The following is a 118,381-nucleotide window of genomic DNA, read 5'->3' on the forward strand; positions in this document are numbered from 1 at the left end:
TTAGACCCCGGGGAATTATAGATCAACTGGCGCCTGCCCAACATCCGAAGAAGAATCCCCCACGGAGTCCAGACACTGGTGGCGGTAGCTGACGACCAACGAGTCGAAGAGCAGACGAGGAACCGGGTGGTGACGGGGAGGTGGAGGGTCGTGCACTTGATAGCATGGACAAACTACACAGGGAGAGACTCGTATTTAAAAGGCACGGGATCATGTGACAGCATTAATTGATAGACGGGAGCGCAACTCGAACTGAACCCAAATGAAATCCCGACATAGGAACAGAGGAAGTAGAGCGCTCTTAGCGGGAGGGGTGAGTAGTGGACATTATCGAGTATGCCCGAGTGCAGGAATCGATCTTGCCTGACTGAACTTGCGCTATGCTTCATATGGCTGCAAGCTTCATTGTTTTTGGGGGGATTTCCTGCATGTACAGGCACAGGTAAAACTCCTTTCCATGGTCGACCCTCACCTGGTCCCACATCCCATTGTTGTTGACTACTGCACATCTGGAACAAATGTATATATTAATATATCATGTCCAGTTGGTGCAACAGACATACACAAATCCATTAAATGCATTAGACTCAATGATATACAATGCATAGACCAGACATACTAAAGATACATTTAATTTGCAAAACACAATTTCAAATTCACTAATTCAGTGCTTGATAGGGAGCGCTAAAAAGTATGTTTTAAATGGAGCGTTGATACTAAGCATGTCTGGCTTGGTAGCTGGCCAATGCCTAAAAGGGGGCCTAATTGCGGAGAGGGGTACTGTGTGTAAATGATGTCCGCAGACACCCCCTGTGGATAAAGGGTAATGTGAGTTTAGATATAGTGACATGGAGGAGAAAGGGGAATAGGTGATATTCTCTGCAGTGCTGAAGCATGTGATGACAGGTAAGGAGGGCTAAAATGTCCTACAAAGCAGAAATGGGGTGAGTGATAGCTGTCAATCATCCATATGTGCTACTTTGTTAAGCGAAACAATATTACTTTTGCTTTGCATAGTATAGTACTCACCTGTACACCTCATCATAAATAATCAAATTATTTTTAATGGGCATGGTTGCATTTGCCACAATTCTGGCCACGTGGGTGGCCGGAAACGTGCACATTTTTTCATTCTGGTCCATGTGTTTCATATGGCCCATGTATTCGGCATGTTGGATTTAGATTACGACACCCTTTTTAAATAGAAGAGGAATATGCTTAACGCTGATTCGTCGGTCCTTCAGTGCATGCATATGTAATGACATAATTTAAATAACAAAAATGAATATCAATTTGCCAAAGTTAGGCTGCTTACATGTCGTTTTCAGCTGCATGTAGTCGTGAATAGGATAGGACTTTGGTGATTTTGGCGGAAAAAGTTCCACGCATTGCATTTATGGGGAAAACCAAACTTGAAGTGAATTCATATGCCTTGATTTTCTGTTTTACCTTTCCTTTCTCCCCTTCTGGTTTTGAAACAGAAAAACCGCTACAGAACTAGTGATTTCTGTTCATTTTCCCTGTTTTTCCATTCTGGTTTTAAAACAGAAAAACCAAAAAACAAGTTTGTTTTTCGGTTTTTCCGATTTGGTTTTGAAACGGAAAAATGAAAGAACGAAGGGTACACGGATTCACGTAACTCTGTCATTATCATTAAGTTGATCGTTTTGGTTGGACGAAAAGAAGAAACATGTTAAAGGGGGGATTGATCGCAAAACCGATCCTACCTTGTCATAGTTGACAAAATGACAGTTTGGCGTGTAAAATACACATACAGTGAACTTCAAAGTCCATTGAAACCTCTTTGCTATAAAAATGTCACTTCTCACAATTATTTCGAAACTGCAACTTGCAAACGCTAGCTTTTGAAACAGTGCAACTTGTGACGTCACAAGTTTATCAACTTTGTCATGCCCCAACATTTATACAGACAAGCCCTCTGGTGTTATGGCCCAGGATCTCAGACACTAGTTTAGCTGTGCGCTGCTCTGTGTACTTCCACACGAACAACAAACAGGGTCGGCTCAAAGGGGGGGCATTGGGGGACAATGCACCCCCAAATGGAATGCTGTGCCCCCTCAAAAGCTAATTTATTTATTAATAAGTATAAATAAGAAATACTGGCATTGGCTGTAAATTAAATATCAAGATGGCTGCACTTTCCTGCAGAATATGCAGGTCTGCTCTTATTTTGACTCTCATACATGCTTTGTAAATGCGTGCCCCCCCTTGTGAAAAAAAAGCCCCCCCATTTAATTTGTTCTGGAGCCAAGTCTAACAACAAAGGAGAACGTTTGAAAGTTTGAAAGTATATAGAAAATGGACCATCGTAAATTTAGTGTTCCTGTACTATGAATGCTGACACTTTTCATCATCTTCCCAAGGAACCAGGCACTCGACGGGCATGGCTGATGTTTTTCTATGAGAAGATTCCTGTGAAGTTTTACAATGTATTCATTTGCTCGAACCATTTCACCACAGACAGTTTTGAATGAAAACCTTGGACAATTTAAAGAAGGATTTGCTAAGCCGCTGTTGCTGAAAAGAGGAGCTGTTCCAACCGTATGCTCATCTCAAATGCAAGCTCTAAGTATGATTTTGTCGCTACCAGTTAGCCTATTATCAATTCTAACGTCTCCTGTATGTAGCATAGGTAGAATGCAAAAAATGTTTCACAAAACACCAGCATACCTTAATTAGCAATATGAGGTGCCCCAACGTTTGCACTCGGATCAGGGCCGAAATTTTGAGAGTGTGGTCATCTCTGAACTCTGCAAATTGTATGGAGTTAAGAAAACTCGCACAACACCATACCACCCTCAGGGGAATCCGCAATGTGAGAGATTCAACAGAACTCTTCATGACCTCTTAAAGTCCCTGCCACCTGAGAAGAAGCGGAGATGGCCGGAGTACCTACCTGAACTTGTGTATGCATATAATGTGACCCCACACTCATCTACCGGATACTCACCGTACTATTTATTGTTTGGATCCCAACCGTATCTGCCTATTGATGCTCTGTTGGGCCAGGAAGAGGCTGCAGACGACCAACAAGACTGGCTACAAGTACACAAGGAACGGTGACCTCGGCCCCTGAGGGGCCAGAACGGCCAGTGCATGAAGTTCGAGATTGTTCCACTCATCAGGAAGTGGAAGGGAAGAGAGTTTTTTCCGGGCCGTCAAGTCAGAAGGGGCTTGGTGATGCTCTGATAGTCGAGCTAGAAACAGATGCCCACATACCTACTGAAAGTCGGGTGGGGAGGCCTATTCCTACTCTTAAAGGAAGGAATGAGGGGGGTGCTACGTCTGAAATGCCTTGTCCTGTACCACGTACCTCTCAGCGGTCAAATGCAGGAGTGCATGGTCACCCCAACAGATTGCCTAGGTCGGCTTGCAGTTAAGTGTCCTTTGGTTCTGACGTGCAGTCCCAGGTGTTAGGTGGTATGGTCCTTTACACTTCAGGGAAACTTCAAGGTGAGCTGGTTGATCAGAGTTTGTAGTCACCGAGGACGTTGACTATTAGCAGGGGAGAGTGTAACCAGGTAGAAAGTAAAGGCTTACATATAGCGATCCAACGTCACGCTGGCCCTTTAAGAGACAGGCCTGCAAGTTACCGTTCTACCTGGAAGCGCCGCGAGAGGTTAGATGCCGTCAGTGCAAGCAAGGTGGTGCTTAGGTAGATGTAAAATATTATAATAAAAGTTTATAGAACTACTAAATAATAGGAAATATAAATTGATAATAACTTACAAAGCTGTGTACATCGGGTTGGTGACACGGATGACCTTGGATATCACAGGATAGCTCCGATCCGAGTGTAGGTACTTCTCCAGTACAGAAATACCAATTTCAGCTAATCACTGTTTCACGAAGAGCGTAAGTGTTGTGAAAAGAGTTTAATACTTTTAATCATTAATCCTGTTTTTGCAACATGTGTTTTGATAAAGTATATTTCTTTTTGTTGAATAAAGAGGGGAGAGAACGTGTTTGATAGGCCCCCCGCCGTGTGTATTGTCGAGTTACGAGTGATTCATCATCGTAAGTGTTTTACTTTTATTTGTCATATAACGAGTTTTGTTAATTTAAAGGGTTAATGTTCATGTAACTTATGTTCGTGAAATGTTAAGGCACGTTTTCTACTGAACACAATGGGTTCAACAAGTGAAGGTTTAAATGACTGAATAGTGCTCAGGATGCATTAATCCGAACAGGACTGTGTTTATTATGAATAGATATCTATCATTTCATATTTGTGATTGAAATGAAGCACCTGTGTTGTATCCTGAATATAAATGTTATATATGTGTGTTTCTTGTAGGAGGCTGCTACCGTTGTCTATGTTGCCCTAAAAACTCATGTGTTGCAAGTTTAAAGCCTTCTCCGTAGACCCCGGATGTGGCACAATTAATGCTGCACAATTACGCAGTCTGGAATAAAACAACCCACAATAATTTCAACCTGTGCCCCGTCGCTATTATTCATTTACTTTGCTGTTTGATGTTTACACAGTAAATTCATTTACTGTAGCAATAAAGAAAATTGATTTTGGATTTTGAAACACTGGATTTTGGTGTTTCAACACCCATTGACACTTTCCTGATGTTTGACTATGTTTAGCCTGTGTTCTGCACCTCTCTTTCACCAACCGTCTCTGGAGGAGGGGATCCCGAACTGAATTGGTCATCCCAAGGTTTCTTTAAATTTTTTCTCCTCAAGTGAGTTTTTCTGGGAGTTTTTCCTTGTCATCCTTGAAGCTTGAGGCTGGCTGAGGGGCAGTTCTATGGGCGTATATGAAGCCCTCTGTGACATTGCTTGTATAAAGGGCTATACAAACACCGTAAATTTGATTTGAAAACATTATAGTAACCATCACAACTTAGTACTGTCAACAAAGAAAAACCCTCTGGTGTGCTGGATCCAGCCTAGAAAACACTCCACACCTATGTTACCACAGGCCAATTCCATTGCCTGTAGGAAATGTACCCTGGTATATTGGTTTCAGTCATACCCTTCTACCGCCATGCAGAGAAAAAGTATTCAATTGGGTTGAGAAAAGGGCTGTATGGTGGAAGGCAAACATTTACAGTAAAAAATGCTGGTTGATGTTGAACTGTTCTAGTACACGGACACCACGGTGAAAGCTTACATTGTCCCAAACCAGCATTAGAAACAAGTGTGAACCATTTTGAGTCATTGTGTTTTACAGATGACAACTGTGTTGTAGTTGTGTTTACTGTTTGCCGCCTGTGTTTACCATTTTGCAGCAAAGTGCATCACAGTGCAAAATGTGTTTAGTGAATGAGAATGTGTTTAGAGTTTTGCCAAAAGAGTGTCTGATTTGACACATTGGTTTAGGCTACTGAACATTTGATTCAGAGAATGGGGTTTAGTGTTTTAGCAATCGTGAAAAACTGTAACAACACAATTCAAAAACAACATAAGGAACTACAGTCAGTATTGTCCTGAACATGTGGTGACAACAGTGTCAAGAACAGAAAACAACAAATCAGGACAAAAAGAACCTAAATAGCGACATTGATATGGACAACACATATTACAAATAGAATTTCAAGGATGGTCACATTACATTCAGGTTTTCCCTGATTTCATGGCAGTCTTTTAGAAATCGTCCAGAGGGGGGCTGTGTGTCCCTACCCTAAGAGCACTTTTAGCTTTAGCTAAAATCAATAAAGCATGCAAAAATCTTTTTTTGTTTGTTTTGGCATATTTGTTGATCTATTATGGTGTGTAGGGTGTAAACATGATCAGTAGTGCGGTGATTTGGTAGGAAGCCAATTTGTCCTTTACTCAAGACATTGTGTTCCGTAAGGAAGGCCAGCATTCGGGCATTGATAATGCTGCAGAAGACCTTCCCCATGTTACTGCTCACACAGATGTCTCGGAAATTATTTGAGTCCAATTTGTCTCCACTCTTGAATATTGGGGAAATAAACCCCTGATTCCATATTTCAGGGAAGCAGCCCGCTTCAAGGACCAGGTTGAACAGCTTAAGCAGGGTCTGCTGCAGCTCAGGAGTGCTGTTTGTAAGCATCTCTGTCCTGATACTGTCAGGACCGCTGGCTTTTCCTAATCTTAATATTTTTATGTTGTCTTCTAGTTCTTTTATTGTAATTTGGTAATCAAGTGGGTCCTGATTGTTTTTGATGGTTGTTTCAAGTATTAGTTAGAGTTTAGACTGTTAAGTGGCATTTCTTAATACAGGTTTTCAAAATGTGTTTTCCAAATGTGACCATTTTGAACGGTTAAGTGTTTGATTTCATGTTTGTTTAGGTTCTTCCATTTTTTCCAGAATAGATTTTGGTCAATTGAGTCTTCTATTTCTTTTAGCTTTTGATTGTAATGATTTCCTTTTTTTTGCTTTAGAGTTCGTTTGTATTCTCTCAGTGTTTCGGCATAATTCTGATGCAGGTCTGTGTTTTGAGGTTGATAGTGTTTTTGATTAGACAGATTTCTTAAATTTTTTCTGATGTTTTTACTGTCTTCATCAAACCATTCATCACCTTTGGGTTTCCGTTTTGTCTTATGACTATTTTTAGTAAGACCTGCTTTATTGGCAGATTTGTGAAAGATTTTAAGAATTTCTGTAACTGCCCTATTTATTTCAGATTGATTTGTTTGGAATTTGGCAGAGAGAAAATCATGAATTAGGTTGGTAATTTTAGGAGAAGTTAATATATTTTTAAAAGTGTCGTCACTGTCAGGAGCCCATTTGTATGATGTTTGTAGTTCAAACACTTTGCAGGGCTCAGGTTGTTTGTAATTTTTTTGTCTGTTTGTTTTCAGATAGACATTTATCTGACAGTGGTCTGTTAGTGGTGTCTGAGGTCTGACAGTGAATGCGCTGATGGAGGAGGGGTCCATGTCAGTGATAGCGTAGTCGACTACACTAGTTCCAAGAGTTGAACAGTATGTGAACCTTCCTAAAGAGTCCCCTCTGGTCCTACCATTGAGCATGTACAGGCCTAGGGAGCGACAGAGATGCACTAATTCTTTGCCCGTTTTGTTTACAACACAATCAGGGTTGTTTCTCTGGGAGATCCTGTGGGTATGGTACAGTGAGGGTTGTCTAAAGATGTGATTCTTACAAGCAGCATCAACCATGTCAGGCTCACATCCTGTTCTGGCATTCAAGTCTCCGATCAGGAAGATATTACCCTGGGCCTGGTAGTAGTTGATCTCTACTTGGAGATTGTCAAAAAAGTTTTCATAAAAATATGGTGATTCCTGAGGGGGAGTGTGCTTTTTTAATATGTTTTAATTGGTTTGATAACTCGCTTTTGTACCATACAATAACCCCACCAGAGTCTCTGCCACGTTTGGTACTTTTCTGTTTGAGGGATGGTAGTAGGATTTCTGTGTATTCTGGGGGACAGTGAGAGTCTGTGTCTTGCCGACACCATGTCCTTTCTCCTCTGCTCTTCTCCCTGTACACCAACAGCTGCACCTCCAGTCATCCGTCCGTCAAACTCCTGAAGTTTGCGGACGACACCACCCTCATTGGGCTCATCTCTGGTGGAGACGAGTCTGATTATAGGTGGGAAGCGGACAACCTGGTGACCTGGTGCAGACAGAACAACCTAGAGCTCAATGATCTCAAGACAGTGGAGATGGTTGTGGACTTCAGGAAGAACACAGCCCCACTCACCCCCATCACCCTGTGTGACTCCCCAGTCAACACTGTGGAGTCCTTCCGCTTCCTGGGCACTATCCTCTCCCAGGACCTCAAGTGGGAACTGAACATCAGCTCCCTCACCAAGAAAGCACAACAGAGGATGTACTTCCTGCGGCAGCTGAAGAAATTCAACCTGCCAAAGTCGATGATGGTGCACTTCTACACAGCCATCATTGAGTCCATCCTCACCTCCTCCATCACCATCTGGTACGCTGCTGCCACTGCCAAGGACAAGAGCAGGCTGCAGCGTATCATCTGCTCTGCGGAGAAAGTGATTTCTGCAATTTGCCTTCCCTCGAGGACCTGCACACCTCGAGGACCCTGAGGCGAGCGAAGAAGATTGTGGCCGACTCCTCCCACCCTGGACACTCCCTGTTTCAGTCACTCCCCTCCGGCAGAAGGCTGCGGTCCATCAGGACCAAAACCTCACGCCACACAAACAGTTTCTTCCCTTCCGCTGTTGGCCTCCTCAACAAGGCCAAGAGCTCACACTGACTGAATGTCTTAAAACTATTTACATTTTGCACTACATTCAATTCCTGTAATATTTTGTATTTTATTTTATATTGTAAATTGGCAACTTATATTTTATTGTATATTTTATTTTAATTGTTTTCCTCTTAGTATTGCTAGTACTCCACTTAGTATCGCTAGTTTATGTATCATTCCACATAGTATTGCTAGTTTATGTATCCTTAGTATAGTTAGACCACATTTAAATTTAAGATTCCTAAATGTTTATTGTATGCACCTCCCTGCCAAAGCAAATTCCTTGTCTGTGTAAACATTCATGGCGAATAAATCAATTTCTGATTCTGGATTCTGATGTTTCTAATAGTATGACGATGTCATGGCCATCATGAGAGAAACTCTTGTTTGAACTCTTTGCTCCATAGACAGGAGTACAAACCTTGAATGTTCCATGAGCTAATTGTGAGAGATTTACTTTCAATCATTTGCTATACAAAAAAATGAAAATGTATTATATTAGATACGTACAATGACAGGTAAACAATTCAATTCAATTGAGATCAGGTAGTGAGGGATACCCTTATAAAACCCCTTTTTTTAATTGTATGTATATATACACATATGCATACACACATGTACATACATACACATATATATATATATACATGCAAATACACATACACTCTATTTTCCTTCTTAATAATAAAAAGAAAACGTTTTTACACCCTTTTACGGTAATATCTTGTTTAAACATATACTAATGGTGCGTGTGTGTGTGCGCATGTGTGCGTATGTATGTTTGTGTGCGCGTATGTATGTTTGTGTGTGTTTGCGCGTGTATATGAACCAGGCATGCTGCAACGGGGCCTGAAACCAGAGCGTGGCTGTTCTCCGCTGGGCTGGGTGCCTCTAGGTGGAGGTCTATATGGTTGGGATCCACTGGGTGGGGGTATAGTTGGCTCGGAGGTCCGTGGAGGTCCAGAAGGCTGAGACCCGGAGTTTGGGTATCTGTCGTGCTGGGCTTTCCTCCCTCCTGGCTGGTGCGGTGCGCGATGTGGTGGCAGAGCTGGATCATCTCCTCCGCAGGGTGTGGCTCCTCTCAGGTCTTCCGCCAACCTCCAGACGTTGCTCCGATCTAGGTGCACTCTGTCGTACAAGTGTTCAGTTGTTATAGTGGGGTGGTGGCGATGGCTACATTGGTGAGGGTGCCGCAGGCTGTGGCGATCCTGTTGTTGATCCCATTGATGACGTCACGGGGGAAGTATGATCGTGGCAGAAGGGTGGAGATGGTGATCTTGGCCTTTGGAAATTCTTTGTAGGCTTTCTTAGCCACCTCCGTTAGGGCCTCTGAGACGCCCTCTCTCTTGTAGCGCAGGTCGTTGGTGCCGGTGTGTATAATAATGTTGTCAGGCTGACCTAGGTGGGCGTGGCAGAGCATCTTCAGTGCTTCAGTATGAGGGCACCAGAACATACCAACTCTGTGTCTGGGGAACAATTTCCTATGATGGAGGGATTTACCATTGGAGTCCATGAGGACGGCATTCCTAGGGGGCTCTTGGCATGATGGGGTGCTCTGCTCTTCTGAGGGCTGTGGGGGCAGAGGGAGGGGCTCAATTCTCTGCTCCTTTGCTGGCTGTGTGGGGGGCAGGGATGTGTGTGGAGGTAGAGGGGGAGGGCTGGGGTCTGTCCTGTTGTTCTAGCCTGGTTGCTGGTCTCAGTCTGGGAGCCGATGTCAGTGGTCTGGTTGAGGGGTGGGTTGTTCTGCTGTTCTCTGGTGCTGAGGAGGTTTGTGTCACTCATTTTGCGCAACTCTTCTCTGAGGCTTTCATTGTCCTGTGTGAGCTTCCTCACGGTTTCTCCTAGTTGTGCAATGGTAGCACTAGTCTCCTCTTTCAATAGACCCATTTCAGCTCTCAGCTGGTGGACTGCATCGTTCTCTGACTGTCTTTTTTCTTTAGATTCTATGATTTCCATTTCTAGAAAGGATATACAGTCCTGGATGCGTTGAAGAGATACTGATGATGATGCTCTGGGTGTGTGGGTCCTGCCAGGGGTACCGGGTGCTGGAGGATGGGTTTGGGTGCTGGGGGGAGGTTCTGATTGCTGGGGGTGGGTAGTGGGTGCTGGAGGGGGGGGTAGTGGATGCTGTAGTTGCTCTGGACAGGGCAGAAGTGGTACTTGGATCAGTGTCAGATTGGTTGGATATTATTTCAATCGGCATATTGGTCTTAATTTTTTCGGCAAGAGCTTTCAGTCGCGGAAATTCTCTTTCAAACTCTTCCAGTTTAGTCTGAGATCCTTGAATCATTATAGTGCCATTGTTGTAAAAGTTCATATTACATTTGGACTCAGTATTTGTATATAGCTGCCTGATAGATTTGTTCCCATCTTGAGGTTTGTGTACTCTGCGTGGACAGTGGCATGCCAGGCCTCAGGTTGCTGCGTATAGAATAGTAGGTCTGCTTTGACCTCTCTGTCATTCAGCTATTGGTAGTCAGCTCTCAGGGTCTCTTTTACTTATTTTTTCCAGTTTCACTTGTGATGTCATCAGGATATTTTATTGCTAGCTTACCCAAGCTACGCCCACTGGGCTGCTGTAGAAATGTATCAATTTTTCACTGCCCGAATTTGAAAGATGCCTCAACTGTCAGGATTTGGAAAACTCCAAGGTTCTTCTGTTAGCTTTATACCTAGTTTGATACCTAGCTTGATAGCTTTGCTAGCTTTGCTAGAGGTGTTTAGTTTCGCTTACCCAAATCACTTTTATTTAATCTTTAGGTCTTGGCAGTCTTGTCCTCTGTTCTGTATGATTTCTTTGTTCTTGGTTAATCCTATTTCTTTGATTGTTCCTTGTCCAGGTTATTTGGCAGTGGGTTACTGTAGGTTCCTCAGCAATATTTAGCCTCTCTTTTTTAAATTGGAGATTGTGGTTGACTGGTATATCCAATATTTCAGCCAAGTTGCTTACCTTTGCAGGATTTTGCTGATGATTAATTTAATAATAAACGTGTCATTTTTTTGATGAATGCTCTGAGCTCATTTTGTATGCTGCAAACTCTTCTCTCTCTCTCTCTCTCTCTCTCTCTCTCTCTCTCTCTCTCTCTCTCTCTCTCTCTCTCTCTCTCTCGGCATGTCTTCTAAAAGCCCTAGTAATCATCTTAGTTGCTTTGTGGCCTGTCACCTGTGGAGGCAGAGGCTAGTTTAATGTTGTAATCCTCTCAGCTTTACATGGGAAGATAGACCAAGAGGCTACAGCTCTGGTGGGCGTGAATACATGAAAGGGCTTAAAGGTAGCTGTGCCAATGCTTTGATATGAAATGTGGAGATCAAACTACTGTGCTTGTCTTGATCCGATCCAGAGTTATAAATTATATATAAATGGTTCTGCACAACACGTTTCAGGGGATTTCAACTTCCAAGCTTCAGAGCTGTTTTATATGGGAGAAACAACAGTCACATGATTCTCACATGTTACACACCTAATGTGTCCTGTCGCATTGACTGCACTGAGGTGACTTTAGTTACACTAATTCATATTAGCATTAATTTATGTTTGTGTTAAGAGAAGTACAAATTAAGTATGGTGCAGTTTGAACAACATCTATTTTCGGGGGATTTTTCATCATGCTTACTATGGTGTTTAAATCCTGTATCAGTAATTAGTAAAGATATTTGTAAAACCGCCAAAAATGAGTATGTTAATTAAATAGACTAAAAGCTAGGTCTGGCATTGCATTCGGGCTGTGCATTAAATCACCAGCTGATGTCACGTGTGCAATCAACTGCAGGTGTGCTAATTGAAGGTTAGACCTGCAATTGTGTATGTGTGCATATTGTGCAATTGGTCCCTCCCTCAACCATCCTCGGCTCCTCCATACTGTCTTTTGTATCGTCACAACCGGATGTTGTAAATGCTCTGTGAAACCTTTTGACTTGCTTGTGAAGGTTACACACTAGTCACACAAGTCTACACACTAAGTTTGGACCTTATATCCTATGCTGCCTGACTTGTAAATTGATGTACTATGTACTGTGCTATGCTAGCTGCTCCAAGGTATGGGAGACCACCAACACGAGGACAAAAAATCCTACATTTAACCGTTTTGCTCCACACACAAACAGATTTTCAACCAGTGTCCCAGCTGGGAACACAGGAAATCTGCAAAATCTCTCGAGACTTCAGAATAAGCCTGGCGGACTATGTGCAGGAAGAGATTGCGATGATAGTAGGTGCGTTCGACATGGACTGCGGCTGCATGAAACGACCGGCAAGAATGGCCGCTTGCAGTCGGGGAGGAGTTGAAAACGGCTCTGTGAAGTCGGACATTCCAGCTTCTCGTGGTTTGCTGCGTTGATGTCAGTCATGGCCGATCAAGCGTTGTTTGCTTACTTAACTTTATTTATAATTTAACTTGGTCTTTCCGTTAGTGAAGAGACTGACTAAAACCTTTTCTTCGACACATTTTCTATTCAATTAAACTTTTTTAAGCGTTGGCGAAACTGAAGGTGTCCGAATATTCCAAAACACGTGTCAAAGTTGTCGTGTGTGAGTCTGGCCAATCATGAAATAGCTGTGTCGTCACTTGAACCCGTGCAGTTGCTCTTGAGAAAATGCGCTCGGCTACACAGCCGGCAGTTCTCGAATCGATCTCACGGTACTTTGATGGCGACGTCACAGTGACGTGTCCTCGGCGCCGTCTTAAGTCGGACAAAAAGTCTAACCAGAATGCACTTTTTCAAGTCAGCCGCCTGCAGCTGGCTGCGGCGCCGCATGAAGTCGGGTCATGTCGAACGCACCTAGTGTTTGGAATGATTTTCACAGAAAATTCACGGAAAAAAAGAAAAGGGTTTGATTTGTTGCCACAAATCGACAAGCTGATCCTCCATGTTGTCCAAATCCATTTAACTTTACTTTGTGCTGCTCTATGACCGCGTTTGTTATGCTTCCATCTTCTCTCAGCTTGCTTTCTGATTGGATATTGTTTCGTTTACATGATAAACTCAGGGTTTGTCCATTAGGATTTCTGATGTTGAATATTTATGATTCATGATTCTCCGAGGTTCTTCCGAGCAGGTTCGGTCACTTAACACACCTCACACCAAGTCAGGGGCGGAGCCAGTGGAGGGGCACGGAGTGGCACATGCCCCCCCTGGAATCTGTCTGGTTATCAGGTGCCCCCCCCTATTTTCATTGGCTCTGAATGATGTCAATCTCAATAAGAAATAATTTAAGATCCTGCCTGGACAGAACATGACAGAAGCCATATATTCCTGCTTTTCCTGAAGGTTACACTCTGTGGACAGCGTAAACTGAGGTAGGTTTTGATGGTGTGTGTATATAGGATACATGAATTGTAATTGTACAATATTATTTAAATCGCACATTCCCCAGATAGCACTGGTTTTATTGCTGGCCTTTTGCGGTGACAACACTGCAATTTTTCTTAGGAAAAATTGTCATTCTCAAGACAACCAGTTTGAATGTTAGCACTACACTGGTGGCTATGGGCTCTGTTTACAGGTTAAATATTTCAAAAGAATAGAGAGAGATTTCTATTTGAAATTTGCAGGTTTTCGCCGGAATTCTGCGCTCGCTCGTTTGGGCCTGCTAATATCCCACTGCAAGTGAATGCAGCACTAGACGACTCCAACCCACCTTCCCCTTGCCGACTGAGACTGAGGTGAAATCAGTTTTATATTCGATTTAACAGACATTCATATTCGTACCTCCGTGCAGGCTCCGCGTCATATTTAGGGACCGGGGTAAAAGTGTAGACAGCCTGAATGCCAAAAAACCTAGCAGCCATTTGAATAGACATTGATTCCAAATAAATATTGATTAATGTGACTGAGATTAAATCAGCATATATACTTCTGCTACGGGGGTGCCACCCCCCTCAAAATCTCCTGCCACTTTCTTTCCACCCCATGAGTATTTTTTCTAGATCTGCCCCTGCAAGGGCAAATCCGATTAAATAATCTGTAGAACCATCAAGATCATCGGGACATTACCTAGGACTGCAGAAGGGGGGAAATTGGCACGATAGTGTACCCAGCATAACACTGTTGGGTACACACTAAAATGCTTTTTTAATCTTTTAAGATTTTCAAAATGTGAGAGACCACACCATGAGGACAAAACAATCCTAGATGGAACTATTTTGTTCCTATAGTGTGTGGTGTTTGTCTTCGGGGTTCCCCCCACACATCAGGATTTCTGATTGTAATTCAACATGTTTAATATTTACTATTTGTGATCGGGCAGCTCCGAAGTTCTTCCGAGCAAGTTCGGTCACTCTTAACACACCTCACACCAAGGGAAAAGTTGATAAAATTATCTGTAGATAATGGGGACAATACCTAGGATTGTCGGGACATAACCGTTTTTTATTTTATTTGACTGTTGCTTGCTTTTCTACAGGTACACTTGCACTTAGCGATTCATGTTGTTCAATTATAACTTGCTTAACTAAATGCTCTTATGGTTCTTCCCTTTGGCACTTATTTTTGGGTTGTACGCAATGTGTGCTTCTTGTTTTGGCTACCCACAATGCTTTGGGGCTATCTTGTTGTTATTATCAGTGACCTATGCACTTTGTAAAGCTCTCTCTTGGAAGTCGCTTTGGATAAAAGCGTCTGTTAAATGAATACATGTAAATTTACATAGGATTGTCGGAAGGGGGAAATTGGCCCAAAATCAGCCCGATTATCTTGTGGTGTGTACCCAGCATTAGAAAGAACCACACCACCAAAGACAAACCTACACACTGCAATTAAGGGTTAAAACAATAAGAGTGTCTTGACTGAACTGATTGTGATCATAAAATGTGTAGTTGGGTAACATATAAAGCCAGTAAATCTACCAGGTTTATTTATAAAAAACAAATTGAAAGAACATATTTGCTAAACATTTCCTGAAGTATGCAGCTTTACAACAAACAAACATTGACAAAGAAAGACATGAAGCCAGTAAGTAGAGAAAAAGAGATAGCTTTACTATAAAGAAGGCGTCTCTAGCAGAAGTTGCAACATCTCATCATACACTGTGAATATATTATGCATTTTTAAATTTTCATTATATGTAGCTTACAAAAGCTGTTATTTTGCGTGTAGAAGTAAGACTGACCAGCTGCTTTTCATACACAAAAATTGTTCAAAAAGAATGAAGATCAAATACAAATTGAAAAAAATATTCAAATAGGAAGAAATGTGCAACAATAACCAGGCTCAAATGTATGTAATTTGCGATTTGCACATTTATCGTATGGTAGGCTATGCCTTTCTTTCAGCATGTACATGAAACCAGTTGAACAGAAAGTAGTGAACTGCACAGCCTGTTATATTGTGTGTGTCCCAATGGTGAGTTGGGGAGTCCCCAAATACTTAGCTAAAGGAGGCTTGAGCAGTGTCTACACAGTGCAAACACAATAGAAGGACTCATAATGCACCTCAAATTTTTAAAAGCATAGTTTCAGAAAATATGCTTGTATGCAACAAGTAAGAGAGACTATCCCCACAGGGATCTCAGGTAGGAAAGTAAAAGGCCATCAGGGAAAGTAAGGAGTGGGGTTCCACACCAGTTCAGTTTGTCATGGCTACAATTCAGATCAATCCAAACATCTTGTTTATACCATGTTGTAAAAACAGCTCTTTCCCTGCTAACTCTTCTACTAGTTGGAACACAACCTTGCTAGAGGGGCACTGAGCTGTGGCTCTGCCAAGCCTTCCCAGCCCCTGTGTCTGTGTGTTAGTCTGCTTGGCGCATTACTACCTCGAGGTCACGGTTGGTTAACACTAAACATCAGATAAAACACAGAACTCAGTAAAATCGGAGGATATTGCTTTGAGGTTAAGGTGAAATTGAGGAATTTAACAATGAGGTTGGTGACAATGTTTACATGTGATTGAAGGCAGCACATGAGATCTGCAAGGGAGGAAAATCACAGGCCAAGCGAATCTTTTTCTAAATGGCCACCAGTCACAGTGCCAGAAGTGGACCAGCAGGCATGTTAGGTGAAAGGCATGAAGGGTGCCTGAGCCTGTGCAGCCTTAAGAGGAAGTCTTGAGATGGAACCACTTTAAAGAACTGCACCGGGAGACAATTAGCTACTTGATTAAAAGGTATGCAATTTTGTTCTGATGCTTAAAGCAGTTGTGTGCAGAATGGTACAACAGTTTAGGAGCACTTATGTATTATTTACATTGTAGAGAATCTATTTATTTAGGTATACCTCTTCCACAACATATATTCCAATCCATAGTGTGATCAGTGATGTGTCACAAACAAAAGGACACAATGTCAAAGCAAGGGGTAACATGGAACGATTCAAGGGTGCACATTTTACTCAAAGCTAACTGACAAAATTACAGATGTGCTTGGTGCGTTCCATCTGCGCCTGTCACGTCCGCTTCGTGGATACAGATTGTAGTTCATTTTCATTTTTTTTGCAGAAAATTTGAATAAATATTTACAGAGATGCAACATATACGTGTTTGATAAATAAAAAGATATATTAAATGTATTTGCCATGTTATAATAAAATCTAATACCAAAATGGAAAACCAGTAATACAACATGAACACGAGAAGAGTAGCACAACAAACAGATAAACATGACCTCTTTAATTAATGGTGACAGTCAATTTGTTAGTTTACAGCAGAAAGGCCAATACACACAAAGATGTGTTGTATGTGTCTTCAATACATCGTTTCATCTAACAGGCTAAGGTAAGATCAATTGAGGCTTTCAAGGTTAGTACTGATGTGGTCTGATGTAACCAAACCAGTCTGTCGTGTGTGCACAATGAGTAATAAAACAATAACTAATTTAGGAATACAATCCACATAACGTAATACATACAAATATAAATTAAATATAAGCAACTCAATTGGATCTCCGCACGCTAATCATCAATTGTTACGATTTATTTGATTTTGAATTAAATAGTGCAGGTGAATACAGGATTTTTACTGAGTTAGAGGCGAAATACAAAGACCTTTGCATCAGAAAAACCAATTTAAAAAAGCAACCTAATTCTCGAGTTATAGGTTAATTGGTGGAACTACTTTAGATTTTCTTGACAAACTCTATTAATGGAAAAGATGGACAGACCACACAGAAGCTGAACAAATTGTCTTTCTTATTTTCTTTTCCTTTTTTTTTGGTAAAATATCTGGACAAAAACTGATCAACAGAAGTGTTTCTTATTAATGGGCTTTTTGTGTCAAAGTTCCTGATTGCCAACCATGATTCCATGCTACCAGATGATGCCTTCAAGGACTCTTGACCAGCATTTTTTCTGCCATTACCACAATGATCACATGATCATGTACACATCTAGCAAACAAAAGAGGTGCCAATCAAGCTAACAGGATAGCAGCCATGCTAACCAGGAAGGAGGCTCAACAGACAGAGACCAAAGAGATGGACAGATAGAGCTACTCTACACAGATGGGCTGTGATCTTTTAGTTTCTCAAGCAAAACTGCCCTTATCTACCTCCCTTCTGTCTTTTGCACTACAATTCTACCATGCTGTCAAATCTTTATCTTTTAGATGCCATTTATAACTGACACAGTACATGTTGGTACTATAAAAAAGCTAGTGGCAGGAATGGCTTTACTGTAGCAAAGGCCATTTAGAATATCTGTACTGTACACGCTGTGAGATTTGAGGTGAATATTCTACCACACCAGAAAGGCAAGGGACTGATAGCAGTTCATTAAGCAGTAGTTTTTTCTTTGCCTGTAGGAGTCAGCATCCAAATGTGTTTTACTAACCAAAAAATTAACAAACAGGAAGGTGGTAGTGCATAGTTTTGCAGCGCACTAAAAGGTGTGCCAGTTTATGTTGACAGCATACATATTTAATGACTCATCTACCAGCTGTGAAAAATCGATCTCTCATTGCGGAAATATCAATATGATAAACATATCTGCCAACATCCTGTTTAGTTGGTGGTTCAAAGCTGATATGTTACAGGACGGGGACGGGTGGGTGTCTGTGTCGTCATTTTCTGGGATGTGGCTACAGACACAGAAGTGTATTACTGGGGAGGTGGACTAGGTAAGTACAGTGGGGGCCAGAGGAAGCCAAGGATGTTCAGAACAAAGAATACTGAAAAGAAATCTCTAAGACGGTTGTCTCCATCTTTTAAATCGGTAAGCTTCCCAGTAGGCACACGCAAGTCTGTGTGGTGAGAGGAGAGGAAGGTCGGAAAACTGGCACAGTTCATGATTTCAAAGCTTCACCTCTGAGCCCAAACAAAAGAAGAAAGACAAGGCTTTGGCTTTTGCCATCTGATAACTTCCATTCTGTTCCATTCCCCGGATTTGAGAAATGGTGTCTTCCCCAACTGTGGCAGTCCAAAGGTGTTTGTGTGTGTTTAATGTGTGTATGCATTAAATAAATGTGTGAATATATGTCTGTGTGTGTGTGGTTTGATCCTCTAGAGAGCCTTTCTTGTCCCTAGGGTTGGGGCCTTACCACAGGATTGTGGAGGAGGGTGGTGGTGCGACGCTATGCTAGCGAGTAGATGGCATTGACCGGGGATGTGGCCTCAGAGCTCTCGTTGCCTTCTGTCTCCTCCTTGTCCTTCTTCACGGTGTACTGGCCGATGAAGGAGCCATCTTCATTGAACTGGCCGTCTCCACCCTCGCCGTAGTCACCCAGGCTGTCGTCGCTCTCCTTCACGTTCCCATCCAGGGAAGTCTGGCTGCCCTGCAGAGGCTTGTTGTCCTCGTCACTGCTGCAACACGGAAAGGAGGTGGGGCAAGAGAAGTCAGAGGTTAGTTACTGTGGCCGCAGTAACATTGTCAGTGAGGATAAAATACCTTACCGTCCCATTTGTAGGAGGGATGGGGGGTTGGGGGGGATGGGGGAAGAGGGATAGAGGAATTCTGGGAATTGTACACAGATAATGGAGTGAGGTTCTGGAGGGGGTTAGTAGCTCACTGACGCGTCTAAAGCTAGGCCACGGTCTTTCAGGCCTGTGCGGACTGGAAGACAAGCACACCATAAAATACAACATTTGAACACCCCTTCCCCACACATACTTTGGACAAACACAACAGATGCCTTCAACTATAGTAACAAGTATATAGTAATACTCCATCAGAGTGCATAGCAGCTTGCTGATCTAAGCCCAGCTCCAATACTGCACAGCTTTTGAGGCAACCTCCCTCTCTCTTGGACAGACAGTGGACAGTATGTCACCTTTCACCTGCAGACAAATTGTGCATTCTCATACTCATGCTGCTCTACTGGGACCATATTCTGACATGAGAGTTTTTAACTTATTTAAGCACATAGCAGTTAACTCCCCTGCTTCTACCCAAATCGCAGCATTGCAAGCTTTTGTCGATTTGTGCAAAAAGCATTGGATGCTATTTGTTTCTCTCAATTCAGAACATGGCCCTTGTCTTCATCCTCTGCTCCGCCTTGTGGGTAGAAATCTCCATGCATGAGGGGGTCGGGGGCTATCGACCAGCATTACTTTTCTAGATTCTTAGAACAGGCAAGTAGCAAGTAGCAGATAGGCATTTCCACAGCAAGGAAATGTAACAAAGGGATGCAAGTTTAGCTTTTCAACAGTTTGCTTCATCATGTTTTAAAATGTTCATTTGCATCTTGAAAAAGGTTATTGTGTTTTTCCAGACCGTCTTTAAGTCTCTTGTTCAGCTGTGTTCCATGTCATAGCAAAACTACTTATGTAGTATTCTTAAAATATAAATAAAGTTGATTATTGGTCCATGCTCAATGCAAGATCATCAATTATCTGGACTTGTACTGGACTTGAGTCTGTGCAGTGTTAGCACTGCTGAACACAAACAATGAATTTGTGGGAATCAAAATCTGCTTAAACAGTTCAAGTCATTTTTGAGATAGATCAGTCTCACATGTAAGTGAAAGATAAAGAAAGACATTTAGAAAGACAGTCATACAGACAGACAGAAAGACAGTCAAACAGAGACAGACAGACAGACAGACAGACAGACAGACAGACAGACAGACAGACAGACAGACAGACAGACAGACAGACAGACAGACAGACAGACAGACAGACAGACAGACTCGCACAGACACATTTATAGATAGAGAAGATATCCTATCCAAGTTGAGAAAAAGTAAAAACCTACATGGATAACTAATGTCAAAGATGAAAATAAACTGGACAACTGCACGGGGAAAAAGGGCTTCATGTTTTAATCGATTAACATATTGTCACCAAAGAGGCACATATTATAAATGCAAGAAGGTTTACCTTGAACCATACCAGGTCTGTGCAGACACCTAAAAAAGGTGGAATGATTGTGTTTATTGTGAGCATAGCTTGAGCCTGATTTATTTGTTAGCAACCCTCAAATTCACTGAGCTGGATTGTGCCATACGGTGAGCTGTATAGCAGCTGGCAAATACGAAACTCGAGCCACAGCTCAATATCTCCTGAAAAAGTGTATCAGGACTAAATCGCTAGGACAGCCCTATGCCTTAGTGCAATGACAAAGCTTTTAGATGACATCTATACTCCTAATTAAGTACATCTTAAATAAGACTTAGAAAAGGCTGTCTCAGTGTCGGATTTGCCAGGTTTAGTTTTTTGACCGTATTGCCCAAGAGATGTTAGTGAGTCAGAGGGCTGAAGGAATAGCTTTTCTCTCTATTAAATATGTCTTCAGAATGAGAGTGCAGGCTTGAAAATGATTCCATTATCTGATTAGATGATCATTTCAGAGATGAGTCCAGGTGTGGAAAGCAACTCAGGGAATGTAACTTTCTCAGCTACATGTCTCAGCTACATGTCTCTTAGCTAAGTATCTCAGCTATATGTCTTTTAGCTACATGTCTCTGCTACATGTCTCAGCTAAGTGTCTCAGCTACATGTCTCAGCTACATGTCTTTTAGCTACGTGTCTAAGCTACATGTCTTTTAGCTACGTGTCTAAGCTACATGTCTTTTAGCTACGTGTCTCAGCTACATGTCTCAGCTACATGTCTAAGCTAAGTGTCTCACTACATGTCTCAGCTACATGTCTCAGCTACATGTCTTTTAGCTACGTGTCTAAGCTACATGTCTTTTAGCTACGTGTCTAAGCTACATGTCTTTTAGCTACGTGTCTCAGCTACATGTCTCAGCTACATGTCTAAGCTAAGTGTCTCACTACATGTCTCAGCTATGTTTTTTTTACAATGTTTCTCTCCGCTACGTCGCTCAGCTACATGTCTCAGCTATGTGTTTCAGCTACATGTCTCAGCTATGTCTCTGAGGCAAGATGTCTTTATTGTGATAGGATCATAGAATGTTTTGATAGATTTTTTTAAAGATCAATCAAAGGTGCTCATTGGATGCAATTCAAAAGAATAGATTAGAGAAATGTCAACTTAAGTGGGTTGATACTTTCCACCTTCAAGATGAATGGCTTTATCAGAGTCTTTTAGATGAGATAAGTACATGGTTGGAACATCTTGAATAAAAAAAATTGGTTCACTATTAACCGATGATCTAAGTCATACTGTAAGTGATTCATGTATAGTGATAGTTGAAGGAGACTGTGTTGATATTAATCGATTAAAACGCAACGCAAAAAACCTTGGAGCATTATGCATATTAAGGGGGGGTTAGAACACAATTGTGCTGGGAGAGGGGGGAGACATTGCTCCCGTCATACCTTTCAAGGGACCCTGATTTTTGACTTATAGAAAAAAAGAAAACAGAAAGAAAGGATCCAGGCATAAGGTGAGGTAGAACAGAACAGAAGTGATCAAAACAGACAAGACTGAATCAACTCACACTGGGAGATATTCTGTATATGCGTGCTTGTGTGTGAGTGGTGTTGTGTATGTGTGGTGGTGGTGATGGTGTATGTGTGTGTGTGGGGGGGGGGGTGTAGGGAGATGTGTACAATCTAATTATGCATTACATACTTTAAAAGACATTTTAAAATGTATGGTTAGTGTTTTCACATTTGGTTATTCACAAATTCACATCCACACTTTACCTATGACACATCTTTAACAGGACACTAATGACAAAGAATGTGTAACATTATGGTACCAAACATTTAACAAAACAAGTCTAACATTAGAGTAACAAAAAAGAAAAGGAAAAAGGATATACAGTTAAGAGAGAAAACAGCACATGCATCTCGTGTCAGCTAAGGACATCCCCAGCACAACATCGCACCAAAGAAAGGAAAGACAAATCATACGCCGGCTATGATACATGTCCTGGTGAACCTCTTCTCTCCTTGCTCTGCCCCCCTAATTTAGCTTCTCGGGGGTGTCAAACGGCACCGAACACAAATACTCCTCTTTTACCCTTCCCTTCCACTCTGCCCAAATTGATTTCCCTTGCAATCGTTCACCTTGCTTGTCTTTAAAGGTCAACTCACAAGCGGAAAAAAAGCAATTAACCTCTTGGGGTGAGAGAAGGAAGGGGGACATGTTTTCTCTTCAGAACAAGAGGTTCTGGAACCTCGGCTGCTTTTGCTGATGACATCGTCTTCAGGATGACAGCAGCACCTATGTAGGAAGCGGATCTCTGATCCATGACAGGCTCGACAATTCACAGTTAAACACCCCTCAGTCTCTCATAGAAAGAGGGCATGTCCACTAATCTGAGCATATTTACCAATTCCCATTATATTAGAGCGCAGATTACGGTGATAACTCTGCAACTAACGATTATTTTCGTAATCGATTAATCTATCGATTCTTTTTACAGTTAATCGATGAATCGGATAAAAAACAAAAAAGCATTCATTTCCAACCTTTTATTCAAAAACAGAACTGAAAAATCTTCAGAATGCGCACAAACAGGCACACAATTTTGTAAAAGTTATTAATATTATCGTGGATTTAATGCTATTTTTAGAGATGAGCAATTTATTTGAGTTTTGTTTAAAACATTTGTGAAAATTGAAAGGATGTGGAATTAGACCAGACTGTATTAGAATAATCTGGTGGATATGTAAGATTTTTTGACACAATTTTGAAAAAAGTTAAGATTGGCAAAGATTAAGCTATTTTCAAAGATTAGTGATTTTCTATCATTTTATTTGAAACTTCATTGAAAAAGTAAAGGCTGTGGAAGTATACCAGACATTGTTAAGATACTCTGGTGTCTTTTTGAGGTTTGATATTCATAAAAATATTATAAAAGTCTAAATCTTTCAAAATGGTATGGGTAGTTTTCACCCGGCCCCTAACGGGGAGTGAAGCTCGCCTAGAGCGCCAAATGTGCTAGGGCCGGCCCTGGTCATACTGATTTCTCCGCCATGTGTTTCAGAACAACGTTACTCAACAACGTCTCTCCGATGGCTTTTCCTCTACCTCCGCTCTGCTCCACAAAACCTTTTTTTTTATACTCAAACATCTCCACGTTTTATTGAGTGGGGTAATAATCGTGCGACACAACAAATCTATAATGAAATTCGTTGCCAACGCTTTTAATAATCGATTTAAATCGATTTAATCGATTTGTTATTGCAGCCCTAATCTTGATTGCCAAACTTTTTGTCTGAAGTGCTGCATGATCTGCAGCCCCTGGCTAGACAGACCAGTAAGATCATTATCGGTTGTTATTTCCACTTTGGAGGTAGCAGATGTGCAGTAGAGCTAACAAAAGAAGGCAGGGTCAATACAGGATGCATGCCCCAAGACTTCAGCCTGGTTTAACCTGCAGCTTAAAGCTCTGACTAACTAAGGGTGGCCTGGTTTAACCTGCTGCTTAAGGTTCTTAACCTGGGAATGACTGCCTGAGGAGGGCTGCAGCTCCCTGGGGGGGGGGGGGGGGAAGAGAAAACCCCAAGCTCAAACCCATGAGGGAAGGTTTCAAACTCAATAGCTGGGTCCTATTCTGCCAACTGCTAGAATCAGTCTCAACAACGTTGCGCATGTTTGGCAGTCCCAAAACCAAAAAATCGGATTGGTTGCTGCTATAACACTCCCCACCCCTTCAGTGTGCACATGTGCATGTGCTACAAAACCGGTTACTGATTGCAGAGATAGAAAAGCCAGAACAAACATGTTAGGGAGCTTTGATAAACATACCTTGTCTACAGTTCTGTTTGACACCCCTGAGAACTACATAGCTACAGTATTATCTCATCTCTTACCTTGCAGTAAGTCCATACCACCCATGTCTGACCCCCCCAGACCCGCCCCCAGCTTGTGGGAGGTAAGGCTTCTGCCCCCCTGTCATGCGCAAGGCGAGAGGGATGCCGTGCCAAAAACCAAAGTACCTGTTTTCGTTTTCGTTCTCATTTTCGTTCCTGTCATGGACAGACGACCCATTTCAGCGTGAGGGAAGAGAGAGGGAGAAGACGTGAGGATAGGAGAGAGAGAGGAGAGAGGGAGGAGAGAGAGAGAAGAAAGAAAGGAGAGAGAGAGGGTGCATAGAGGGGATGAGATGGAAGTAGATAAAGAAGGAAGGAGAGGTGTCCTCCAGGTGATGCAAACACACACAGTAGAGTGGACACAGGGGGATTAGTGCCAGTGCTAGTGAGGCCATGAGAGTGTGAGCTTAGCAATGACTATCCCTGTAGGAAAAAAGGGTAAGCATCAGGAAACAGAGCTTGGAGATGACAGTAGAGCTGGTAGTTTGCTCAGAGGGTTGACTCACACACAGAGGTCTGTATAACAGCGGCCTGAACAGCTTGACAATAGCCTCTATTACAAACAGTCTAGGATTGTAGTCAGTGTCTCAGGCGGCCCGACGTAAAAAGCTTTTTTTAACACCCATCATCTCGTCTATACTAACTAATCTTTTTTATCTTATTTAACATATTACACATTATTCAAAAAAGATAGTGTTGACTTCAAGCTGTTTGTATGTTTGGATAGATGATTTAGATTTTCTAAAATCCTGTTAACCTAATTGTATGGCCTATTTATTAAATCTAGGTTTAGTGTTCCCCTTTAATGTTTTTTTAGACACATATGCTTCAGGAAAGAAAATAGTTAGGGATTGACCAACACACATGGAGGTCAATGTGAGAGCACAGGTGGCACTTGAGTTAATGTGTTAAAGCCCATAATAATCACCATGGCAAGTGGTAGTGCTGAGGGTCCCGAGGGTTCTTTGGATGCACCCATCTATGCCTTAGCATGAGAAAACTGATAGCACCACCACAAACAGTGCATGACTTCTCAAAGTAAAGTAGTGTCTGTTGCAAAGTTGGGTATTGTGAATCAGTGTGTAAATGTATCTATTACATTTTATAAAATCATAAAAAATCTGTATACTGAGAAAGCATATCAAATGTGTTCTAAGATCATAATTACACAGTACCTGCCAATGTAACCACCATGACAGGGTTAAAATGAAGCAGGATCAATGATGAGATTATTTGACTATGCTACATGTTAGTATTTCCACAGTCAGGAGGTTTAAGAGTGAACCACTTCACTCAGTTCAGTGGGACCTGAAAGGAGCGGAAGACAAATCACTCACCAAATATTCATACTAATACACAGTAATACACACGACTTCTGACCTCCCCTGCAAGTTTATATAATCAGTCCACAATAAATGATCAACATTAGAAAACCTTGTTAGATCCACTTTGACTCAGTTCTGGATGTGACTTAACTGTTTCATCAATACCGCACTGACAGCTTCCAAACGTCACCTTTCTCATATCAGAACATAATACACATTCTGAACCTGACTTGATCAGCTCAGAGCCTCAAGTCCCACAAACAAATAAGTATTTAAAGAGTCGTTCCCCCAAAAGTACAACAGGTCTTTGCTCAACATTCTGGCTGTGTTTGAGGTGTTACTGTGCAGGTGAGTAAACTTACTGGTAGTCAAATGACCCGTCGTGTTCCTTTTGATCCACCTGGTCCAGAGCCAGGTCCTTCTTGTCTCGCACTAAGGTGTGAGGTGGATCACACGTAAATAAGACAAGCAAACACAAGTAAATAACATGCAAATCATACAGAAAAATGCAAGTAAATAAGAGTCAGGTCTTAAAATGCATCTGACTTAAAAGTAAACTTATGTGCTTAAGTCCTACCTGGGTATTTGATTCCTACCTTGCAATTTGACTCATGTGGGTATTCAACTCATACCTGGATATTTGACTCATACCTGGATATTTGCCCCCACGACTCCTCTTAATGAAGCACACAATGAGGAGGATGAGGATGATGAGGGCAATGGCACACATCAGGCCTATGAACCAGCCCTGGGTAGCTATGTCCACCTGGTCCTTACTGTAGGCTGTAGGATATAAACGCACACAGAAGAGAGAAGGATAGGACACAAACAGGAAGGGAAAGAGAGAGACAATGTAATGAGACTGTGTTTTCTGACCCAGATGAGTCATCGCTAACAATCAGACAATCTGTCCACATCCAACAATGTTCAACGTCACAGTAATCACACTGCAATAATGTCCCTTAAACAGAAGGCAACAATTCCTAGATTGATATTCCTCTTTGTTAATCCACAATGAACATTCCATCTTCATTACCATCAGTGCCTTTGAGAGAGTTGGGTTCGTTATAACAATTCTGGCGCAATTATCCTGAACAAAAGGTAATAATACATATTTCTTTATAACATAACAAATTTAACAAGAATAAAAGATAAAACACCTGGGTGAACAATGGAACATTTTCAGCAGGGTCAAGAAGAATAGGCTACTACAGTTGCATGGGTCAATCTAAGAGAAAATAGTTGCATGCAACATATTTAACTAAAAAACTACTGTCGGCTGTCAGTTCAGGTACAGGCAAAAGTAGAGAACCATATAAACATCTAATTAAGGCAGGATTTTAAATTCATGTCAACATTCATAAACATTTAGAGTATATTTACAACCAATTTATGACCAAACCCTATATTTTATACTATGTATACACACACATTGCGCTACGTTGACTTAAGTAAGTAACTCTTAAATTAAAATCCATCGTTACCAGCTTCAAACTGTGTCTGTAGATCTGTAGATAATCAAAAAGTTACAACTGACATTTTCACAAAACATTTACACCTGGCAATTGCAAACTATTAAAGCACTTTTCTATTTGTCTTAAGTTTTGGGAGGGAAGATTTATATAAATGTTTAGGTTGTAAAAGGTACAACTACCGTTGCTGTTGCATTGACTTTGTGCTCATCAGTCATTGGACAAATGAACAGCTAGAAGAGAAACCTTCTAGTTTGAAGTGAGGCCACCTTACAGGCGAGATGGCCCTGTGTTAGCCATGGTGGCGCCCTAGTGCAACCAGGGACGATCTATTCTCACCTGGCCAGGAGTGGTCTCACCTGCGCTGGTCTCGAAGGTGATGTGTTTGCTGCTGATGCTGTGGTGCGCGTGGGAGTACACTCGCAGACGGTACTTGGCCCCTTCTATCAACCCTGCCAGCTTAACGTGGGACTGCTGTTTCACACGTATGCTTTTCACTGTCTCGTTGCCTTGGAGACACAAGAGAGGTGTCCGTCACACTCCGTGGGAGTGGAAGAAACGGGGCTAACAGGAGTTCATGACACAATCATGCTCAGCGGAGTGTTGTGTTTTGTTTCCATGAGATGACGGGGCTTCTGGGGTGAGACTACAGTACAACTGTACCACTGTCTCTACCCAAACTTTAGAGCATGTTTTCAAAGACAAAAGTTAGCTAATGAAAGTGTGTAATATTTTATTTGAAAAAACGTTTATAATGAAAGCAGTACAGAACTTTAAGGTACATGCCTTCAGCTAATATTCCTATATTATTTTTTTACACTATTTTCTCCCAGGGCATAATTCTCCAGAGAAACTAATCTAAAAAAGTGGCCATTTTGTGTTGAGGGAAAGCAGTGTTATAGGGAGCAGGTGTTCCTTCAGGCAACAGTAATATGGTGAACATCAAAGTTTTACAAAACTCAGAAGACAATTGGCCTCTGTAGGGCTACATTCTCTCTAAAAGTTTGAATTTAAATGGATCATTATGTGTGATTATGTTGGGTAGCAGAGTGATCTTTCTTCCACTACATCCAATTACCCAGAAACCCCACAATCATCTTTCTATTGGGACAAAAACACAGCGTTGTTTTGAAGCACAGTGTCTTTCCATAGAAAAGACATGTTGGTCATGACACTGCCAAGCTTGGGGCATGACTCGGAATGGCTGCAGGAAAGGGGTAACGCAAAACTGGTGACATCATGCACCATGCCGGCGAAATATCTTTGAACCAAGAAGAAGGCTGATCCAGGCCATCTGGCACCGCTTGTTTGTCAGCATCCAACACAGTCTCAACACCAAGCCAAGCAAAGAATGCTGACCATACTCATTCAAGCTGGGGTTTATATAAAAAGTAATGAAAAAAAGATTTGTGAGTGTCTAAATAGGGAGAAGGATCCACTATCCTTGAGAGCAACAAGATACATCACAAGGCTGCTGCTCGGAGAACCTTTCTTCAAGAACATATGTTTTCTATTAACTGCACTGTGCTGTGCACTGAGTATTTGCTGCTTCAGCCTCACACTGGATAGCACTGGATCCTCTACGCACATGGCGGTCATGAACAATTAACATGTTATTTAGTCTCGGTGGTTACACTTTACTGTTTATAAATATTTATTAAATCGATAAAATAAGTAAACGTATATTTATGTGTTGATGTATAATCTTGTGCATGCAACCCCCCCCCCCCCCCCACCCCCACCACCTTTTTCCAATGGCTTGTTTCATTTGTGCAATAGCCAAGTCTTTGTTTTGGCATACTGTCTTTAGTCTGTCATATAAAATCTAAGTCTAAAAAAGAGGGTCCTTATTGCCTTGTAATTTCAACACACATGCACTACATGTGTGAAACATGCAGGGAACTTTAAAGCTGTCTTCACCGCTGAGCTCCCGGCTACAGCACATGGCTGAAGCCAGCCTCACTCTTATTGGTCTCAGATGACTGTATGTGTATGAGCCTGTTCCATAGTGTAAGTACATTCAAAGTACATGTTGATCCATTTATTTCACAGCCTACTGCACAGTCCTTATGAATGACAGTGTAACAAGAATAGTGAAAACTACCAGTAGAATGCACTGCATTCGTGTAGATCATGCCTCTCATCCATACATAACATTGTAAATGTTACAAGTGTGTAACATATACAATGAGTAAGTTCTGACCAGAGGAACGTCAAAGAGTGGAGGGTGAGGCTAGGAGGATCCAGACGTTATTGATCAGTCAGGGCCCCCCCACATGCACAACCAGTGGGGGTTTACACTCATCAGATCACCCACACTCTCCCCCTCCTCACTCACATTAACAATTTAAAACCTGGTACCAAACCATAAGCCCCGCCACACACACACACACACACCACCTGGCTGACCTTCTTCCCTTGCAAAATCACCAGTGATGTGATTTTGACCCCACCCCCACCCACGGGGTCTGAGCTACGTGATGAACTCAGTTAACATGGTAGCAGGGCAAGCAAACATTGACCCACGTGGGAAGCCGTTTGTGGGGTTGAGCAATCCAACAGCCAATCAAAAAGCCAGAGGGGGCCAGCAAGACAAACAGATACAGTAGGTGTATAGCATGAAAAGTTGTTATGTGGTGATATAATATACACAGGTTTATTTTAAAGGGAGAGAGAGAGACAGAGAGCGTGCAATGATATTAGGAGAGATAGACATATGATAGCTTTCTTGGGAGATTTTTTTTGTTGAAAAGTGCCAGGTGTGTTTGTGTGTCTCAACCTCAACCCCTTCAATGAGACAGGACTGACGAGACACACACAAACAAATAAATCCTGCTATCTTTGTACTTGAAACCTAAAGCAGGTACTGTAGAGACATTCTCTTTCTCTGTGATTCTGAGTGATTGTTTGAACAATAGATGCTGGCCTACCAACCCTGCCCTTGGTTTCCAGTTCTCGTTGGAAAAGAAAGTACTTCAACATCTGGGGGAATGTTTTTCATAATGAAATATCTCCCTGACAAAGGAGAATACCCTTTCCAGATGGGGTCTCCCTCTCATTTTCACGTATCTCTCCTTTCACAAACTCTCTATTTCTCCCTTTTTCTCTGTGGATTTACCTTTTGTTATTCTTACAGCTTTTTTTATTTCTTGTTAAGCCTCACAAATGATTTACTGAAAGGAACTATTTATGAGAACCAAGGTGTAGGGCAGTAATGAGGTAGATAGTTTCATTTCATTTAAACAAAACCCGTCAGTAATGGGATTTTATAGAAACCGAATATTGCCACCAAAGTGTAATTGAAACTGGATCGCAGATGAAAGAACATTAATTATTCAGCTGAGATGACAGTGAATATACTGCCCACTTTTGCGTCCAGGGAAAGCCAGTTTGATCGTAATCAAGATGGTATACTGTATGTAACCCAACCCTGGTTCTTACAGAGCTGATGCCAAAGTGGGAGAGTTTGTCAAAAATGACATCCTCCTTGCTGGTAAGAGCTTTATAAAATAGCAATGAATTGTATGAAAATTGTTATTTTCAAGTGTCATTTTAAATTATTTTCATTCCAGTGGCTGTAATTGTCAGCTGCAGGTTAGGGTTAGAATGTTCCCTTCAGAAAATCCAGTTAGCTCTTAGAGACAATTTTTCTTAGGAGGGTTTTAGGCTGTTGGCTTTTAGTATCATATAATGTACATAGAAAGAAAAAACTTGATTTGTTTGTTTCATCGCATTACATTCCGTTTGGTAATATTTAATACTTTTTAAGTTACGAAATGATATCAATGAAACAAGCTTACAAAAACTAAAACTTTAGCTATCAAGTTTAAATGACATTTGTCTTTCCCCAACCCTAAAACATGTCTGGGTCTGGTTCTAATCATCCAGCCTGGGGTGATTAGGACCAACTCTGGGTTTGGGTTCTGACTGTCCAGCATAAAAACAACAACGATGCTCAAACTGGGTCTGGTTCTTACTCTCCAGTATGAACTCTAGCACAAACTCGCTGCTGTCGGCGGGGAAGTCGTGTCTCCAGCTGACGTTAGCGTAGTTACTGTTAGGCTCCACCGTCAGATTCCAGATCCCCATTCCTGGGGCCACTACACACACACACACACACACACACACACACATATCCATGCATACCCAATCACGCATGCACACACGCACACACATGCACACACACACACATTTGTAGATATACACTGACTCTAAGGGGGCACCCTAAGGTTAGGTGTGGGGTCCATTCACAAGGCAGAAGTCAATCGAAATTCACATCCTGAATAAAAATGTGGCAATTTATTTTCACTCTTTTTTTTTTTTTTGAGTTTCGATTCACGACCTGCCTTGAGTCAATGGCAGTAGAATGGATCCCAAACCTGCTTGAGATAGTGAACTAGGGACCCACTCTCCACATTTTTGAAAACTTAAAAAATGGGGCTTCTTGCATCCTGGCCACAGGAATGAGACAAATGGCTGCATTCCAATACAGGTGGTGTCCCCTCCCATCTCTATAAAGAGAGGAGACGCTTGAAACGGCTAATGTTTGTATTGAAACACAGCCACAGTCCTGCTTCTCCTGGAAATGTAGCAAGAAGCAGATGAATGTCTAAACGGTTATTTAGTACAGTTTCTCTTTTCTAATTAATCTAAACTCTAAAACGTATTTGCTTAAAATTCACTAACTGATGTGTGATGTTATACATTCAAAGTAGAGTGAATTAAAGTGGATTGGACAGGACAACAGCAGGCTATGTACCCAACACGGAGCTAGTAAGAGTTGTGGGCGCGATGGCAGTGACAGCAGGAAGACGAGGAGGAGAGGGAGGGATGGTGGAGGCAGGAGGAGGAGGAGGAGGAGAGGCAGTTGGAGACACGTAGGCATCCGTAGGCTCCACTGCAGGGAGGGAGGGAGGGAGGGAGGGAGGGAGGGAGGGAGGGAGGGAGGGAGGGAGGGAGGGAGGGAGGGAGGGAGGGAGGGAGGGGGGAGGGGGGAGGGGGGAGGGCAGAGGGTTAAAGACAAAAAGGTAGAATAAAACAGGTCAACCACACACTGACACTGACCAAAAGAGACCAAAGAGAGAGAAATAGCAACATCAATTGACCAATGAGCATAGGCGGTCTGGAATTTCTCAGAGACATCATTACTGATTGGTTTACAAAATATTTGCAGATTTCAATCATAGGCAAAAATCAAGGCAGCAAAATGTCTATTATGTAAGTTTATGAAACTACTATGAACACATCCTCTGTTACACAGCATTTTGGCCAGAATGAATCTTTCTCAAATCACTCTGAAGAGTATATTCCACCTCAGAGAGTGGGCCAACAGTGGTGAGCACACACACAGACACACACACACAGACACACACACGCATGCACACCCCCACACACATTTGTGATTTGCACTGAATAAGGGAGCACCCTAAGGTCAGGTTTGGGGTCCATTCACAATCCAGAAGTCAATCAAAATTCACATCCTGAATTAAAATGTGGCTATGCATTACTCAAGTTGACTTTCAATCCACTTCCTGCCTTGAGTCAATGGCAGAAGAATGGATCCCAAACCTGTTTGAGATAGTGAGCTAGGGACCCACTCTCCACAGTTTAGAGAACTTCAAAAAGGGGGCTTCTTGCATGCTGGCCGGAGCAACAAAAGAAATGGCTGCATTCCAATACAGGAGGTGTCCTCTCCCATCTCTACAGAGAGAGGAGACTTTAAAAAGGGCTAATGTTTGTATTGAAACGCAGCCACAGTCCTGCTTCTCCTGGATAATGCAGCAAGATTAATCTTTTAAAGGTTTATAAGTTGAGTTTCTCTGTTTTCTGTACTAATTCAAAGCTCTAAAAACATATTTGTTTAAAATGCACAAACTGATGTGAAGTAATATATTCAAAGTAGAGTGAGCTAATGTGGATTAGACAGGACAACAGCATGCTATGTACCCAACACGGAGCTAGTAAGAGTTGTGGGCGCAATGGCTGAGACAGCAGGAAGAGGAGGAGGAGAGGGAGGGATGGTGGAGGCAGCAGGAGGAGGAGAGGGAGAGGCAGTCGGAGACACGTAGGCATCCGTAGGCTCCACTACATGGAATAATGGAGGGAGGAGAGAGCAGAGGGTTAAAGGCAAAAAGTAGAATAGAACAAGTCAACCACACACTGACACTGACCAATCGAGACCAAAGAGAGAGAAATAGCAATTTCTATCGACCAATGAGCAGAGGTGTTCTGGAATTGACCAGAAACTGCATTGCTGATTGGTTGCAAAGGGTTTGCAGATTTCAATCATAGGTCAATCAAATCAAGGCAGCAAAAAATCTATTTCATGTAAGTTAAAACTACTATGAACACATCCTCTGGTACAAAGCATTTTGTTCAGAATAATTCATTCTCAAATCACTCTCAAGACAGAGTAGGTTCCACCTCAGAGAGTGGACCAACAGTGGCGCCATGTGGCCACACACTTTCATTACTCCAGCATTCAAACAAAACATTGCTAGAAATGTATGATGTCATGCCAGTTCTGAGATATCTTCTGTACTGTGAGAAGGAAATGTCGAGGGACCTTACTAGTCCTCTGCAGACCTGCTGGACACCAGCTGCAACTGTCTTTACCTTCATGTTGACAGTCATCTTCATGGAAGGCATCCCAAATCCCACAAAGGTTGTGCTTTTGTCCTTATCAACTAAATCCTTCCTCATGCAGCCCCCCCCCTGCCCCTCCTCACACACACACACACGCATTATTTAGGCTTGAGGGCATCTATATAGACACAGACCCAACCATCAAAAAATCTGTCCGTTAGCATTAAGCATTGCTTCTCAGCCTTGTGAGAGAGAAGAAAATGGATGGCGGTAGAATTCAACAGTCAAAAGCGCAGGCATGCTGGGTGATTGAGTAGTCAAGCAAGCGAGCGGGTGAAGGCAGGTGGACTAACCAGGTGTAGAACTCAACCAATGGGAGAACAGGACTTTCTTTACTTTTTATTTCAGAAACTAAAATTAACAAAGTAAATATCACAATTAAACAGCTAATACAAGTATTTTGCCATCTCCCTTCATACCTTCTCTCTGTCTCACACACACGCACACACGCGCGGTTGAGAGCACCCCTCCCCGCTCATCAGGGCATTCCACGTCATTAGGACAACATTCCCTCCTTCTGGACAACTCAGGGCACAAGACCAGGCTTCACGGCGGAAGAGATGAGTGTGCGTGTGGGTGGGTGGGGTGGGGGGTGGTGGGGAGGGGGGTTGTATTGCTAAAAGGCACGCCATCAGGGATTGGTGGGGGGCTACAGTTGGAGCTAGAAGTATAGGCTGTAATAAACTGTCCACCACAAGGGGGGCTACAGTTACAGCCGGAACATAGGGCTGTAATATACTGTCCCCCACAAAGGGGGACCGCTGCTAGAGCTATCCTCTACCCCCAAATTTTTTTTACAATGGAAGTGAACTGGAGGTGTTCTGACACAATCCTGGGCTTCCTGTGTTCAATCCCTGAAAGCACACAGCAACACAGACACCCAGAGATGGACAGACAGGCAGGCGGATGAGGAGAGGATGACAGAAGTTCATTCTTGTGACTACAGAGTCAAGGCTGGTTACACTCCAAAGCTCTCTACAATCTAATTTAATTCAACATGAAACCCTATATGTATCTACACTGAATGTTAAATCATAGTCACACAAATGCAACATGTGCAGGAAAAACGGTCCGCATGTCGGTAATCTTTCATTTTTAACCACTATCCTTTTTGTTTCATATTACGAAAGTTTATGTATTGAAAAAGTCACTCAGTATAATAAACAAATATTTTTGGAGAGCTCAATACGCATAATTTGTCAGCAAAGTAGGCTTATTCTTGTAGTCTTGCAGGTTTTGGTTTTGGGGGTGTGATGGGAGTTCAGTTTGATTAGCATCTTTGGTTTTGTTGGCTACTGTCACTGAGTTTCAGTCAAGTCTCCACCAATAAACCTAGATGTGTGGTGTTTGTTCACTATATGGTTGCTACCATTGTGGTGGATGCAAATGACATGAAACTAATTATCAATAGCTGCTGTTGGCAATACAATTTACAATGGAAATCATATAGTATTATTTATCGTGGAGAACATGCAGGATGGAAATGAAACAATGTACACAATTCACAAGACTGTTGTCTGGCATGAAACGTTCTGTTTTCTACTCGGGTAAGATTCATATCTATCTATCTATCTGTTCGGTTTAGGAACTGTGTGCGTTTGTGTGCCTTCCCTAGCCAAACAGTTGTTATCTATGTGGAGCTGGAGTTAACCAGCTATTGTTCCCACACAAGACCTCCCTGTAGGAAGAGAAGTTTATCTTACAAAAAAGTTCTGCACTAGTTGATTTAAGTGGTGTCATCATTCAAACAAGCATATCATTCTCAAATATTTTCAGATTTCAATGTATGATCAATCATTTGAAAGCTTAGAATCTCCACTTTAATTAGCTAAAAGATAAAAAGACTACAAGAAATGACCATAACCTACATGCGGACCAAAATACCAGCACCTGTTACAAATATGCTATTGGTGTTGTAACATTCTGTATAAAAAATGAACATTTACTGGCCTGGTTTCCCCCCCACAGTTGTACTTCCATGTGTGATTCCTTGTACGACTAATGGAGACTTAAGACTGTACCCCTGTGAGGTAAAGGGTAGAGAACCATGCTGCAACATTTTCACATAATGAGGTCATTTGACCAGCCTGGGGCGACTCTTAGACAGCTGCGGAGGTTAGGGTGGACAGACAGGGACACAAGCAGGATGTGCAGGTACATCTACCTGTGTAGTCAAGAAGGGAACTGGTGTCTGTCAGGAGTGAGGGAGAGACAGGCAGACAGAGAAGGCCACAGTAGTGTGAGAGAGGAAAAAGGGCCAGAGGCTGAGAGTGACACAGAGAAAGGAAGAGCGAGTTGCAGAACATTGAGTAAAAGGACACCAGGGCCAGGTGTGTGTCTGTGTGTGTGTGTGTGTGTGTGCGGGGGGGGGGGGGGGGTATTGTGTTTCCAAGCATAGGCATGCTAAGAATGGAATTGAGCCTGAGAGTGTATGTGCACATTTAAGTGTGTGTGTGTGAGTAGAATGTGTGTATGTGTCCACTCTTGGCTGATGACAGCATGCAGCATTCAGCCTCCCCTCCACAAAGCCTGCAGTGTCTGCTGGACATGTAAAGCAGGACCATTGGGAGGAGCAATCTGGACACCAAACGCTAGTTTACTAAGAGCTACAATGTCAACTGGTGGTAACGAAAGACAGCTAACCTAGTTCCCAGAAAAAGTTTCCACCCAAAAAAACATAAGACTTGAAAATACCTAACTCTGTGTTCACAAACAGGAACTAGGACTGGGCTGATCCAGATCAGGATCTCTCATGAACAGGGCTTCTGTCTGTACACACGCAGTTTGTGTGTGTGGCTTGATAGTACAAGAAACTCAAGAATGTTCCAGGGAAAACCATTTATTCTTGTTGTTACACAACAATTGGTAGGTACAGACTGGGCAGTGCTAACTGCTCAGTAACCATGATAAAGAAGGGGTCAGATGGCTGAGCGGTTAGGGAATCGGGCGAGTAATCCGAAGGTTACCGGTTCGATTCCCGGCTGTGCAAAATGACTTTCACTTCACCCTGTTTACCTCGGGGGAATGTCCCTGTAATTACTGTAAGTCGATCTGGATAAGAGCGTCTGCTAAACGACTAAATGTAAATGTAAGAAATTCACCATATCCATTTGGTTCAACGCAACAGACTGAAACAGTGTGTTGATCTAAGTATATCTCCTTAATGTGTGTGCTGAGTTTATTTGATTTTGTGGGGTGTCAGAAGTGGGTTTTAATGTGTGTACTTTGCACAATGTGTACAGGGTTTCCCGCAGCACTTTGCAGTTAAGGCGGCCGCCTTAGCAACACACGTCTGCCGCCTTGACTCCGTTGTCTAGAAAAATTAAATAAATTAATTAGCTAAATTCGCTGTGTTTCCGCCAGTTTTCTCCACTAGTTTTCTCCCTTTCATTCCAACGGCAGTCTCCCTTCTCAAGAGAACTTTGTTTAAGAGAACTTTCTCCAGAGAAATCTCACCCTACCACCTTGACTAACACATTTTCTGCGGGAAACCCTGGTGTATGTTTGCCTGTGTGGGCATGTGCGAGTGTATGTGTGCATGTATGTATATATGGAGGCGTGAGTATGTGTGTGAGGCTCACCTTCGTTGGAGAAGTGTGGCGACTCCTCAGCGTAGACCTCTCCAGCTCCCTCCTGGGTCACCGCCGCTAGGAAGAACTTGTAGCGCGTGCCGCGGTCAGGCAAGTGCAGCGTGAACGATGTCACATTGGGGAGAAAACTCTCCAAGTGCATGCGGCCAGCCTTCGATCCGTTCACTACACACACACACACACACACACACACACACACACACGGCTTTGTAAGGGACAACTTACAACTGCTGCTTCATGTTGTGGTGTGGTGAACTGAAATCTTTGTTCAGTGTGGGACACATATATCTTGGTGTTTCCAAGGGATCCTATCTGTGTATCAGGTATGGCCAGTGTGTATCTAATCAGAAGTGGATACCTGTTTGATATTTCATTTTGCAGCCAATCAGAGCTCACCTGTATGGTACTTCAGTCTGTAGCCAATCAGAATGCCGTTGGGCTCCAGAGGCTGGTCCCAGTTCAGCCGAATGGTGTTGGAGCTCCTCTGGATGATCTTGAAGAACCTGGGAGCCTCCGGGACTACGGAGGAGAGGGGACCAAGGGAGAGAGAGAGGCAGATATAGAGGGGGAGACACAGACACAGACATATATAGAGAGAGACAGAGACAGACAGACAGACAGACAGACAGAGAGAGACATACAGACAGACAGACAAACAGGGAGAAAGAGAGACATACAGGGAGACATAGAGAGACAGCCAGACAGAGAAACAGGCAGACATACAGGGAGACAGACAACATGAGACAGATATAGGGGCAGAAAGACATCCAGACAACATGAGACAGACAGAGAGAGAGAGACAGACACACAGTGTTCGAAGGGAAGAAAACAAAGAGAAACAGCATTAGGAAGTGCGCTATGAGCATGACCCTAACTCTAACGCCCAACAACAACCAACAGCTCCCGTTGTGGTGGCCTCAGAATGCCTCACCTCCCTCCTTGGTGCGGAACTGGACGGTGTTGCTGACCGGACCCTCGTGGCCTCGGTTGGCCACCACCATGAACATGCTGTAGAGGGAGTAGGGCATCAGGTCGCTCAGGATGCCCGAGGGCTGAGCCGCCATAGTGTAGAACCCTCGAACGCTCCGCTCCTGACTCACCCGCAGACCTGGAAGCAGGCTGGCCTCACGCCAGAAGTACACCTGGGAGGAGGGGCACAGGGGAGCAGGGAAAGAGGAAAGAAGGAAGGAAGCAGTGGAGGAGTGAGGGGAGGAGGATCGGAGCAGGGGAGGAAGGGAGAAGGAGGAAGAGGGGAGGAGGAAGGGAGGAGGAGGAGAGAGGGTTAGGAGGAAGAGAGGGGAGGAGGAGGAAGAGGAGTGGAGCAGGGGAGGAGGGAAGCAGGGGAGGAAGAAGAGGAGAGCAGGGAGGCATGTGTGTTAGGGATGGTGTATGTTAGGTGTGTGTTGGAGTGGTGTGGGTCAGGGGTGGTTTTCTCACCCGGTACTCCTTGAACTCCCCCAGTATGGTGCTAGGGTCGACCGGTATCCAGTGCAGGGTCACCTTGGTGCTGTCCACATTCGACAAACGCAGGTCTGTAGGGGCCGCCGTGGGCTCTGGGTGGAAGGGGAGAGAGGTTACAGGGTGACAAAGAAAGAGAGGCTGTGCTCACTTTGAAAAAACAAGACAAGGCTAACTGTAAAATGTTGTCTGCAAAGTATGTAGCAACCTGTCATACCCTTGGGACAGCAGCTATCTTGCGTGAGACAAAAGTAATTTTCAGTCATTGAAAAAAGTTGTTCTTCTGTTGTTGTCACCCCTGAGTGTGTTTTATAATGTATATATTCTTAATGCACATATTTTCGCCTACCATTCATGGTAACATTATGTATTTATTTAATGTATTTGTTGTAAAGTGTTATTTTTCTTATGATATAGTATTCATGCTATGTGTGTGCTTTGTAATATGTTGGCACTTCACATTCCCCAGGAGAGTGCTCAATCGTCTCGTTTCAGAGAGGTCAGGGAATATTTTTAAATTTGCCAAAATGGGTGAACTCGTTTTTTGCTTCCCTCTGGAAAATGTGTGTCAAACATAAGTGTTTGTATCCCACCCCCACTTTTTTCCCCTCTGTGAAGCTCATTGTTTCATACCTCCTGGTATGAAATGCGCTATATAAATAATTAAATAAATTGTATTTGATTTAACATTATTTGAATATACATGGTGTGTAGCCCTGATCAGGATCAGTAAAAATTACCATGACCTATATGTGGACTGAAATACATAAAAGTATAAACGTTTTTTAAGTGTGTGCGTGCGTGTATTTGTAGAAGTGTGTGCTTGTATCTATATAAGTGTGTGTGTATCTGTCTAAGTGTTACTGTGTGTGTACTCACTGTCCTCCCCAGAGTATCCTATGATGATGTTGGACTGGGGACCTTTTCCGAGGTCGTTGACGGCCTGCAGTTTGATCTCATAGGGAACGTAGGTCTGCGTGTCAGACACCAGGTGCTTTGGCTCCACTGTGGTCACATTGCTCCACTCCTCACCCATATCCTTCCGCCTCCACCATACCAAGTAGCGCAGGTTGGGGCCGTTGCGCTCCGTGTCCAGAAGGGGCTGAGGGCAGGGGCGGGGGGCATGAGGAAAACTTAGGTTCACAGTACAGTATGGAGGCACAGTAGAGGAGAGGAGAGCAAAATACAGCAGAGTAGAGTAGAGTACAGTAGAGTACAGAATAATGAAAAGTAGAGTAGAATGGAGTAAAGTAAACCAGAGTACAGTAGAGCAGAGCGGAGTAGAGCAGAGCAAATACTAAAAAGTATTTGAATACTACATAGATTTAGAAATAGCTCATTTTGAGCCCTGTCTCACCTCCCAGCTAATCTCCATATTATTGTTCATGGTGCCCCAACCTCTTAGACCTGCCGGTATGACATCAGGGGCTGTAACATACACACACACAGACACTCTATATCAAGTTTTCTCCAAAAGACTTCCACACACCATTGTCCTATTCCATTGTAATACATGAACTGCTCCTGCTAAACACTCTATTGAAAATATACTACAACACATGGTTTTATCAGACAAAATACCCGCCCCCCCCCCACCGCCCTCTCCCCACTGTGTACTAACAGGCTCCGCTGGTCAAGTAGCGGAACGAGGGCAGACTGGGCGTGCTGGGGCCCACAGCGTTGATGGCCAAGACCCTGAACTGGTAGTTGAGGTAGGGAGACAGCTGTAGGGTGACAGAGTTTAGTTTGCCCTCATAGACGGACAAGTTCTGCCACCGCCCGGGTTCCCAGCGGTCCTCCTCGAACTGAACCAAGTACTCTGTTGAAGGGAGGAACATGGTAAGATGTGTGGTATGGAGGTATATAGGTATGGTGGTATGGAGGTGGTATGGTGGCATGGATATATGGCAGTGTAGTGGTATGGAGGTATGGCGGTATGGAGGTATGGTGGCATGGAGGTGGTATGCCCAGTGTTTGTACGACATTGGGCAGAGTTGTGTTCCCATGTCAGTGTGTGTGTATATGTGCAGGTGTGTGTGTGTGCAGACACTCGCCTGTGATGGGGCTATTGTTGTCCTCCCCAGGTATCCAGGTGAGGCGCACACTGCTTGCAGCCAGGTCAGACAGCTCTAGGTCCTTGGGGGGGTCAGGACAACCTGGGGGAGGACGGGCTGTTAGAGACGCCACACACAAACACACACACGAGAACACTCTCTCACAAACACACACAAGAACACACGGACACAGATACAGACACACACACATTCCAAACACAGACTCACACACACACACTCCACTTGCAAACCGCTACATACATTAATATCTTTGGCACATAAGTTTGTGTGATAAAATTAGAGAAAGAGTGCAAAAAAAAAAAGTATAACCTAACGAGAGCAAAAAGATGAGAAAGAAAAAGAGGGAGAGATAGACAGAGACATAGAGATACAAATAAGGAGAGAGACAGTGAGACATACAGGGACAGAGCAAGAGAGAGAGAAAAAAAGAGAGGGAAAAAGTGACAGAGGTAGATATCAAAGGCTCAGAGACAGAGAGATGAAGGATGATGTGTGTACGGACAGACACAGATCCAGTGTGTGTGTGTGTGTGTGTCTAGGAGAGGCCATGGATGTTACCTGCAGGCAAGGCACTATATGTGGGAGACAGCGACTCATCCTCTGTGAGGCCGAGGAGAGAGGCGGGAGGAGGGGTAGATGTTAGAGGTCAGTCTATGTAGATTTAGTCGTTTTAGCACTAGCAGAGGAAGCCACATCTGAACTAATGAACACAGCTAACATCATGCTTTCAACACCACTCCAGACAGAGATGGAAATATACAATACATATGCTGTTGTTGACTGCATGTGTTCATATATGTATATATAAGCACACATATACAGTCACAAGTATATACAAATATTAAGATGTTGTATCTGTTTCATCTCAAGTGTGTCCAATTACACAGACAAGGATTAGAAGGCAGAATCAGAAAACAGTTATTAGTACAGAGCTTATAGAGCATGCAGATTTGACATTTGAAGGCACCCAGAAGTGCAGTTATTTACTAGCTAGTTACTGTGACTACTCCAGGTGAAAGGAGGAGGGTTGTCATCCATTCTGTTAGGTGTGTACCCGTGTGTATGTGCTTGTGTGTGTGTGCTTGTGTGTGTCTACCTAACACAATAAGCCGAGCTGAGGAAGAATCCTGGTCTAAGTCTGTTTTAACGGAGCAGGTGTATGTCCCCTCATCACTGTTCTGGACATCTAGGATGGACAGATATTCTTCTTCCCTCTTAACCCTGCAAGGACAGAGAGACAGAAAGAGAGTGAGAGAGGAGGGGGGGGGGGAGATAGTGACTTGATTTATTTCTGAATTACTATTGTTGGGAAAACCTAAAATACGTATTAAAAAGAGAACCAATGATTAGACGATGTTCCAAGATCAAAGTGTACCTTTAATGGGCATAATAATTTATTTAAAGTTTAAAAAAAGTAACCTTTTTTTCAAGGCCACGTAAAATTTAAACTATAATTCCAGGAATATGTGTGTGTGTGTGTATGTGCAAGTTTTCTAGTGGGATTTTTGTCAAACAATTAGCTCGAGAACCGGGAACTGTGCAAAGTTGGGATTTTGCAGGTGTCCATCTCAGCCCCCAAGGCTGTGCTGATGGGGTAACATTATTAAACAGAAAATCCATACACATACTGATCAACATGACAAACAATTGCTACAGGTGAAGTATGTGTACTTTGGCAAGTTTTAGCAAAAGCCACATGAACACTAACCTTACAGTTTAATAGATAACAAAGCGTGCTTACAGTCAGGCATAATTATCGGATATTACATTTGATAAAGCATGCGCATATACAGGCGTTATTAGTGCTGCGCATAGCTGACATGCCAGCGCAGCACAGAAACCACTGCAAACACCTGCAGGTAACCTAGCCTATACAAGTTATGTTATTATATTGAAAGTTGTGACTCTTCGCTGTGTTAGTAGTCTGACACCAGAGAAGGAAAGCGACTGCGGCCTACCCAACTAATTTTCTTCTCATTTATTCTTTCAACTGGACGTAACTGAAAGCACTTGTATGATAGAAATATCTATGTATTAACCACTCGGTTAAAGATGCTGTAAAGCAAATTCCATGATTTGCTTCTCAGTAAATTATATACATGTGAAATAAGTTCCTGAAAGCATGTGCAAAGCGCGAAAACGTCAAACTGAAATGTCGAGTTAGACTGTTGAACAGTTTCTCTCCCGTTTTCAGCTCAAGTTTTGTATAGGCGGAGCAAAAACCCAACCTATCTACGTCACAGCGACCTACGTCAAATCACAGACAGTTGCATTCTGTTACTCAGCTGGTACGATGCAAAGACAAAGTACTTAACACATAAAACACTCAGAGACTGCAGGCAGGTCTGTTCTAATATCTGCAATTGATTTAACTAGTGTTGCTGTTTGTTGCTAAATTCAATATATTTGAGTGGGCGGAGCTTCAGCTCCTTCAGGCGACATGCCACCCCAGTCTCAAGCAGAGAACACTGCTGATTTTCTCACTATTTCAAAGCCTAATTTAACATACTTGTCTGTGTTTTTTTCATTTGAATTTGGATGTGTAGTTAACAACACATTCTTCTGTGGTGTGATGAACTTAAAACTCATTTTCAATTCCACTTTATAGCATCTTTAAGATATTAAGATTTATTTACAGCAGCATGGTGACCGAAAGGTAGAGTTATATGACATGCTATACGTCTATTGGGACTGTGAGTTTGAGTCCCGGCTGAGGTGACTTTTGCTAAACTGCATTTCATTCTCAGTACTTGAATGACAATAAAGTTGAATCTAAGTTGATTCTTAGTAGGTGACAGTACCACGCTGAAATCATTGTTTTGATTTAGTTTTGTTGATTATGGCCTCATGCGTTTGCTGCAGTATAGACCTTTGATCCTTTGTTCCACAGACATCCCCTTATTGACCCATCATCTTATTTGATGATTCCATCTTAAACGTGTTGAAATCATCACGCAGGCGAATGCAGGCACTAGGGAGCCCTTTGCATATAAACCAGGGCATGGAATATGCCCCATATGTGTGTGTGTGTGCTGGGGTGGCCTCCTTACCTCCAGTCCAGTGTGAGAGGCTTGTTGTCCTTCAGCCACGTGACCGTGGCCCGGAGGGAGGGGTCAGAGCTAACCTTGCAGTCGAGGCGCACCTGGGAGCCCCGGACCACCTGCTGGCGCTCTGGAGCCCGCACAATACGGGTGGGGTCTAGGGGTCAACACACACACACACACAAGGGGAGTGACATACACATGCATGAGGGTTAGGGTTAGAGGATTAGAGAGACGTAATTCCACTGTAATGCCTTCATGTTAAAAGTACCAATTCGTCAGGGAAATATCGCAGGAAAACAAGACTACAGTTGACAGGATCAGTTCATGCGAATCCTATGTCACACACTTGACCAGAAGAGGAGCAGATGTCTGACCTTTGACCTCGAGGCGGACCTGGTTCTCCTCCTTTCCCAGGAAGTTGCTCACCACACAGGTGTAGGTGCCCTGGTCCTCTGGACGCACGTGCTTGATCTCCAGAGAGCCGTTCACATACACTCTGTAGTGCCCTCCATCCAGACCACTGCCTTGCCCGTTCTTAAACCTGCACACACGGTAGGATGTTAACAAGGTTGAGCCATGGAAACACTGATTGACAGACAGACAAAAAAATAACTGATAGACTGAAAGGCAGGCATAAAGACAAAAAGTCAGAAAGACAGAACAGACAGAGACAGAAACTGACAGACAGAGAGACAGGCAGGAGGCAGGGAGACAGACAGAGACAGAAACAGACAGGCAGGCAGGCAGGCACACAGACAGACAGACAGATAGACAGACAGTGGCTCACCAGCGCAACTGAGGCTGAGGGGAGCCAAAGAAGGGGCAGTCAAGGAAGATGTGCTTGGCCTCAATGACCTTGATCAGTTGGTTCTTAGGACCCAGCATCCTGGGAGCTATGTCTGGAGAGAGGGAGGAAGACAGGGAGAGGGAGTGGGAGACGGAGACATTATGATACACCATTACATTACATTGTATGTAAGTAAAAGCACATTGGGCCAGCAAGCAATGGTCCTCCATCCTCATCACAACCCCCAAGTAACAATTCTCTCCAGAATACATGCCCAGCCCCCAAGTATAACCCACAGGATACACCCCAAGACCACCAGCTTTCCCCGCCTTACTCAGGATGTTGACAAAAGCATTCTCCAGCAGGTAGCCCAGGTGGTTTGAGGCGTTGCACTGGTACACAGCACTACTTCCAATCTGCACTGAGCGGAACAGGATGGTGTCCCCCATCACCTCCCTACTAGGGTTGGGCAGGGAGCCTGGGAGGGAAACAGCGAGAGAGAGACAGACCGATAGAGAAACGAGAACGAGAGAAGGAGGAGATCCAAAGTGTGTGAGTCATTTTGTATTGTCCTTGTACTGTATCTGTGAGAAACATGTAATTTTCAGTACAACAGTATCTCTCCTCCTGAGATACTGATTCTGGCAAGCTGTGATAACGCTGTAGCTCTGAGTACAATGCAGAGACACTATAGGAGTGTGTATGATGTTTATACAACAGTTAGTTCAGACCTTCAAATCTGATCTGGTTGACAGCCATCATATGTTTACGGTATATCCCGGGTAAAACTTTTTACAGTTCAATTTGAGATATTACTATGCCATCCACATGGATTATCAGTAAATGTGTTAATTAATTAACATGTAGATCAAATTCACTACATCTGTACTGTAAATAAAGTATCCACTTTATATATTCTAACTTTTAGTTAGCTAACCAGCATTTCATCCATAAAGAAAACCATGGCTTTGACAGGGTATTGTGTCAGCGTTCATCTGGTAGTATCTGCTCTGGAATAGCTATTCGAAGATTAGCATCTACTAAATAACAGTCTGTCTAAATAACGTTTAAATAGCTGAAAACATTTATAGAAAACTGGCTACCATAACTAATTTGTTGAAAGTTTGTTTTGATGAAATTCCAAGTCAATTGTTGTCCAGCAAGTAATTAAGACAAGTTTGTCCACCTCAACATCTCCAAATAGCTAGCTAGCCCTGATCAGTGGCTTTGACACAAGGCGTGGGTTTATGATGTTTCAAAGCAACGGACATACTGTAGTTTAAGAAATGTATTTCTTAGTAGAGAAACATATAAATCGATCTAAAACACACTGAATTGTTAATTATTTGTAAGAATTTGCCTGTTGAAGTAAGATATAAAAACAATAAACCACTATGGGGAAGGGGTAAGGTCGCCAAATAATCCATAGGTTGAGCTGCTCGACCGCACTACAACCCATGGGTTGTTTAGCAATATACCACACCTTCTCATGGTTTATTGCTTTAGTGAGTGTGTGTGAGTGTTTGAGTGAGTGTGTGCGTGACTGTGTATAGCTGTGTGAGTGGTGTGTGAGAGTCGACTCACTATCTATGGGTCCTCCATTGACCAGCCATTGGATGTGTGGTTTAGGGTTTCCATTGGCCCGACACACCAGTCGCCCGTTCTCATCTGGGGACAGCACCAGATTGGTCGGCTTGTCCAGCCAATAGGGAGCAGCTGTGGGAAGGAGATTAGCGATTGGCGATCATTGATGTGTAAACCTTGAAAAATAAGTGAATCAAGCAAACTGAATAAAAATACCTTTTTCTAAATTACCCTAATCCCCATTGACATACAAATAAATAAAAAAACAAATCCAACAGCCTTAACCTCCCTCTCTTCCAACCCCTGACCCTTGACCTCTCCTGGGCACAGTTTTGCACAGTCTGTAACCACGGGACAACAATAACTAAATAATCCCATAATCCCCTTGCAGCCCCCTGCAGTGTGACCCCAGTGTCCTGACCTTTGACCTGGACGTGGATGGAGTGGCTGATGCTTCCTATCAGGTTGCTGGCCATGCAGACGTACTCTCCGGCGTCCTCCTCTGATACGCTGGTGATGCGCAGGGTCTTGTTGAAGCTGTCCAGATGGACCCTCTCGGCTGACAGCTCCCCCCCCTTCTTCAGCCACTTGATGCTGGGGGTCGGCCTGGGAGGATATGGAAAGAGAGTGATTTTTTTCAATGTTATGATTTTCACATTGGAGTTCATATAAACTCTTTATTGTGTATTCAATGAAAACAAGGAACCAGGGAAAGTTGGCAACCATCGCAGTTGGCAACTTTGAAAACAAAGAAAAGTTGTGGCTCATTGGACAGTTGCGAGAGCGAATTTCTAATATCCCATATCAAGTGAATGCAGCACTAGACGACTCCAACCACCCTCCCCACTATGCCGACCAAAGTTGCTTTCATTTGAACACAAAGAAGGCGCCAACTGACCATAGAAGGCTCCAACTCAAGGAAGCAATCGTCGGCACGGACAGCAGACCACACCGGAGGAGTGAGGTGTTAAGCAATTTTCTATTAATGACGAAGAAGGTGCAGGGCTAACGGATTCGCAATGTTAGTTTTCCTGTTGTTGTTAATAACGTCAACTCGTGAATGCTTTGGGAAAGCAACAACAAAGATAACCGTGGTAAAGTTAGTTTGAAGTTTGATATTCAACAGATATTTGGATGCCCAGTATTGTGTTATTTTAACTAGTGTTTAGCACCACTACGACCGTCCGCTTAACCAATGCTTTTGGCTGCCTAATAGTGATGTGTCGTTCGTGAACGATTCGTTCATTTTGAACGAATCCTTATAAGGACTCGGGAGTAACGAGTCCTCTCAACGAGTGATTCGTTCATTTCCCGACTCGGTCTTTCTACGAGTCTTTGGATCATTTTTCACGTGACCTGCATAGGCTCTGTAGCTAGAGGAAACGAACGATTCGTTCCTTTCCCGACTCGGTCTTTCTACGAGTCTTTGGATCATTTTTCACGTGACCTGTATAGGCTGTAGCAAGAGGAAACGAACGATTCGTTCCTTTCCCGACTCGGTCTTTCTACGAGTCTTTGGATAATTTTTCACGTGACCTGCATAGGCTCTGTAGCTAGAGGAAACGAATGATTAGTTCCTTCCCCGACTCGGTCTTTCTACGAGTCTTTGGATCCTTTTTTCACGTGACCTGCATTGTATTTTTTAGTAGAGGAAACAGTTTCCTTATTCCCTTTCGCGTGGCCGCTGTTTTAGTAAGACGTGAATGAATTATATTCGCTCAAGTCATCATACTGACTGGTTTTGTTATTTTCACTCTACATTTACACTTACAGTTTAGTGCAGTGTTTGACGTGATAATTAAATGCTAGTGTGATAATACATGACCAAATCATACAAACTCATGATACATTATTTTAATGCAGGAATTTATTTTGAAATAGTATTTGCTGGTGCACATGTCATGCACTAACCTACAGTGGACGTATAGGGGCTATACGTCCTTTGCAGTGGACGTATAGCCCCCAACCCCCCCCCCCCCCCCCCCCCCCTCCTGAAATGAACAAATGACTCGAAAAAAGATTCGTTCATTTTACTGAACGAGATTCAAAGAACCGAATCAGTAAAAAGAACCGAACTTCCCATCACTACTGCCTAAACAACGCGAATGTTTAGGGACCATCAACAAACTACACATTTCAAAAGTCAATAGCTTTTCAACAACATGAACTAGGAGCGTCAAAATAATGTTAAACTGTTGAAGATGTATGCATTCATGCTGCACAGCCTTAATTTTTTTCATTTTCATCTCTTTTTATTCAAAATAATTCTTCAAACTTCAAAAGCTTTTTGTTCATGGGACCTATAATGCTCAAATTCATTTCAGCCTTTAGTTTTCTCATTTTTATCTCACACACTTCTGCCACTGGGTGCCACACCTCAAAATCTCCTGCCACCCTCTTGCCATCATGAATATTTTTCTAGATCCGCCCCTAATGGAAATCATATTTGAACTTGTTTACTCGATTGTATAATAGTAACTCTGTAACATACCCATGTCATTCATTTGACCACCAAGCACTAAGCTGTGATGGACTAATGATCCAGGACTGTACAAATATACATTTATTTAAGTAAGCATCTAAGTCACTATTAGAATCATTACAATGTGTGTGTGTGTTTGTGAGGGTGTGGTTTGTGTGAGAGATGTGTGTTTGTGTGTTTGTGCGTCACTTACACGCCCGCTGCGATACACTCTATGAGCAACTTCTCTCCACGCAAAACCATCTTGGAGCTGTCTTTTCCCGAGGCTGTTTCTGAGGGGGAGAGGAACTTAGGCCTGGACTCTGGAACCCTGCGACCTGGAAGGGAAGAGGACGGGGATGAATACAAACACACACAAACACTCTACACATACAAACACCCCACACACAAACACAGTCTAAACAAACACACAAACAAAATTGCACCCTCGGAACACTGATTGAAAGCCCTATAACAAGGACTGAACAAAATCAGGTTTTCCATCCTGGAACTACAGTACAGTACAACCCCCTTCACACAAAGTTTGCTTGCAATTAAACTCATTCTTATTGGTTGTTGTTGTTTTGTTGTTTAATCTGTAAATATCTGATGACTGTGAGTCCCCCATACAGCCTGGCGGATCTGTGTCTCATCACAAGGCCTCCCTGGGGGCAGCCATTTTAGGAAGCAACAACAACCACAACAGTAATCTCCCAATCTGTATATTTTTTTCTAACTCAAATGTACTTTTTAAATGTTAAAAAAATTATTAATTATACTTCAATGTATAAAAAATTACTAGTTCACCTATGCTTATACCTTGTATTTTAAACCCTCTATTTTGGACTCGAACGCCGTACCTTTAAACAGTTTCAACTCAAACTCAGTTATAGCAACGCTCCACAGACACAGAATGTCATAACAACAACTACTCAACAGTCTGGTCCATGCTTAGCTCAACCCTCTATATGCTGGGTTTGTAGTCAGGGAGGTGAGCCAGCAGTCAATATAGCTAGCCAAGGCTGCAGGCTGGATAAGTGTGGTGTTAGCATTAGCCTCCATTGTGATGCAGATCTGTATGGGATTAAAGCATCTGTTAGCGGTTAGCATCTCCCCTGTGAAGCGACAAGCAGGTTATTGTTAGAGACACAGAGAGAAGAAGATGGAGGCCAGGATTTGTGACAACCGTGACATAGAACATATATACGTCACCCCTGGTGCTGTGTAGCCATGGTGACACAGCACCCTGACAACCTGGGTCCATGTTTCTTGAGAGAAAGCCACATTAGAATGCATTGCAGACCCTCGGATTGAAAACCAAACCAGAAGCCTTTAATGAGGTTTGGCTGTCTGTCTGTGTGAGTGTGTGAGTGTGTGTGTGTGTGTGTCTGTGTGTGTGTGTCTGTGTGAGTGTGTGTGTTTTGCATTGCTCCTCCCAACACACCATGTACTGAGCAACATTTGCATAACTATTAATTAATGCATCATGAATCCTAAAGAGATACATGACTATTCAAATCCCTGTTTACTCCAGAGACCTGGGTCCCCCTCTCTCCAGTAGCTACTCCCACTTAGGGCCTCAAACTTAGGGCCCCATCCCTTTTAGACACATCTCCCCAAGGCTCTAAACCCCATCCTTCCTAGACACAACATGTCCTCAGGACTCTAAACCCCATCCCTCCTAGACACATGTCCTCAGGACTCTAAACTCCATCCTTCCTAGACACAACATGTCCTCAGAGCTCTAAACCCCATGTCGGTCCTCTACGAAATCTGATGTCGCCTGGTTAGGGGTTTATGTGCATTAGGTTGAATGGATATGTGTGCTTGTGACAGACCTTGTGTTTGAGTGTCCTCTCTCTTCCAGACTCTTGAGGAAGAGTTAGGGGCTCCAGGGAGACAGAACTAAAGTACCAATGTGTCACCTCTTCCTATTGAGGAGGACTGAAAGTCTGGAGTTGAGGACCAAGCTGGAGAGTTCATCTGCTAGCTTACTGCAGTATCAATGTTTACTTAGACTTAAGGAAGGAAAACCTCAGCAAAGAGCAGCTAAATGACATTGTAAATACACAGACTGTCACAATGAAGTACAGGTTAGTATGTGAATGTATGTATAAATGTATGTACAGAACACTGAAATTCATCTAAAATAGTTTATTGAACTATTCTGGTTTAGTGACTCTAAGGTTACCAGCGGTGAGAGAGTTGAGATTTACTAGCTGTGTTAAGACGCACACGGGTGAAACAGGAAGTGAACCTGTCTCCACAGAAAGTGGGTGCGACTCACCACCGTAGGGGTCAGTGACGTTGACAGAGGATGTCTCGTTATACAGCTCCACTGGAAATACAGAGGTACACAACGGCAGGTGACCATGCGGTGTACACACACATTCCACACCACACACACTGATATGTGCACATATGTGAGAAATAAACAGTTTTATGGACACACACACTCCAAAGTCTATGCATTTACCCTCCACTCTCTATACATTTACAGTCCATATATCAGACATTATGGTAGGACTGTTGGCTGAACGAGAACACACAAGCAGAGAACACAGGTCCTGAACCAACTTGTCGTGTCTCCATGCCACCTCTAGATGGGGACATTTCATATAAAAATTAATGTAACATGAAAATGTTTTATTTATGTTCAGAGAACTCAAGGAACTTGAGTTGAATTTGTTGTCTATTTCCTGGACGTAACTGTGTGTGTGTGTGTGTGTCTGTGTGTACTCTAGATACTCACTGGTTTGTACTTTGAGTGTGAAGGGATTTTTCTGCTGGATGGTGTGTGTGAAGAGGAAGCGAGCGTTGCAGCTGTAGTCTGTGTGTCCGTCTTTAGCCAGCACATTGGAGAAATACAGGTCCCCGTTCAGACCCATGGACACACGACGATCCTGGGATATAGGCATCATGGCTGGAGGAGGGAGGTAGAAGGAGAGGGCGAGAAGGCAAGGAAAATATTAACCACTTTCATGGTTCGTAGTTAGTTCAGAGTATCAAAAAGGTTTGAGTAAAACATCTATAAAAAGGTAGTATAAACGATTAAAAGAGCAATGACCACAACAATGTGTCACTGGATCAATCCACAATACCGAGATGGGCTGCAGGCATTTCACATGGTGAATGTATATATTTAACTGAAATATGAATAGTGCTTATTTCTCTCTAGTTCTAGTACTGAGGTTGTAACTCTGGCTTGCTGTACACTATCCTGAAGTTAAACACTGAGACAAGCCACTTTGGAGAAGAGGTTTGTTAACTCGCAACATGCCAGCATCCTCCAGACAGACATTGCACACATGTAATCATGGCAATGGCATACACCGTATGGTTGTCAGCTCATCGTGGCGATGCCCTGCAGGATCCCTCAGCCGGCAGACCACTGGCGTGATGTGTTAATGTGTGATAGGCATGACGCGTGTGTAGGCAACATGTGCTCTCAGCTAAAATCAGAGATGATGATGAGTGTGTTACAGATGAGAGTAGGGGCTGTGGAGTATGGCCGTAACACTCTAAAGAGCAACACCAGCTTTGTCTGTTTCAGGTAATATTTTCCTTTCTTGTTGAAGAGTTGATGTGTTCCCTCATTATCATGGTTAACAGTGCAATACTTGTAGTATATGCTATATCTAACTGCATAACAAGCCATGTAATTCACATAACATTAACCCTAACCCCTAAATAGTGTAGCAAACTAGCATCCTAGACTAAAAAGTACACTTTTCCAATGTTGGCCTCAGCATGAAAAGCAAAAAGACTTTCATTGCCTCTTGAATATTTGAGCATTAACATCAGGCTGAGGCATGTGTCATTTCCATTTCTCATAACGTGTTCATTTGAGTGAGTGGAGGAACGACAGCGTCAGCTTCTAAAGGACATCCCAGACTGGCCTCTCTCTAAGATGGCTGCTGACTGCACTTGGGTTCTGCCCCTCTCAGCTCTTTACCTGGTGCAGAGCAGCACACACACACATTTACATGAGCTCAGCAGTAACACACACCACTCAGGAAGAGCAGACGTGAAGGACAGAGAGGGGAGAGATGAGAGAGAGAAGAGAAAGGACAGAGAAGGGAGAGATGAGAGAGAAAAGGGAGCGAAGAGAGAGGATAGAGAAGGGAGAGAAGAGAGATAAGAGATAGAAGGAATGAGAGAGAAAATGAAGAGGAATGAGAGAAGTACAGAGAAGATAGAAGGACGGAGAACAGACAGAAGTGAGAGAAGAGACAAGAGAAGGGAGAGGAGATAAGAGAGGAAAGAAGGACAGAGGGAGGACAAGGAACAGGATGAAAGTAAACAGTTTGAATGGTTTTGAAAGAGAATGAAAGTATGTGGATGAGAATGGTAAAGAGTAAAGAGTGAATGGAGAGAGAGATGCAGTCTCAGCAGAAGACAGTGTGAAAAGATATATAGGTAAATGTGTGTGTGTGTGTGTTTGATAGAAAGATAATAACGAGAAAGGTGCCATAAAGATGTGTGTTTGCGAATATTGTATGTACTTCAGTTTGTGTGTGTCTGTTTGTGTGTGGATTCGTTTATAACTACCCTTGTCCTCACAAGGATAGCATACTAAGAATAAATTAAACTTGTAGGGACATTTTCTTTTATTTCTATGGAGTATTAGGGGGTTGTTGGTTAGGGTTTGACTTAGTGATGAGGGGTCAGAATTACAATAAAGTGGAATTACATTAAGATTTGGGGTTAGGAGCCAGGGTTCGATTTAGGATTAGGTTTGCACAGTAAGGGTAAGGTTTGGTTTAGGCTTAGGGGTTAGGGAAAACAAGATTTTGAATGGGACTGAATTGACAGTCGCTACAAGTATAAATGTTGTGTGTATCTGTATGTGTGGTCTTTTTTAACTACCCTTGTGGAGACCGGAAGGAAATTAAGACAAAATGACCATGTGGGATATTTACTTGGGCCCGCAACTTCAAATTTTATTTCTAGGGTTTTTCAGGGGGTTAATGGGTAGGGAGTTTGTATTAAAATTAGAGTTTGTATTAGAATTTGAGTTTGTATTAAAATTACATTAAGGGTTAAGGTTGGGGTTAGGGGTTAGGGATGACACAATTTGTAATAGTAGTATATTGTCAGTCCTCACAAGGATAGTAAAACAATCCTGTGTGTGTGTGTGTGACTCACAGCTGTTCATCCAGAATGTGAGTGGCGGGGGCAGTCCTGGAGGGGGGTTGCAGGCCAGGACCAAGGGAGAGCCCTCAGAGACCACCACGGGGTCCAGAACCTCCTTAGGCCACAAGGGAGACTCTGGGAGGGGACACAGTCACTTCCTATTAGGACAGAAATATACTCTTCACTGGTTAAATGATGTGTTTTTACTTTTATTCTGTGTGGAACCTCTATGGATTTGACATTGACTGTGTGTTTTTGTGTGCATGCGTTTGTGTGTGTGACAGTGCGTGAGTGTTTTTGTGTTCATGTGGCTCCTTACTGGACACGCGTAGTAGGATCTTATTAGACAGCGCATTGCCAAGCTCATTGGAGGCAAAGCACTGGTACTCGCCCTCGTAGTCCTCCGGTCGGCCGCCGCTCCGGAAGCCGATCTCCAGCGTCCCAGAGCGCTTCCGCATACTCACCCGCGGATCCTTCATTACGTTGAAAAACTTCCCATTCCGTCTCCAGGAGAACCTGGAAGCATCCAGAAACATGAGGAGTGAGGAAGGAGAGGAAAGGAGGGGGATATCCCATCCCAAATCTGACAAGCTGGATGGGCCCTGTGCTGTGTATTACTGTAGAATGGGTGCATTCACCCATCAGAGATGATCTCAGCCGACTTCCTGGCAGCTAGAACAACATCAACATCAACTCTCTTTCAACCTTTGCAAAAACTTTTTATTTAGAAAGTAGGTAATATGGCCCACTCCTGCAACAGCTTTTATAATGCTGATAAATAACTTCACATAATAGTGATACAAGTCATACAAACAACATTGTAAGCAGAGACCCATAGTCACAGGGCGCTACCAGGTGCTACCACCATTAGAGCTGCAGAGTTGATGTTCTTAATGTATATGAATAAAACTGTCAGCAGTGAAAGTTCCAGGAAGTATCATCCATCCGTGGTTAGGCTTACAGTGGGCCCATTAACAGCTTCCCCCAAACAATCGTTCGAATGCGAGTATGTAAAAGCTTTTATGTGTGTGTGTGTGTGGGGGGGGGGGGGGGGGTGTCAATGAGTGCTTGTGTGTAATGTGTGTATGTGTGTGTCCGCATGTGTGTTTGTGTGAGTATGGGGGGGGGATTTACAATGTTTGTTACCTTCCTGTTTACAAAACACTGGGTGGAGTAAAGTGAGTTCTTTGAGTCCTCTCTCTCATTCTATCTAAACCCTTCTCCACTCTCTCTCTCTTACACTCCCCCCCACCCCACCCCACTCCTCTCTCTCTCTCTCTCTCTCTCTCTCTCTCTCTCTCTCTCTCTCTCTCTCTCTCTCTCTCTCTCTCTCTCTCTCACACTACCCCCACCCTTCAACCTCTCTGTCGATTCCTAGCCATGAAACCGAAGCTAGCACAAAGGGCCTCTGTGAGAATATGTGTGTGTGTTTGTGTGGGTAAGAGCGAGCGAGAGAGACAAATAGGAGACTGACAGTGAGAGAAAGAAAGAGAGAAGGAGAGATGTAGAGAGAAGGAGAAAGAGATACTAGTAGGGAGTGAATGAGTGAACAATCTCTCTGCTTGAACATTTCATGAATAGTCAACTGGGCACATTATTCTAGCACAATGACTTTCCTGGGAAGGGGACCCATATGTGTGTGTGTGTGTTTGTGTGTGTTAGAGTTTGGGAACTGTACGTAGGTAGTTTGTGTATGTGTGTGACGGTGTGTGTGAGTGTGTATTTGTCCGTGTTTGTTATGTAAACCCTCAGTATGCCTCCAAACCAGCTCTGTAAGAGATTCTATCCTCAGCTGGTCAGGCCCTTGTTAACTAACCACCATCAGGTGTGTGTGTGCAGTTCAAATTGTTGTTAGTTTTTGTGTGTGTTTTACACTTAAATGTGTGAGTGTGTATGTGAATGTGTGTGCGTGTGTGTGTGTGTGTCTGTGTGTGTGTGTGCACGTCCATGCTTGGTGGTCCATATTGTGCTATGTGATGCATTGAAGACGTTAGAGGCATAGCAGAGGAAAGGATTGGGCACAGACGGACAAACATACAGATAGACCAACAGACTGGCATACTAGACACTGCAGAGGGGTACTGTTAAACACTGCAGAGGGCTAAGGGGTAAAACAAATGTCTGGTACATCAGCAAAGGTCAGGGGAGTTTTTCGTGCCACCAGCACTAATGACCATCACCTCTCATGACTGTCACTGTCAAAAAGATGGAGGGAAAGAGAGAGGGAGCGAGAGAGGGAGGGAGAGAGGGAGAGATACGGAGGGAGATATATGGAATGTGGGAGGTGAAGGGAGAGAGATTACAGAGAAACAGAAAGATTGAGGGAGGGGGAGATGGGAGCGAGAGAGAGGGTGGAGTTCAAACAGAGACAAAGGGAGGAGTATGGTGACAACAGCACTGTGTGATGAGAGAGAGGGAGAGAGAAGGGGGTAAAAACATAAAGAGCTAGTGACAGCAGAGAGAGGGAGGGAGAGAGACGGAGTGAGAGACAAAGAGGGAGAAAGAGTTTGAGATGCAGGCGTAGAACAGGAAAAAGAGAAAGACAGAAAGTGACAGAGACAAAAAGTAAAAAAAGGACAGAATAAGCAAGCACAGCTGAGAGAGAGACAGAGAAAGGGAGAGACATAGAGAGGGTGAGACAGAGAGAAAGAGAAAGAAGGAGGCAAAGGGAATGTGAGAGAGGGATACAGACAAAGAGGGAGAAGGCGGTAGAGAGAGAGAGAGAGAGAGAGAGAGAGAGAGAGAGAGAGAGAGAGAGAGAGAGAGAGAGAGAGAGAGAGAGAGAGAGAGAGAGGAGTGATAGAAGGGGTGGGGGGGAAGTGTAAGAGAGAGAGTGGAGAAGGGGTTTAGATAGAATGAGTGTAACAAGGATGGGCAGAACGGACTGAAACAGGAAGGGGTTGAGTGAGGTAGGGAGTCATTAATAGTGAAGAGGTGGATGAGAGATGAATGTAGGGGTTAGATCAGAGGATTGTGTGCGCACGTACAAAGGCTTGCAAGTATATGTTTGTGGTTGTGTTGTTGCCTAAAAACAAGTGTGTGTGTGTGTGTGGGTCCGTGTGGGTGTAGCCAACTCACATTGGTACGGGGTTGCCCTTGGCTTCGCACTCAATAATGATGTTATCTCTGGGGTCCACAATGTAGTCCTTCTGTGACTGTTTCACAATGGTGGGGGGCTGCTTCACTGTGGGGGGGGGGGGGGGGAGAGAGAGAATGTCAGTCCTGCATTTGTAAACAAGTATTCCAACCCCGTCCAGCCGACCATCCACACCCATACTTTAAGTGTTTGTGGTGAATTGGGAATGCACACCAAACTCACAATTACTAAATATTGTGAAAATGATTGGATCATATGGAGCCCCTCCTGTCCTCCCTACCTCCCTCTCTCCTTCCCTCTCTAAACCCGCACTCCATTGTCTAGCTGACCGTACTTCCAACTAATCTATGTATGTGCGTGTGTCTCAATAAAGAGCTTCAAAAGTCTAATGGGTATAAGACGAAAGACAAAGGTGGGAGAAAGTGGAGGAGAGCGAGAGGGAGAGCGAGGGGAGAGGAAGAGAAGGGAGAGTGAGAGGGGAGAGATGAGGGGAAGATATAGGGGAGGGAGAGAGAGAGAGAGAGAGAGAGAGAGAGAGAGAGAGAGAGGAGTGAGGGGTGAGGTGAAATCTGTGTTTAGAGTATTTACAAAATGTTTTGAACTACATATTTTTCTACGAACAGTCATGTACAGTACATAAATCATATGACACACACAGACAATGCCCCCCCCCCCTCCCCCCACACACACACATACACACTTCATGAAACAGTACTGTGTTGACACACTTACAGTCTTGCTGGATCTTGGCTGTTAATCCAGTGACGGCAGGGATGAGGCAGAGCAGCAGTGTTGTTAGAGCTCATATTAGAGGGTTCTACACATGGTTCAACACCTGCTTCTATATATGGTTATATACTGTATTACAGGAGTTACACACAATCACTATGTTACACTAAAGTCATGAAGCCTGACAACATATTAATCTTATCAGATATGGCATGTTAGTTAAGAACAGATATTTGTTCTATGGGGAAATTGTTGTCAAGGAAAGAGCAGAACTTACCTGTGAATCCAAACATGGGACCAGGGTTCAGGGAGGGAAGGAGACCAGGGTTCAGGGTGGGAAGGAAAGAAAAAAGTTACAAAATGGTTCAAAGCTGAGTGAACTCCCAAGCCTAGCCAGTATTAACATTTCCCTCCCTCCATCCTACCCCCTCATCCCTCCCTCCCTCATCCCCCCCCCTTTTCCCTTTCATCTCAACCCAAAAAGATTAAGATGAACTTGTAACACATTATATTATTTTTGACTAGTGTGATACAGAGAGCTGTGACAAATAAATACATCTTTTAAAAGGCTGTAGATTCCGTGGGTTGTAGTAGGACTGAAACGGCAGTACAAATTGCTGTGTTGACAAGAGTCTATAAGTTGACATTTATAGACCCTGATCTGACAATATCAGTCAAGGCTGTATGTGATTGAAGATGAGGTCCTTGAACACAGACACACACACACACTTATACAATGATCTGTTTGTCTTGTGTCAGGGGCTTGACCTCAAGTTTTCTTACTGAAGATGAGTCGCAACCCTGGGTACAAGGCTGTGGGACAGATTTGGTCGATCGGTGAAGCACCAAACTCCCTGCCTGCTATTTTGGGGCCCCAGTTAATTTTAATCATACTATACTGCCACAGTGGTAGGTGTGTGTGTATGTGTGAGAGTGTGTGAGTCTGTGTGTGTATGTGTGTGTGTCCACCCAGGAAAGATGACAGACTCCATCAGTAAAGGTCAGTACAGGACGTCGCAGGGGGGATAATCTCCAGTGAAGGGGGGGAAGGGCAAGTGACAAAAATGGATCCATCCCTCTTTCCTCATCTGTCCTCACTAACAGATAGCACTCCACGTCTCCCAGCAGAGCAGTTCTTGTTAGGGGTGTGCACGCTAATATAAATATTGTTGTGGCAGAATGACAACACAGATTCCAAACAAGTGACATGATTATGTGCTCAAAAGATGTGCTCAAAAGACTACAAAACGTCAGTTTTTTTTCTCTAACAAATGTATGTATTCCATTTATTTTCCCCTGTATAAGGCAGTTTAAGAGTGAGATGAGGCTACGGGAAGGTGAATTTGAGGAAGATGAGAAACAGATGCTTCCCGTATGCACGTTGCTATCTCATATTTGGGACAACTAATGACTAGTGAGGATGCCAGGTCATCTTGACTTGTAGACAGAAAGGAGTCAAGAAAGCTAGATATTATGTGTGTAAGTTGTTACGTGTTTAATCAATACCACGTGTCCTTAGATAGGGGAGGTGGAATTTCACTCATTTATGCTTACAAATACTTTGATGAAACTGAAGATGTTAGCGCTTGCTCATTGTTCTTGTATCCTATTTTAAAGATTAAATAAAAGAACCGTCATTTTGACTCCAGCAATCTTGACCCTGTGTCTTTCTTTAAACCTTTTGATAAAAACGTACAATATACTTACGATATACTATTTATTTATAGACCCAATGCCACTCATCGTTATCTGTGTAGAAACACTATTACTATATTGAATGTTGTGTAAAAGACCAGCCTCCACAGAGACAGTCTGGACTTCCAGCCTCATCCTTACAGAGGGCGGAGACACAAGAACAAAGGGTTAACCATCTATGATGTTAACAGATGAATGACACCAGTCTTTTTACTGTGTCTGTCACCCTCTTCTCTCCCCCTCTTCCTCCTCCTTCCTCTCTACCTCTTTCCTTCTTTTGCTCCATCTCTTTCTCTCCCTCTCTATCTTCCCTTCTCCCCCTCCCCCTCTGGCACTCTTTTCTTTTCTCTGTCTCTCTCTCTCTCTCTCTTCTTTCTCTCTCTCCCTTTCTCTTACGTTCCTCTCTCTCTCTCTCGCTCTCTCTCTCCTTCTCCTTGTAGGGAGATGAATATATTTTGGGAGAGGTCAGCATGTGTGTTTGTGTGTGTGTGTGTGCCTGTGTGTGTGTGAGTGTATGTGTCTGCGTGTGTGTGTGTGTTTGTGCTAGATCAATAGAGCAGCAGGGTTGAGGGTCAGGGAGGATAAAGAGGGAGACAACGCCGTGGGGGGCAGAGGAGCTTTAGACTGGAAAGGTGCTGACAGCTGGAGCCTGGGGTGTGTGAATGTGTGTTGCAGAGAAGCATATATTTGTGTTAAGTGTTAAGATTAAATTTTTGCGCTTTGCAAGGATAACTGACGACATAAAAAGCATAGTTCGGAAGTAAGGTGTGTGTGTGTGTATAGGTGTGTCTGTATCTGCCAGACCAGGACATAGCAGCTGCCCAGAGGCTTTATCTCTATCAAATCATGATTCACAACACCAGTGTGAGACATTCACCACTATTATTCTACTTCAAGAGAAGAGAGAGAAGAGAAAGAGGCTCCTTTGTTTCTTTGTTGCCTATTCCCACTGGAGTCAAACTGCAGCCTGCGAGATTTCAAGAGCTTTCATACATGTCATAATGGTCTAGCATGGGGTTATTGTTCTGTGTGTGTGCAATTGAGTGTGTGGTTACAATTTATGAGTATTTCTACTGATGTTTTGACTAAAATCAATGAAACGACACCCGACAGTGACTGCACTTGCAGAGAGAGAGCCATCTTAATAAGATTCTATATGACATCCTGTGACACTATATCATGAATGTCACTGAAGGATGTAGGGTTTATGGTTTATGGTAATAAAATGTAAATGCTCCAGGTCTGTAGTTCAACTGACCTCCCAGTGCGCTGGCACATGGCCTAAAGGGGTTCTGGTGAGGTGGGTTTAAACCAAAACACATTATTATCATTCCGAGTTCAGTCAAAATAGTTTCGTACATAATTAAATGTTGTTTATCCCAGTGTGCATTATAAATGTTAAAGAGACGTTTATTTTATTACAACTGGACCATAAAAACTCAACAAAGCAAGTTACAAAGATTGCTTCTTTGTTAAAAATAAAACTAGATCTGACATTTTTTTAAGTCTAACTCCAGTAAGGACATTTTACAGTTTAAATAAGCAAATATAAATATAAATAATATTCGGTTATCACACATGCTACCCAATTTGTAACTGACTTATGCAATTTGACTGTGTAGGTCAGACACTACATCAGAACAGTATCAAACTCAGAGCTCAGATGTGAAATGTGAAGGTCACTTACGATCGAGGGGAACCTCAATGGAGGACACGTCCTGCCAGACCAGCAGCAGTAGTGACATCACCGTCAGGGCAGATATCCCACCCGGCGCCAACATCTCTCCCCTCCGATTGGCTGGCCTCTCCTGTTACTGCACCTGATTGGCTGGTTGGCTCTGCAGTGGGCCACGTTTGGGACCTATGAGAGTGTGAGACAGGGATACAGAGAGAGGCTGCTTAGAGACTACAGAGTATTTGTTCAGATGGGTTCTTACTGTATGAGAGATGGGTTGCTTTGTGTAGATGTGCGCACACGTACAATCGTTTTTTAGGTGTGTGTGAGGGGTGAGGTTGGCCTACATTTGAAGCTGAGTCTCTTACTCCCCAAAGAGCTGTCCACAGACAGATGAAGATACAGAGAGAGAGCTAGCAACATATACATCCTACTGTCTCGAAGTCTACGTAAGATACCACACCTGACCCAGCCCAGACCCAGACCTAGACCACTGTAGGCTTTAGGTTGTAAGTCTGGAACAGATTGAAGACATCTGAAACTGATTTGTGTGTTTCAGAACTAAAGCAATGGTATATCAGCCTCTACAACCAGATGAAGAGACAAGTCTCACAGCACGGGACACCACATTCAAAGAACCATGTAGGGGCTTCATGTTGTGAGAGTCCAGCTCTTATTGGTGGTAATAGTATATGGTAATAGCATAGTGAACATGAGTGCCTGCATGTCCACACTGAGAGTCTACTGTAGGACAAATGTTTTATGAGGTTCTACTGTTGAAGACAGATGTTCTCTGGATCACTGGGTACACTGATAATGAGGAACCAAGCTAGGGATTCATTTACAAATGTTGGTCCACAACAGCTTGGTAGCCTGCAGGCCAGGCCCCAAATCTCCAGCTAAACAACCTGCACACACTCACACATACACACACTCACACAGACACAAATGGAAACACACACACAAACGCACACACACTGACACACTGTCATGCACAATTTTGCACACACACACTTACGTGCATACACACAAACTAACCATCTGGTAGCACCTCTCTACAAAACACCTAATCTTGCCCCAGGGAAAGAAGCAGATATATCCCAGCATTCCGTTAGCTTCATCTGCCACTCACACACACACACACACACTCACACAATGAATGGGTGACAAAACACACATGCACACATGGTCAAACACTCTGATACTACACACACAGACACACACACAAAAACACACTTCCGCAGCCCAGCTGTTGTGCAACCTGAACCCCACATGTTTAATGACAATGCTTCGTCACTGCAGCGCTGCAGAGCAGGACGCTGGAACAGATGGAAAAGAAACACCACAAAGGAAAAGAAGGACAATAGAGAATGAAAAACTATTGCAAACATCAAGGATTCAATCCAGCCCTCTCTCTCTCTTTCCGGCAATACTGTGCTAAGAGAAGCCAGGGAAGAAGTAAAATAGGTAATCAGTTTCCCACTTCAGCATTAACTCTGCTAAAAGCTCTGCTTTAGTGATACCTTAAAACGATTCATACTTCTACACACACAAACAAACACAGATACACCCACCCACAGATACACCTACACACAAATACACACACATAGATAACAGCAGACACACAAATACACCCACCCACAGATACACACACACGGGTGACCTATTAGAGAAAATGGAGGTGGTAGCACAACCAGGTCAGACTTTCATACTGTACCCCCCCTGGGCTCCAGGTGGAAACCTGTGCTGCTCCCTTCTGTTTGCCCTGCGTTTGTGTGTGTGTGTGTGTGTGTGTGTACCCACAGCTGATATCTCTTAGGTCACCAAGTCACAAACCTACAGGTGCAGCACAAACACAGCTGAGCCAAGACAGATTATGGCAATGCAGACCCTGAGACGTGTGTGTGTCTGCGCATGTGTGTTTGTGAGCCCACGTGTGTGTGTGCGCGAGCATATGTGTGTGTGTCCATGCATGTGCATGTGTGATTGTGCACACATATATTGGTGTCCATGCATGTGCACTATGGGGCGTATTCCTTGTCCTGGTTTATATGCAAAGGGCTCACTACTGCCTGCATATGCCTGTGCGATGATATCAAACCTCTGAACGTATGGGAGCAATTTACATACACTTTCAATGGACACACAGGCATTACACACATGTCAAGTAGGTGTCGCGCTGGCGATGTGCACACGTATTTAGAAGAAGCATGCACAGCGCGTGTGTGTAGTTTACACTACACCCGACATACACCACAAAGGTGACGCAGGTAACCTAGCCTATCTAGGTTATGTTATTATTATGTTGTGAGATGTGGGTTTGCGTTGTGTTCTTTAGTTGGCTGTAGCCCAACTCTAGACAAGAAAAGCGACTGAGGATCATCCAACTCACTTTATTTTAATTTACGTATCGTTTCAACTGGATGAAACTGGAAGCACTTGTATAACTGAAATGTCTATGTAACAACAACTTCGGACATTAACATGTACATTATAACAGGGAACAGTCCTATGGCGTGTTAAATGAATGTACCGTGAGTATGAGTTTGAGTACCAGCTATAGTGACTTTTGCTCAACTGCATTTGTGTGAATGCACCAAATGCAGCTGCACCAGGTACGGAAAACCCCCATAGTGCACATGTGTGTGTGTGTGTGTGCGTGTATGTGTTTGTGTGAGAGAGAGAATTAAGGATCAACTGAATACGTGCACATCCATGTCTCAATGGAGACTAGAAACACCAAGCTGAAGTTTACTTCAACACACCCTTCATCAAAATCATACATTAGGATGAATGCCCAATTCTTACCATCACACTAAATTTGCATGAATTTAGCTAAAAGCTAACAGGCTAAATTGAGACTATTATTTTCAGTTACCCGCTAAATTATGCATAGTTTATTCCATTATTTAAGACAGGAAATTTCTCCAAATTTCTCCAAATAATCATGTAACTTATCCTCCTTTTAAGCTCCATATTTAACCATTCATTGGTACAGAAAATGCTGCTTTTAAGCCATTTTCTGAAAGCTTTTTTAATCTATTTTCCCATTTGCAAACTGCATATTAATGTGACATGGGTTTAGGCTGGATTTAACACTGAAATATTCACAACGAAACAGTGTGTTCAGATATTTGCTCTATATTTGCTATTTTTATCCAGGTCTTATGGTTTAAGGATTTCAAGAAATGTCCATGAACATAATAATTATATTTTTGCTCACATCTTTTTTTCTTGCTTTGTCATTTAATAGCCCCCCCCCATTCCATTAGAGCATTGTTTGGAGGGGGTTAGGTGCCAGCTAATGGTGCTCTCACAGCCCAGAGAACTACAGAGTGGGGAGTGGGAGGCAAATTAAGTATCAGCTTTGTGGTAAATGTCCTTGTGTTTTTATACGTGGGTTAGAACACTGTGGTAATGTCCTTGTGCCTGTATATGTGCGTTTGAACTTAGTTTCTCTGATCAGGCCAACCTATTCAGGGAGAGGTAGAGGGGGAGGTAAAGGAAGGGGTGGAGGTAGAGGGGGAGGTGGACAAAGGGGTGATAGAGGTAGAGGAGGGGGTCAAGGTTATTGGGAGCTAGAGAATGTCTATACGTGTGTCTGTGTGTGTTTGTGTCAGGGCGTGTCAAATAGGGTCCGATTAATATTGGCGTACAGATTAACAAATAGGATGACTGATGTTGTGATGATGAGACTAGGGTGAGGGTCAGTGTGCCTGTGGTCAGACTGAGAAACCTGGGGGAAGACACTCTATTCACCCTCTCATCTCTTTCCCCCACTTTTCTCTCACACAAAAAAATCTCCTTCTCACTCTTTGTCTCTCTCTCTCCCTCTCTCTCTCTCAACATTTGCTCGGTATACTTTTTCTCCTGAGAAGGTGGAGGGAACTGTTGTTGATAATACTGAGTATTTTACCCTGTCTGTTGATGACACATCCCAGTGTAATTATTGGAATCAAATGTATCTACATTTTTGATATGGGCGTGATCAGTCCTCGGTTCGAGATTTTGTGGGAAAACACCAGGGCTGAGAATAGTGTATAGTTTGAGTATGCCCAATTGAAATTTGTAATCTGTAATTCTATTAACTAGTGCACAGTGCCCGTGATGCAGTCAGTGAATAAGACGTCAGTGAAACACTCAAATACAGATTCCTGGAATTATAGATAGGGCACAGTGCCCGCAATGATGTCAGTGACATACAGCGATTTCTGGAATTATAGATAGATAGTGCAGTTCCTATGATGCAGCTGGTGATAACAGTTCTTCTCAGTGGCTTTGGTACCTATATTTCTCAGATCACAATTAAAATTCTGTCATCTCTCTCATCACTCACTCTCAACCTCCACATCATCTATACTAGTTGTCATGTAAGACCATTTAAACATATTGGTGAGAAGTCCCCTCCTCTGAATATCAGCTGTCAATGTGATCGATCCCAGAAGTAGAGTGCGCGTGCCCGTGGAAACTTACAGAGTTTTCTGACCCTAGGCTTGACCATATGATTCACTCAACACAGATAAGGTTAAACACATTTATTGCACCTCTAATATGCTAATGGTCAACCTAGGTCAGTTTGTTTACGTAAGCCTAGTGTCATGTGGGGAGGGGGTTCTCTGCTGGCAAGGACTACTAGCACCAGTATTTTCAGAATATAATGTTACATCCTAAATTTCTCTGACAGTTATGTTGATCAAAATGTGTTTTATTGGTTCTCTGTTAAAGTGTCTTACCACCACAAACATCTACACATTTCGTTCATACATGCACAATGGTTGAGACAGTTGTTGTTGGTAATGAGGACTTTAAAGAAGGGTTAACGGCTGAATCTAACACCATGGCAGCCAACAAAGTCAGGGAGGCTTTGCCAACAGAATGGGCTAAATTCAAAAGAACAGTGTTCATGTCCTGTGTTTTTTCTATTTTCAATTTCTACTTATATATATGCACTATATGCATTTTATTTTATAGTGCAGGGCCGTTGGCGTCTCGCGAAATCCATTGTTCAATTTCAACATCAGGGGTCAGATGTCTGAGAGGTTAGGAAATCGGGCTATTAATCAGAAGGTTGCTGGTTTGATTGCTGGCCATGCCAAATGATGTTGTGTCTTTGGGCAAGGCACATCACCCAACTTGCCTCTGGGAATGTCCTTGTACTTACTGTAAATCGCTCTGAGAGCGTTTGCTAAAATGACTAAATGTAAACATCAACATGGCAAAAAAAATGTTTGCTAATGCAAATTGCTCATCCAAACAACTTCACGCAGACAACTAGATGTCTTTGTGTCCTGAGCACTACACCTGCCGCATTTCATCCTCATATAGTGCTCGGTTGGAGATATAATTGAGCCATAGACACACAGAGATTCCTGTGTATAGTAACCAGAACTATAGTATAGTAATGTAATTGGAAAATCAAGAGAGAAGTAATTTGAGCTTATAATGTACATGTTTTTGTTCTAGGTTCTCTCTCTCACACACACTCTGGACCCTATCTTGCACCCAGCCTAATTGACTTAGTCAACGACGCAAGTGTCATTCCTAGTTTGCACTAGACGCAAAGCCGACTTTTCCCTCCACAGACGCACGTCGAAATGACTTTGCGCTCCCGTGGGCGGTTCAGCGAAAAAGGAGGCGTGTTCTGGTGCAAACGTTCCCTGGAGCTATTTTGCAGTTTCAAAAAAACAATTCCGCCACTGACCATGAAAAACGTCTAAAGTCAATGGTGCGTTATTCTGATGCTATTTTAGGGCGCAAGCTTGGTCCGTGCGCACTGCTGGTGAGGCCAGGGTCTTCTATCTGAGAGGCTACGTAGGCTACATTGTTTTGATTTATGGTGTTTTGCATTTCTTGAATGATTATACAAATATTTTCATGAGAAAACTCCATGTATGTGAACTTGATTTGTAACAATTGTGGCAATTTCCTCCCACCACTGTTTAACCGAAACTAATTTGTGGTTTTGTTTCTCGCATCTCCATCAGAATCAGAATTTGGTTTATTCGTCATGTAGCTTATGTTACACAAACACGGAATTTACTGTGGCAGGAAGGTGCAAACATTAAACATATACGGGTCTTAAATTAAGTAAAAAGTACAATAGTTAAACTAATTTCAAGAACTAAACTATTAAAAAATATAACAATTTAAATATATATATACATATATACATATAATAAGAAATTGAAAGAGCAGCATGAACGGGCAATTTAGCGCAATGAGAAAAGGAAAACTGCTCTGCCTTTTCCATACAATGACACTTCTCTATCTGTTACGGCCCTGACTAGAACTGACTAGTCTCCTCGGCTGTGAACCGCTCCTGGCATGCGCCTGGCAAATCCGCCGTTATAATAGCAATCCGCCATGGAACAAGCGCTGCTCTTAAAGGGAATGTGAGATGACGCTCTGATTGGTTTATTGCACGTTACGCCCAAACTACACCCATTAGTAATGTAGCTACTTCAGACCAACCCTTTTTAGACTTGCGCCAGACGCAAAGTCTTTTATTTATTTATTTTATTTACAATTCATCCCGCCGGCAAAATAGCAACCAACCTGGAGTCCCGCCCACAAAGTTACTTGCGCTTTGGGTTTTGATACTTGCGTTTCAGATCGTCAAAATAGGGGGGTCTGTCTGTCTCTGTGTTCTCCTTCTCTCACAGTCTCAGAGGGTAGTGGAACCCTGCTCTCTGTTGACGAGTTGACAAGGTAACTCTCCTCCTCCCTCTCCATACCCCTAGGGCAGGGGTATGGAGAGGGAACTAAAAATACCCCAAATACCGCAGGCCCCCACCCCTTACCCATCACACACAATTAGAGTCTGGTTTCTTACACACCCTCACACACAGAAAAAGACACATACAACTAGCCACGATAGCCCTTGTTAGCGACACCAGTTGATAAAAACAGGCTAGTACATGCACACACACACGCAAACACATGTTCACACACTCAGACAACACAGGAAGACAGACACATACACAGACAGACAGAAAAGCACACAGAGATGGTTCAGTTGAGGTGAGACTGACAGGAGGAGCTGATGTGGATTGTTGTCAGAGACACATCAGTCTGAGTGAGCAGGACTGTGGCCTGGGGATCGACCGGTTGAACACACACCCTCACACATACACACACACCCTCAAACATACACACACATAGAACCTCACACAGGCACACACTCATACACTCACACACAATCACACCCACAGTCAACATCAGACAAACCCTAACACACAGACACCAGCATGAAAATTGAGAGGGCCAGGCAAAAACACCCCATTTGACAACACTGTGAAGTTAAGGAAATATAGAAATCAATAGAAAAAGAGAAGACTTACAAATGTCTGGATGGTATCCTGCTTTCACTCACTAGAGCAGATCTGCAGAGGAGAAACAAACAATAAAACACATTTTAACACCAGCCAGTATTAGGCAAGGAAAAGTCATTGCCATAGAAATGTACAGCAACATGTAGTCTTTCCAGTCCTGTTTGAATAAAACTATTTCTATTCTCTGTTTTTCCTGAGTGTCAGCAGCAGAAGGATCATATCTGTATATCTGTCTGTCTCTGAGCCTCGTAACTCTCTACCCAGCCAGCCAGAAACAATCATGCTCATCAATCCTCCTCCTTTGTGTTGCTACAGGCCTGACTCTCTCCACTGACTCCTTCTTGGCTCTGGTCCTTCCTGTCTACAACCCAGAACTTCCTGCATTAGAACCCTAAAGGAGGCCTTCAGAATGACAAAGTTTATAAGGTTCAGAGCCAGCTGGTGCCGTTAGCCAATTGTCATCTTTGGCTAGACACCTTGAGGTGGATGGAATACACCTTGGTACACCAATGTGTAATGTAATAACCCCACATAAGTGGTGTTAAAAGCCTTAAAAGTAGGAAATTATAATAACCGCCACAACCCTAACCAAATAAGATGCACAAACCAGGTGTTTAATGACTTAGGATGTAGTACAGTAGACCAACATAGCTACAGTGCCATAACAGGTCTAATAGCTGTGTCAGGTAATAAATCAGAAGGTACATGGATGAAACATTTATGTACTTGACCTCTGGATAACTCTTAGGATGTTGGGGCTTGGTAGTGTATTTCAGGAACACTGTCTAGTCAAGACTGCTGACTGTTCATTTATGTCCTGATATGTACGAAGACAGGAGGAGCCAAACAGGACAAGAGACAAACCTCACACACACACATACACACACACACACACACACACACACAGAGGAAGCTGCACGCCTCGGGAGTGTGAGAGTGGGTATGTGTCTGACACAGAGCCAGACATATATCTAATGTTCTTTCAGGCTGTGTGTTTATATGTGTGTCTGTGTCTGTGTGTGTGTTTGTGTGCGCGAATATAAAGGAAGATGTCTGTTTGCCAGTCATGGCCTAAGGTTTTCAACCTCACAAGGGGAGGCAGAGCTGGAAAGGAGGAAGTGTGAAAGAGAGAGCGAGGGATGTAAAAACACTCCTGCTGTATCTCTTCCCATCCCTCTTTCTTGTTCATCCTTCTTTGTTGCCGTAGAAACACATATTGCCCCAAGGAGAGTCCACAGTCGGAAAACCACATGGGGGGTAGGAAGACACACACACATAAAAACACACACATAAAGACACACACAAACACATGCACACATACACACATAAACACTCCAGATGCATATAGATTAATTAAATATAGATTTTCTTTCAGCCAATACTAATCACCGATTATAACCTGCTTCTCATAGCTGATACCGTTAAGATAACCGATATATTCACATTTGTGTTTAAAAAAAGTAACCTTAACCCTAATTTCCACCCCTTGCTGGTGCTATAACTCATTGGAGCATTTCAAAGGCCACATGGCTTTACAAGGGACTCATATGAACATGGTGGTACCAGGCTGGAGTTTCTAGGACATTCAGAACTGGAGAAATCGTTTTTACAAGTTGTGCCATGGCATAAAATGGGGGAGACCCAAACGTTTTCTACTGGGCAATTTCTTTCTTTTTTACCTGCACATGCGGACAAATATTAATGTAAAAAGGATGTAAGGGAAGCTAAGATGTCGTGAGAAAAGATGTACAATGTATTATTCCATAGCTCTGGCAAAACTAAATCTAACTGACTTCCTTACTGTTAACAACAAAAAAGAACTGTTCTGACTCTTCAAATGTCAATCATCTAGACTCCTCGCCGTATCCATGACCCCTGGTCACACAAGCTGGCCATTGGCCCTCCTGTCACAAGCCGTCTTCCCCCTGTAGGACAACCCTCATCTTCCAGCTGTTATGTTATACCTACGCAGACCTTATGAAGGATTTATGACCCAGGCTCCCCAGACCTTATGAAGGCCTTATGAAAACAATATGACCCAGGGTCTCAAGGCCTTATGAAGGCTATATAACCCAGGAACTCCAGGCCTTATGAAGGTTTTCTGAAGGCTATGGCCGAGGGTTTCCAGGCGTTATGAAGGCCTTATGAAAACGATATGACCCAGGGTCTCAAGGCCTTATGAAAGGTACATGACCCAGGAATTCCAGTCCTTATGAAAGTTTGCTGAAAGCTGTGAACCAGGGGCTCCAGTCTGGTGATGCTTCATGTTGGTGCTTCATGCCAAGCAGTGGAGCAGCTGGGGGTTGTAGTTTTCTAGGTTAAGTGGGTCATGTGGCCAAAAGGCATAGCACAGTTGTGGCCTACTTGTGGGGGAGAGAGGAAATCGTTCTGTCCAGCGAACTGCAGTGGAAAGGAAAACATATACCACTTCTCTAGTCAGGCTCCTGGGCTAAAGTGTTCCTGTAGTCAGTCAGTGTCCTCCAATCATTCTGTAGTCAGGGTTCACCAGTCTTCCTAGTCAGAGTCCGGGACTAAAGTCTTCCTGTAGCGAGTGACTACAGTTCCACTTGTGTTCAAAGCACAGGACTAATTAACATGGGACTACAGTACTAGTTAACATGGATAACATGGAGCTAGTTAACAATGGGCTAGTTGTCATGGTTAACATGAGACTAGTCAACATGAGATTCATTAACACTGGACTTGTTAACCCATAATTCACCTGTTGGTTTGTCTCCACCCCTCATCAGGTGTTCCCTATTGTCGTCTGTATTTAACCTCTGTTCTCTGTTCTGTCAGTTGCCAGATCGTCTTGTGCTTCACAGTCGTTTCCAGCATTCCAGATACGTTTTCTAGTATCTTCTGTGTTCTCAGTTTTGATCACTGCCTGTTTAGTCTCCCGACCACGGACCTGCCTGAGTTTGTATGTCAGAGTATATGTGAGTGCTCCCAAAAACACAACTGTACCTTTTTCAGTTACCTCTGTCCCTTCCTCTGTAGCATATTAAACCCTGCCTGTATGGTCGGTGGTAATGCAGTTCCGCGCACTTATAATGCACCGCAAAATATATCAGGAGATTAAGGTGGTAAAATATTGTACTCATTCCCCTTTATCAAGACAAATTTAGAAATAATGTATGTAATGTATGAATGTAGCGGAGACAGCAAGGAATGTCTGTTCAATATAAAAAAACAATATTTTCAGTTAAGTTCAAGTTTGTGAGTTTTCAGTAGTATGAATGCATCGGTGAACGTTTCACATGTGTATGTGTTTCCGATATGTTTGTGTATTGACAGTCTGAAATATTTCCTAAATGGCCCCTCATAGACTATTACTACATCCCCCTATCCGTTACGATCTCAGAGCCTTAACCTTTGCCCCTGTCCATTAATGTTCCTCCTAAGCCCTACCATTCATCCATAGGGGCATGGCGTTAATGACCACTACACAGGTCCTGGTGAGGGGTCATATGCTAATGAGGTCAGGGGTTATCCTGTCTGTAGCCACCATTGCACATTACCCCATCTAATGATGTTGCCTGTTGTCATGTTAACACCTCTGGAGAAAAGCTAATTGGGTACCACCCTGGTGCAAAGACGGAGAGGAGAGGACAGGAGAGGAGGAGAGTTGGGGTAGGAGGGGAGGAGAGTTGGTGGGAGGAGAGAAAAGGAAAGGAGAGAAGAGGAAGAGAGTTGGGGGAGAGAAAAGGAGGAGAGTTGGAGAACAGGAGGATAGGAGTGGGTATCAAAAGAGGGGAGGGACACATCCAAGCTAAGGGTGTCTAATTCCAAAACGATCCCCCTGTTCCACTAAGCCCTCAAGGGAAGGTAAGGAAGGATGGAGGGATGAGGATAAACGAGTGGTTGCTGGGAAGGGGGGGGGGGATGTCATACTTGGCAGGAGCTATAGCTCGATGTTGCAGAATGACCTAGTTTTAACAGAGGAAGATAGAGGATAGGGGGTGGGGAGAGAGAGATAGGGGGTGGGGAGAAAGAGAGACAGATACAGCAAATGTGGCAATGCAAGCAAGCTAGGGGTTAAGGACAGAGGATGAGAAAAAGAGAAGAGACAAAAGATACATTAAAAACAAAATAAGTTGATAAAAGACAGGAGCAGAAGCTGCAAGGAGGGCTCAAGCTAGGGAGAGAGAAAACAGGATCAAACAAACAGAGAAAGAGGCAGAAGAAACAGAAAAAGGGGAGAAGGGGTTACAAAGAGAAGAGAGCAGAGGCCAAGCTGTGTCCATTACTGTAGGAAGCGGGGGGGTGTATGGCCGGGGGATAAAGTGTGTGTCTGTATTTGTTAGTGTGTGTGTGTGTATGACTGCATCTGTGTGTTTGTGTGTGCGTGCATGTGCTTGTATGTGTATGTATGTGTGTCCAGCTCCCCCAGGGATTTGGTGCACACACCAAATATTTCAGTAAGGAAGATTTGTTTGTGACTGATGACACTCACATCAAAACAAAGATGAGACTGACTATAGGACAGTTGGAACTCTGTAAAGAGCTTTCCTTGAAATCCGGTTATATTCTCCCATGTTCCTAAATTGTATCTGCATCAATGTCACTGGACTGGGAGTGAAATTCTGGAAAACACTGTTAACCCATGTCAATGTCTGAACGCATCATGAACAGGAAGGAGAGAGACAGAGACAGACAAAGCGAGAGAGAGAGAGACAGAGAGAGAGAGAGAGAGAGAGAGAGAGAGAGAGAGAGAGAGAGGGGTTCAGAGGGAAAGACATAAGAGGGTAGCTTGAGGTCACCAGGTTAGACACAAAGAGAAAGAGAGTGAGAATGTATGCGGAGAGAATGTATGTGAGAGAGAAAGAAAGAGACAGAGAGGGAGAGAAAGAGTGTGTGTGAGAGAGATAGAAAAAGAGAAAGAGAGATGATTGTGCCAGATGCACTAATGTTGTCTAATGATGCTCCATGAGGTCAGTCCTTCCGGCGAAGAATAACATCTGGTTCAGTGTTCACAGATCAATATCAGTGTTCTCTCACATACACCTGCTCACACACATTCATATCCTCGCTCACACACACACACATACACACACCTAAACACACACACACACTTTGATGACACGTATCCTGCTAACAGAATCACCAATTGATTAATGTATGAATGAATAAACAAGGCCACAACTCTTTCATCCTGTAAGTGACAAATGTGTATGTGTGTATGTGTGTTTTTACATGATCAGAACACTCTACGTAAAACATCGGTAGGGTATTCATAGGTTTGGGAATCTAAACTCAAGACACTGTATGTTTATACCGACAAACACAACCCTCATTCTCATTTGGGTGTTACTTTCTCGTCCTCTTCATTCTCCTCATCCTCTGTATCTCTCTCTCTCCCTCCCTCCATTCCCATCTACCTCCCTCCCCTGCTCCCCCTTTCCCTCCCTTACTCCCTCCATCCCTCCGCCCCCTCCCTACCTCCCCCTTTACTTCCTTCATCATCCCCCACCATCACACCTCATCCAATGGAGAAGCACTCTGGTCGCTATGGCTTCTTAGCAACAACCCCACGAGGGGAGAGGGGAGGCGTGACCCCAGGGGGAGGGGTGTTCCCCACTATTAAACCCCAACATTAGAAGAGTGTGTGTCTGTGTGTGTATGTGTCTGTGTGTATGTGAGTGTGTATTTGCATGTGTGTGTGGTGTGTGTGCATGTGTGTGAGTATGCATGTGTGGTGAGTGTGTGTGTGGGTCATGTCTGTGTCACCTGCTCCTGACAAGATGCATTACAAAGATGTTCCACTGTCAGATGTCTGGTTGCCAGGTTACCGTGAGGAAGGAGGAACACAGATTGTTGAACCTGTCCTCAGTAAACATATTGTCTGGAAGGATATTTACTATGATCCCAGTGATGCAGTTAGACTCACTCAGTTACAATGATCCCATGTGATTGAGTGGGACAGAAAGTGTGTGATTTTTAAATGTGCTCATTATTTCTGACCGCTTTCTGCTAAAAGCCTGTGTGTATGATGTGTGTGTTTCAGCATACACACATACATTCTAGAACTGTGTATACACTGTTCTAGAAACACACCTTTGTGTAAAATAGAAATTCAAACAGTACATAAAAAGTGTTTATGAAAGTGCTTTGGCAGAGTGTGCTACTGGCTGTGTGTGTGTGTCTGTAGGCATGGCTACAAGGCCTAATTTCCCAGCATGGGCCCATCTGCCTGAGGTTAATAAAGCCATTATGTTACTGGCTAGTGTAGACCTGGAGTCCTACCTCCTCTTGGGACACATACACACACACACGCGCGCACACACACCCTATCCACTTATCCCTCAACCAGGTTTTTGTAATTTAATGTAATCTACCCCCTTATGCCTGTCTCTCCCCATCTCTCCTCCTCTCTCTCTCCCTCTCTTTCCTCTATCTCCCCCTCCTCTTTCTTTCCATGAGCTTGTAGATTTACTCCTCCTCCTTGTTCTCCTCTTCTTCTTAAACAGAGGTTCTGATGTCAGTCATTTGGTGCTGAAGTGTTGACTATGTCCTCCAGTGATATGCTTCTCTTGGGACACACACACACACACATCCAGATACACCTATCTATCCTTCCATTTCAACCCCCTCTCTATCACTCCCCTCTCCCATCTCTCTAAATCTGTTCACATATATTACGATCTCTGGCCCTTTCTATCTCTTCTCTACCACTCATTCTTTCCACCCCTTCTCTTCATCTCTCCATCCTTTCACTCCCTCATCATTTCCTTGTTTCCTTCTTAGCATCTTTCCCTCCCACTCCCAATCTCTCCATGATTCTGTAAGTATTGCACATATTACATCAAAGTAGTCTTACTTTCTCTCTCTCTTCCCTTCTCTCTTCTACCTCCTCTTTATCTCATCTTCTCTCTCTCCAATTCACTATCCCCTCTCTCTCTCTCTCTCTCTCTCTCTCTCTCTCTCTCTCTCTCTCTCTCTCTCTCTCTCTCTCTCTCTCTCTCTCTCTCTCTCTCTCTCCATATTTGCATCCCTCTGTAAGTGAGATGTACGTGAATGAGATGTTTGATTTCTGATATTATTTATTGTCCAGTCATAGGGATATTAATTTCCTTCAGTGTCAATTATCCGCAGAATCTCCAGTGTGCCTTGTGAAACTCTCTATTCTCAGAGAAAGAGGACAGGAGAAGAGAAAGCGAGAGGGGTGAGAAGAGAAAGAGATAGACCCAAAGACAAAGAGTGGTGGAAAACAAGACAAAGCAAAATAAAGAGAAAAAGACAGACAAAGAAAAAGAGAGAGGGAAAGAGACCCAAAGACAGAGAGAGAGAGAGAGAGAGAGAGAGAGGGGAAAAGAGAGAGGGGAAAAGAGCGAGGGAAAAAGAGAGAGGGGAAAAGAGTGAGGGAAAAAGAGAGAGGGAAAAAGAGAGAGAAATTACAGACTGGAGAGAGAGGGAGGGAGAGATGGAGGAGAAAGAAATGTATGAACAAACGTCCCTTGGGATGCTGGAGCTTGATGGCTGACATGACAGTGTGTGTGTGTGATAATGTGCATCTGTGGTGGTTCTGGGGGTGTTAAAAGGTGTGAGGGTGTGTGTGTGTAAGGGTGTGTGTGTGAAGGTGTGCATAAGTAAGTGTATGCGTGACTGTGAACATGCTTTTCCCTTTCTGCATTTCATGCATCCTTTTCTGTTTTTGTGTGTTTATACCTAACACAAGCCTGTCTGTCTGCTGAATTGAGTTGTGTGGATGTGTGACAGCTGACAAATCCATTTGTTAGCTTCAGAAATCTCTCCAGGATACAATAACACCGGTTAGAACCCCCCTCGCTTACATACACACACAGTCAGAGGGGCACACATCCTACAATAATTAATTTATGCTTTTCTAGTGATTTGCTACCAATTTATCCCCATCAGCACAAACACACACACAGTCAACTAGACTGAGATAAAGCAGGGTCACTGAGAGACATGCGCAGCTAAACACACAATATTCCAAACACACACTCTACAACAATCAGACCTAAACACACAACAATCACACCAAAACACACTAAACAACAATCATAACTTAACATTTTTTATAATGTTTACCCTTACACAGTCTAAAAACATGGAGTTGAAATCCTGGAACTGATGCACCATTTTGAACCACAACATTATGATCATGGTTCAGTCACAGACATGAGCGCTGTTCATCTCTGGTAGCAAGACTAGACAGTATACACACATTCATGAACTGTTAGGTCCTCTGTCTCCAGCTCCCTGAGATTACAGTAAGAGAACTCTCCAAGCACCACCAACAGCACAGGACAAAGGAGCAGGGAGGAGATGAGAGAGAGAGAGAGAGAGAGAGAGAGAGAGAGAGAGAGAGAGAGAGAGAGAGAGAGAGAGAGAGAGAGAGAGAAGAGAGGAGTGAGGAGAGAGAGAAGAGAGACAGAGAGAGAGAGAGAGAGACAGAGAGAGACGGAAAGAGAGAGAGAGAGACAAGAACATATCCTCTGGTGGAGGGGCGGTTGATCATGTCATTGAGCAGAAAGGTAGACTGGGTAATTTCCTTCCAATGGCGCCCAAAGAGATGCCAGCCTGCACTTGAATAATCCATGCTAGATTTATAGCACATCTGAAATTACACTTTACCTGTAACTGTGACAGAAGGAGAAAGGTCCTTCAGTAAACTCAAAATCATAAAATTGACTTGTGCTCAACAATGAGCCAGGAGAGACTCAATCACAATACTTGCCATTGAGTGTGAAATGGCTAAACAAATTGACTTCAAATACATTATAAAAGACTTTGCATGCAGAAAGACAAGGAAGATGGCTGTATAATAGGCAAAGATGAAGGCAGGTAAATTGCATTTTATACTAGAAAATATGGTGTGAGTGTAGCAGATCTTAGTGTGTCAAATTGTCAAATTTATGTGTGTGTGTGTGTGTCTGGCCCGGCGCCACACAAGTTGTTAAGGCCTCTCAGTTATATTGATTAAACTTTATGTTTAAGTTTTATGTATAAAGATGTATTTGTTTTGCTATCATGTAGTTCCCATCACTGAGTAAGTCTCTCTCAGTTTTCATATGTTTTATGTGGGAGAGAGAGAGCACACAAGTGCATGCGTTAATATAAGTAAAGACCTATTAGGGGGGGCCCATTCACTGGACCTTTTCAGGGGGCCAGGCATTTCTAAAGGCGGCCCTGGTAGGAGTGAGGATGAGGTGTTGTGATGAAGATAAGGATGAAGTGTTGGGGTGTTGGGGTGAGAATGAGGTGTTGTGGTGAGGATGTGTTTCAGAGACTTCAGACTCAGGTTTGTCTTCAACGAGTGTACATTCACTCAGTCCATACAGGCAAGACAAGACAAGCTGAAGAACATGGTGACTACTGACTAAAAGGATCAAAGGTATGTGCCATCTCCTGGAAGGGCTTTTATTTGAAGACTTTGACATGCCCTTTTCAATGAGGCAAGATTAGTCGATTCTGTTGGTTTTCTGTTTGTAAAAAGACAAAGCTTTGAAAATGGGGTCTCTATTGTGAAGACAATGAATGAACTTCCCTGAAAGAGATCATAGAGATCTGTGTTTGTTAGGCTCCTGCCTACTGCTAGAACATTGTGTTAGTGAGTGTGTGTGTTGGTGTGTTTGTGTTAGAGCAGAATGTTTTGTTGTAGAACAGAATGCCAAGCCTCCAGGCTCCTCTCACCCAGCTAGCATCTACAATCATAGTACTCTGGAGACCTTGTTGTATGTTTGAGTGCATGTGTGTGTGTGATGGTGTACTTGTGTTGTGTGTGCAAGTGTGTGTGCTAGAGTGTGGTGTGTGTGTTTGTGTATGTGTGTGTGTGATGTATGCATATGTGTATGTGTGCTTGGGTGAGTAAATGTATGTGTCAAGATACCAAACCAAGGGTTACACTCAAGTTTGGCAGGGGGGAGGACAGGGGGTTATACAGGGGCACTGCAGGAATTTGGCCCCCATAAAAAAGAAAAAATAAGTTTTTTCAATCTTTTGGGGTCTCTGTCAGTCAGGGGCCCTTAGAATCGTCATAACTTTTCCCCCCTATACGGTGCCCTTGGGGTAATATATGCGCATAATAGCTGAGTTAATACTAACTGTCAGTCTGACTCTGTATAATCCTAAAGAGTTCAGAGGTGCCCCTCCCCTTGTCCTCATCACCAGAAACATTCGGACATGAAGGAGAAGCTCAGCTCCTCCGAGACACAAAGAAACACACACAGTGTGTAACAGTTCACCTTATTAGCATAATGAATACTGGTACTGGTAAACAGAACCAGACTGATGGAGTTGATGGTCTGGCTGGTTTGACTAGTCCATGTCTGCACAACCTCTACAACCTAGTTGAAGGAGCAAGGTCTCTAACACACACACCCCTAACACACACACACCTAACATCCACACATGAGAGAAACAGACAGACACAGAGAGAAAGAGACAGAGACAGAGAGGGAGAGGAATAGCAAGAGAGAGGGAGAGGAATAGCAAGACAGAGGGATAGAGAGAAAAAACGATTTACCAGGAGTGGTATTATTTGGCTCTGTTACAGCTGAATGGTCATCAGACAGTCAGTCTTATCCAGAAGGCCTTCTAATAGATCTAACACACACACACACAAATCCAACCAGACACAAACAGACACATCTGGTATTATTGTGGAGCTACTATATGTAGGTTACAACTACTCTGGGCATTTTAGCACATTAGCTCCAGAGTGTAAATCTTTGATATACTGCTTCTGTTGGAATAGCAGACAGTCTTAACCTAGGGGCCTGGTAGTGAGGGTGGATGCACACAAACGTACACAACTGCACACACAGGCACACACATGCACACGCACTCACACATACACACTACTGTAATGTAGGTTAAAGTCGGCTCGTAGATAACATCTGTATAAACCACCTGGGCTTCTGAGAGTCACTACTACTGGGTCTGTTACACCCCCCTTCTTCCTCACCCCCCTCCTCCTCTTCTAGCCCCACCCAAGCCCTCCCCCTTCCCTCCCCTCCTCCAAAACTACGGAGACGCAGTTTTTATATTGTGGCAAGATGCTCAGGTTTTTAACCCTGGAGCAGGTGTCTAACCCTGGAGCAGATCACTACCTCTGTCTCTGACAGGCAGTTGCTGTGTACCAGGCTGTACACAGTGGCAGGGAACGAGGGATGGATAGATGGATGGAAAGAGAAAGGTGGATGGATGCAAGATGGGGTGAAATGGAGGACAAAGGTCCAATGGAGCAAAGAGGGGAGCGAGAATGAGACAGAACAAGAGAGAGAGAAGAGAGCAATTGAGAGAGGGGAGGAATGGCAGAGGAGAATGGTGAAATGATAAACACTCAGCAGCACCTTCTACATCAAGCATCTGACGTTAGAAGAAGACTACCCAGGAACAGAACAACCTCTCCCAGAGAAAAGGGGGCTTTCTGTAAAGCAGAGCGTGTCAGAAATATTCATCTATCAAGCATTGCACAGTCGTTGAACAAGTTAAGAAAGCTTTATTCATCACACGCCATTGTGCTATAAAGTTTGTCTACTAGCATGTTGTGCTAGCAAGCTATTTAAAGAGAACCGCTATGACTGTTATTGGCTAATACATACATTGGCTAAGGCATGCAAATGTCCCATGGCTCTTCTTTCATTGCCTCCCTTGCATAGACCTGGCGTGCGTGTGTGCGTGCGTGTTTGAGTGTGTGTGTGCGTGTGTGCGCTCTCGGAACCCTGTAAGCTTGACCAACTCTTCTATGGCCTCTCCAGAAAGATAGTGGTCAAGCCCAGTCCCCTTGTTTATGTAAGACTAGTGTTACCCAGAGTTCAGATTTGGGGGTAGGCCTCTCTTTGCACACAAATAATAATGAACACACAATCATTCTTATAAAGGATAACAGTTACATCTTTAACTTTTTTAACAGAGCGAGCTGGCAAATATGCTCTAAAGTAGATTTTATTAATAGTGGGTATATTGTTATTATTTGCTACAGAATGCTTAGCCTATCAAGATCCAATGAAGCCGACAGTGTACATGCTTTCGAGTACCTAGGCTACTGACCATTTACAATATGTTGTTACGTCAATTATTAATTGGCATTTAGAACATACTTTAAATAGCCTAACTGTATTGCTTAACGGAAAATAGGACAAAAATATCTGCAATATTACATTTGTTATTAGACTATTACATAAACGTACTCAAAAATATAGGGTTAGAACTTTATTTCGACCGGGGGGGGGGGGGGGGGGGGGGGGCGGACCTGCCCCCACTGCAAAAAAAATCCTAGGGGAAACACTGGGGATGGGGGAGGTTGATTTGAAGGCTTCCATCTAAATATTTGCTGTGAAAGGCCGTCGGTGTCCATTAGAGTCCGCCTCTCTTTTTCCTCACCCTATCATCCCTCCCTCCTCTCTTTTCTGGGTGCATTAACCTCTTCCTCCTACTGCTCAGGAACAAAGGATGGTCAGAGAGCGCTCTCTCTCTATATATCTTTCCATTTCTCTCTATCTGTGTACAGTGCATTGACCCTTATCACTATACCATCTACGCAAAAAAAACTCCTCCTCACTTCCCCCACACAGATGAGCATGTCACACACATGCATACACACACATACACATGTACATACACACATTATTTTCTAAGAACCCCTCTGTCATTATTGCTCCCTTCTCCTCCTACAACACACACACAGACAGGCCTGTCCTTGTGCACCCTCCTACACTTGGTGTTCTCGGTGTGTGTGTATGTGTGTGTTACACAACCTCCTGGTGCCATTGCCAAGATTACAAGAAACAGCTCTGCGTCTGATGGCTACTTGTGTGTGCGTATAAGTGTGTGTCTGTGTGTGTGTGTACAAGGGTGTCTGTGGGTGTGCATATGAGTGTGTGTGTGTGTGTGTGCATTCTGTTTTCTGTCTTGAAAGCAATCTAGGAAGTGTGTTCATGTCAGTAGTGTTCCCTGTGACTGTGAGAGCATTTAAAGCGTCATGCTGTAGTTCTATTCTCCCCCTTAGAATAACGACGTTGGTGATGGTATGCAGGCATTAATATATATTTATAAATGCCTGCGATGCATGAATATATATATCACATATTCATGAATGTAATTAATGATGTGTGTGTGTGTGTGTGTATGTCACTATGTCAGCATTAATATGTGAATAATTAATGTGTGTGTGTTCGTACATTACTATACTATAACATACTGAACCCAGGGATTCTGCAGGACTGGATGAAAAGCTGGTTTCCCACAAGATCTAGTATAGAGCTACTAAACGTACATTGCTTATGTGTGGTGCGGTGTGTGTGTGTGTGTGAATGAGCATGTAACTTTGTGTGCATGTGAGTGTGTTCAAGTGTGTGTTTGTGTGAGTATGTGTGCATGCGTGTGTGCGTGTGTGTACATGGTACTGTAGCATGACAGACAGCAATGTAGTCAGCTAGGGTCGAACTGCAGTCTCTCTGTCCAACACCAGTTCAACAGTGCTGCACACTGATACACACTCACATCCCCACTTCCCAACATACACTCCACTAACACACATGCACACCACACACACACCACTAACACACTCACTCACGCACACACACACGCACACTCACTAGATAAATACCTGACAGACACAGACAGACATACAGGCGGACAGACATGTTGGGCAGGCTGGCAGACAGACAGGCAGACAGACAAGCAGACAGACAGACAGACAGACAGACAGACTTACAGAGTTAGACATATCAGGACTAATGGTGGCCAATGACCCAGCATTTAGTCAGACATATCCAGTGATCGATGGTTCCAATCAACTCTATCAGACAGACTAATCAGAGACTGTTTGTGTGTGTACATGAGTGTATATGTTGGGTACTGTCAAAGGGGGCTCGACAAAGAGGGGCTGTGTAGGCCATAATTAAAACTCACCTCTCATGCACACCATTAAAGACCTTTTGCCTCACAAATACTACTGAAATACACTCACATTCACTACTGAAGTACTCACGTATACTTGTGAAAACGCAACCTCACACCATAACAACTGAAAACCTCTCATAATCATGACTGAGAACCTCTCTTATACCACAGTGAAAACCTCTGACACATACAACTGAAAATGTAACTTCTCACACATACAACTGAAAAATAAATAAGTATAGTATTTTTTCACACTTAAAGAAGGTATAAAACAATATGTGACAGGTGCTGGTATTTTGGTCCTCAAATAGGTCAAGGTAAAGTTGTTGTTGTTTACAGATTCTGAAAGTGCAGATAGCGAACTTTCAAACAATTTGTCACACATTGAAATAGTAAAGCTTAGTACAGTTTACATCAATAAGTATAGAAAATCCCCTTGAATGTCTTTTGTGTGGTAATGGGTGGGAACAAAAGCTGGTTAACTCCACCCCTACCCATCTCTCACTATACTACCTGTCATTTTCTTCCTTTTCTGTCATTTTTATTGCCAACCCTCAGAAACAAACTTACCGGGCTGACAAGTTAGTATTGCTTAATGTACATTAAAATAAATTCCATCGCTAAAATAAGCGTCATAAAATGTGGAAAAGCCTAATATATTAAGCTAAAATGTGTATTACGTTTTAAATAAAATATAAATGTAACACAGTTGTAATTGAGGACAGACAAAATATATTGATTCTATGTAATTCATAAAAATATTCAACCAAACATGCCTTAACAAGCCTACATTGCGGAAACATGCATATTCAGTGATCCAAATAATGTAGTGACACTAACTTTCGTAATATGAATAAAAGGAAAGCAGTAAGCATGTTTATTTTTGTATCCAAGAGGTTGCACCCTCAGGTTTCATTTTCAGGTGTGAGTGAGAGGTTACATTTTCAGCTGTATATATGTGAGAGGTCTTCAGTAGTGAATGTGAGAGTGAGTGTATTTCAGTTTGTGAGAGGCAAAAGTTATTCAATGGTGTGTATGATAGGTATGTGTGAATTATGGCCTACACAGCCCCTCAGTAAAAAATGTATGTTTACATAAAACACGATTGACAAGCTTTTGATGAATGTCATTAAACTGTATAAAAATTATAAAACACATGTTCTGTCTCTTACACAAACATACTCTCTCAAAAACACAGTCTCTCTAACAAACACACACTTTCTAACCCCATGTCCATCTGAGCATCTGACAACGCAAGTGCTTCCAAACAAAGCCCCTTTCTGCCGAGCAGAGACATGAAACTCAAACACATTCATCGTCTCTCTCTCTCTCTCTCTCTCTCTCTCTCTCTCTCTCTCTCTCTCTCTCTCTCTCTCTCTCTCTCTCTCTCTCACTCAATCTCTATCTCACACATACACACACAGAGCAGTGGAAAAGAGAGCTTACCTCTCTGGTGAAAACGTGTCTCCCTCGGCAAACAGTGCATCCCCATGTCAGGGCTTCTCTCTGCTTGCCTCTGTCTGTCTTAATAGCCAGGACCAAATGGACCAACTGTCCTTTGAATCCAATGACAAGGCAAAAACTAAACAGTGAAGCTTAATTCTAAATCTAGAAAATTGATGATGATCTCTCCTCTCTCTCTTTCCTGTCTCTCCTCTCTCTTTCCCTGTCCTCCCTGTTCTGCTCTGTCACAGATCCTCCATCTGCCGCTGCCCCCTCAGCCTTCACCCAGCCCACCTCATGAATTATTAATGACCCTCAGGGCAAACACCCTCCCCCTTTCTGCTCACACAAGCTCTCCTACAGACTGTGCACAACTGTCACTCACACACACAAATACAAACACACACAGCCACACATACAGAGACACACAGCCACACAGATACACACACAGAAACACACAAACAGCGACACACAAGGTAACGCTGCTCAGTTGGAAAAGATACACGCCTGTGCCCTCATGCACACACATGCATCCATGCAGGGGACAAACGTTCAAACACACACGTCGTTCATGCGTGAACACACTCACACACGCTGAGCACACATATTTGACATGCAGACATCATGCATGTACTACTACCCTGAGCACACTATTTCTCACACATACACACAAATATACACACACATACACAAAAACACACACACATACACACATGTCTGTCCATGCATGTGGGGCTAAGGCCTAGCTCTCAGCTGGGGAGGATTGCATCTTTCTCATGACTGGTTGTGAGGGGGGGTTAGAGAGAGAGGGGGGTCAAGGGAGAGAGGGAAAGAGAGAGAGAGAGATAGAGAGAGAGAGAGAGAGAGAGAGAGAGAGAGAGAGAGAGAGAGAGAGAGAGAGAGAGAGAGAGAGAGAGAGAGAAAGGGGTCGAGGGAGAGAGGGAGAAAGAGAGAGACAGAGGGGACCCCTGGCATGGGTGTATCATGTCTATAAGATGTCATAAGTGTGGGTGGCAGACAGTAGGCTAAAGGCATGGGAGAGTGAGTTAACATATAAACAAGTGATAGAGTGTGTGTGTGGCGGGGGGTAAAATAACCCTCAAATAAATTAATCAAAATTAAAGACATTTTCTGGCGTTAGCATTTTGTATCAAGACAAGAAATGTTGGTAGAGTTGTTTCATGCTGTCAACTGTCCTAGCCAACTTTTAGCCCAAATTAATAGATAGCTTGCTAGATAACTGGCCCACTCACTTGCGTGTGCTTATGCGTGTAAATGTGTATGTGTGTGCGTGTGTATGTGTGTGTGTGTGTGTGTGTATGCATGCATGCATGTGTGTGTGTATATGCATGTATGTCTTGTGTGTGTCTATGTATCTGTGTATGTATGTACATACGTGCATGTGTGTGTGTGTGTGTGTGTGTGTGTGTATGTATGTGTGTGTGTGGGTGGGTGTGTACGCAAATCCCAACTGTGGCGTCTTGGTCTGACCTCTTCACCTCGGCCAGCATCTCACCTCCGTCTGCCTTCACCCCTCCCCTCCTCCTTCCCTGCTCCTCCTTCCTCCTATTTCCCTACATCCATTCCCCCTCCCTTTTCCTTTCCCCCCCACTGCATCCTATCCTGAGCCCCCCTCCCCCTCCAATCAATAACCATGCCACAAGGAAGGATAATATGCAAATGACCCCTGCACGTATGATTAAATCATACACTGACCCTAAACAGACACGGTCCCCTCCGACAGCACCCCCACTCCCTCGCACACACTTACCCATCCAACCCCCACACACACACTTTCTCCCCTCATTTCATAAGATAGATACGGCAGCATCCCAGCATCTTGACACAGATATGGAGAGAGCAGACAGCTTCTCACTGGCCCAGGACCAGATGGAGTCACTCTGATTAAACAGAGCTTGTCCTCTGAGGCCTGGAAACCCACTTACACACACACATTAGACCATACGCATCCCTGCTACCACACACACACATCTCAATGAATGCTTTCATACAGGTTGTGTCTAACACAAGATCCAATCCAAAAGGTGTCTAACAGAGTGACTCTAGTGTCTAAACACAGAGTCAGTCCAGCACCAATTCTGGCTTCTCTCCAAATCACAAGAACATGTGCTGAGAGGAAGAGGTGGAGGAAGGGTGGTGAGGAGGAGGAAGGGGAAAAGAGAGGGGAGAGAGATTAAGGGGTTGGGAGAGAGAAGGAGTAACAGAGAGAGAGACAGAGATAGATAGATAGATGGGGAGAGAGATAAAGATAGACAGAGGAGGGAGATAGAGACAGAGGGGGCAGAGAGAGAGAGAGAGAGAGAGAGAGAGAGAGAGAGAGAGAAAGAGAGAGAGAGAGAGAGAGAGAGAGAGAGAGAAAGAGAGAGAGAGAGAGAGAGAGAGAGAGAGAGAGAGAGAGAGAGAGAGAGGAGAGAGAGATAAAGGAAATAGACTGTAGATGAGAGCAGAGAAAGAGCACAACAGGGATAACTATATGCCAGGGGCCAAATGTTAATTAACTGTGGCAATGACCCTCACTCACACACACACGGCCCATTCCCCCATCCCATAAACCATGTCACATCTTCCGGTTATTGAACTGTGTGGGGCCATATCCCTCCTATTACAGACAACTGCCATTAATCATAGAGATGACAAGTCACTCTCTGACACACACACACACACACACAGACCCGCATGCAGAGAAACACACACAGAAACGGAGAAACACACAGAATCACACACAAAGAGTTTAAAACACTGCAGGACAAAGGTGACTCATTACTACACTCATTTACAAAAGCATAAATCAAGTCCAGAGATAAATAGTATGAAGAGCAGAAGAGAAGCACTGCACTGTAGATGACCAGAGCAGAACAAGGTTGTACTCCAAGTTGGACTACAGCAACTCGCTTCTTGCTGGTCTCCCTGCATGCGCAACCCGCCCTCCCCAGAGGATTCAGAACGCAGCAGTCCACCTGGTTTTCAACCTACCCAGACGCTCCCATGTCACCCCGCTCCTCATTTCCCTTCACTGGCTACCCATCACAGCCCGTATCAGATTGAAGACCCTGGTACTGCCCTTCCGAACGGTGAACGGGACTGCACCTGCCTAAATCCAGTCTCTCCTCTAGCCTTACACCGCCTCCCGCCACCTACGGTCTTCGTCTGACAACCGTCTGCTGGTCCCACCTCTCAAGACTGCCCACTCCCAACCCAAGCTCTTCTCCTGTCTGGCCCCCCAAAGGTGGAATCATCTCCCCACCTCCATCTGAGATACTGACTGTCTCCCCACCTTTAAGAAAAGGCTAAAGACGCACTTGTTCCAGGAGTGCAACGGTACTTAGGAATGGATGTTAGTTTCCTGGATGTTAGTGAGAAAGATTTGTTGGATACGATAATAGTTTATATCCTCCAGGAACTCAATGACACTTACTGAGGGACTTGTTGCACTTGTTGGTTAGTTGTAACTTGTTGGTTAGTTGTAACTGAGTTAACTACTCGCTGTAGATTATATTATTGTTGCTTGCTTTCTTACAGGTATACTCTTGCACTTTTGATGTTCATGTTGTTTATTACCTGCTCTTATGTTTCTTCCCATTGGCAGTTGGTTGCTTATCACAGTGTATGCTCATGTTTTGGCTTCCTGCAATGTTTTTGTGGCTAACTCGTTAATGATCATTGACCTATGCACTTTTTGTAAAGCTCTGTCTTGGAAGTCGCTTTGGATAAAAGCGTCTGCTGAATGAATACATGTAAATATAAGGTTTCAGGATAATTACAGAGGTTGTTATTATAGGGTCAGGGTAAGGGTCAGGGTTAGGGTTTGAACAGAGGTTGTTTATCTGGAGGTACTGACCTCACTGCTGTGCTGTGGGCACTGGGCTTTCCTAGATAGCAGAAAATACTGTTTCTTCCACTTCTGAAGTCTGTAGAATGGGCTCCTGTGTGTGTGTGTGTGTGTGTGTGTGTGTCCCATGCTAAAACAGAAGTGTGGTTGTTTTCCACTGACCACTCTGCCATTGTCCAGGACTGGAGTACAGTATTGCACTCAGCACTGATGTAACCACACACACTACTGAAACACACATACATGATCACATATACTACTGAAACACACACACAATAACACACACTACTGGAACACACACATACACACAATCTCACAAACACACGCACACTGTACTGAAACACACACAATCACAGACACACAGTACTCAAACACACAAATCACACCCACTACTGAAACACAAAATTGCACACACTTTAACAAACACACCAAAGATCACACACACTACAAAAACACAAACACACGATCACACACATTGTATTGGTGCATACTGTATTATGCATAATGCACTGACATGCAGATACACAGACACACATGCACACACACTTGCCGCGTACTCACACCCCAAGAGAAGCTTTCAGACATGAAAGGCCACTTGTCTCATCGGCATCAGGTACCCGACTAATTGAGCTGTTAGAAAATGTTGACTGACAGAGTGAGCAATGCAATAAAATAAAGAGAGAGAGAAAGACAGGAAAGAGAGATGTTGCGGGAGACGGAGGGAAAGACAGTAGAAGAGAGGGAAAGGGAAAAAGAGATGTAAGGGAGAGGGAGGGGGAGAGAGAGCGAGGGAGTGGTTGTGTGTAGCTGAGCGTACCTAGTTGAGGGTTGTTTGTGGAAAGGACAGAAAGGGAGAGAGAAAGAGAGAAAGATGAAGAGGGAGAACAGAGGGGGTGGAGGAAGGGTTCATATCACGGAGCCCTGGAGCAGAACAAAGACAGACAACACAGACTTTCTAGAAGCCTTTGTTTCCTTTCCACTAATCAAATGGCCAGAGATGGGCTTCATTAGGAAAAAACTGAGATTTTAGGTGTGTATGTGTGTGTGTTCATTGTTAACCCCAAACTACCAATACGCACATGACACACAACCAGGGCTGTTCCTGCAGGACACTGCCCTCCAGGGCAGCAGATGCCAGGCTCAAAGGGTGAAGCCCAGATTGGAGTGTCGTGAGTGGGCCTGCCAGGCCAGACTACTGGGCTCTCTGCAGAGGGGGAGCAGGCTGGAGAAGAGCTTTATTCATCTGTCCTGTTGAATGTCATACTGTGCAAGGAGAGGCAGCCGGGACACATGAATCCAACACACACGTACACACACACGATCCTTTCACAGTCTGTAATGACCTACTTCATGCCTACATTCCAATTGTTACTACATTATCAGTAGCTGTTGCGAGAATAACAGAGACAGAGAAAGAGCGTGAGAGAAAGAGAGAGAGAGAGAGAGAGAGAGAGAGAGAGAGAGAGAGAGAGAGAGAGAGAGAGAGAGAGAGAGAGAGAGAGAGAGAGAGAGAGAGAGAGAGAGAGAGAGAGCAAGAGACAGAGAGAGACAGAAAGAGACAGAGACAGGAAGAGAGACAGAGAAAAAGAGAAACAGAGAGAGGTCTCATATAGGATGGATCTGGTTCCAAAGAGACCAACACCAGTGATGCTGGTAATTGAAAAACTGTTTCCATGACAACCCTAATGCATAACATCTGCACATCACTCCAACCCTGTGAACATACACACACACACACAGGTTATTTTTACCATTTAATTCAAGTTTTATTTAATCAATATCAACAGAAGGACCAATCACACACATGCATACACACGTGCACACACGTGTACGGCAAGTGTGGCAGAGTTATTCTCAACAAATAGCTATATGATGCTAAGAATATGCAAAAAGTATGAGTTGAAACATGAGATAATGGTGTGTAGCTGTGTACATTTGTAATAAACCGATGGTGGATTACAGTGAATAAATCAACAAAAGCTGGAAGTTGTCAAATGTTCTTGGTTTCCTTGGTGATGGTTCAACAAACAGTTTGCTTCTCCTGTCTGAGACATGAAGCCTAACTCACAAAATAAAAGCTTCTTGCCTAGCCTTATCATCAGCCAGGCTGACACAAACACACGTGCACACACACATGCACACAAACTTTCAAGTCATAGACAACAGCTCTGGTCCTGACATCCAGGGGCCCTCAGGACTGTCATCTGTTCATCTGTTCACTCCAGGAGACATAGAGAAACACAAGGGTGGGGGAGGGAGTGGTAGAGGGCTGGGAATGGGGGAGAGAGAGGTTGAGAGAAAAAATTATCGAAAGAAAGGAAGTGAGATTAAATAAGTTGAAAGGAGGGTAAAGAATAATTGGAAACAGAGAGAGAAAACTACATTGTTCAAAATAAATAATTTACATCTAAACAGAATAAACTAGAATTATATTTGGACAGTACTCAATGGCAGACTACCTGACCACTGTGTAGGATAAAAAACAAAAAGTACATTCAACATGTACAGACTCAGTGAGCACAGAGTGACCATAGAAACAGGCAGTTACAGGCAGACCTGGCTACCCAGAAAGGAGAGGCTCTGCTCACTCTGCTCATAGGAGGGAGTTTTGTCAGCAACGTATGTAGCAACCAGCCATGACCTTATAGACAGCCAGTGGAACATGGTATAATGCATAAGGCACATCATATTTTCATTTTTAATCACTTTTTTAATCTGTTTCATTTACACTATGCAATGACTATTTGAATGTTCATTGTGTGTATGTATATGTAAGTATATAGCATGTGCACATAGATGTACATGTATGTTTGTATGTATGTATATTACACAGTATGTTTACTTTGGTATTTGAAATATCTTTATAAAAAGGCACTTGAAATAAATAAAAATATTCAATCATTATTGTATTTGCAATAATTCAGTGTTTATCAGTGTTTAAAATGATATGTGTTGTCCCTTCACTGTGGACTGCTTTGGCAACACTGTTTAACCTGAACCTTCAAAACAATAGAGCATATTAAATTGAATTGAGCTGAGAGACAGAAAGAGAGAAAGAGAGACAGAGAGATAGCAAGCGTATGTTTACAGTTTGTAACAGCAGGTCATGTTGCCAATGACGTGTGTCTGGGTGTTTCTGGGTGTTTCTTTGTGAGTGTGTGTAGGGACTTGAGAGAACACAAAAGCACTTTCCCAATAGCCAGTCAGCAGCCAGTCCCCCACACACATTGTTGTCCCTCCTTCCACACACACACACCCGCACACACACCCTGGGGCTTGGAGGCTCCCAGCAACAGGAGGTTTCTACAATTAATGACTGTCTGGGGTCAGGGGGGCTAAGAGGAGACACGGGTCAGACACACACACACACTCACACACACACACACACGCTCAGACTGACATATGGATCATATGGATATTAGAAGAAACAAGAGATAATAATTCAAGACGTCTTGGCAGACAAGAATTGACATAAGCCACACACTCAACTGACCATGGATATAACCTAAATTCACATACTGGCATTTCCACTGGATATCAAAAAAATAAACCACATACTTTCCCTTTGTTACTTTCAGACACACACCTGAAGTCACAGACACGCACACATACACTCACAAACAGCACTGGCGTCTGAAGTAACAATGGCTGTAAGATCAGGCAGCTGGTCAGCAGTAGCAATAGGAGTCACACACACACAGTACACACACACACACAAACTCTACAAGCCCCTTGAATGTCTAATGACCTGCCAAGACAACACAAGACATGACCAAGACAAGACAGGCCATCTGTGGCAAAAAGCCATCTGCAACATCTGCTTCCATCAATGACACACAAACACACACAAACTCACACAAACACCGAAAACATGCATCAGAATCAGAATCAGAAAGGAAAGTTTGCACAGGGCACACGCATGACCATATCCATAACTAGTACATTTGCATTTACAAAACAACCATACACACACTAAAATATGAAAGGTTTGTAATAGAAAAGTTAGCAGCTACTTTACAGGCTCTGTCTTTCCTATATTTTAGTCCTAACGTACAGACACACACACTAGTACACACACAACACTCACACTTGAGGGATAAGTGGATTCTGCCTGACAGTAGACCTAAAGGCATATTTTGCTGATGAGACATTGTTGGTTGGTTAAGAGGCAAGTGCGTACACGCACGCACGCATGCAGGCACACACATACACGTACACACACTCCTTTTTGGATAAACACCTGCAACAATGCCCATTATTCCATGAAACAGAACACTTGTGCCAGTACATGGTTTTCAGATCCTACAGCCAATTACATTAGACAGAACATACAGACACACAGACACAGGAGAGTGAAAGATTCACTGATTAATCATTTAATTTGTTTCTTGTTCAACACTCATTCATTAGTGGTTAATTCACTCTTCCTGGGAGGTAGAGGAGAGGGAGGAGAGGGAGGAAAAGAGGGAGGAGAGGGGGAAGTGGGCGGAGGAAAGGGAGGGGGAGAGAGAGGAGGAGAGGGATGACAGGGGGAGGGGAGAGGAGAGTTAGTTGAGAGGGAGGAGAAGGTGAGGAAAGGGAGGAGAGGGAGAGGAAAAAGGGGGAAAGAGAGGAGGAGAGGAGGAGGCTTGGTGGGGTAGGTGGCTTCAGAGACCAGAGAGAGCTGTCTCTGGTTATATGTGATCCTGAGAGAGAGAGAGAGAGAGAGAGAGAGAGAGAGAGAGAGAGAGAGAGAGAGAGAGAGAGAGAGAGAGAGAGAGAGAGAGAGAGAATATCAGGAAATGTGGGGAATGTGAAATAGAGAACAAAGGATGGAGTGAGAGACAGAAGAACAAAAACAGAGAAAGACAGAGATGAACAAAGAGAAGATTGTTGTTGCTCTGATGATCTCATGCAGAGTGTCTCTGTGAGTGTGTGTGTGTACATGTGTATATGTGTATATGTGCGTGTGTGTGCGTGGTGCATGAGTCAGGGCGGCAATTTCCCAAGTGCATTAAATTAAATAAACCCTCCCCCTATCCTTGAGATTCAATTGCACTACCAACAGAGGGCGCCACCCGCGACAAGTCATATGTCCAGGTTGTGGTTTGAGCCCAGGGGGGGTGGATGGGCGCCCAGGTTTGCGTCCCGGGGGGGGGGGGGGGGGGCCTTGCCCTTTGCCCGGGGCACCAAATGCACACAAGTCGCCGTCTTTTGCACCTTGCTTGACACGAGCCCCGTGTTTATGGAACACCGATTTGGTCCGAGATGTGAGTTGTTTTGGATTGGACACTTGTTTAGGAAGCGCCTCCAGCTGTTTAATAAGCGGCTGCAGCCATAAATTGTTAATGCATGTAGTATGGAAGGCCCAGTGATAAAAATACTACAGGTGCCCGCACATGTTAACCACAGAGCTACTTTACTTAGGCTACGTATTAGTTGGGAACACTTTGGATCACTGCTACTCTTCAATCAGTCTTCACTTTGGATCACTGCTACTCTTTAATCAGTAAAGCAGCAGCTTCCCTGAGCAGCACTGGGTCACTCAGACCACGCCATGGTCCACCTGATTCCTGCATACAGGCAGAAGCTAAAGTGCTGTAAGCTTGCAGTGAGGACATCAAAACAGTGGACCAGTGAGGCTATGGAGGATCTGCGGGCGTGCTTGGACTCTACTGACTGGGATATGTTCATGACTGCCTCCAATAGTCTGGATGAGCTCACGGAGGCTGTGACATCATACATCAGCTTCTGTGAGGACTGCTGTATACCAACACGCACCAGGGTGAGCAACAACAACAACAAACCCTGGTTTACAGCTAAACTCAAGGACAGATTCAAGGAGTCGAAGAACAGGTTTAGCAAGGCGGTGAGAGAGGCTAAACGACTGTACTCAGAGAGGCTGAAGCGCCAGTTCGCCAGTCGTTTTGAAATACAATTGGACTTATCCCTTCCCTTCCCTCCCCCCCGCTCCCCACCAACTCAGTGACGACACTCTCCATTCAGGATATTGAAGTTAACAGACTTTTCAAGAGGCAGAACCCACGCAAAGCAGCTGGGCCAGACGCTGTCTCCCCTGCCACCCTCAAGAACTGTGCTAACCAGCTGTCTCCGGTGTTCACCTACATCTTTAACACTGTGAGCGTTCGTATGATACCTCTATCTTTACGGCTCCACTGTGACGGCGCAACAAGAAAACAAACAACAGAGACGAGGCTCGAAAGAAAGAAAATGCTGTATTTTTTTACAGTGCGTTCTTCATTCAACTACACCAATTATTTAGAGAGACATCATTCCCTTGTCCGTTTCCTCTTCCCCTCGCCTCGATCCTCTTTTGTAGCCTCAATCAGGACCTTCAGGGTACAAACACAGTCGTTAGTGTAATCCTCTCCATCTGGTCACCCTGGCGACGCCTTTACTCCGCCTCACCCCCCAGAGGGCGTAGCAGGCCTACGTCCTCTTACAACACCTCACTGGACACATGCCAACCTGGTGACCTGGTGCAGCCAGAACAACCAAGAGAGCTCAATGTTCTTAAGACAGTGGAGATGGTTGTGGACTTCAGGAAGAAGTCTGGTAAGAAGTCTTTTGAGCGCCTGGTGCTGGCACACCTAAAATCCATCACAGACCCTCTACTGGACCCCCTGCAGTTTGCCTACAGAGCCAACAGGTCTGTGGACGATGCAGTTAACATGGCCCTCCACTTCACCCTACAGCACCTGGACTCCCCAGCATCCTACGCCAGGATCCTGTTTGTGGACTTCAGCTCTGCCTTTAATACCATCATCCCCGCTCTGTTTCAGGACAAGCTCTCCCAGCTGAACGTGCCTGACTCCACCTGCAGGTGGATCACAGACTTCCTGTCTGACAGGAAGCAGTGCGTTAAGCTGGGAACACAAGTGTCTGATTCCCGGTCCATCAGCACTGGATCTCCCCAGGGCTGCGTCCTTTCTCCTCTGCTCTGCTCCCTGTACACCAACAGCTGCACCTCCAGCCACTCCTGAAGTTTGCGGACGACACCACCCTCATTGGGCTCACCTCTGGTGGAGACAAGTCTGATTATAGGTGGGAAGCGGACAACCTGGTGACCTGGTGCAGCCAGAACAACCTAGAGCTCAATGCTCTCAAGACAGTGGAGATGGTTGTGGACTTCAGGAAGAACACAGCCCCACTCACCCCCATCACCCTGTGTGACTCCCCAGTCAACACTGTGGAGTCCTTCCGCTTACTGGGCACTATCTTCTCCCAGGACCTCAAGTGGGAACTGAACATTGGCTCCCTCATAAAGAAAGCACAACAGAGGATGTACTTCCTTCGGCAGCTGAAGAAATTCAACCTGCCAAAGACAATGATGGTGCACTTCTACTCAGCCATCATTGAGTCCGTCCTTACCTCTTCCATCACTGTCTGGTACGCTGCTGCCACTGCCAAGGACAAGATCAGGCTGCAGCGTATCATCAGCACTGTTGAGAAGGTGATTGGCTGCAATCTGCCTTCCCTTGAGGACCTGCACACCTCGAGGACCCTGGGCGAGCAAGGAAGATTGTGGCCGACTCCTCCCACCCTGGACACTCCCTGTTTCAGTCACTCCCCTACGGCAGAAGGCTGCGGTCCATCAAGACCAATACTTCACGTCACTGCTGTTGGCCTCTTCAACAAGGCCAAGGGTCCACACTGACTCTAAATTACTTCCTGCTTAAAACACATCTATCTTGTACATTTGTATCTTTTGTAATATTTGTATTTTCAGTCACTCCCCTACGGCAGAAGGCTGCGGTCCATCAAGACCAATACTTCACGTCACTGCTGTTGGCCTCTTCAACAAGGCCAAGGGTCCACACTGACTCTAAATTACTTCCTGCTTAAAACACATCTATCTTGTACATTTGTATCTTTTGTAATATTTGTATTTTTTTGTATTTTCATATTGTAATAGGCATCTTATATTTTATTTTATGACAACTTATATTTTATTTTATTGCATATTTTATTTAATTCTAATTCCACGTAGTACTGCTAGTTTATGTACCCTTAGTATAGATAGTCCACATATTAAAATGTTTGGTCCCTATATGTTTATTGTATGCACCATCCTGCCAAAGTAAATTCCTTGTCTGTGCAAACTTTCATGGCTAAAAAATCAGTTTCTGATTCTGATGTGTATGTGCCAACATGTCACGTGACACGGTTCAAACCGAGGCGCAAAAGATGGCAACTTGCATCCAAGTCGGCGGGTTTACATGTGGTTGACATGAGGGGGCACCAGTAATATTTCACCACTGGGCCTCCCATACATGCCTTATCCAATGTAATATACAGTACGCTAATTCCGCCTGCCTATATGCCAGCCTTGTAATCTATCAAACTGTAAGGTGTAATGTTCTTTAGGCGTTTGCTACAACTCGCCAAAGTACATAGACTTCACCAGAAGCACGTATGCGGTGAATGAACTGTGTGCGTCAGGCATGGAATATGCCCCATACACAGTGTGCGCGTCTGTTTGTATGTGTGTGTCAGAGAAAGTGTGAGTGTGTGTATGTGGAAGTTGTAAAGCTTTAAAGGGGCGATTGATTGCAAAACCGATTTTACCTTGTCATAGTTGAATAACGACAGTTCGGTGGGTAAAATGCACATACAGTGAATATCAAAGTCCATTGACACCTATTTCCTATGCAAATCTCTAAAAGAAAAAATTGGGCTGTAAAAAGCTAGCTTTTCAACAAAGCCACCGGTGTGACGTAGGACGGGGGACCGCCCTTTTTGGCTCTTGTCTGTATCTTTGTCACGGCCCAAAATGTACATCCAGACCAGCCCGAGGTAGCGTCTATCTCCGATACTAGTTTAGCTGCGCGCTGCTCTGTGTAGGCTACTTATAAGGAATTACAAAGAAGAACGTTTTGAATTATAACAATGATATTGAAAATGGACCACGGTTGTAAATGCTGTGTTCTAGGCTGTACAGGGAAGGCTAACACTCACAGTCTTCCCAAGGAGCCAAACATTCGACAGGCATGGCTGTCTAGATCTATTTAAAGAACTGGAGAAAGGCAGGTGCTAGATACAGGATACGTTAGCATTGCTAGTAACTGTTACTAGTAACACCTATTGTAGGCATGTAAACTAGTTAGCTTGCTAACGCAAGAGCATAGGTAGAATGTGTGATAATTTAGCCTAGTTTATTGGCAATGGGGAAAACGTTACTGTTAAATACCACGGCCATCGTGTCATGTTTGGGAAATTATATAAATGGAGAAGAGACCTTGGCCACAGTTTCAATGTACTGCTTATCCTGATTCTTCTGGCTGGGGACGTGCAATTAAACCCTGGCCCATCTACGAGCCTTCCTATGGAGGGTGCAGCAGGTGGACCGCTCAGGTGCAAGCCGCGTTCTGGTTCGGGAATGGACGCATTTGCCGGGTCAACGGGGTTCCACACGACAGCGGTAACGTCGCCCGATCAGCAAGAAAACAGCGAGAACTCAGATTCTTTAAACCACGCAAGAGTAATCTGGGAACCGACATCTAAACCAAAGGGCATTCTGGGCGCACATTTGAACATTCGGAGTCTATTGCCAAAACATGAACAAATTCAACATCTGTTAACAGATGTTGGATTTTGCGTACTCACACATCCCTCGTGTTTCAAAGAAAGGTGGTGGTGTTGCTATGATATATAAAGCTAGCTTCAACCTCAGCCTAAAATCTGTAAATACCTTTAAATCATTTGAGATAATTTGCATGAAACCACCAACTACTTTAAAAAGGACTAATTCTACTACTGTTGCCCCCCCTCCCTTATTTTGTATAGTTACTCTATACCGGCCCCCTGGCCCGTATTCCCTCTTCCTAGAGGAATTTGCTGATTTTAGTGCTGATCTTGTGACATATACTGACAATATCTTAATTATGGGTGATTTTAACATTCATGTGGATGACCCAAAAGATCCTCTAAGTAAGGCCTTTACTGCTCTAATGGATTCCACAGGTCTCACTCAGGTGGTTTCTAAACCTACCCATCTTCACTCGCATACATTAGATTTAGTTTTTACGCGGGGAATCTAGATTAGTGATGTCATTGTCCACCCCCACAATCCTATATTATCAGACCACTGCCTGGTAACCTTTAAAATGGATCTCTGCCAGAGCCTTGGAGGCACCCAGAATATTTGTATTAGCCGCTGCTTAACCCCAAACACAGCTCTGGAACTGGCTAGTATTGTACCCGCTGCACTAGAAGCACTTGACGTCCCAAATAAATCATTAAATACCAAAACAAGGGATCTGAATTTGGTTCTTCAGCAATCCCTAGATCAGGGGTCGGCAAGTAACTTGGGCCACGGGCCAGTATTTTTCCTCGCCACTAGACGGCGGGCCAGAGTCTGGGTTACTGCCTATTTAGACGCTGCGATAGGTGCCCTTGCGATACGTGCACTCGCAACAACTAGGCCTATATGGAGAATGGGTATGTCTACTACAAATAGCTAACGATAATAAACCATGTGCATGAGCCCATTGGTGGTCTGTTAACGAACTGTATCAACATGGTCGTCACTGTCATCCCAACGTGGTGGGTCGTCATCGTTGGTGCACATAAATACTGTCATCAAGTGAGAATAGGATTACTAGGACCTAGTCAAGGTTTTAATGTGAGGTGAAATCGGAACTTCACATTAATGCGAGCAAAAATTTAATTTTTTACCTGGCTTTTTCAGTTCCTCCTGGGATCTTATCCCTTCCATTTTATTTTTTTCGCTTCAGCTTAATCTAGCTAACTCCCTCCACAACAATAAATTATGGTTTGTGTTTGAGAAACATGCGCGACAACTGAACTGCACTTTTTAATGCACGGTCTGATCATGCGCTTAATTAGATTAAAACATAATGTAGCCTATTAGCTTACTTTTCAGTCACACAGTAACTTAACAAACTTAAGGCATATCCTGTTATTCGGTGTGTGAAAAAAACAAAGAGAAAGCAGGCGATCTTCTGGCCCAATTTATAAGCGGGCAAAGCGGCCCACCGTGAATTCTCCCTATTCTCCCGATGGCCATTCCGGGCCTGAAACTATAAATTAATAAGCAATGTCGTGGGGGGTGCTATCGGGGTGCTTTGGTCTTTCTTGGGGGTGCTGAAGCACCTGCTAGCCCCTTCCTAGCGCTGCCATAGAGAGCGCTGCCCATGATTACTAACCATAACTGTGCTTTCACCTCAGGCGATCTGTCAGCCGTGAGGTGTAGCGATCATATGGTAGCGATGACATGGCGAAAAAATACTTCAGAAAAGTCAATAAGTGTATTCGACTTCATGCAGCGACGGCAGCGCCGACAGCCGGCTGCCTTGAAGCTGAGAATGCCATTGGTTACTTCAAGTCAACCGGGCTGCAGGCGACGCCGGCGCTGCATGAAGTCGACAACATCTAATGACACCATACCCAGTTTCCGGTTTCAAAATAAAAGTCGACGGGGAAAAAAACGTTATAAAAAATATATAATTGGAAATATTTTGACGGGCCAAATAAAATCGCTGGCGGGCCACAATTGGCCCGCGGGCCGCCTGTTGCCGACCCCTGCCCTAGATTCTGTTGCCCCACTCAAACCAAGGAAAAGAAAAGACAAGAAACTGGCTCCATGGTATTCAGAGGAAACCCACACTCTCAAGAGGTCCACTAGAAAATTAGAGCATAAGTGGCGTACCACTAAATTGGAGGTTTTCCGCCTGGCCTGGAAGGACAGCCAAATAGAGTACAAGCAAGTCCTCATCAGGTCCAGATCAGAATATTTCTCCAAGTTGATTAGTAAGAACAAACACAACACCAAGTTCTAATTTGATACTTTTGCAAAACTCACTAAGAAAAGTACACTCTGTGTTAGTTCAGATCTCTCTCCCAAAGATTTCTTAGATTTCTTAGACCAAAAAATCTATGCAATAAGGGACAAACTACAGACTAGTCCTGGAGGAGTGGCCATCACCACTGATTTTCCCGCTGTACCCAGCATGCTGCATGTTGAGGCTCTCACTCACTTTGACCCTATTTCTATGGAAGCGTTCATCAAGCTGATAGATTCCTCGAAACCCACTAGCTGCCTTCTCGATCCCCTCCCTGCCAAACTTTGTAGGGAGCTTCTCCTTATTATTGGACCACCCATGCTTAGTATTATTAATGAATCTATTGTAACTGGACAAGCCCCTTCTTAAAAAACCAAACCTGGATCCAGGTTGTTTTAGCAATTACAGGCCAATTTGAAATGTGCCATTTCTCTCCAAAATGTTAGAAAAAGCTGTGGCAAAACAGCTTACTGAGCACCTCTCCTCAAATCAGATCTATGAACCTCTCCAGTCTGGATTTCGTCTTCACCACAGCACTGAAACTGCATTAGCCAAGGTAGTCAATGATCTATTATTAGCCTCTGACGCGGGCTTTAGCTCTGTCCTGGTTCTTCTAGACCTAAGTGCAGCTTTCGACACTGTGGATCATGAGATTCTCCTGGAACGTATGGAGAACTATGTTGGGATTTCTGGTACTTCACTTCAGTGGTTTAGATCGTATCTATCTGATAGATCACAATATGTCCACTATGATGGTTGCTCATCCGGGAGCTCCACTGTAAAATACGGAGTACCACAGGGTTCAGTTCTAGGCCCTCTGTTATTTTCACTCTATATGTTGCCTTTAGGAAACATAATTAGAAGTTTTGGGGTACATTTTCACTGTTATGCCGATGATAGTCTGCTATACATGTCTATAAAGCCTGGAGAATTTCCACATGCTATGGAATAAAGTGTTTCCGGGTTGAAAACTTGGATGACAGCAAATTTCCTTCTTCTTAATTCGGATAAAACCGAGGTTCAAATTTTTTGGCCCAAAAAAACACAGAAATAATTTATCAAATCTGACATTAGACTTAGACAGCGTCACTGTATCTTAAAGCCAGCTGGTAAAAAATCTAGGAGTCACATTGGACCCAGACCTTTCGTTTGAGTACCATATTAAGCCAATCACCAGAACCGCATTTTTCCATCTACGTAATATTGCCAAAATACGAAAATTCCTCTCAAAGGATGATGCTGAAAAACGAATACATGCTTTTGTTACATTCCGATTGGACTACTGCAATGTGTTGTTCTTTGGCCTCCCAATTACCTACCAAAAAAATTTACAGAGGGTGCAAAATGCTGCTGCTAGACTATTGACTAAAACAAGAAAGTTTGATCATATAACATCTACTCTTATCTCTTTACACTGGCTCCCTATCCAAGCCAGAGCTGATTTCAAAGTTTTACTACTAACTTACAAATCTCTGCATGGATTGGCACCACAGTACCTCTCTGGTCTCCTTGCACCCTATTGCCCCGCTAGGACTCTAAGATCTCAAGATGCCGGCTATCTGGTAATACCCAAAGTTAAGAAAAAAACAGCTGGAGGTAGGGCGTTCTCATATAGAGCACCTCTTCTCTGGAACAAATAACCCATCTCAATTAAGGAGGCTGATACTGTTTCGACATTTAAAACCAGATTAAAAACGTTCTTGTTTAGTCAATTCTATGACTGTTAAGAGGAAGTATGTGTGTACTTTCTATGTAAACCTGGGGTGTGTGCTTGCCTATGTGTGTATCACATGTCACTTTTTAATTGTAATTATAGCTTATGTTCACATTGCCCATCTAGATGTTACAAATACAGTAAACCGGTTACTGTATCTTGTTACTATTTTAGTTTTTATTACTAGTTGGAGACAACCGGGGGACTGGTTGTTTTCATCCTTATTCGTATAAGTATAACCTATTTTAGAGTTCTTTCCCCTGGAACAGATTTCATGTTCCAACCGAGGGGGGCTGTCGCTGTTTTGGTGTGTGGGGCTGCATCAAAAAACCTTTTTAGCTCTGTTAAATTGCTGCACTAGTCCACACTTGACCGGTGGGGATATCATTCTATTATGACTGTAACTCTTAGCTGCTCCTGGCATTCTCTAATCCCTGCTCTCCTCTCTCTGTCCCCCCCCACACATTCCCTGTGGTGTGGGGGGTTTGAGCTGTCAGGACCTGCTTGGTCGTCGGTCTGCCAACGTTGGACCAGGTCGTCAACCGGAATCCAGTCTCCATGACGGCCAACAGCGAGTTTCCCGGTCCCATCCAACGTCTATAAAGGCGAACAATGGGTTTTGGTGTTTCAAAACCCTTTGACACTGTATGACTATGTTTAGCTTGTGTTCTGCTCCTCTCTCCTACCAACCGTCTCTGGAGGAGGGGATCCCTCTCTGAATTGCTCCTCCCAAGGTTTCTTCCATTTTTTCTCCCGTTGGGAATTTTTCTGGGAGTTTTTCCTTGTCTTCCTTGAGGGTTTAGGTTGGTTGAGGGGCAGTTCTATGGGCGCATGTGAAGCCCTCTGTGACATGCTTGCGTGTAAAAAGGGCTATACAAATACATTTGATTTGATTTGAACAGATTCCAACTTGGATTTCCTTGCTCTGACCGAAACGTGGTTGCATAGAAACATTCCAACTAGTTTGATCGACGTCCCCGGCTACACCTGTCATATAAAGGACAGGGTTGACAGGGGTGGGGGGGTACTAATCTATGTGAGAGACTATTGGAAATGTAACGAAGTGAAACTGGATACATCTCTAGAATGTGTGGCTATAAATGTTGTTTATCTCTGAAGATGAATTTTAATATTGTTGTTTTGTATAATCCACCATCCCATGGGGTTTCATTTTATGATGATTTAGACACCATTTTTAAACATGTGAAAAGCCACAATGAATCTATTTTTCTTGGTGATTTTAATACTGGCTAGAGAAAAGCCATAGGATCAAACTAAAAAGGCTACTACAAAAACATAGCCTACAGCAAATGGTAAAGGGCCCAACAAGGGTTACTCAAACAAGTAAAACTATTATAGATTTGATTGTCACTAACAGACCTGAGCGGATCACAAGAGTGTACAATCTTCTAACAGGGCTCTCTGACCATAATATGATATTGGTTGCTCGAAAACTCACCAAACAGCGCTTCCAACAATTTGCAAACAAAAGCAAACCAGGGAACCAGGTAATCTCCAAAAATAAAATAGTCGAAGTAAAAAATGATCTTAATAACACAGACTGGAATAGTGTAACACAATCCAGCAATTTAAAAAACTGCAGTAATTCCCTGATGAAAATTTCAACAAAAATAACTGAGAAATACACTAGGATATCTAAGCAGAAACCAAAAAAGGTTTCTTTACCATGGCTTGGGAATGATATCTGCCAGTTAATGAAAAAATGGGATTATGCACTGAAAAAAGCATTGCTCTCTAAAACCAATACTGATCATCTTATTTTTAAAGGATTGAGAAATGCAGTAGTCAGAGAACTGCGCAAAGCAAAAACGACCTATTTTATGCAATTAATAGCGGAGTCTGAAGGGAACAGCACTGCATTATGGAAGCACCTGAACAGCCTAACTAAACTTAAACCTAGTCAACAAAAAATAATTACAGAACTAGAAGTGAATGGTGTCCATAGCACAGATAACTCAGCTATAGCAAATGCATTTAATAACTTTTTTAAAAGGTCAGTAGAGGAGCTAGCAGAGAATTTTGAACCCGCAATCTTATCCCTGCCCACAAATTCAGAGCCCTCAAAGCTCTTCCATATTACAGTTTTTTTCAATCGCTAAGAAGCGCTTACCCATACTTCGGATACTTTTTCTAAACTCTTAACACAATTAGCACAGCATCAGTCTTTTTTGGCCATACAATTCACATATTTCATGTCTTTTTCACACAATATGCTGTCAGTGAAGACATTTCCACAACGCTTACATTTTCTTAACAGACAACCTATACCTCCCAACAAAATGATGGATTGTTTGTGTAGTATTTATGAATGTTAACACACAACATCCCACAATAGCAAAAACAATTATCCAAACCTTAGATACAGTATAAAAACATCTGCTTCTGCAATGATATTAGTTCAAAAACAACATATCTCAGCAACAAACAAAAAAAAGACAATTGAAAAATGGACACACAGCTGATTTATGTTGGGTAAAGTGGGCCAACCACAGCTGATTCCAGTGTAGCTTAGACTCAGAGGCAGGGGTTATTTCCTTCAATTACTATAAAAGAAAGACTTTGAGGAGAGATGTTGTTGGATTTAGGAAACAGAAACAGACAAAAACAAACACTGTAATGTTTGGACGAGGAAGAGCAAGGGGCCCAGGGAGATTCGAGCAGGCCCAGTGAGAGATGGAGGGAGAGGTGCAGGTACAGTGAGAGGAGCAGGGCTGGGGATAAGACCAGGCCCAAGGAGAGGGCAAGGTAGAGGTGTAAGAATGCATGGTGGTGGCATTCCAAGGGCTGCAAGAACAGTAGTCAGTGATGAACTTCGTACCACTATCATTGACCATGTAATCAACCACGGTCTTTCACTAAGAGAGGCTGGTGAAAGAGTGCAACCCAAGTTGAGGCGGTCAATGGTTGCCTCCATTATACGCATCTATCAACAAACCAATATTTTGTTCACTGTAAGCATTATTGTAAAACTTTTTCTGTTCTATTACTGTATACTGTGTTTCTACTGTACTTCCTTTACATAGTAAACAGTAAGAAAAAAAAGAACTGATCTGCTTTTTACTGAAATGTGTTTGAATGTGAACATTATTGTATATGTGGACATACAGTTCCCAACCAAGAAATTTTGTGTAAAAGGTGGATTGCATGTTTTCAATTGCAAATACCTGAAACATAAGTCTATGCAGTTTTTATAATGTCAACAATAGCCAGTATTTTGAAACCTGGTGTACTTTGATTGACTGCATGTACCTTTTGAAGTGAAAACAAGTGTTATTCTTTGACAGAATATTTTCATCTTGAGTCAGATTTCCAGAGTTTTGGTAAAGTCAGTGTGTGCAGAGAAACATGTGTTCTGTCTTGAAATGGAGAGTTAGTATGTATTTAACAAAATGGGGTTTTGAGAAGAAAATTATCCATTTGGCCAATTGTGTTTTGTAGGTGTCAGTCTGTGTTAAGAGTTTAGAAAAAGTATGGGTAAGCGCTTCTTAGCGATTGATAAACACTGTAAACCTATTTTATCATTATGCAAACAGGCAGTAAAGATATTAGTTGTGGCCACCAGAGGAGCAGTGAATGGTAACTGCATAGCAGAGGTGCGCAAAACTTCTTTTGGCCAGTCGAGTTTCTCAGTTATTGGAACTCAAATGTGGAACAATTTACCAACTACAATAAAAACACAAACTGAGTTTAAAACATTTAACAGACAACTGAAACACTGGCTGAAGGAAAACCAAAAATGTAATCATGACAACACACAATAGATAACACACATACATTCACACACAGCATATATAGGTCACGCTCATCATATTGTTTCTTCTTTCTGCACAAGGTTTTAATGTTATAGGAAGTATGTTTTAAGATAGCATATATTTGTATAATTGTATACTGTAGGCCTATATATTGTTTAACTGTATAATTGTATATTTCAGGTGACTTATATATTTAATTAGAATAGGTAGCCTGATCAGGGACTGAGGTTGCAAATTAGCTATCTAGCTACAAACCTTTTATGTATTCACATCTGCAAGTTGTGTCCTGGCCTTGCCATGTCATGGTTGTAATAATGTGCACTGCTTTGTCCCTGCTAAATAAACTACAAACAAACAACTGACTGTGTTTCATTCAAATAAATAACCTGTGTTATGTAAATCTACAATTCACGATGCATGTTTGCCCAAATGTTAGTCATGTTATTTTTCAGCAAGATATCTAGAGCTAGCTAACTGAATCTGAGTAGAATCATAATATGGTTTCAAGTTCAAGTCTTTTATTTGTCAGGTACACAGAACAACACAAGGTTAGACTGGGCACTGAAATTCTTAAGACAAGACAACGCAAGCACCTGGCATAACATAACATATAAGTACACGGAACAAATTTACATCTATGCTGAGCTTAAATAAGTACAACTTCCTAAATATACAGATAGCAATAAATAAACTACTATACTAACCCTAACACTAAAACTTCCTAAATTACAGATAACAATAAATAGTACGCTATACCAACCCTAATGCACAAAAAACCTGTTTCAACCCTATAAACTATTCTAACCTAAGTGGAGTACAGTGCAATAGTGCAAATTTGCAGATCAGTGACTATGTCAATGACCAAACAGGAGCCTGGTGGCGAGGTACAGTGAGGTACAGTAGTGCAATGTTACTGAAAGAGCAACCAGTAGCTGAAAGTGACAGTGTATAAGTGACTAGTGTGCAGTACAACAATGTCCATATCAGTGTCCATTGAGAAGCCTGATGACCCTTGGGTAGAAACTGTTGTCCAGTCTGCGTGTGCGCGACCGGATGCTGCGGTAACGCCTGCCAGAAGGCAACGGGGTAAAGAGACTGAAGGATGGGTGGGAACAATCTCTTAGAATCCTGCTGGCTTTTCTTAGGCAACGTGTGTGGTAGGTGTCCTGTAGGGCTGGGAGCTTCCTGACGATGATGAACTCAGCAGAACGGACCACACCTCGTATGGCCTTGCGGTCCCAGTCTGTGCAGCTCCCATACCACACTGTGATAGAACCAGTCAGAATGCTCTCTATAGTGCATTTGTAAAAGTTAGTGAGGATGACTGAGTCCATACCAAACTTCTTCAGTCTCCTCAGGAAGAAGAGGCACTTACGGGCCGCTTTGACCACCTTGTCCATGTGAACAGACCAGGTGAGGTCGTTGCTGATGTTCACCCTGAGGAACTTGAAGCAGCTGACCTTCTCCACTTCTGATCCATTGATGAGTAGGGGTGCATGCTCCTCCTCCTGCCGCCTCCTATAGTCCACAATCATCTCCTTGGTCTTGCTGATGTTAAGAGAGAGGTTGTTGTCCTGACACCATGATGTCAGGGTGTCAACCTCCTCTCTGTAGGCTGACTCGTCACTGTCAGAGATGAGGCCCACGATGGTTGTGTCGTCAGCAAACTTAACGAGGAGGTTGGAGCTGTGCGTTGCCGCACAGTTGTGGGTGAACAAGGAGAACAGGAGAGGGCTGAGCACACAGCCCTGGGGGGTGCCTGTGTTGGTGATCAGTACAGATGAGGTGCGGTCACCGATTCTCACCACCTGTGGCCTCCCCGTCAGGAAGTGGAAGATCCACTTGCAGAGGGAGGTGCTTAGTCCCAGGTCCACAAGCTTGGAGACCAGTCTGGAGGGGATGATGGTGTTGAATGCAGAGCTGTAGTCAATGAACAGCATCCTCACATGTATTCCCCTTGTCCAGGTGGGAGAGAGCGGTGTGCATAGTCAGAGCGATGGCATCGTCTGTAGACCTGTTGGACCGGTATGCAAACTGCATAGGGTCCAGTGTGGGGGGCAGCGAGGAGCAGATGAATAATTTGACTAGCCGCTCAAAGCACTTCATGATGACAGAGGTCAGTGCTATTGGGCGATAGTCGTTCAGACATGTGACCTTGGTGTTCTTGGGCACAGGGATGATGGTGGTCCTCTTGAAGCAGGTGGGGAGTACAGACAGGTTAAGGGAGAGGTTGAAGATGTCACTGAAGACCCCTGCCAGCTGGTCAGCGCAGGCCTACCTTGGTTTGGTTGCTAAGCTGTAGCCTAATGTTCTACCCACCTAAGTCAATCCAGTTTGCTTCAACAACAGAAGTGGAAACAAGTAATGTTATCATTTCAAATGATATGTAGTCAATCTGTTGAAAAACGTGTTGTGTAGACACAATACATTTATTTGCGCGTTTTTATTTCAAGTCTCCATCTTCGGTGTTTCAGTGAGTGCTGCTGTTGGCCGTGTTGCGTTTTTGCTCCCCAGCTTCACGCGTTGAAAACCAACCAATCAGCGCGCAGCTCATCTAAATATTAATGAGCATACCATAAAAGGAGAAAAGCTAGTGTTTTTTCCCGGGAACATTTCAGAGGATCTATCAGGGGGCATAGAACAGCAGCCGGGCCATTTTCAACCCAACCAATGTTACATACCCTATTCGGAGACCTCAAAGAACAGTGTGAAATACCCCAAAAACCCAGTCAAGCGCCCCTTTAAGATAGTGCTGAGAAAGAGCTAGCATCCAGAGGATCACACCTGCTCTACAAAGGACAAAGGACAGAGACTGGATAGTCAGATACACAGTCCAGATGTTCTGTCCACCTGGATCTGGGTCAGGGTCTGGGCATTGACCTGGGCCTTTAAAGAGGTGATGCCAAGACTACTGTATACATCCCTCTCTCTTGCCATGTCTCTCTCTCCCTCTCTTCTCTCTCTGGTCCCTATTTTAACGATCTGAAACGCAAGTTTAAAATTGCAAAGCGCAAGTAACTTGGGGTTGCTATTTTGCCGGCGGGATGAATGACTTTGCGCCTGGCGCAAATCTAAAATGGGTTGGTCCGAAGTAGCAACATTACTAATGGGTGTGTTTTTGGCGTAACGTGCAAAAAAACAATCAGAGCGTCATCTCACATTACCTTTACGTAAGAGCAGCGCTTGTTCCATGGCGGATTTCTATTTTAACAGCGGATTTGCCAGGCGCACACCAGGAGCGGTTCACAGCCGCCGAGGAGGGCCGTAGCAGATAGAGAAGTGACAATGTAAAGGAAATGCTGAGCAGTTTTCTCATTGCACTAAATTGCCTGCTCATGCTACCCATTCAAATTCTTATTCTTATTTTTATATATATTTTTTTTTTTATTGTTTAGTTCTTAGAATTAGTTTAACTATTGTACTTTTTTACTTAATTTAAGACCCAAATTAGCTTTGGTTAAACAGGCGTGGGAGTAAATTGACACAATTATTACAAATCGAGTTCACATACAGAGAGAGTTCTCTTTTTATAATCATTGAAGAAATGTAACACGCCATAAATCAAAACAATGCAACATAGCTTCGAAGAAAAAGACCCTGGCCTCGCCAGCAGTGCGCACAGACCAAGCTTGCGCCCTTAAAATAGCATCTGAATAACGCGCCATTGACTTTAGACTGGTCAATGGTGGAATTGTTTTACTGAAACTGCAAAATAGCACCAGGGAACGTTTGTCCTGGAACGTGCCTCCTTTTTTCGCTGAACCGCCGCCGGGAGCGCAAAGTCATTCCCCAATTTACCGACGTAAGTCTGTGGAGGGAAAAGTCTGCTTTGCGTCGGGTGCAAACTAGGAATGATACTTGCGTCATTGACAAAGTGAATTGCGCTGGGTGCAAGATAGGGCCCTCTGTCTTTCTCTCTCTGTCTGTCTTCTCTCTCTCTCTCTTGGTATGTCTATTAAACTCTGTATCTTTCTCTCTCTGTCTCTGTCTGTATGTCTACCTATCTTTCTCTTCTCTTCTCCCACTCCCTCAGATAGAGATGTTTATTGACCATGTAACCACAAAGGCCAGCAGACCGGCCCCAGGTGTGAGTGACCAGTCTGAGTGTGGAAAGACATGGACTCATGCCGGCAGCTATGTGGTGTGAGCTGGTGTGGGGGCCAGGGGCTGTCAGTCAGAGCCCCCACCCTACCCTGACCCGGGCTTGGGGGGTTTACTGGTCTGGTACTGGCAGACTGGACTAGGGGTCAGAGCCAGAGGAGGACCAGTCCACTCAGACAGTTTACAGCCTCCTAGCTGTGTGTGTGTGTGTGTGTGTGTGTGTGTGGAGGTGGTGGGGTGACCTACATGCAACAGTACAACCCAGGATACCCTTGGGCTTAAACTATTCATAGACACACACAGTCAACACAAGCACACACACACAGCCATGGTTGGAGACAAGGTTATGGTCACTACATACAAACCATATGACCATTGCATGAACACGTGATTAAACTAACCCTAGTCTAGACAGGACTAGCTCTGCACTACTGGGGTCAGATGTGTTAGAGCTGGTCAAGAAGATCCCAAACATCAGTGCCTAACCTCCCAAATGTTCTTGACACTGAATGGAAGCAAACCCCCCATCAATGTTCCAATGTCTATTGGAAAGCCTTCCCCAGAAAAGGGAAGGCAGTTATAAAAACAAAATGGGAACCAACTCCATATGAATGCCGAGGAATATGCAGTGAGAGGTTCATCAAAGAGATGTCCGTATACTGAGCAGTGTCCAGCAGGACATTTGAATGTACATTGAATGTTATCCCTTGTTGTGGGAAAGTCCACACATGATGACTTCAGGCAAGGGTGGAACCAAGAGACAAAATATGTTACAATTACAATGTTTGTTTTTATTAGTCTCTGCATCGACATCTCTGAAGCACAGCTCAGACTTTGAATAGGAGGATATGTGTTAGCTCAAACAGTTGGCTTGTGTGGTTGGAATACAATGTGCAGGTAGAAGTATTTCTGCAAACATGGTCAGGGCAACTTTTGGTGGTCAAAGTCAAGTTGTTTAAGCCGTTTTAAATCAGACTCATTTTGACTAATGTAACTAGCCCACAGACAAGCAAATTCCTCCCTGCAATCATTGACACAGCCATAATACATGGCAATAGACTCAATTAAATCAAGGTATTGAATGAACTGTTTTTTAAATATGTGCCAGCACTAGTAAACTTGTTTGTGTGGTGTGTTTCTTATTACTTCTCCAAATGCGGCCTGCTAATGGCATGACACTACTTGTGTTGTGACCAAAGGTCTGCATCTATCACACTGTAAACCTGTCAACACAGACTCATCGGGGCATATGTGTGTGCATTATGAGTACATGTTGGTGAGTGTAATGTGTGTGTGTGCGTGTGTATGTGTTAAAGGTCAGAGGCGTAGTGATGTGATTGTCTGCTTTAATGTCCCTGTCTCCACAATATGATCTGAACCCTGGCATTTGGACCTGACCCTCTACGCACCATTGACTCATAATCACTACAGAGACAACCATTCTTAACATAGAGCCTACAACACACACACACACATTAGAACACATATCATCCACATCCACTCATACTGTCAATGACATTCAAGGTTACATTTTATTCTCTCATTGACCTTCAAGATTACAATCTTGTTGAAGACCATGTTGGACAAAGTCACACAGGCAAGCTTGCGTGTGTAGTGTCAGTCTCGTCACCCATTACAGTTTTTCTCAATTGCTAAAACACTAAAACCCATTGGCTGAACAAAGTTCTTTTCAGTTGCCTGAACTCATGTAGCTAATTGTGCAGTCTGTTGTCAATACCTTAAACCATTTCACATGGTAAAACACAATTTGCAGATCTCACTTAGACTTTTCAGCAAAACTCTATTCACATTCTCATTCTCAAAACACATTCTGCACTCTTATGCACATGTCATCCATACTGGTAAACACAAATGGCAACAAACAAATACAAATAGAGAAAACATGTCATTGACTAAACACAACCACTCAAAATTGATTTCACTTGTTTCAAATGATGTGACACAACCAATATAAGCCAGTTCAGAGAGCAGGTTGTTGAAGGTGGGAAAATATTGCTTGTGATGTCGACGAAGTGCTCTGGCCTGATCCATACCAAAGACAAGAAGAAGCACATTGATCACGTTTACTCCTTTGATTTTTGTCCCTTTTAGTATTGTATGCTGTTGTACAGTGCATTGTAGGCTGTATACTGTACAATGAACAAATTGTATGGCCCTGAACATTGTGCTTCCCATTTGTTACAGTAACAGTACTGACTGCTCAATAGATTTTGACTGGTTGCAGGTTCATATCAACAAAGAACAATAATTACAGTATCACAGAGACAAAGGACAAGTTTGGGAGATGCAGGGTACAGTATAGGGGTACAAGGAGGAGAAAGAACAAAGAAAATTGCAAAGAGCAAAGCAAAGTAGTAATTTCAGATACATTTTGAGCTACTATGATAGAACATGTTTTCGTTCATCAGAAGACATTGACGGATAAATATAAAATTGGTTTTAAGATTACGTAAAAATGTACTTCACCCTGAGAACTATATGTTTTGAAAAAACATTGGGTGTATTGTTTACTGACTGCTTGATAGTGTATATAATTTTGATCACTTTGTTTATGATTTGAGAGCAGTGTTTGATTTAGAGCACATGTAAATCAGTTTTGAGGCGTTTGAGGCCATTTTTAGGCCGTTTTTTTACGCAATCTCAAAACAAATGTCATATTTATCAATCATTGTCTTGTGATGAACAAAAACATGTTCTATCATAGTAGCTCAAAATGGATCAGAAATTACTACTCTGCTTTGCTCTTTGCATTTTTTTTGCTCTTTCTCCTTCTTGTACCCCTATACGGTACTGAACCCTGCATCTCACTACTCACAACTCACTCTTGTTCTTTGCTGATATGAACCTGCAACCAGTCAAAATCTACTGAGCAGTCAGTACTGTTACTGTGACAAATGGAAAGCACAATGTTCAGGGCCATACAATTTGTTCATTGTACAGTATACAGCCTAAAATGCACTGTACTACAGTATACAATACTATAGTAAAAGGGACAAAAATCTAAGGAGTAAACGTGATCAATGTGCTTCTTCTTGTCTTTGGGCAGGGTTAGGCCAGAGCAATTTACTTTACAATACATGAAATATGTAAATTGTATGGCCAAAAAAGACTGTTGGCGTGCTAATTGTGTTTAGAGTTTTCAAAAAAACTGTAATTTAGGCAGGTATGTGTCAGGTCTCACAGTATATGGATTATAGATTGTGTTTGCAATGCAGTTTCTTTTGAAGCCTCTCTACATTTTTGTTTTGTTGCATTTTGTAAATGCATGCATTTTGTTTCTTTTGCTGCATAAATTCAGAACAAAAAATAAATGACCCATGTCAGAGTAGCTTTATAGAATGTATGGTTACTGTATTGAAAAAAAAAAAGACAGAAACATAACTGTTGCAGTAAAGGCTTCATTTGCAACAAGACATTACTGCAAGAAATATGCAATATAACTTCCATTTACAGTCTTCCTCTCCCTTGTCCTGGTACTTTTCTACCTCTCCCTTGTGCAGGCATTACTGTATTCTTACTTTCTTCGTGTTGCTCTATATTGTGGTTTTTCCACACAAGATCAGCCCAAAGAAGTCCTCTTTACTGTCTATCCCATATGGTCATGCAATTGAAAGAACCTCAACACCTGAGTGTTTCCTAGTTGGGAACCCACTGTGATTTACAGTATTTGCATTACTTAAGCTGTAGCAATGGAATAAAATACAGGGGATATGTTTGAGTTTCAATTCACAATATAAACAGGTGTTCACTTTGACTTAGCCAATAATTTTGGTTTTGAACACGATGCTATCTGTTCTGCTGACAGTGTGAAAGCATTGGTAAATTGAGCAGTAAATATTGATTGTTTTGGTCTTGGTGAGCAAAAATGTGTGTTTACTCTATCCATTTTGTGTCAAAGCAACAAGATATTTGATAATTGTAAAGCCTACGCAGACGGATGTTAGGCTAACTGTGTTAAGAGTTTAGGCAACTTGTTAAAGGTAATGAAAAAACTGTCATAGCGAAACTGTAATCCCAACCATATGTATGATTGCCAGACAACTCCCCCCTTTCCACACATAAAGAGACACTATTGACCTAATGTATATCAGATGAATGGTTTACCAGTTTATGTACTACAGGGCTGGAATCAGTCCTGTGTCACACAGGGGTGTATCAGTGCTGACATGTTGTCATGTGTTGGTGAGTCACTAGGGACAGGCTGTAAAGAGGCCCGAGGGGATGGCTTGTCTCTGGATGCCACATCTTTATAGAGCATTAATAAATGACGGCCCTGATGGGCTGACAGATGGAGCCTGGGGCCACTAGCTGGCATTGTTAGCATGGTTAGCGATGTTACAGTTTTTCTTAATTGCTAAAACACTAAAACCCATTGGCTGAACAAAGTTCTCAGTTGCTTGAACTCATGTAGCTAATTGTGTCTGTCTGTTGTCAATACCTTAAACCATTTCACATGGTAAAACACAATTTGCAGATCTCACTTAGAATTTTCAGCAAAACTCTAAACACATTCTCATTTTTAAAACACATTCTGCACTCTAATGCACATGCCATCTAGGGCTGCAACAACGAATCGATTAACTAGATTAAAATCTATTATTAAAAGCGTTTGCAACAAATTTCATTATCGATTAGTTGTGTCGCGCGATTATTACGCCACTCAATATGTCGCGGAGATGTTTGAGTATTTAAAAAAAGAGTTTCGTTGAGCGCGGAGCGGACGTAGAGGAAAGGCCATCGTAGAGACATTGTCACTGTAAGTAACTCTGTAAGTTGTTCTGAAACACATGGCGGAGGCAGAGAAATCCGTATGACCCAAGTCATCCAGGGTGTGGGAGCATTTCACACTAGGTAAATACATCGAAACAGTGTGTTACTGTAATCAAGGCTGGACCATACTTACGCTACCGATACAGTGGGGTTGCCCAAGTTCTTAAATAAAAATCCAAAAGGAAGGGAGAGGGAGGGAGGGAGGGAGGGAGGAAGAAGGATATTTTATTCATAGTGGTTGAGTGAGTAAATGCATAATACAGACATCCCAAGTTGCAGACCCCCCCCCCCCCCCCCCCCCGGGACGCAATCCGGACGCATGAAGTACCCCCTCAACCAGCACATACACCCCCCCCCCCCCCACACACAAAATGCGCGATATGCACCTATCTCTAACAGAAATGACAATTTCACAGTCTCTCGCTCGGTCGAAATACAAAATCCCCGATTTCCGGGAGATTGTATAGCATTTGCAGGCGTCAGGGAGCCCCCATTGAAATGCGGGAGACTCCCGGACCTTCCGGGCGACTTGGGATGTCTGAATAATATACATTTGTACAAGACATTACAAATGTAATGTGTAGTTTTAATGTGAATTGTACCTCCCAGTTCTACGCACGTCCTCCACAGCAGGGTATGACTTGAGCTGTACACTAAGGTAAATAGTGTGGTGAGCAGCATTCAGCTCCAGATAACACTCTGAGCTAATGAACACAGGGGCAAGACGAATGTGTATGTGTGAGTCTAGGTGTGTGTATCTGTGTGTGTGTAAGGTATCTGAGGCTTTGTCAGTGTGCATTGGTGTGGCTATTTTTGTGGGTGTACACACACAGTTCTATAAATGTGTTTGAGTGTAGCACAGTGGGGAGGTTTCCCCTCAATATGCGTCTGGCTTTGGAGATGTCGCTCTCTCCACATCTGTAGTTCCTACATGTTTAACCTTACAGTATACAGTATCTCCATATAGCACACACTTTTATCCAAAGCGATGTATAAATGGTACACACCTATACACACAGCCTGTGTTTGAGTGGAACTGGAAACTGGATCCTATCCATTAGACTAGAGCAACATAGAAATAGTCCCTACTCAACTACTCTAGTCTGCTTTGTTCTATTCTGCTTAACTCTACGCTGCTTTGCTCTATTTTGCTCAACGCTGCTCTAGATGGTCTGCTCGACTCTCCTCTACTGTCCTCTTCTCGGCTCTACAAGTCAGAACACCCACAAGATTATAGCTTGTCTGAGCCCCTCCTCTATACTGCCCTCTCTCTGAATAACCCTTGTTCATCTGTCCAATTAACGTCAGATTCATCCATTTCATACTTCTTTCATACCCATTCTTACACCCCGTTTTTCTCTCGATCTGTCCATCCATCCATCCGTTCATCCATCCATCCTGAAATCATGGAACTCCCTTAAGTCTTGTTCATTTCCCTCTCTTTCTAACCTGCCATGTCCCACTGTGATCTCTCCATCATTCTTAGCCCCCAACCCCTCCCTCTCCTCCTGTTCCTTGCTCGCTTTCTTGGCCCACTTTCCATGGGAACAATGGGGACAATTACCCCACCCCCAGGGAGCCAGAGGGCCAGTTTGAATATCAAAAGGCCCCCCCACCCCCGTCATCATCACCTCACAGTCCCCTCACAGCCCCCTCACCCCCAGCCACCACTGTCCATCTGCCGTGAAGAGAGACTGAGAGAGGGAGGAGAGCAGGGAGGGAGAGAAGAAAGGAGGGGACAGCAGGAAAAGGGTGGTAGAAGGTGACAGACTGCACATAGGGAATTGATTGTGTGAGTGTGTCTGTATGTCTGCAGTGACAGACTGCAGTCTCCCTCACTTCTCTTCATTTCTTCCTCATTGTTACACAGGAGTCTGCTGCGTATACCAAAAAACCTAACCCTAAAGGCCAATTTATACTTCTGCGTTTTTACGGACACGCACACAGGGAACGCCCTCTCCGTCAAGGAACTCCTTCTCCGTGCCCTCTCCAAACCCCTCGGAGAGCTCTGCGTGCACCTCCTGATTTTCGTGACTGTCCGTCTGTCATTTTACGGATACCCCGTATTAAGAACTGCATGAGTCAGGGGCGGGGGCGGGGTTGCCGTGACCAACAAGAGAACAGAATCCTTTGACCGCCATTGTTGTAAGTTTTTACAATTAATATTTCAGCTAAACAGTACATGTAAATCAGCATCTGAATTAAAATGTGACGAGAAATGGGCAGTGTAGTTGCTGAAAATGTGCTTATTTTATTGATGAAACGGCTAATTTGTAAATTTGCTCCGACTTTTCGATAACCTAGCTAGCATCGCAGTGCAGCGCTGTCTACTGTTCTGGCGGTGAATTGCTTTCATCACGCATAGCTGTCGGAGTAGTATAAATTCAACCAATCCGTCCGACTCCGTGCGTGTCTGTCCGTAAATGGAGTCGAAGAAGTATAAATCGGCCTTTACCCTCTCAGACCATAACCCTCTTACAACCCTTACCCCTCTTACAACCCTAACCCTATCACAACCCTAACCCTATCACAACCCTAACCCTCTCACAACCCGTAACCCTCTCACAACCCTCGCACAACCCTAGCTCGATCACAACCCTGACCTTCCTACAAACCTCTTGTAACAGAGATCTCATTACATGCTATAAAGAAAACCCCTAATTTTGCCAGCTTTCCTTGTTTACACTGAAACAAAGTCTGCATAATGCCGGTGTGATTTTAGATACTGTAGCATTCCGGCGTGTGACGTTGTTGCTGGTGTACGTGTCCCACCATAACGGCTCTCCTTTTACACATTCGATGCTTTGGCTTTGTGACTACCTTTGCTGCCGGCTTGATGCCGGTACAACAATGACACCCCATTCCGTGTTCGTACCTTTTACACAGAGCTGTGAGGCGGCATCAAGTCGCAATAATCCCTACTTGAACAGGCATACAAAACACTGTGTACATGCTGTACATACTGTGAGCAGGATTCCCTGTCACACACATACACTATCCTCCTACTTATCAACTTGTGTTTTGTCATTCTTTCATTGGTCATCATTTCATTGTGCTATTAAAATGACCCTTGTGTATTGTACCCTACATTGTTGTATGTATAATATACAAACAAACACAGCCTACACACAAAACATTACAGCTAGTACCACCATGCTAGCATAAGTAGCCTAGGGAAAAACGGGCTGCACTGTGATGCAAATCAAATCACATTGAGCATTACACGCCCACAACTCAAATGGAAGCTTATGTAAACAAGAACAAATTATGACTATTTAGTGATCCTAAACATATTGGGCCTCATTCTCGAACGCAGTTAATAATAATTTAAGAAGGAATTTCTTCTGAATTGGATTTAGGAAAATATTTAGCATTCATAAAAGTTTTCTCATCTGGGATTTGTTCTGAACTTCAGAAGACTTTACGAACTCGAAATAGCAGTCGTAAATCGGCCAGAGTTGTCTCAAATGCGATTCCTTAAAAAAACACAAGGATCAAAGGAATCGCATTTAAGAAAACTCTTCGTTTTTGAAGTGTTAATGAAGTTATGAGAAATTGTTGGTGATTGCGTTCAACTCTACAGACTATAGCAAGCGTTTTATCATTTGACCAATGAATTCTTGATATCCAAAATTGCAATTGAATTGTGGATATCAAGAATTCATTGGTTAAATGATAAAACGGCTTGCCATAATTAACCTTGCTTAGTGTGCACACTGTTAGATCCAGTGGAGAACAATTCCAATGCTAATCTTACTGGTATGATGTTGCACCGATGCACCTGTGCAGCGGTTGCTTTTCGCTTGGACATAACTTGCGTTCCTGTTGCTTTCCTAATAGTGTAGATTCTGACTGCACACATCACTGCTGTTGCGTGCCCTTATAAAGAGCTGTCGGGAGGTATATGTATGCAAATTCAGGAGCATGAGGACACGTTTTTTAACTGAAGAAAATTCTTCCTGGGGAGCACAGCTCAGAAAACTTCTGCTGGGTAAGAACACATTTTCAAGCGTTCATTAATTTGGCGAATGTGTTTTTCTTACGTTGTTTTTCCGAAGCCCGTAAGAAACATTTCAGAAGAAACTTAAAAAAATGTTCGAGAATGAGGCCCATTGTGTGTGTGTCGCATATGTGTGTGTGAACAGAGAATAGCAGCACAAATAAATACTGAGGGGAGATAACACAAGCACGCTGAATCTGAAAAACAAGCATGACACTACAGATGAAACAGCAAGTTTCATGCCACATATTCCATCCCTCCTGTGAAATTGACACACCTGCAACTCATCCTCTCATCAGCACCACAGTATTTCAACCCCAGTTTTCCAGTCACTCATCGCCAGTTCAACGCTTCTCCTATGTTGTTAGTATCGGCTCCTATGCTATGTTTATATAACTTAGTACACTCCTAAAAACACTGATTTATCTCTGCCTGCTACAGACTGTGCCACATCCTCCTGTTCTCCTGTTCATTAGCCTGCCTGCCACACCTGCCTGCCCCACCTGCCTACCACACCTGACTGCCCCACCGGATCTCCTTCGTTCTCCTTTAACCTTATTTTCAATAAACCAGTCAACCGTGCCTTCTGTGGAGTGGTGCATTTGGGCCCACCAGCCAGTAGCCAGTTGGTCCATCTTAACAGCATGA

The 118,381-nt window shown here is 43.4% G+C and overlaps 1 protein-coding gene across 6 annotated transcripts; it reads right to left on the reverse strand.

Moving 5' to 3' along the window:
- Nucleotides 1–15,102: 15,102 nt before the first annotated feature.
- nfasca (neurofascin homolog (chicken) a) lies at nt 15,103–84,452 on the reverse strand. Of its 6 annotated transcripts, XM_047025093.1 has the most exons (33): nt 83,704–84,452; nt 68,392–68,433; nt 61,064–61,237; nt 57,685–57,702; nt 56,934–57,039; nt 54,175–54,371; nt 53,868–53,990; nt 51,472–51,642; nt 48,934–49,057; nt 46,680–46,864; nt 46,259–46,390; nt 45,009–45,152; nt 44,675–44,786; nt 44,262–44,428; nt 43,894–44,041; nt 41,940–42,064; nt 41,402–41,443; nt 40,823–40,924; nt 40,390–40,587; nt 40,126–40,196; nt 39,648–39,870; nt 38,748–38,863; nt 38,242–38,452; nt 37,707–37,829; nt 37,302–37,475; nt 35,885–35,911; nt 33,022–33,159; nt 31,835–31,972; nt 31,053–31,175; nt 27,435–27,584; nt 26,255–26,386; nt 25,966–26,035; nt 15,103–18,911 (listed from the first exon to the last, which is right to left on the reverse strand). In XM_047025093.1, exons 3-33 carry the CDS (start codon nt 61,155–61,157, stop codon nt 18,683–18,685), a joined length of 4,113 nt encoding a protein of 1,370 aa, XP_046881049.1. In that variant the 5' UTR covers nt 61,158–61,237; nt 68,392–68,433; nt 83,704–84,452; the 3' UTR covers nt 15,103–18,682. The 6 variants fall into 6 exon arrangements, 5 of the variants coding, with proteins under 5 accessions (XP_046881049.1, XP_046881045.1, XP_046881048.1 ...); XR_006956470.1 differs by lacking the exons at nt 27,435–27,584; nt 31,053–31,175; nt 31,835–31,972; nt 33,022–33,159; nt 35,885–35,911 and adding exons at nt 20,427–20,455; nt 21,831–21,854; nt 24,405–25,586; nt 51,007–51,057 and having other exon boundaries at nt 18,833–18,911; XM_047025089.1 differs by lacking the exons at nt 27,435–27,584; nt 31,053–31,175; nt 31,835–31,972; nt 33,022–33,159; nt 35,885–35,911 and adding an exon at nt 51,007–51,057 and having other exon boundaries at nt 15,104–18,911.
- Between the last annotated feature and the right edge of the window lie 33,929 nt (nt 84,453–118,381).

Source organism: Hypomesus transpacificus, chromosome 9 (assembly GCF_021917145.1).
Source record: "Hypomesus transpacificus isolate Combined female chromosome 9, fHypTra1, whole genome shotgun sequence".
NCBI classification, from domain to species: domain Eukaryota; kingdom Metazoa; phylum Chordata; class Actinopteri; order Osmeriformes; family Osmeridae; genus Hypomesus; species Hypomesus transpacificus.

What these genes read in the sequence shown, in the direction of transcription:
- nfasca (XM_047025093.1), bottom strand. Translation starts at nt 61,157, where the DNA reads ATGTTGGCGCCGGGTGGGATATCTGCCCTGACGGTGATGTCACTACTG. An exon ending in CACATTCTGGATGAACAGCT is followed by an intron (nt 51,643 to 53,867) that starts GTGAGTCACACA and finishes TCCCTCCTCCAG; the next exon opens with CCATGATGCCTATATCCCAG. An exon ending in GCTAGAGTTCATACTGGAGA is followed by an intron (nt 27,585 to 31,052) that starts GTAAGAACCAGA and finishes TGTGTCTCCAAG; the next exon opens with GCAACGAGACAGTGAAAAGC.